Source organism: Arachis hypogaea, chromosome 13 (genome assembly GCF_003086295.3).
Source record: "Arachis hypogaea cultivar Tifrunner chromosome 13, arahy.Tifrunner.gnm2.J5K5, whole genome shotgun sequence".
NCBI lineage: Eukaryota > Viridiplantae > Streptophyta > Magnoliopsida > Fabales > Fabaceae > Arachis > Arachis hypogaea.
Window position 1 is genome coordinate 1,033,141 of NC_092048.1, and position 143,435 is coordinate 1,176,575.

General features: G+C 35.2%; 11 protein-coding genes, 2 long non-coding RNA genes and 1 pseudogene across 18 annotated transcripts; 6 read left to right on the plus strand and 8 right to left on the minus strand.

Moving 5' to 3' along the window:
- Positions 1 to 8,230: 8,230 nt before the first annotated feature.
- Positions 8,231 to 12,176, minus strand: LOC112736260 (phloretin 4'-O-glucosyltransferase-like). Its single transcript, XM_025785635.3, has one exon. It carries the CDS (start codon positions 9,870 to 9,872, stop codon positions 8,400 to 8,402), a length of 1,473 nt encoding a protein of 490 aa, XP_025641420.1. The 5' UTR covers positions 9,873 to 12,176; the 3' UTR covers positions 8,231 to 8,399.
- Positions 12,177 to 13,739: 1,563 nt separating this feature from the next.
- LOC112736261 (phloretin 4'-O-glucosyltransferase-like) lies at positions 13,740 to 15,774 on the minus strand. The gene has a single exon (XM_025785636.3). It carries the CDS (start codon positions 15,413 to 15,415, stop codon positions 13,955 to 13,957), a length of 1,461 nt encoding a protein of 486 aa, XP_025641421.1. The 5' UTR covers positions 15,416 to 15,774; the 3' UTR covers positions 13,740 to 13,954.
- A 6,131-nt stretch (positions 15,775 to 21,905) lies between these two features.
- On the plus strand, positions 21,906 to 25,338 carry LOC112736262 (uncharacterized). Its single transcript, XR_003168741.3, has 6 exons — positions 21,906 to 22,450; positions 23,317 to 23,408; positions 23,511 to 23,763; positions 23,852 to 23,974; positions 24,464 to 24,500; positions 25,126 to 25,338. It is a non-coding gene; the product is annotated as an uncharacterized lncRNA (long non-coding RNA).
- Positions 25,339 to 33,954: 8,616 nt separating this feature from the next.
- On the minus strand, positions 33,955 to 37,598 carry LOC112736263 (phloretin 4'-O-glucosyltransferase-like). Its single transcript, XM_025785637.3, has one exon. The coding sequence runs from the start codon at positions 35,543 to 35,545 to the stop codon at positions 34,049 to 34,051; it is 1,497 nt and encodes a 498-aa protein (XP_025641422.1). The 5' UTR covers positions 35,546 to 37,598; the 3' UTR covers positions 33,955 to 34,048.
- A 2,428-nt stretch (positions 37,599 to 40,026) lies between these two features.
- LOC112736264 (uncharacterized) lies at positions 40,027 to 45,366 on the plus strand. 2 transcript variants are annotated; one of them, XM_025785639.3, is made up of 10 exons: positions 40,027 to 41,122; positions 41,291 to 41,393; positions 41,485 to 42,110; positions 42,355 to 42,457; positions 42,574 to 43,490; positions 43,631 to 43,733; positions 43,853 to 43,935; positions 44,086 to 44,598; positions 44,713 to 44,811; positions 44,891 to 45,366. In XM_025785639.3, the coding sequence occupies exons 1-10, from the start codon at positions 40,121 to 40,123 to the stop codon at positions 44,957 to 44,959; spliced, it is 3,618 nt and encodes a 1,205-aa protein (XP_025641424.1). In that variant the 5' UTR covers positions 40,027 to 40,120; the 3' UTR covers positions 44,960 to 45,366. The 2 variants fall into 2 exon arrangements, with proteins under 2 accessions (XP_025641424.1, XP_025641423.1); XM_025785638.2 differs by having other exon boundaries at positions 40,029 to 41,122; positions 43,853 to 44,598.
- An 8,850-nt stretch (positions 45,367 to 54,216) lies between these two features.
- LOC112736265 (xyloglucan endotransglucosylase/hydrolase 2) lies at positions 54,217 to 56,279 on the minus strand. Its single transcript, XM_025785640.2, has 3 exons — positions 55,808 to 56,279; positions 55,057 to 55,250; positions 54,217 to 54,768 (listed from the first exon to the last, which is right to left on the minus strand). The coding sequence occupies exons 1-3, from the start codon at positions 56,099 to 56,101 to the stop codon at positions 54,390 to 54,392; spliced, it is 867 nt and encodes a 288-aa protein (XP_025641425.1). The 5' UTR covers positions 56,102 to 56,279; the 3' UTR covers positions 54,217 to 54,389.
- Positions 56,280 to 64,152: 7,873 nt separating this feature from the next.
- LOC112736267 (protein TIC 22-like, chloroplastic) lies at positions 64,153 to 66,954 on the minus strand. The gene is made up of 7 exons (XM_025785641.3): positions 66,384 to 66,954; positions 66,215 to 66,289; positions 66,029 to 66,085; positions 65,070 to 65,129; positions 64,903 to 64,983; positions 64,778 to 64,813; positions 64,153 to 64,661 (listed from the first exon to the last, which is right to left on the minus strand). Exons 1-7 carry the CDS (start codon positions 66,810 to 66,812, stop codon positions 64,572 to 64,574), a joined length of 828 nt encoding a protein of 275 aa, XP_025641426.1. The 5' UTR covers positions 66,813 to 66,954; the 3' UTR covers positions 64,153 to 64,571.
- Positions 66,955 to 77,359: 10,405 nt separating this feature from the next.
- Positions 77,360 to 82,916, plus strand: LOC112736268 (uncharacterized). Of its 2 annotated transcripts, none has more exons than XM_025785642.3 (5): positions 77,360 to 78,313; positions 78,590 to 78,790; positions 78,966 to 79,196; positions 79,497 to 81,731; positions 82,006 to 82,916. In XM_025785642.3, the coding sequence occupies exons 1-5, from the start codon at positions 78,274 to 78,276 to the stop codon at positions 82,677 to 82,679; spliced, it is 3,381 nt and encodes a 1,126-aa protein (XP_025641427.1). In that variant the 5' UTR covers positions 77,360 to 78,273; the 3' UTR covers positions 82,680 to 82,916. The 2 variants fall into 2 exon arrangements, with proteins under 2 accessions (XP_025641427.1, XP_025641428.1); XM_025785643.3 differs by having other exon boundaries at positions 78,054 to 78,313; positions 82,066 to 82,916.
- A 1,355-nt stretch (positions 82,917 to 84,271) lies between these two features.
- LOC112736269 (protein transport protein SEC23 E) lies at positions 84,272 to 90,583 on the minus strand. The gene is made up of 12 exons (XM_025785646.3): positions 89,557 to 90,583; positions 89,290 to 89,463; positions 88,564 to 88,725; positions 88,159 to 88,301; positions 87,239 to 87,314; positions 86,963 to 87,135; positions 86,774 to 86,855; positions 86,219 to 86,296; positions 85,829 to 85,990; positions 85,483 to 85,746; positions 85,165 to 85,269; positions 84,272 to 84,982 (listed from the first exon to the last, which is right to left on the minus strand). The coding sequence occupies exons 1-12, from the start codon at positions 90,325 to 90,327 to the stop codon at positions 84,836 to 84,838; spliced, it is 2,337 nt and encodes a 778-aa protein (XP_025641431.1). The 5' UTR covers positions 90,328 to 90,583; the 3' UTR covers positions 84,272 to 84,835.
- Positions 90,584 to 115,751: 25,168 nt separating this feature from the next.
- Positions 115,752 to 118,911, plus strand: LOC112736271 (peptidyl-prolyl cis-trans isomerase FKBP62). The gene is made up of 11 exons (XM_025785650.3): positions 115,752 to 116,179; positions 116,269 to 116,355; positions 116,495 to 116,755; positions 116,869 to 116,943; positions 117,055 to 117,135; positions 117,210 to 117,404; positions 117,496 to 117,761; positions 117,848 to 117,970; positions 118,061 to 118,207; positions 118,305 to 118,432; positions 118,543 to 118,911. The coding sequence occupies exons 1-11, from the start codon at positions 115,981 to 115,983 to the stop codon at positions 118,709 to 118,711; spliced, it is 1,731 nt and encodes a 576-aa protein (XP_025641435.1). The 5' UTR covers positions 115,752 to 115,980; the 3' UTR covers positions 118,712 to 118,911.
- A 682-nt stretch (positions 118,912 to 119,593) lies between these two features.
- Positions 119,594 to 125,434, minus strand: LOC112736270 (pentatricopeptide repeat-containing protein At5g27270). 3 transcript variants are annotated; one of them, XM_025785647.3, is made up of 8 exons: positions 124,448 to 125,434; positions 122,881 to 124,294; positions 122,466 to 122,777; positions 121,697 to 121,801; positions 121,535 to 121,622; positions 121,315 to 121,436; positions 121,028 to 121,092; positions 119,594 to 120,669 (listed from the first exon to the last, which is right to left on the minus strand). In XM_025785647.3, exons 1-8 carry the CDS (start codon positions 124,979 to 124,981, stop codon positions 120,106 to 120,108), a joined length of 3,204 nt encoding a protein of 1,067 aa, XP_025641432.1. In that variant the 5' UTR covers positions 124,982 to 125,434; the 3' UTR covers positions 119,594 to 120,105. The 3 variants fall into 3 exon arrangements, with proteins under 3 accessions (XP_025641432.1, XP_025641433.1, XP_025641434.1); XM_025785648.2 differs by having other exon boundaries at positions 122,881 to 124,310; positions 124,448 to 125,422; XM_025785649.2 differs by having other exon boundaries at positions 122,881 to 124,333; positions 124,448 to 125,305.
- LOC140177800 (uncharacterized) lies at positions 125,060 to 128,710 on the plus strand. 2 transcript variants are annotated; one of them, XR_011869272.1, is made up of 2 exons: positions 125,060 to 126,368; positions 126,757 to 128,710. It is a non-coding gene; the product is annotated as an uncharacterized lncRNA (long non-coding RNA). The 2 variants fall into 2 exon arrangements; XR_011869271.1 differs by having other exon boundaries at positions 125,425 to 126,368; positions 126,767 to 128,710.
- Positions 128,711 to 133,756: 5,046 nt separating this feature from the next.
- On the plus strand, positions 133,757 to 134,282 carry LOC112736272 (auxin-induced protein 15A). Its single transcript, XM_025785651.3, has one exon. It carries the CDS (start codon positions 133,847 to 133,849, stop codon positions 134,126 to 134,128), a length of 282 nt encoding a protein of 93 aa, XP_025641436.1. The 5' UTR covers positions 133,757 to 133,846; the 3' UTR covers positions 134,129 to 134,282.
- A 95-nt stretch (positions 134,283 to 134,377) lies between these two features.
- Positions 134,378 to 142,056, minus strand: LOC112736126 (CYP enzymes assisting alcohol dehydrogenase-like; annotated as a pseudogene).
- Between the last annotated feature and the right edge of the window lie 1,379 nt (positions 142,057 to 143,435).

Sequence of the window (143,435 nt, forward strand, 5' to 3'; positions counted from 1 at the left end):
ATACTAATTTAGAAACATATCTTCATTATAATTGTATCAAATCAAAATTTAATGCATTATTAAAAAATTACCTTAATAATAGGTAATTTACATATTTATTTTTGTTTTACTAAAGTCTATATATAGTGTTTTCCTGTGATACATGAATCTAAATTTGAGAACATATATTTTATTCGTGGCAAGTTGTTAACCCATTTATATTGATAATAATAATAACTTTATTAGAATAAATATCAAATTTTATTCCTAATATAAAAATATAAAATTTAATTCCTTCCATCTTCATTTTACCACTATAAAAGACCATGTATACTAGAAGAAAATATCATTCGTTTACCAATAAATCTTTCATTTGATAGCTTTTACAACAATTTTTTTTCTTCCTATGAGGCGTCGTTGCAAGAAGGCAACTATCGTGGACACAAACTACCACATTCTCCAACTTTCGTGCTCATCATTCGGAGCTATATAAGATATGTTATCTATGAAGTATTTATAGACCATGGTGTTATCATGTATGCATAAATAAAAAATGTTTCGTATTTAAATTTAAGTCATTTACCTGTTTGTAGTATATTATAGTGTGAAATTACTTTCAATATGTGTTGTGTAACAATATTATTATGTTCTAATTTAAACTTTTACTTTAGAATTGTATTATGATTTTATCTCATCATTTTTTCTTAGATATCAAGTTGACGTATTTTTATTTATTATTATTATTGAAACGGATGTGATATGAAATATACCAAAAAAAAAAAAACTCTCACATTCAATTTATTTTATTGTAGTCTTCTATCTATTCTATTTATTTTTATTTTCTTCTTATTCATTTTATTTTCTTTTTAAATGTTATATAATTTATTATAATTTATACCAATCTATCTACTTAATATACTAAAACTGAATTTTTTCCAACTTATGATGGTGAGGTGTCATTTTCTCGTGAATTTATTTTTCCTCCAAAATGATTGCACTATTTCTCTCTTTCAAATTTATTTTTAAAAATTATCTTTAATTGATATAATTGTACTATAATTAATATTTAATCAATGATACATAATTATACTAATTTAAGATAATCTCTTTATTATAATTATACTAATCTCTTTTAAATTTATTTCAGAAAATTATCTTAATTATAATTATATAACAATATTATACTTAGTATTTAATGAATAATTCATAATTATACTAATTTAGAAAAATATCTCTACTATAATTATATAAAATTAATAATTAATGCATTATTAACCTAATTATCAATCAGAAATATTTTTAATTATTTTAATTATATTGATATAATTCTATTTTTTATTCATTATCCTAAAATTTTATTAGTGACAAGTTATTATCTTAATGGTGACCTATATTATAATAATAATAATAATAATAATAATAATAATAATAATAATAATAATAATAATAATAATAAAGATAGAAAATAATATTTTAGAAAAATATAAATTGGTTATTAATAATGATAATTATATGATTAATTTTTAGTAATCATTAAATATATTTAATATAAATAACTAAGTTTAATTAGTTAACAAATAAAAAGAAATATTATTGCACGATTGTAGAAGTAACAATATATATATATATATATAACCAATTTAATATTAATAACAATAATTATCGTTATTATTCAATAATAATAATAATAATAATAATAATAATAATAATAATAATAATAATAATAATAATAATCTTTTCTTTAATTAAAACACTCATCTAATTGAATTAATATAAATATTTAATGAAAATAAAGGATAAATTTTTTAGTTTGAAGGATAATACAATCAAATATTCTTGAAGATTTTAAAGTTGTGAGTATATATTTCTTTCTATATTAATATACGCATGCATATTACCTCCTTTTTTCCATAAATGGAAAATAACATTTACCCGTTAAATTTGTTAGTTACTCAATCGATTCATCTTATTTATTGTGATTGAGATTGATATATAAACAAAGATTTTTTTTCTTCCATTAATTTTAGTAAAGAAATCCATGACGTAAAATAAAATAAAATAAAGTTAGTATCTACTTTTTTTCTCAATATTTTTTATATTTACGGTAAATATTAAATATAGAAAAGAAAAAAAATAATATTAATTATTATTACTTTTATTTATTTACATTCATAATTAAATTTAATATAATTATAGCTATGATTATAACAATTTATATCTGTTACATATATAGCAAGTATATTATATATAATTATATATCTCCTCTTTTATATATACGTAGCAAGTATTTCTATTTATATAATCTACTTAATATATTAAAATTAGGTTTTTTCTCAACTAATGAGAGTGAGATATGAATTTCTCATGAATTCATTTTTCCTCCAAAATGAATGCATTTAATGAATAATGCATAATTATACTAATTTAGGAAAATATCCTTATTATAATTATATAAAATCTATATTTAATACATTATTAAACTACTTATCAATTATCAATCGAAAATATTTTTAATAATAATAATAATAATAATAATAATAATATACTTCTACTTAATATACTAAAATTGTATTTTTTCCTAATTAATTGAAGTGATGTGTCAATTTTTCATAAATTCATTTTTCTTCTAAAATGAAAGCATTATTCTCTCTTCTAAATTTATTTTAGAAAAACATCTTTATTATATTTATATTACAATTAACATTTAATGAATAATGTATGATTATATAAAATTAATATTTAATGCATTATCAACTAATGAAAGCGAGGTGTCAATTTTTAATGAATTTATTTTCTCTCCAAAATAAAAGTACTATTCTCTCTTCTAAATTTATTTTAGAAAAATAAAAATTTCATGCTGAATATAGGTGGCAAGTTAAAAAAAATAAGCAAGTTAATGAAATCAAATCATATTTCTATAACATATATAAGAATGTATATTTTTATTATATAAAAATTGAATTTTTGTACTTCATGATGGGCGTGGGATACTTCTTAGCGTGTTTCTTAATTTATTTTTTATAACTCATTGAATACAATTTACTACAGTAAATTAATTATATCAACTAATTGATTTGATTAGGTATTTAAATATCATACGATTTATTATAATTTATATCAATCAAATAATTGTAATTTATTATATCAATTATTTTAATTCATTAATTTATAAGGTACATAATAACATAAGTAATTTGTTACTTATACTGATTAAATACAATAAATACATATTAATTTAGTTAAAAAAATTATTTTCTCCTATGTTTTCTATTTATTTTTTTTAATTCATTAAATCCAATCAATTATAATAAATTAATTATATCAACTAATTAATTCAATCAATTATTTTCTAATTTATTTTTTTGAATTCAATAAATCAAATAAAATTAATTATACTAATTATTTGTATCGACTAATTGATTTGGTTAATTCTTAAAAATATTTTTATTTAATTTATTTTATTTATTTAAATATAGCTAATTAGTTATTTAATTTTATTAGGATAAATATCAAATTCTATTTCTAATATAAAAATACAAAATTTTATTCCTTCTGTTTTTATTTTACCACTATAAAAATACTAGAAGAAAATATTATTCATTTACCAATTACTCTTTCGTTGGGTAGCTTTTACAACAATTTTTTTTCTTCCTATGAGGCGTCGTCACAAGGCAACTATCATGGACACAAATCAGCACACACTCTTCAACTCATGTGCTCATCATTCAGAGCAATATATGATATATTATCCATTAAGCATTTATAGACTATGGTGTTATCATGTATACGTAAATAAAAAAAATCCGTAAAAAATCCGTAATTAAGCTTAAGTTATTTACCTATTTGTGTAGTATATTGTAGTGTGAAATTACTTTTAATTTGTGTTGTGCAATGATATTATGGTTTAATTTAAGCTTTTATTTTAGAATTGTGTTATGATTTTATCTCATCATTTTCTCTTAGATATTAAGTTGATGTATTTTTATTTATTATTATTGAAACGGATGTGATATAAAATTTGTAAAAAGAAAAAAAAAAACTCATATTCAATTTATTTTATTGTAGTCTTCTATTCTTCTATTTCTTTTTTATTTTTTATTCATTTTATTTTTTTAATATCATATAATTTATTATAATTTATACCAATTAATTAATTATAATTCATTATATCAGTTAGTTTAATTAATTAATTTATAATATAAATGATAAAATAGATCATTTAGTTACTTATACGTTTATTTTTCTAAAATCTAAATCTGAATAATTATATTTTCAGTTTTTGTTATGAACAAAATATTATTAATAATGAATAATAATTAACCACTCATACTTTTGATCAAAGTATTTGGATAATTTTTATATTTATTAATATTAATTATTGATTATTTTTTCATAAATAAATTATATTATAATTTTATGTTAAAGTCATTCTTCTATTTGCTTTTACTAATTTATTATCTAACTATTATATAAAATTAAAACCGTATTAATAAATTTAATATTAAAATTAATTTGGCTTTTTATTATTTAGAGTGTTTTTCAATCAATAATTTTATACTCTTTATTTTTTTTTCAGTTTCATTTTGAATTTTAATTTAGTACACAAAGGTAGTGAAATTTCATTGATACTGAAATAAAGTTTCAAAAGGGTCCATAAGGTAGAATAAGTAAAATAATGTGATACCCACATTGCAACATCTAAATAAAACAACTTAGAATCTAAAATATTTATCTTTCTCTTTCTCACCGTCTATTATATTATCTATTCTATCTATTCTATTATATAAAAATCGAATTTTTACCTTTAATGATAGAATCAACATAGCATGCTTCTACTTTATTTTGTTTAACACATTAAAGACAATTCATTATGATGAATTAATTATATCAACTAATTGATTTGAATAGATATTTAAGTATCACACAATTTAAAATTAGGTATATTAATTATTTGATTTAATTTTTATGATATATAAATTTAAGAAATAAATTAAAATAAGATAATTTATTACTTATTTAAATTGAATACAACAAATATAAATTAATTTAGTTAAAAATTTACTATTTTCTAATCTTCACATAAAAATGACAAAACAAAATTATAAAAATAATATTTTTATCACTTTTGCTATTTTAATTTTTTTTTTTGCTTTTTTATGTATAATTTTATTTTATATTAACTTTGTTTATTTAATAATAAAATATACTCATATTAATTCTATCATATAATAATATATTTTTCTCCTATATTAATCGAAGAATTTAAATAGTTATCAACTACATCTAATAGAATAACTAAGAAGTGAGAACTATGAGAAGTTAAACCTAGGTTCAAAATGTTGAAACAAAGAAAAGAAAACGATGGATATATGATTAGAGAAAAATGTATAATAATGACAAAATATACTAAAACTGGATTTTTTCTCCAACTAATAAAAGTGAGGTGTTAATTTCTCATGAATTCATTTTTTCTCTAAAATGAAATCATTATTTTCTTTTCTAAATTTATTTTAGAAAAATATATTTATTATAATTATATTACAATTAACATTTAACGAATAATGCATGATTATACTAATTTAGAGAAATATTTTTATTATAATTATATAAAATCAATATTTAATACATTATCAACTAATAAAAGTGAGGTACAATTCCTCATGAATTCATTTTTCCTCCAAAATGAAAGCACTATTCTCTCTTCTAAATTATTTTAGAAAAATATCTTTATTATAATTTTATTACAATATTATAATTAGCATTTAATGAATAATACATAATTATAATAATTTAGAAAAATAAAGTCCAGTAATTTATCTTCCGACTGCACACGTGTGTAGAATAACTTTTAAGAAGGAGTCATGTATAGTAAATACGGTCGATGATTGTAAAACTGTATGCTAATATTGATATAATATTATTTTAAGTATATGTTTTGCAGGCATCAAAGAAAAGTGTTGAGTTGTTTTTTAGTAGATTTAAATTATTTATTGTTTATTAGAGAATTTTGTGCATTAGAATTCTCTAATAATTTATTATTTATTTTGAGTTAATTTTGATATGTTCTTACTTGACAATAAAACAACATATAAAAATTTGTTGGTGGGTCTAAGTATTATTAAGTTATTTATGGTCACATTGAGTATATATATTTGATTTATTGATGAAAGTAGATTACTAAAACCAATTAATAACTATTTTAGGATTAATATATTTAACACTAGATTAATAAAAAACAAATAAATCATAACATTATATTTTTATTAATCAAATTATTATAATTTAAATTAATCTTAACAAAATAATTTAAAATTATAATTTTAATCTTATCACATGCATGACACGGGTTAATACAAGTTTAAATAACAACTTTAATCTTATCACGTGCATGGCATGGTACGGATTAATTGTTCTTCATTTTGAGCTGATTTTGATATTTTCTTACTTCACAGTAAACCAACATATAAAACTTTGTTGGTAGATTTAAGTATTACTAGATTATTTATGGTCATATTGAGTATATATGCCTGATTTATTGAAAAAAGTAGATTAAATAACTATTTTATAGTTAATACAATTAACACTATATTAAGAAAAGAAAAACAACGCATACAAGTTATTCTTTTATTAATTAAATTATTATAATTAAAATAAAATTTAACATAACAATTTAAAATTATAATTTCAATCTTATCACGTGCATGGCACGGGTGATTAAACTTGTATTATAATAAAATAGAGATATAGAGATAGTAGAGTATGTAATTTAATATGTTTGATAAAATTATTATTTAATAATTTTTAATTAGTAATTTTCACGCAAACTAATTGCATACGAATTTTTATTTTATAATAATAATATAAAATAACAAATGAATTATATTAAATATATATTAAAATTAATTATTAAAATCAATCTTTAATATATTTGTATATAAATAAATATATAGTTTAATTTATTTTTTTAATTTTTATATTATATTAATAACTGATTTTAATGATTAATTTTATAATATATATAATATAATTATATAAATATATATTATTTAATTTATTTTTAATATATAAATGACATTTTTAAAAAGAAATAGACAAACCAGAACAAAAAGACATTGTCCATTTACATTATTTGAGATGCCGCACGGGGATACATGTGCTGAATATTTTAAGAAAAATGGAAAATCAATAAAAATGAATCGAAATTAATTTAAAATATTTTATTTTATATATTTTAATTATTATTAAAATAAATGAATAACTTTAAATATAATAAATATGTAATCATAAATATTATTGTTCATACCTTAACCCACGTAATGGTCAGGTTCAGTTAGGTCAAAAAGGTCCAATTCAAAGATTTGACTTTCACTGTTCATCTGATCTTTTTAAAGAGGTCAGATTCGACATAAGTTAGCAGATGACACTTATTTAAATAAGTAACAGCCTCCTAAAATCTTTCACTCACTTCTAGAAGAGATATCTCAACAACACTAAGATAAAGGGGCGGTTATCCATCATCAGAAGTGGAACTACACCAACAGTGATTATTGGATCATCACTTATAAATACACGACACGGCTGCTTAACCCCTTGCTGATTTAGACATCGGAGTATCTTTGCAGCTACCAAACCTCATTCCTTCAAACATACACACAACTTGAACGGCGGTCCCAAACGTGAATCAAAATCGGAGACCACTTCTCTCTAACATTTGGGCCTCTCATTCGAGCCCAACCCTCCGATTCTAGGTAAGTCCCGAAACAATTATATATATGAAATTATAAATATTAAATTAAATAAAATTACTTTAAACTATTATCTTTTTAATATTATTTAGTTCTTTTTCTATACTACGTTATATATCGATCTTTTTGAAACAACTATTTTATTTAATATTTTTTCGTATCTAAGTTAATATTAATTAAACTTTAATTTATTATTTGAACAAATAATAAAAAATATCTTAAATTTAATAAATTGCTGAGAAAAAGTTTTCTAATTTTGTGAACAAAAAATCAACAATTAAATATTTTAAAACATTATAAACAAAACAAATATTCTCCTATAATTTTTTATTGATTTCCAATTGGCAAAGAAACCCATGAAGGTTGTAAAACAAACAAAAAAAACCCAAAACATCATATAAAACACAAAGGCATATTTATAACCAAAAAAATCCAAAGGACCAATTATAATATAAATTAATTAAATTAATTTTTTATTTTTAATTTTTAAATTTAAAAAATTAGAATAACAAAAAATTATATTTTTTTCGTATTTAATTTTTTTTTTAACTATTTAGTTAGAGTTAACCTCCTTTCTAGTAGATTCATAGTAGATTTTGACTTATTATAAGACTATTAAAAGAAGGAAAAAGTCAAGAATGAGAAGAAAAATCTGATACAAGATAAGGGTTGATCTCATCTACTTTGAGGCAGTAAGTCATGCACTTGATGAAGAAAAGTCCTGAGATTCTGCTCCGAAGAGCCACCTTCCTTCACAGCTTCCCTCGCCAACCTCTTCCACTTTTCTGCATTCTCTCTCAGTTCCTTCGCCTTCTCTCCACTTCCCATCACCACATCCAGACACCTCTTTATTTCACCAGCTTCCACCACCCCTTCTTCCTCCTCCTCCTCACGATCCACCCTCACCCCTGTCTTCCACACATCTTCTACTAGCTTCGCATTCGTCTTCTGGTCCACCCACTGCGGAAACGCCACCATTGGTACCCCAGATGCTAAGCTTTCCATCGTCGAATTCCAACCACAGTGTGTCACAAAACATCCCAACGATCCATGCGACAAAACCTCCACCTGCGAGCACCACTCCACTATCTTCCCCCTTGCTTCTAATTCCTCTCTGCAGCTTAACTCTTCCTCTTCCTCTTCCTCTTTCTCTTTCTCTTTCTCTTTCTTTACTTTCTCCCTAATAACCCACAAGAATGGATGCCTTGAATCCAACAACGCACGCGCCATTTCCTCCATCTGCTTCTTCGCCAACACACAGAAGCTACCAAACGACACATAAACCACCGATTTCTCCGCCTGTGAGTCCAACCACTCTACATAATCATTCGAGTGTTTGAAAATATTACCGCCATACGAACTATCACCATCGCCATCTTTTTCAACGTCCAAGAACGCCGACGGAATCAACGGCCCGATTGGTATCACGTCCAATTTATCATCAACGGCCCTCAGGGCATCAGGTTCCAACGCTTCAAAGGTGTTGGCTAATATTCTTGGTTTGACTTCTTGATCAAGGTGTCGAAACTGTTTTTCAATCAGCGAAGCAATGAAAGAGTTCCGATACTTACTTGTCGAATTATTTGATTCCAAATAAAACGAAGGTAGGTCACATGAGGGTTTCAACGGCGGCAACCCTGGAAGCTCCAAGGAACACGACGAGGGCTCTTTGGTAATTTTCTCGTTGATGTAGTCACGGTAGCCGTGAAAGTAGAAGTAGTGGATGTCCAAGAGCACCGCTGGTTGAGGCCAGAGCACAACCGAGGGAAGGTGAAACGCACGCGCCGCCTCTGCCACCCAGTTTTGTAGGAAGGTGTAGATTACACAAGTGAAAGGGTGCTGGCCTTCTTCGGCGGCGGAGTTTATGAGATCGGTGACGAACTCTGTGCCGCGGCGCTGGTACTCGGTCATGTAGTGGTCATAGTTGGAGTCATCGGAGGTGGTGAAACCATCGTCGTAGCCATCGGAGAAGGGGACGAAGGAGAGGCCGCGGATGGAGGGTTTGTCGGACATACGGCGGTGCACGTGGACGGTGGTGGAAACGGTAACACGTGCGCCTAAATTAATGAGCCTCTTTGCTAACTGGAGGGAAGGGTTTATGTGGCCTTGTGCGGGGTATGTGATGAGAAGGACGTGGTGATGGTGCATGATGACGGTGGTGGCAGCAGCTGAGTGGTAACTGAAAATAGAATCTGTGTAATAAAGTATGGCACGCACCTTCTTCTTTGGACTAATGAATTAGTAACGAGGTGACAACTGACACGTTGAAATAATATATAGGGGTTTGAAGTTTGAACAATAAAAATCAATCGAGGAAAGTACGAGGAATCAATAAAATATTTGTATAATGTGTACAATAAAGATTTAGGAAATATTAGAGATATAATTATTAGTGTTATTTTTTATCATCAGTTGAAGCTTTTGGAATGAGTGGTATCATAACATGGTATTAGAGTTTTAGATCTGAATCCTTGGTGAATCCAAAAATCAATGGTAAACCCGAAAATCAATTTAAACTTTTGGGAAGATGTTTATTATTCCTAGTATTCGGACGATTATTCTAAATAATATAAGAGATGTTCATTTTGTAATTCATATAACCTATTATACATATTGTATAAATAAGTCATTGTCTCCCTAGTAGCACTCATCATTAAATCAATAGTTTGTTAAAAATACGTATTGAAATCAAAACTATATATTCAAATAAGTAAAATAAAATAATATATGTAGCATTTTTAAATTCCAAACCATGTATGTGTCTTTTCTTGTTTTGTACATTACTACTATATTCAATATAAACGTGTTGTTTTTATGTAAAATGGAATTTGAATCCAGAGAGATTACCCTTCTTAACTTAATTAGTTGAGCTAATCTCACTATGCTATATAATATTACACCTTCAGAAATGGATTCATTTAGGCATTTAAAATAATAAAAAAATATAAAAATATTATGTGAACATACAAAATTAATTTTTAAAATAGTTATTATATATTTATATATAAATATATGTATTATTTAATATATTTTTAATATATATACATGTTTATTTTATATAAATAATTAATTTTTTATATATACATGATATAGTTACAAAAAATAAAACAAAAATAAAAAATCAAAATATTACATATGAAAAAATAATATGATTTTTTTAAATATTCCAACTTTATTGTTTAAGTAAAATTGGTTTTATATTTAAAGAACGAGAACGGTAATTAAGTGTATATGTAAATATTTATTTTGGATATAAGATATAATTTTTGGTTGTCTTTGTCCTACCTTGTGACGTTTGAGCTTACGAAATTGTTTGGGACCTAGTGGATCATCTGATCAACTTTGCTTGTGGAAATTCTGATACATATCAACTTTGAAACGGAAGGAAATCTCAGTTTTCGGAAGTAATTCCAAGTGGAATGAATGTATAAGTGTACATTATTAATAGAGGAATGTTAAGGGTAGCAATTTTGTGATTTGTAGCTATCAAATAGCCATCAATGATAGTTTTAATGGTGTGAAATTTCATCCAATTACTCACTTTTCTTTACTGGTTATATGCTGGCCAGAATTTAACAAAATTGCTGGTTTGTAGACTTTTCCTTATTATTATTAGAGCACCAGGTAATAACATCTTTTATACGATGAATAGTTTATTCATTTGTTAATGTATGTTTTCTATGACAGGTTAAGAAATTAGAACAGAACAATTGATATTAAAAAAAATAATTAACGTTTATAGAAAATTCCAAATTTTAAAAAAGAGTTAAACTTTAAAATAATTTCTGAAATTTTGCATTTAAGGTTTAAAGTGGTCTCTGAAATTAATAGTTACTCAATTTTGTTTTCAAAGTTACACTCCAGAATTCATAGTAGTTCTTCAGACAATTTTCGTCCATTACCGGCTGTTCATACTCTGACCCAACGCTAAGACTCAGGTCCAAACGAAAAGCCCAACCCAAAGGATTGAGCCTCATCCTACACCGACCTTCCCCTAGAGAAGTTGGTTCTTGACACGACTTGCTGTAAAGAAGTCGGGAACTAAGATTAGCTGGCAGATAGGCACTCATTCAAACTAGTAACTGTCCCTAAAATCTCTCAACCCACTTCCATGAGCCATTTCTCAACTTCCCTAATATAAAGGGACGGTTATCCTCCTTAAAAGGTGGAACTACTCCAACGGTGGTTATTGGCTCACCATTATAAATACAATGACACTCCTCAGGTATCTCTAAGTCCCAATACTTTCTAAACCTGCTTAACCCCATGCTGACTTAGGCATCGGAGTGTCTTTGCAGGTACCACCCCTCGCTCATTTATATTCACAAGTCGGACGGAGGCCCAGAAGCGTGATCCATTGCGAAGGCTTCCCTCCTCAGACGATCGGGCCAACCTAACGAGTCCAGCCCATTAATCTCCGGTTACCCATTGTAACATTGGCGCCGTTGCCGGGGATCCGAGAGATTGACCAGTGATGGCGGACAAGTCACCAGAAGATGGTCATACCGCGTCCGATTCCGAATAGGGAGACCTGGATACCGGAAACAACGACGCAGACCCAACCCTTCACCAGGGAACCGACGACCAACATAAAGAGGGCACCTCTGGGTTAAAAAACCCAGAGGTAAACTCCTCGGAGGGACGAGAATCAGGAAAGGAAGGGCCACCCCATGCAGCCGAGCTAATGGGGTTGGTCCATGGTCACCAAGGTCGTTTGGAACAGGAATTAGAGCGACAACGAGAGGCGGAACAAAATCTCAGGGAGGAGATAGAGCGACGAAAAGAGTTAGAAGAAAAACTCTTGAGGCTAGAATCTTCCCTTAGAAGCCGGAACTCTCATGGCGACCGAGAGGAGTCTCCCCTGGGAGGAGATGACCCTTTCAGTGAGGACATCATGAGGGCAAAAGTTCTAAGAAACTTCAAAAGCCCTAATATGAACCTCTATGACGGAACCACGGACCCGAAGCATCATCTAAGCAATTTTAAAAGTTGGATGTATATGGCTGATGCTTCTGATGCAACTCGCTGCAAGGCTTTTCCAACCACTCTATCAAAAACGGCGATGAAGTGGTTTGATAGCCTCCCTCCAAGATCGGTTACCAGCTTTGAGGACCTCTCAAGAAAGTTCTTAATGAGGTTCTCCATCCAGAAGGATAAAGTAAAGCATGCATCGAGCCTCCTGGGAATAAAGTGGGAGGTCGGAGAACCTCTACAGGACTATATAAAAAGGTTCAACAAAGCATGCTTGGAGATTCAAGACCTGCCCACTGAAGCGGTCATCATGGAGCTAGTAAATGGACTTAGAGAAGGTCCATTTTCACAGTTGCATTGTGAGGTTGTTAAGGATTCTGATTCTAGTTCTGGTGAAAAAAATTATTGATAGGATGAAGGTTTCCATTGGTGATTTTGGGTTTGTGGATTGAATGTTGAGAGGAATTTCTGAAAGTAAGTTGGAATTGTGGAGGTACTTACAAGTGTTAGTGAGATAGAGATTTAGCTTGAGGCAGCAAAGAAGAAGAAAGTATGATAGCTCGTACACTTGAAATGAACCCAAAGTTATCATTTTTTTTTTTCTCTAAGACTGAAGAAAGGAATTAGATGGCGAAAAAGAAGTTCGAATTCTTAGAGTCGAAGAGCAAAGAGGTGTGTTGGGGTTGCACGCGGCAGACACGATGGAGGAGTAGTGGCGGAGAATCTTGTTTTGCATTTTTTTTCCTTTTTGTTTTGGGTTTTGAGTTGAAAGAGAGAAGGCTTTTTTTATTATTATTAAAAGTTTTATTTTAAAACATTTTTTTAACAGAGTTAATAGTATAATAATATTAGTATACATTTCAAACGTTAGAAATATAAATATAACGATTAAAACGTTAAGTATAAGTTTAGGAGTTATTTTAAATGTTATGAACAAAAATAATACTTTATCTTAAAATATTTTAAAATTTTATAAAATTATTCAACTATAAATATATAAAAAATTATTAATATTAATTTAAATATAAGATAAAAACAAAAATATTCACCTATAATTTCTTATTGATTTCCAATTGGCAAAGAAACCCATGACGGTAAAACAAAGAAAAAGAACAAAACATCATAAACACAAGCCATGTTTGGACAAATATTACGTGATGAATCGAGGGAAAAAATAGCAGGTTTTGACTTATTATAAGACTATTAAAAGAAAGGAAAGAGTCAAGAATGAGAAGAAAAATCTGATATAAGGATTGACCTCAACTTTGGGGCATTAAGTCATGCACGTGATGAAGAAAAGTCTTGAGATTGTTGTCCGAAGAGCCACCTTCCTTCACAGCTTCCCTCGCCAACCTCTTCCACTTGTCTGCATTCTCTCTCAGTTCCTTCGCTTTCTCTCCACTTCCCATTACCATATCCAAACACCTCTTTATTTCACCAGCTTCCACCACCCCTTCTTCCTTCTCTTCCTTACGATCCACCCTCACTCCTGTCTTCCACACATCTTCTACTAGCTTCGCATTCGTATTCTGGTCCAACCATTGTGGAAACGCCACCATTGGTACCCCAGATGCTAAGCTTTCCATCGTCGAATTCCAACCACAGTGTGTCACAAAACATCCCAATGAGCCATGCGACAAAACCTCCACCTGCGAGCACCACTCCACTATCTTCCCCCTCGCTTCTAATTCCTCTCTGCAGCTTAATTCTTCCTCTTCCTCTTCCTCTCTCTCTTTCTCTTTCTTTACTTTCTCCCTAATAACCCACAAGAATGGATGTCCTAAATCCAACAACGCACGCGCCATTTCCTCCATCTGCTTCTTCGCCAACACACAGAAGCTACCAAACGACACATAAACCACCGATTTCTCTGCCTGCGAATCCAACCACTCTACGTAATCATCTGATCGTTTGAAGATATTACCGCCATACGAACTATCACCACCTCCATCTTTATCATCGTCCAAGAACGCCGAAGGAATCAACGGCCCGATTGGTATCACGTCCAACTTATCATCAACGGCCCTCAGGGCATCAGGTTCCAACGCTTCAACGGTGTTGGCTAATATTCTTGGTTTGACTTCTTTGTCAAGATCTCGAAACTGTTTTTCAATGCGTGAAACAATGAAAGAGTTCCGAAACTTAGTCGAACTATTCGATTCCAAGTAAAATGAAGGTAGGTCACGTGAGGGTTGCAACGGCGGCAACCCTGGAAGCTCCAAGGAACACGACGAAGGCTCTTGGGTAATTTTCTCGTTGACGTAGTCACGGTAGCCGTGAAAGTAGAAGTAGTGGATGTCCAAGAGCACCGCTGGTTGAGTCCAGAGGACAACCGCAGGAAGGTGAAACGCACGCGCCACCTCTGCCACCCAGTTTTGTAGGAAGGTGTAGACTACACAACTGAAAGGGTGCTGGCCTTCTTCGGCGGCGGAGTTTATGAGATCGGTGACGAACTCGGTTCCGCGGCGCTTGTACTCAGCGGCGTAGTGGTCGTAGTTGGAGTCATCGGAGGGGGTGAAACCGTCGTCGTAGCCGTCGGAGAAGGGGGCGAAGGAGAGGCCGGGGATGGAGGGTTTGTCGGACATGTGGCGGTGCACGTGGACGGTGGTGGAAACAGTGACGCGTGCGCCTAAATTAATGAGCCGCTTTGCTAACTGGAGGGAAGGGTTTATGTGGCCCTGTGCGGGGTATGTGATGAGGAGGAAGTGGTGGTGGTGCATGATGGCGGTGGTGACAGTGGCGGAGCGGTAACTAAAACTATAATCTCCGTGTGAAATAAGTATAGCGTGCAATGCACCTTATCTGGACTAATGAATGAGTAATGAGACAAGTTGAAACAATATATATACATAGGGGTTTGAACAATTTGGTGGTGCTAAAATTCACAACATTACAGTATTTTTTGGTGACTACAACATTACAGTATGAGAAAGTTTAGGCGGACTTAATTATTAAAAGGAAAATGATTAATTTTATATTATTAAAAATATAGTGGATATTTTTATATAAAGACGCGTAAAACGTCTTTTTATAAAGACGCTTATCTGTTACATTATTATTTGAGGCATTAATGAACTGATTATTTTTAAAATTTTTAGCAAATTAGAATAAAATCGATTTTTTTATAACAATATTAATAAATTCTTTTTTTTTTCAAAAATCTAGTTGTATTTTTAAATTTTTAAAAATTTAAATGTCTACAAAACAAAAAGTTAGAGATATATTTGTCTTTTTATCAAAAAATTTAAAGATATTCGATTTAGATTGTGTAATTCGATCGGATCAAATCGGGTTTAATAATTATAATGCAGACAATTGGGTTTATTATCGTTGCTATAATAAATCGATTTTATTCTAGTTTATTAAAAAATAAATTATTAATCAATTTAATAAAAATGTCCAATAATAACATAACACATATAAATATCTTTAAAAAAATATTTTTAATATATTTATTAAAATAATCTCTTAAAAATATTAATGATGATTAATTAATGATTAAACATCACAAATTATGCTGCCGCTACCACTTCTCTTACTTTATTTAACACAAACATTTTTTCTCATGTACAATGGAATTTGAATACACGATCTAGAAAAAGAAAAAAGATTAAACTTTTTAACTTAATTAATTGAGCTAATCTCACTAAGCCATGTAAAACTAAATAAAAATGTTATTCGTATATTAAAATTAATTACTAAAATTAATTAGTAATTTATTTATGTATAAATACATATGTGATTTATTTTATTTTTAATATATATTTGTATTTTAATATTTATTTTAAACTGATGATTAATTTTGATAACAAATTTTAGTATACACATAATATAGTCGAATACTAAACATTAAAAGAGAATTGATTTAAACATTTAAAATAATAAAAAAAATAGGTGTCAAGAATAAAAATATAATATTAAAAAGTATTAAAATATATTTTTAATAAATATCTATCTTTTTTAAAATTTTATTAATTTTTTCTTTTAAAATAAATTTTTGTCTTTTTTTTTATCCACTATTTTTCTTAGTAAAATTGATTTTATATTTAAGAATGGGAATGGTAATTAAGTGTAGATGTAGAGATTTATTTTGGACATAAAATATATGGAGGCCACTCACATAAAGACGCCTAAAACGTCTTTTTTTAAAGATGTTTCTATGTTGTGTTTTAATTGGTTTCTGTATAATTTATTCGGTGTTCCTTATCACATATTATTAAATTCCTCAAAAGATTTTCTTTCCAAAAACAATAAAAAATATTTAATTTGGACTAAAACAAAAAAGGTAATAAATTAACTATTAAATTTTTTTTAAAAGATTATTTACATAAAAAAATATATCACATTCATCAATATATATATATATATATATATAACAAGCTTAAGCCTTTTAAAATTTTTATAAATAAAAAAATAATTAATTTATATTCGTACAATATATAAAATAATTACTATATTATTATTATATTATAGATTAAGATTCACTAATTTAAATTTTCTTTTTATTTTTAATATAAGTATTAGAAATAAATAAAATTAGTTCTTAAAAAATTCTAAAAAAATAGTTTCTTTCATTTTAGTAAAATAACTATTTATTAAAATAAACAAATTAATTATTTTTTTTCATATACAGTTTTTTTAAGAAATAAAAGTAATTAATTAGGACATTGGTTAAGATAATTAAAGTCACTATTTCATTAAATTTTTAATTTAAAGACAAATTCTAGTTAATTTTTGTATAGAAATTTCGAATTTGAAAACATTGATAAAAATTATGTTGAATTTTGATTTATTTGATTCTCATTTAAATTAATCACTACATAAGTTAAAGTTCTGTTTTGAAATTATATTCGAACTTTAATCTGATTTTTAAAGTTTCAATTTACTTAGTTTGATTTTTTAACTTAGGTATCCGTGACTCATATTAGGGTTTTAAGTGTTTAGTTGAAAAAAAAATAAAGTAAAAAAAATTTCAATTGTCACATCAAATAGTCGCTAGAATGTATAATGTAGCATTAGTCCATCTCAGCATGTCGTTAACAATTTTGTGAGACAGTGACAAAAATAAGATTAGGAACCAATGTGAGTCATAACTATTAAGTTGGGAGACTAAATTAAGTAAATCGAAATTTTTGAAATTAGATTGAAACATAGTTGTTAGAACCGAACCAGTGATCGAACCGGTCAAGTTACTGGTTCACTGGTTTATTGGTTCAACCGATAAATCACTAATTGAACTGATAAAACCGATCTCACGTAAATATAAAATATAAAATAGTTAAAAACTTAAAATTAAAATTTGAAATACATATCTTCACTAACATTTTATGAAGAATCAAGTCTCAACTTCTAAAAATAACTAATATAAAAAAATCATAAAATTTTAATACTACAATAGTATCTTATTTTGACACAATAAAAAAATAATTAATTCACAAAGCCTATCATCTAACTATAATATCAGTAGATTTTAACACTAACACCAAAACAAATAACTTTAATCACAATACTAGCAATAAAATAGATCAAGTAAATTAATAAATTTTTAGTGAAATTTATATTTATATTAATAATGGTATATAATTAAAATATAATTAATTTTAAAAATAGAAAAAACAAAAATTAAATTAAATTAGATATTTATGTATACTATATAATTAGTATTTGTCAAATATAATACTTAGAAGTGCAATGGCTAAGTGGCAAGTAGAGGTTGTTTTTGCTCCAAGGTTCTTTGTTCGAGACTTTGTGGAGACATTTTAAAAACTTTTTCAAACAGACCAGTTTGGTTAGACCGGTTTGCACCAATTTTTATCGGTTCACACCGATTTTATTCCTTAAACGGTCCAAAGAGTAAACCTAGTCTGGTTCCAATTCTAGTACGGTTCACTAGTTTTTCGGTCGAACCAGCCGATCCAGTTCAGTTTTTACAACTATGGATTGAAATATAAACATAATTTCAGAAACCAATAAGTATTATAAGATGATCAGATTGGATCGAATCGGATCCACACTCTAATCAGATAGAAGTAAATATGTTTAAAAAAGTAAACAAAAAAATTATTGACTTTTTTTATAAAAATAAAATTTTTTAATATTTTTTATTTTATGGATATATTTGATATCTGATCCAAACATAAAAAGTGTGAATATCGAATTTGATCTAATAAGTTTAGTGCGGATTGGATCGAAATTTCAGCCATATCCCACTATAAACACCCCTAGCAATAATAACTAAAAAATTATAATGATTATATTTTTAACTAAGAGAAAGTGCAAAAAAAAAAGTACTAAATACAAGAACATTTAATTAAATATTAAAAAAAAATTTACTTTAAAACAGTTGGACTTTTTTTGCTTATATATATATAATGTAATAATAATAATAATAATATGATAATTGTTTTATATATCACACAAATATAAACATTTTTTTCTATAATCTTAAGAAAGGTTTTGTAAATCCCTAACCTTGTTATCGATTTTTGTAGTGTTAGCCCTCATATTATCAATTTGATTCATGTATAATTCGGATGATAAATTATTTGGTGACATACTTCCTTTTCTACTGTGATATACTTGTTTTTATTATTATTATTATTATTATTATTATTATTATTATTATTATTATGTACATTAAAAAATAACAGGCCAAATTATTGCCATAACATAATAGAAGTATGGAAGTTTATCATTCTTCTCTAATAGAGAAAACAAAATTCTTTTCAATAGTTTATTTAACGTTTAGTAGAATAAAAATAAATTTTATTAGAATAAATTTTAGTACGAGTTTAATATTTTTATTCATCATAAAATATTTATAGAATTACTCGTAGATAAATTTTAGAAAAAAGAAAAAAAACCTGATTTTTAATTTTATTTTAAATAAACTTTATTTTTAATTTTAAAATAAATTTTATTTTTATTTTTTAATAATATTAATTTTTTATCGAATATATTTATTTAATTATTTTTTAATCATATATAATTAAAAATAAACGGTGTTTTCATGGTTTAAAATAATTATATATGATTAAAATAATTTTCATGGTGTTTACCGTATATAATTATTTATAGAATTACCATATATAATGAATGTGATATTTTTTTTATGTAAATAATCTTTTAAAAAAAATCTAATAGTTAATCTATTACCTTTTTTGTTTTAGTCTAAATTAAATATTTTTTATTGTTTTTGGAAAGAAAATCTTTTGAGGAATTTAATAATATGTGATGAGGAACACCGAATAAATTATACAGAAACCAATTAAAACACAACATAAAAACATCTTTAAAAAAAGACGTTTTACGCGTCTTTATCTGAGTGGCCTCCAAAATATATTTGTCTTGTCTTGCCTTGTGACGTTTGAGCTTACGAAACTGTTTGGAGCCTAGCCGATGATGATCCGATCAACTTTGCTTGTGGAAATTGTGATAAAGTCACCTATGAAACGAGAGGAAATCTCAGTTTTCAGAAGTAACTAGTGTATGCTTTGGTACCCTTTGCGTGGGATAATACATAAAATTAAGGACGGATATATCAAGGACGAGTGGAGATTTTTTTTTTAAAGTTAATAGTAATAAGTTATTAAATATGATTTAAATTTTTTTAATTTTTTTAATATTTAATTTAATATAAATAAAAATTTAGTCTAATCTAAATATTAATGATTTCTAATATCTAAAAATTAAATAATAATATTAAAAAAATTTGAAAAATATATTATTACTAATACTTTTTATTTAAATAAAAAATTTTAAATCTCATAAAGTGAATTTTTTTCTTCTTGTAACCGTGCTTATTCTTGATTTATTTGGTATTAATTTTTTCTGTTTTAACAACTACAACGGAGAGATTTAGAGATTTTTTCAGTTATGAATATTGTGAATAATAACTCAGAGACAAAATGAATGATGAATTTCTAACTAATTATCTTTTAATTATATTTAAAAAATTACTAAAAAATTTGACAAAGATTCTATTATCGATGAATTTTATGATACAAAGAATCAATCAATTCGTTAGTAAAAAGTACACACATATTTTTTATACTTTAAAATATATTATCTATTGGTATATTTTTGTAATAATACATTTTACATTATATAATTTTTTGTATAATTTTTAATATTATATATGTTATTGGTCCATAATAATATTTTTGGATCCGTCCTACATAAAATTATATAAAAAAATTTATTAAAAAATTAAATAAAATATATATAGTAATTATTATTATAAATATTTTACAAAATTATAATTAAACTCAAACGCTCAGAATTTTTAATATTAAAATATTAAAAATAATTAGTATTTATCTTAATCAATTTGAGTTTGTTGAGTGATCATCTCATTGGTCCGCTTAAACAACTATTAGGAGTTAGAATATCGTCTTGTGTGTGTAGCAATTCATTGGCTAGCAGTAAACCTTTAATAAATAGAGTATCATTACATAGTTAGACTTGGTAGGAGTACCAGAATACGCGGGTACCCGATCCGTCCATACCTGGTTGGGAAGGGTAATAACTTCACCCGAGTCGGGGCAGATTTTGCTCAGGACAGGACATGATCGGGTTTAGGGTGTACTCGCCCCGAATATATACATATAAACACTTTTTAGGAAGAGTAAAGTATCGATTTTGTCCCACTATAACATTTTGGGTCTATGGCCACGGTTTTTTTGGTCACGGCAAAAAAACGTGACCATAGAGGGTCTATGGTCACGGTTTTTTGCCGTGACAAAAAAAAAAAGCTATGGTCACGGTTTTTACAAAAAGGGTGACCATAGGGTACCTATTATCACGGTTTTCTAAAAAAGGGTGGCCTAAAAGGGTCTATAGTCACAGTTTTTTACAATGACCAAAAAGGGTCTATGGTCACGGTTTTCACAAAAAGGGTGACCATAGAGTACCTATGGTCACGGTTTTGGGGGGTGACCTAAAGTGGTCTATGGTCACGGTTTTGGGGGGTGGCCTAAAAGAGTCTATGGTCACGGTTTTAAGAGTGACCTAAAAAGGTCTATGGTCACGATTTTTTACAGTGACAAAAAAGAATCTATGGTCACAGTTTTTCGAAAGGGTGACCTAAAAGAATCTATCGTCACGGTTTTAAAAAGTGACCTAAAGATATCTATGGTCACGGTTTTTGAAAGTGACCATAAATACTTTATGATCACGGTTATTAGAGGTGGCCTAAGGTGATCTATGGTCACAGTTTTTTTTAATTTATTTTTAATTTTTTTAACTATTCCCCCCTCCCTCTCCCAATCCCAAAATTCCCCCTCCCTCCCAACAAAATTCCCATTCCCTCTTAATTAATAAGTTAGAAAAAAAAACCCTATCACTTCGTCACAGCCCCCATTCTCACCGTGTTCCTTCGAGCCAGCCCCCACCATCGCCGAGCTCCTCCCAACCCCTCCATCGTACGTCGTTTCCCTTCCTCCCAGCCCCTACCATTGTCCCATTGTCGTTCACCTTCTTCCCAACCCCTACTTTGTCACAGCCCCCAAGATTGACGAAGGCAGAAACCCTAGCGTCGCACTCCTCCGCTATCCAGCCACCGTCGAACTTCGAAGAGAGAGAAAGAAAGCGCATGAAGATGAGAGAGAGAGGGGTCAAAAGCTGAGCTGGTGTCTGTCACCGCCTCCACTGCCTTCACGCCGCTGTTGAAGCTCTGCTGCGGCTGTTGCTGCCGTCTGAGCCGCCGCCAGGGGAAGCCGCTGCCGCCGTTTCCATTATCTGAAAGGGAATGAAGTGTAAGTTTATAATTTAAAAGGAAAAAAGAAACAACTAGAGTTTCCATTATTCTAATTTTGCAATATATTACAAGAACTATATATGTAATTATATAACTTCTTAAGTAAAATTATATTATTTTTCTTCTCTTTGGATTCAATCTGATTATCTGTAACACTCAACCTAAAATACAGTACTTAGCATATGTAAGTAGGGATATACATGTTATACATGGTTAAGGTTAATCGAAAAACAAAACTTAATTTTAGTTAACTCAAAATTTGGTTTAAACTCCATGTTAGTGTTAGTTGATTAGGTTGCTGTTTGATTAGGTTAGCTTAGTTGAATTTGGTGGTTAGGTAGTCAATTGATTTTGTAGTGGATTTAGGTTTGAACTCTGATGTTTATTCTATCTGAAATTGGTTTCCTGGGCTGGTAATAACTTGTCCTATTCTAATTTAGTTTCCTGCTGCTGCTTCATTGATCTGCCTGTGCTAAATTAGTTTGCTTGGTGCTGTTGATTAGGTTTAAACTGATATTGATCCTTTGTTGCTGTCTCATTGATTTACTTTTGTGCTAAACTGGTTTATATGATGCTGCTGCATAGTATTATTGCTGCCTTATTCTTGTGTTGGCTGCTATTGGAATAAACAAATTCTGAATTATTTGTGCAGTAGTGATAACTTATTGCTGTCTTTTCATGCTCTGTCTTTTCCATGCCTAGAACAACTGATGGGTATGCAACAGTGACAAATAAATGAGTTTAAAAAAAAAAAGAAGCTACAACTTTTAGCCCTTCTAAAAATAGCAGTAACTATAGTATTTATTTATTCTACAGTGAAAGTGAAAAGAATTGTAATTCCATGTTTTTAATGTTTTGTCTCAGGAGTAACATCATTCAGTATAGATGTAGAGAGCAAAAGGGTGGCAGTGATGGGCTACATTTCTCCATTGAAAGTCCTTGAGAGCATTTCAAAGGTGAAAAGAGCAGAGTTCTGGAATTGTTAAATGTTAATTAGCACTGTGAATAAGCACATAGCAAAAATTACTCTTTTAATTAATCTGCATTGGGTTAATTAGCTACATGGGAAGAAGGATCAATTCTGAGGCTTTAGAAGAAATTTCAAAATGTGAACACAAAAGAAAAAAGTTGAAGTAGCTTGACTCTACAGTTTACTTTACTAAGGAGGTGTTAGAGTGGAGACAGAAAGGTGGGCTAAGTCATATAGTTGAAAGTTGATTTTATTTTGTGGTGGCATGAGCCTTAATCTTTCATGTATGTACAACCCTCACATGCTCATGGTGTGGCATCTTTTAGTGGCATCATAAACAAGTAAGCACAAGCATTGAATTTTCTTGTGCCTTTTTCCAATTTTCCACAAAATTCTTAGATTGTTGCTTTTTTTTTTTACCCCTGATAGCATGAACAAACTTGGTAATTTGGAGCAAGTAATGTTGAAAGCTACGCTGAGTGGCTGATATAATGATCTCAAAACAATGTTCCTCAACTCAAGGAAGAAATGAATTCTGAGGCATGTCTTTGAGTAAGTTTTAAGTTTTGACTAGTATTACTATTATTTTATTATTTGTTGTTGTTTAAACCCATAATTATGCATGAAGCAGTCCTGAACATGTGGCATTGCTTATAAGCAGAAACAAATGGCCATCTATTTTTTTTTTTTTTAATTTTTTTTTGTCAAAGTGAGAGATTAGAGATTTTGGCCATAATATTATATATAAACTACATACAGCATAGACGTGCTTTGTTCTAATTCTAAGTGCAAATGCAATGTTTATTAGAAGGTTACAATTTTGTTAATTCAAATATAATGCCTCATTAGTTTTGGTATTCCATTTATTATCTTAGTATTAGTTTTTGTTGAATAAAGAAACTAACTGTGATGGCGAAAACATTTATGGTTTAGAGTTATCTTAATTCAGATTATTTATTATTTTAGTATTATCTTAATTCATATTGTTTATTTCTATTTGACAACTCTTCCATCTCTCTGGTTTGCCTGTAATCCACATAGAAAAGGATTAACATGATCAAGCCAAAGAACAGATCAAGTAAGTCACTTTGGCTCAAAATATGACATTGATTAATCAATCCAATTTTTATTTTCCTAGTTTGATGAACATATAAATCTTGACTAAATAAATAATCTGAATTCTTATTTATGTAATGCTGAAAAGGTAGAAAAATCTCATTGCTTTACTAATATTTCATGAATTTGAGTTAAAGTTAAGGTTTTAGGATTGTGAATCATTTATAATTATGCATGGATATTGGCTGTATATATGTTGCTCTCTATTCTATGTTAATGAAAGAATATGTTAAGAAAAACAAAGTTCATATTATGTTGTATCTTTACTTTTTTACCCATGATGTCTCAATTGCTTGTCACTTGGTATTTTTTTTTTGAGAACTTAATTGTCGGTTATTATAACAATTGTCTATATATGAGTATTTGTCAAGGTTTACTTGTTGGTGATTTGTAACATTATTTAAAAATGAATCCCACCTTTTATGTGCCAATTAATTATTAAAATAATAGTATTTAGTGAATAATGGTTGTGAATAATTCTTGAGTGTTGCTGTGGATAAATGTTTTCCTTCTTTTGTTGCATATGTATTGCATCATCAAAAGCATTTTTGCAAGATATCTAATATGTTTATTTCTTTTACGTGCAGGAAGACATGATGTGATGAAGAAAATATGTTCCATACAAATATCACATGGGATAGTCTTACAATGGCTTTAGTTATGAAAATGTATTTGATGTATGTGTTATGTACTTTTTGAGGTATTACATGTAATTGGAAAAAATTCCACTCTATTTGGATTTGTGTTGTTTAGACTAAAGATTAAACATATCTATCTTATAATGAAACTTTTATGATTTAGATTTCTTGAATTTTTTATTTTTAGATTTATTTTGTGATTATTATCATTTTGGGATGTGATTATAATTTAAAAAAATTGAATCTCATAAACAACAACAGGCTATAGTCACCGTTTTAAAAAAACCATGACCATAGAAGTTATGGCCATGGTGAAAAACCGTGACCATAGATAGGACTATGGTCACGGTTTTAAGGAGGGGTGACCATAGAGGCTATGGCCACGGTGAAAAACCGTGATCATAGATAGGATTATGGTCACGGTTTTAAGGAGGGTGGCCATAGAGTTTATGGCCATGGTGAAAAATCGTGACCATAGATAGGGCTATGGTCACGGTTTTAAGGAGGGTGGCTATAGAGTCTATGGCCACGGTGAAAAACCGTGACCATAGATAGGCTATGGTCACGGTTTTAGGTGGGGTGACCATAGAGTCTATGGCCACGGTGAAAACCGTGACCATAGATAGGGTTATGGTCACGGTTTTAAGGAGGGGTGACCATAGCCTTATCTATGGTCACGGTTTTAAGGTGGGGTGACCATAGAGGCTATGGTCACGGTTTTAGATAAGGCTATACCGTGACCATAGATTAACCTATGGTCACGGTAAAAAAACGTGGCCTAAAGTGTCAGATTTTGAAAATTGAAACCGTGACCATAGACCTATGGCCACGAGAGAATAGGCCACGGTAAAAAACCGTGACCATAGGTCCAAAACCGTGACCATAGATCTATGGTCACCCTTTTTACTATCTATGGTCACGGTTTTTTACCGTGACCATAGGCTTTTTTTTTTGTAGTGTCCCCAACGTTTGGGGTAAATCCTATTTGTGTCCCTAACGTTTAAATCGTCCTATTTGTACCCCTAACGTTTGTAAAAGTGATTCAATATTATCCTGCCGTCAATTACACATCATGAGTGCTTTAGTTTGAGTTTTAAAAATCTCTAATTGAAGTTAGAATACAAATGTCTAAGATAGAATCGATGATCTACTCCGAAAAATAGCTCATCAAATGTTGAAACTAATTCCTACAACATTTACATAATTCACTTTTCTATGGATATAATTGAATCTAAACATAAATAGTGGGTATAATATTAAAATCGACCACATCCAAGTAAGACCTAATTGAGAATGAATACATCCAAGTGAGAATAATTGAAAAATATAATCTGATTTGTTAGTATACTTGATAGTAGGATAACATTGAATCACTTTTATAAACATTAAGGATACAAATAGGACGATTTAAACGTTAGGGACACAAATAAGACTTACCCCAAACGTTGAGACAAAAACAATACTTTACTCCTTTTTAGGAATTAGGATTTGCCTCACATCACAGATTCAGTGATTCACAATATCAGTTCATACTCTGTAGCCATACAAGAGAAACCCAATCATCCTCATCCAGAGTCTTCTTTTTCTTCTCAACTTCTTCACAAAAAACATCATAACTCCCGTCATTGTTGTTGTTGAGCCCATTGCCGCCAACCCCTTCACAGCTCCCATCTTCCTTCACAGCTCATGTCGCCATCGTTGCTTATCCAGTTATTGTCACTGTTGAGCCCGTCGCCACCTTTCTCCTGTCGAGTCCATTCTCTCTCGCTGTCACTATTGAGCTCATAGAATTTTTATTCAAATTGGACCAGTTGAAAATAGGCATGCATGAGATCATTTTTGCATGTAATTTCTGAATTTTCTTATTCAAATTTGATCTATGTGGTTGAGTATTTTAGTATGGCGATCATCGTGATTTCGTTGCGACACTATAATGTGATAAAAGTTGTGGTAATTTTCTAACTAATATATGAGACAAACCAGATTATTAAAGTAATCAGGGAAATAACATTCAGATGTGCGCATAAAATTTATAAAATGTGATTATTTCAGGAAAATATATACGTATAGCCCAAGTGAAAGATTGTTAGGAAATTATTATTTCTTAATATATTTATGGGCAATACATATATTAATTATAATCACAAATTAAGTAATTTCACATTAAATGACTTATATAACGGTGATTTCATTTATTGTCATAAATGTTAAATTAAATAAGTTATTATTACTTTTAATTTGGATAAATTGGATTAAAACCATAGATACTATTTTATTTGAGTTTTAGGGTTTAATGAGTGTCACACTCAAATATAAATAATGACTTTAGGATTTTGGTCTCCAACACATCAAACTCGTCTCCGTAGCTCTTTTCCCATAGTGGAGTTATAATTCTGTCCTATCAGAGATATAGAAGGTTTTGGTTGACGAAGATTAAAGAACTACAAGAGCCAAACTATCTGATCTCAATCATACTCTCGAATGAAGGAACGCTTCCACGCTCTCAGACATGGATGATCTTGAGGTTGAGAAATCCTAAAATTTTCAAATAAAATAAAATTTTTATTCAATCAAATGATAATAAATAATTTTATTGAATTAAAATATATTAATGTGATCATTGGATGATAAAAAATGCTAGAAAAATAAATAAATAATATTTTAAGAGTATAAAAATATTAAATTATCATTTTAATTTACTTTTTTAATCAACAACAATAAATATATTGAATTAATTAAATTTTTACAAAAATTTATATACCTAAAATTATGTGATACTTAAATATCTAATCAAATCAATTAACTGATATAATTAATTTATCGTAATGAATTGTATTTAATGAGTTAAAAAAAATAAATCAGAAAACACTCTAAAAAACATGCCACGTCAGCTTTATCATTAAGTGTAAAAACTCGATTTTTATATAATAAAATAGATAGAATAGATATAATAGAATAGATTCGAAGTGGAATGAGTATAAAAGTGTACATTATTACTTTTTTAATGCATCATGAAACATTTTAGTTTCTATTTTGGTACCATAATAAATTCATAAATATTAATAAGATAAAATATGAATAAATTAAAATATAAATATGTAAATTATATTTTGTACGTTAGTATTTAATTTTTTTAAAATATATATCATATTATTACTTTTATTAAAATATTTTATCATTTAATTTTATAAAAAACTTAAAATTTTTTTATATTAGACAAAAATTACTCTTTTAAATTATTCAAATTTAAAATTCAATTAACTTTAATTTTATAGTTTTAAATTTTAAATAATTTAAAAAATAAAATAAAAACAAATCTAAAAAATAAAAAAAATGTTCATCTTCTTTAGGATTTTAGTGTTTTTCGTCTCCTCTATTCTCTTTCTTCTTTTTTTTTCTGTCAATTCTTACCACAACCGGAATGTTTGCTGTTGAAGAGTTGAAATCTGGAAAAGATCGAAACCTCGCCAAAAGTGGTTATTTTCTAGATGTAATTTTTCGTGGAGTTTGTTACGAAGGCATTACCCTTGTAGTTGATAGCAACGTCGTTTGCGATAGTGAGGGACGTGTCTTCAGAGGAAGAAAGGAGCAATGAGAGGAATATTCGGTGGCAGGAGCAAGCGTCGTAGGCCGCGAGGGCGTTGAATGAAGGTTAATTGTTGTTGTGATTCTGGTGAAAGAAAGAAGAATAAAAAGAAGGAAAAAATGCAGATAGATCTTTTTGTATTTTTGTAGCAAAATTTTGATGTTAAAATTTATAAATCTATGTGTTATTGTTAGGAAATTTTGATTTTTTTATTCTGATAAATTCTGTATAATTAAAAACTTTTTCTCTTCCTTCTCCATATCTTCTGTTGCTTTTTCTTCTTCTTCTTCTTCATCTTTTTTTTTTCTTTATCTTCTTTTTTTTATTTTATTTTCTTATAATTTTTCTTATTTTCGTTTCTTAAAAGGAATAAAACAAACAAAAAATTAAACAAAAAAGAATAAATAACTTAAATATCAGATAAAATAGAGAAAAAAAAAATAAAATGTAACAATAATAGTATCAATAAATAAGGAAAAAAAGGCGCACAAAAAATGGTATTGTATGAGTGAGTTTTTTTAGTTCGAACTAATTTGATTGTCAACAAAATTTAAATATGTAACAAGAGTATAGGACTGTTAATGCATTATTTAATTTGGTTAACTAGAGATAATTTTCATAAAAAAACTCCAATAACTTTATTTACAATTTTTTATTAAATTTTTTTAATAAATTTAATTTTAATACATTAATTATATAAATAATTTTATATTGTTATTTATTAAAATTTATATGTTTAGATAATTTTGTAAATAATTAATTTAAAAATTAGTTATTCTCGCTGGCTAACAATATACAATTGTTAATTGTTCTCTCTAAACAAGTTTTACATTAACGTACATAAAAGAAGTTTGTTTCTATTAATTTTATTTTAACTACAGCTCTGTACATAAAATGATGGATTATCTTTTTAGATATTTAATAAGAATTGGTGTAATCTTTTAATGTTAGAAGCTATGGTATTTTATAAAATTTTGGAACCAGTAGAATTTATCCAAGACAGATTGTTAAATCAGATTTTTTTTAAATTTATAAAGATAATACATAAATTATGTATTGTATTATTTTAATATTAAATTATAATATACAAATTACGTATTATATTATTTTAATATTATATTATAATATATAAACTGCATATTGTACAAATTACATATTATCAGTGCAATATATTTTTTGTGTATTGTGTTTACATAGAACAATATTTACAGAATATTGTAAAATTTTATTTTTTATAATATTAACGTAAAATTTTATTTACTCTTTAATATTAAAATAAAAAATCCAAAATGATGACAAGGCATTACAAATATTTCAATGAAATAATATGAGATATTTTATCTATCTAGATTCTAGGCTACTCATTGATTGACAAGTCGTACATTGCAAAAAAATTAAAGATAATTTTCATCAACAAAGACACCAATCAGATTCGACTGAACGTCACCGAACAAGAAGAAACACTCCAATGAAGAAAGCAAAATATCAGACACAAGTCCCATTCATCTTGCACTTAAGCATGGGGTTTTACTTTGGTGATGTTTTTGGTGGCATGAAAAATGATGACTAAGAGTGAATAGAAGTTGACATAGTGTTAAATACTTGGCATTTGATAAAAAGATATGAAGGAAGGATACCGTAATTTACATAATGTTACTGTGAGAATATAAATTGAATTACACCAAAATGTTAGACCTGTACAGGCCTTGGATTTGGACAAAAAAAATGAATAAGCCAACATCAACAGGCCGAAAAAATTTGTAGAATCCATAAATTTTGATAGTAAGTTGTTTTTTTTTACTCCAAATACTAAAATAAGTAATATTAGTCCGTAAAAAGAGAAAGCAAGCTTATAATTCATGAGTCGAAAAAAGAAAAGAAAATTAAAGAATAAAATTATTCGAGTAAACTGTAAAAACAAATTTGTTAAATAGATGTTTGAGATGAATTTTTTTTTTAAATGAAGTGGTTTATATTGAGATATAAATTTAGAATAACTTTTTATCAATTATATATTAATATTGGGGTTTAGATTTTAGGTTTTACTTGTATAATTTGTTTATTCTAAAAATTATAAAAAAAATAACAAACAAAATTATACTTTACAATTTTTAAAATAAACAAAAAATAAGACAATAAATAATTATACGTTGCAATTTTAATTCTTAAATTAAAAAATTCGGATATCATTCTGATTATATCTACAGTATAATAATTTTATTTCTCCAACTTATCAAGGGGTTACAAACTAACGCAAATTATTTAAATTAAATTCATGTCATTTGATAATAAAAAATGTTAGGCAAAAAAAATCATTTTTTAGAAAAAAAGTTGTTTTAAGCAAATAAATCTAAAATAATTTTATTGTGAATTCATATTATATTATTTAATTTTTAACAATTCAATTTTAGTACATTAGGAAAAAAAACTTTCAATTGACACTATTGAAAAAATAAATTTAATCAAAATTGGAACTAAATCCAAATAATTGAGGTCTGCTAAACTCAAATTAAATTTTAAATTATAAACTCAAATTTTTTATATGATAATAAAAAAAATCATACAAGTAAAACCTAAAATCTAAACCCCAATATTAATATATAATTAATAAAAAGTTATTCAAAGTTTATGTCTCAGTATAAACTACATTTTAAAAAAATTTATCTCAAACATCTATTTAACATTTTTTTATTTTTACTATTTATTCGAATAAATTTGTTTTAGTTTTTTTTTCACTCAAAAATTGTAAACTTATTATCTTATTTTCACTAATTGATGTTATTTATTTAATATTTGGGATAAAAAAAATTATCATCAATATTTATGAATTTTATGAAATTTTTAGGTCTATTAATATTGTTTTATTTATTTATTTATTTTTTACCTAAGTCCAGGTTCCATAACTGTAGCCAAAAAAGATTCTACCCGACTCGGATCTATTTATTTAGCCATGAGCTAGGATAAAAAATATTTTTGGTGTCTAAATTTCATTTATATCTTTACAGTAATACTCTAATGAATTTTCATACTTTACTCGATTTTTACGCTAATTAACTATTCTTTTATCATAATTCTCTTATCAAACGTCAAGTATCCAATAAGTATTAATAAATCAATCTCTATCTACCCTAAGGCACTCTTTTCTATGCCGCTACAGACCTCACCTTTTACTTTTATTAAGTAAGAAGTTTATTTCATCGATCTACATCGGGGCCAAAAGCCAATCGTATCTTTATTATTAATAAACGGCAATAATTAAATATAATTTATTAAAAAAAATAACATTTGTTGATAGAATAACTTTTTGAGGAATGTCAAAGGATTAATAATTTTTGTGATTTATAGTCATTAAATAGTCATTAATAATAGTTTTAATAGTGTGAGATTGGTATAAAATTTCATCTAATAGTTCACTTTTCTTTGCTAATTACATGCTGACCAAAATTTAACAAAGTTGTTTGCCTAAACTTTTCCTAACTTTTTTATAAGGTATTTGCTACGGTACGATGATAAATTTATACGTATCGATACGTTTAAAATATGGACAAGTAGTAACAAGCTACGTGAAATTTATTTTCCACATCAGCATTTAATTTTTTTTTAAATATATATTATATCACCACTTTTACTAATATACCCTTTTAATTAAATAAAAATAAAATTATATTTTTTATTTAATTTTATAAAAAGTCTTAAACATATTTACTTTATTTAATTAGACAAAAATACCCTTTTAAATCAATCAAATTTTAGAATTCAATTAATCCTAATTTTATAGTTTCAATTAATTTAAACAACAAAACAAAAACATATTAAAAAAAAAAAAATCAATCATTCTTCGTCTTCTCCAGTTCTCCTAATCATTCATCCCCCTCTGAAGCAAAGGAAAACATATCAAAAAAAGAAAAAATCAATATGTTCTTCATCTTCTCCTAATATCATTCGTGCCCCCTCCCCTCTGAAGCACACCAAAACGTCAAAATTCTAACAATAATTGACTGCATTGATTTCGGTTGCTAGCCACCCACAAAATTTAAAGAACCTAAAGGAGAAGGAAGGCTAAACCATTCAACTGGGTAAACGCTGCGTCTTTCTCCTCTATGGAACCTATAGAAGATTCAAGCAAGGACCTATTCTTATGGTGTCTCTCCTCTTTGATGACTCTGATTTTATCAATCTTAGGAATGGCCTTAAACACATTTTCAATAAGGTTCCTGTCATATCTCTCCAATTTGTTCCGCATCCTCTCGAATTCAAACGTTGAATCCTGAAACAATAGCACAATAACTCTAAAACCCTAAGCATACCACAATAAATAAAATTACAAGATATATAAAAAAAAATAAATCAAAGATAAATTTTGATAATAAATAGTAATAATTGACCTGAGTCATATCCTTTCTATGCACTCTTCGATATGCCTTGGTCCATTTGACCTTACGAGGGTTCCTCTTCATTTTAAAGTTCTTATGGCATTTAGACCTACAAAATCGAAAATTTTGCGCAACAAAAACGAGGAGTTAACTTATGATTTTTCTAGTGAATTGATTGTATAAGAAATTCATAGAATTGAAACTTTGACTTGCACCTTGGCATCATTATGAACGAACTGGATTCCATGACCAAGATATAAGGTTGAGGAACAAAATCAACACTTTTCCAACAACTTCTATAGAGGAGAAAGACGTAGCGTTTACTCACTTGAGTGGTTTAGTCTTCCTTCTCTTTAGGTTCTTTAAATTTCGTGGGTGGCTAGCTATCGAAATCAATGCAGTCAATTATTATTAGGGTTTTGCCGTTTTGGCGTGCTTCAGAGGGGAGGGGAACACGAATGATATTAGGAGAAGATGAAGAACAGATTGATTTTTTATTTTTTTAATATGTTTTCCTTTGCTTCGATGAATAATTAGGGGAATTAAAGAAGACAAAAAACGATTGATTTTTATTTTTTTTAATATGTTTTTGTTTTGTTGTTTAAATTAATTGAAACTATAAAATTAGGATTAATTGAATTTTAAAATTTGATTGATTTAAAAAGGTATTTTTGTCTAATCAAATAAAGTAAGGATGTTTAAGACTTTTTATAAAATTAAATAAAAAATATAATTTTATTTTTATTTAATTAAAGGGGTATATTAATAAAAGTGGTGATATAATATATATTTAAAAAAGAAAAAAATTAAATGCTGACGTGGAAAATAAATTTCACTAACTTGTTATTACTGATTCATATTTTAAACGTATCGGTACGTATAAATTTATCATCGTATCGTAGCAAACATCTTTTTATAAAAAAACACCCTCATTCAGAAGACATTCTTCTCCCACATCATCAAGAAAATTCCTCAGATTCTTTTCCGAAGATCCACCTTCCTTAACAGCTTCTCTACCCAAACACTTCCATTTCTTTGCGTTCTTTCTCAGTTCATTTCCTTTCTCTCCATTCCCCATCACAATATCCAAACACCTCCCAATTTCATCAGCTTCCACCATCCCTTCCTCATTCACACGATGATCCACTCTCACCCCCGTCTTCCACACATCTTCTATTAGCTTCGCATTCGTCCTCTGCTCTACACCCTGTGGAAACGCCACCATTGGTACCCCTGAAACCAAGCTTTCCATCACGGAATTCCAGCCAGAGTGTGTCACAAAACAACCCAACGATCGATGCGACAAAACTTCAACCTGTGAACACCACTTCACTATCTTCCCCTTCATTTTCACCTCCTCCATGCAACTCAACTCTTCCTCTTCCGCTTCTTCTCTTCCTTCAACTTTAACCTTTTCTCTGATCACCCACAAGAATGGACCCCCACAATCTAATAGCGCACGTGCAATTTCCTCCATCTGCTTCTTGGGCACAACACACACGCTCCCAAACGACACGTAAACCACTGACATCTCTGCCTTTGACTCCAACCATTCAATGTAGTCGTCATCATCGGAGGAATGAAACACATCACCGCCAAATGAAGCGTCATTGAGATCTCTGCCGTCCAAATAAGCTGAAGAAATCAACGGTCCAATTGGCATCATGTTCAAATTCAACTTATCATCAACGGCCTTCAAAGCCTTTGCCTCCAATTCTTCAAAGGTGTTGAGAAGAACCATTGCTGGTTTCGTTTCCATGTCAAGGTAACGAAACTGTTCTTCAAACAACGTAAACATCACGGGGGTAAATTTGGAACTCAACGGCAATAAAAACGCCGGCATGTCACGGGGTGCTAGCACTAGCGACGGTGCCAACCCTGGTAGTTCTATGATGGCTTCGTTGTAACTCGAAGGGTCACTTGTTTTGCCGTCGATGTAACCGCCGTACCCGTGAAAGTAATGGTAGAAGATGTCGAACACTGTGGCCGGTTGAATCCAGAGAAGCGCCGTGGGCAGGTGGAACCCACGCGCCACCTCTGCGGCCCATGTTTGTAGGAGTGTGTAGACTACGCATGTGAAAGGATGACCTTGTTGGGCGTTTGAGAGAATGAGATCGGTTACGAAGTCGGTGCCGCGGCGCCTGAGTTCCGATAAGTAGAGGGAGTATTCGGAGCTGGCGGAGGCAGTGAAGCCAGCGTCGTGGCCGTCGGAGAAGGGAAGAATGGAGAGGCCGAGGGTGGAGGAGTTGGTGCTTGACATGCGGCGGTGCATGTAGAGGGTTGTTAAGAGAGTGACATCGCCGAAAGAGAGTAAGCGCTTTGAGAATTGGAGAGCGGGGTTTATGTGACCCTGTATAGGGTAAGGCACCACCAGGAAATGGTGGTGGCGATGGCGGCGTACCATGTTCATGTGGTAGTGGTAGATTTATGTGGACAAACAATAATGATTCACTTGTATTCACTCCTTGAATGGGATTAGATGCAATCATTCTTGTGAAAAAGTGGTCCAAGATGCACAATCATGATGATGGGTCGGCCACCAGGCCATGCCTAGACAAAGTCTAGTCGGGTAAATTTTTACTTTTTAAAAATATAATCTTTATATTTGATAAATTAAATTAAACACAAGTTTTAATAACCACGATCAATGATAATTATATTTAAAAAAAATAAATTTTAAAATTTAAATAATATATAAATATATAGATATAATAATTAAATTTAAAACTATAATTAATATATAAAATTATATTAAAATTTTTAAATAATTATTTTGTTTTTAGCACAAATAATTAGAATAAAACTGTTTTATAATTTTTGCTCTTCTAAACTTTTTCAATAATGATTTATTCAAAAGTATTACATGACATATAAGTGATTTTCTTCCACAAGTCCTCTAATTTATGTTACGCTCAAACGCGTCTACTATGTACGTATGTTTCACGCGCTTCTAATAAATTTTAACTCAATCAACGCGCAAATATATAACTTCCTTTTTTGAAAGGATTTCGTTTTTTTTTTTTTCAAATTTTTTGTCTTCTCTCTTCGATCTCTTTCGTACGTTTCTCTTTGCCTTCTCCTTCATCTTTTACGTCCGTTTCTCTCTACTTTCTCCTTCTTCATTTACGTACTTCAGATTTTTCATTATGCGTTTATTCATTTTTTTTACATCAAGCTGTGAAATCGTTTTTGAAGATAATTGATGATTCAACTTCAGATTGTCAACTAAACTAGAGTAAAGTGGATTTTGAAACTGAATCCAATGAAGTTCCTGAGGTGTGATTTAGTTTTAGTTAGTAATTGAATCTGAATTTGAATCCAATTAGTAGTTTTTGATTGTGTAGCTGAATAATGCGTGAACCTTGCCTGTGATATTTGCTGTTTATTCTTCCTTGTTTGAATTGAATCTAGTGTACTAGTTGTCATTAGAATTAAAATAATTTTGTCCATTTCAGACATTCGCGTGTAGATCAGTAATAATTGAGTGCATTTCAGGAATGTTTGGGTGTATTTACAGTTTATGACTTTTCATCTGATGGAGGGTGAATTGTCTTATTATTTTAGTTGAATTGTTTTAGTTTCTGTTTAGTTGTGATTCATGAATCTGGTTTTCTTATTTTTGATGATAGTTTTATAGTTGTATTTGCATTCTATAGTTTATGCTTGTTTTAATATGGTGTATTTTGAGTGTATTTTACAGACCTTCTGTAGTGTTGATGACCAGTTTATTCCCAAGGACGGGATGACTTTTAACACCCTTGAAGATGCTGCAAAATTCTACAAGGATTATTCGAAGGTTGCAGGTTTTTCTACAAGAGTTTGGAGCACAAATAAGAAGAGAAACAAAATTAAGAATCAATTGATTACATGTAACAGAGAGAGAAAATGGAAATAAAAAATATCTCTGACCGAGAAGACAAATCCCTCAGCTGGTTTAAATTGTCCTACAAGAATTTATATATACGTGTTGAATGATATTGGTGTTTGGATCATTTCAAAGGTCGTGTTGCGTCATTCACATCCTTGCTGTTCAGATCAAGCACAGATGCTCAAACAATACAGGAAACTAAGCATGTCCATGCGTCGTACAATAGAGAATAACGAGGAAGCCGGTATCAGACCTAGCAAAACTTTCCAATCATTTGTTGCAGCAGCCGGGGTCACCGCGAGTTAAATTTTATCGAAAAAGACGTGAGGAATTACATCACTAGAGAAGTGTGGAATGTTTCGAAACAAGAGGATGCAAAAGAATTAGGGAAATGCTTATTAAGAATGAAAGAGAAGAATCATAATTTCTTTTTCGAGCTTGAACTCGAGGACGATCAGTCCATTAAGCTTGCTTTTTGGGCGAATGCAAGGAGCAGAGCTGCCTGTGAGTATTTCAGATATGTTATTTCATTTGACACCACCTACAATACAAAAAGGTAACATGCTGTTCTGGTTTATGATGTTGAATTAATGTTGTTTTATGAATCTGCTGCAGAGGTGTATATTGGAAGTTTTTTGGTGTATAAGATCATTATTTGGGTGTATTTGTTGATTTTAATTCTATTTTGTCGTAATCTGTTTCAGGTATAATCTGGTTTGTAGTTCTTTTGTCGGGGTGAATCACCACGGTCAGTCAACACTTCTTGGATGCGCTTTGATGAAAAACGAAGATATTAAATCATTCAAAAGGTTATTTCAATGTTGGCTTCGTTGCATGGGAGGAAATGCTCTAAAAGGGATTCTCATCGATCAATGTGCATCGATGCAAAGGGATATCGAGGCTTGTATGCCCACAACAATTCACCGTAGGTGTATTTGGCACATCATAAAGAAGATTCCAAGCAAATTAAATGGATACAAGGGACACACAAAAATCGAACAAGAAATGAGCCAAGTTATTTGGAACTCTCATACCAAATAATCATTTGATAGGAATTGGGATGATTTTATGCTGAAGTATGGTATTGTGGACAACAAATGCCTTTTAGGTAATGACGTTTAAAATTAGCAGGGGTGTAAATTGTATATTTTTGGGTGTATTATAGTCTAATTTTGGTGTATTTTGCAGATCTTTATGAATACCGTTATATATGGGTTCCAATTTATCTGGATCACCACTTATGGGCCGGGATGAGAAGCACCCAAAGGAGCGAGAGCATGCATTCATTTTTTAATAAGTTCATTACCCAGAACAGCTCACTTATCCAATTTGTCAAACAATACGATAATTGCCTCGGAAGTAGGGAGCAAACAGAAAGAGAATCGGATGCTGCAGAGATTTTCACACAATCATACCGTATGCAACAAAATCCTCCATAAAAGTTCAGTTTCAACATGTGTACACTCACCAAAAGTTTAGGGAAGTCCAAGCACAATTCAGAGGGAAAATGAATTCCATCACAAGATTAATGAGCTCCGCTTTAGGCTATTTAGTATACGAAGTTGGAGAACAAGTTTCCAACTCAATATTCAACAAGTTTGCGGTTACTTACGACTCAGTAGCAGCCAAGTGAAATGCCAGTGCTTATTATTTGAGTCAAAAATTTTGTTAAACTAACAATATAAAATTTTAAATAAATAGATAGTTTTCAATAAGTGATGGTGAGAAGTATACCCAGATTCAGAAAATTTTTTTTTTTTCCGAAGACGAATGCAGGATGACAAATTTCTTTTTTTCTTTCTTTCTTCTTTTTCTTCGTTTTCTCCTTCTTTTCTTCTTTCTCTCTCCCCTCAATTCTGCTCTTTTCACAATTCCCTAAAATAGAAATTTATTTAGTTAGCAGAATAATTTAGAAACACTTGAACCGAAATTTCAAGAAAAATAATTTTTTTTATTTACTATTTTATTATTTGTCTTAAATGCAATCTGGTCGACCAGTCTCTTCCGTGTCCAGTACGCCACCTATGATGGTCCGGAAGCATCATCTACTTTTGGATCAGGGAACTTCGTTTCATGGAAATATATTATCATTAAGAGAAAGACGCAGCCATCAATTGAAAATTTGTCTCCTGTTCTCTGGAGTTTGATCTCTTTGATCAGGAAGCTCAGCACATGAGATGTCTAATTACATTGTCGGACTGCCTCCACATGAAGGAGAAGTGGCTTATAGACTCGAGATTGTGCTTATTATGTCAGCAACAAGAAGCATTTTTGGACGAAGAGGACGGCGGTCGTCTTGAATTTTAGCAAGTTCTCATCCCCTCCAACACTCATATCCGTCACAGATTTTGTCAAAGACACCAAAGTAGCACATTTGAAGCTGTCAATAATCTTCTTCTGTTGCTCATTCAGTTTTCTGTACACAACTTTTTAAGAAAAATTATACCCTACAATATTTTAATATAAATAAATCAGTTCAGATTTAAACAAGTAGTAAAAAAGGCTCAATTATCAACAAAAATACATCGAATTCATTTTCTGTATCCAAATAAATTTCAAATAAACTAAGGAATGAAATAAAATTAAAATGTCTATTTTATAAATAAAATTAAAAAGTAACAACCTAAACAAAAAATAATTTATAATTTTTTAAAATTTCTAATAACAACACCTAAACAAATAATTAGTTCAACAATATTAAAAACTAAATACCTAACAATTTAAGAAAATTTATTTAAAAATAAAAAAAATAACAACCTAAGTAAATAATAATTTATAAATAAAATTTAAAATTTTTTTAATAACAATACCTAAATAAATAAATTTTCAAACTCAATTTATGAGCGCTATGTCAATATACCTATTTGTATTACTATAAAGATAACTAATTATTATGTATATAAATACTAAAATTATACATATATTCATATATAATCAACCTCTATCTTTTCCTTTTTGTCTTCCCACCCAAATCCACATCAAGATTCGGTCAAAAAAAGGAAGTGCAAAATTTGGAAGAAAAACAAAAACAAAAAGAGGAAAAGAAAATTTCCCGCCAAAAGAGAGCCCTCGTTTCCCGCCATGTAGCTCCGCCTATATATACACTAAACTCAGAAAATGGCGCCATTTTTCTCCCACGCTGCAAGCTCGTCTTCCACCATGAAGGCGATCCCTGCAACTCGCAAGCGTAACCATCCATCTCCTTCCTCACGTTCTGATACATTCACCCGCAGCAGATCCCAGCTCTTCCTTCACCGCAGCCGCTCCGGTTTCCTCCGCCCTGATCCCCAAAGCACCCGATCCCGTTTCCTCTGCCCTGATCCCCAAAGCACCCACTTCCGTTACCAGGCCACACTTCCTCCTTCCCAGTGCCCTACTTCAAGGATTCGACTATCGGAGAGCGTCGATGACAACAACGGCGGCGACGACATGGTTTTCCTTAAGGATCTTAAGAAAAAAACGAAACTAAGACACGAAGCTTCTTCCACAGGTGGCGACAGTGAGCTGTCTCGGGTTCTGATGAAGGACCTTCGAACAAGACGAGTTTATTCTCCGCAATCGAGCGTTGGCGCCTGCTCCAGTCTGGTGGCGGCGGATATGTTTGCCAACGGGAGTGGTGTTGATTCCGACAGCAGTCGTGGGGGAATGGCTGATTTAGGGTCTGGGGCGAAACCGAGTTTGGAGAAAAGCTGTTCTGAGAGAGAGGGTTCGAAGTTGGTGGGAGAGAATGGTAATTTGGAGAAGGCGTTTTGGTCCGAGGGTCAGAAGAAGGATGAGGTGAACTCAATTTTAAGTTTAGTCTTAAACGAGTATAGATCTGATAAGGATAGTAACATGTATGTCGACGACGCGAGCGAGAGTTCTGATTTGGGGAAAACTGAATCGCAAGATGAGAAGCGAAGTGAAGGAATTTCTTCGGAGAAAATTGAAGAATCCAAGGAAGAATTGCTACAAATGATTCCACCCGAAACTGAGATACGCGCCAGCACAGAGGTTAAAGGAAAGCAACGGAAACAAGTCGAGGATATGCCTTTAGCTGGAAATGCTTTGAAAAATGCAGGCGAGGGTTCTTGCGAAAACGATAGCCGGAGGAATGGTTCTGTTCTCAAGAGCAAATCAGTAAGGACCTACCATGTTTTACATTTTCATTTTAAATGTATCTTGTGTGTTGGGCATTTTGTTGTTGGTGTAAATTATTGTGAGATTACTGTTCAAAACTATACTTTTGTTAATTTTAATTTGTAGCTAAACCTATGTCACCGTGGAATTGATTTATGATTTATGCAGGCGCTTAGACCACGCTTCCAGGGGAGGTTGTTCAAAGCCCCTGGTTCGGTCAGTTTCAAAAGATTGTTTCCATATCTAATGGACATAATGAAAGATGATTCTGGTAACTCCTTTGTGCCAATGTTTTACGAGTCATTTTAACTGAATTAGATCATGATTTAGTTGATGACTAATTTGGCTAAAAAATTTTGTAGCTAAGGAAGAATTGGGTCATTGCCCGAAAGATGAGAGGGCTATGGATGGAAACAATTCAAGACTTTCTTTGTCATATCAAAGTCAAGGACCGTCTAAACTTGAACGTATGATCGATAGTTGCTCCGTGCTTGGATCTACGCCATCTATTGTTTCTGAAGATGATGCTGTGGTAGCTCCTGTTAATGAGTTATCTCATGGTAATGGGTCAGAATTAACATCATCACCAGACTCACTTGAATTGGATATGCAATTCCATAGCAAAGGCTTGACTAGCGAGTGTTTATTTGTGCCGTCCGTAAAAGAAGTTGGAAATGCTCCGTGCAATGATAAGGAAGACTCAAAGCAGCAGGGCAGTAAACCTGATTATGTCATCGCTGCTAATGATGGTAGTTGTACCGTGGAGCAGTTTGCCGTGTTTGATGAAGAATGTGTACTAACAACTCCACCTGATGCAGATACATTTGACAAGCAAGAGATCAATAAATTAGGCCAATTAGAGAGCAATGCTCAGAATATGTATAATGTCGAAGCTATGGATATGAGCAAAAGTAATCAGGAAAATGCTGTTGAAGGTTTTTCTCAGAAGGCCGACATGAGAAAAGATTCTATTATTAAGAGTAAATCTGTAAGAATCTATCTTGCTTTCAATTTTCAAATATTGTTACAGCTTTTTACTAAATTCAAATTCTGCTGTTCAATTGAATTAGATCAGAACCTTAGCTGTTGAAATACTTTGACGATTTTGTGTATCGAGATGTTTAGAAATTTTATTTTGGTAGTTGGTTGGGTTTGTAGCACCTCCTACGCATGTTTTTCCTTTTTTCCCTATCTGTGTCATTTTAATAACTAAGCTTGGGATGTCTATGCAGGTACCTAGATCAAATTTGCACAGGAAACTTTTCATAAACCCACGTTCATTTGGCTACAAAAGGTTGCTTCCTTTTCTAATGGATTTCACTAAAGACGAACGTGGTAATTGTTGTGTTTTCGACTACTCGTATCATTTAATTTATAATGCATTAAATAAATCAATTACAGATTATGAGTGCTAATTGAGCTATTGATTTTATGTTGCACATAAATATTAGATCACCAGACGCATCCTAAAGAAGATGAGGTGGATACTGCCAGGAAAATACAATTTCCTCTCTTATCTCAAAATCAAGGAGCATCTATCAGCAAACACAATATAGACGATAGCTCCAGGCATGATACAATTGAATCTAACAAAGTGGTGAGCAATATATTAGTAGATTCTACCAATGAGTTATGTCATGGTAACCAGCCGAAGTTGACATCTTCCCAAGAGTTGCCTGAATTGCCGATGCAGCTCGATGCAAGAGAAATGGTTCATGAATGTTTATCTTTTCCCTCTGCAAATGAACATATTGAAAAAGTTGAGATAGTTCCTAAAGACGAATGCTTGAGTGTCTCAAAGTTTGATCCGCATTCAGTAATGGGCTTACACTGTGAAGGTGTTAATCACGTGCAAAATATATCCTGCGAACAACACAATAGTGAGTCACCACCCAAAGCTCAAAATGTGCTTGGTATTGACTGTAATGTCTCTAATCTTACATTTGAGCATCATTCTAGTAAAGAAAAAGGACCATCTGTTGCTTATGATGAAGGTAAACCGTCTGAAAGTCTGGAGAATTGCAAGACTGTTTGTGGATATTTTCTTGAAGGTCAGAGTGTAAAAAAATTGGATCGTAATAAGCCAGATGTGCAAGATAAAGAAAAAACAAATCACAAAATTTGCAGTAGTGACAACGCTGTAGTTTTGAATCATGTCAGTCTTTTAGGTGAAGGGCCCAGATCGTCACCGGAGAAAGTTATATTAGGAAAATCAGACATGGAGGGGCATGGTGCTGGGAGCCAGAAAGCAGGAAGTGTTCTGAAAGGCATAGTTTATGGTGCAAGGATGCCTTCAAAAGGAAAAAACGATAAACATGCTAATCAAGTTCATGAAGCCAGAAATAGCTCTGAAATTAAGACGAGATTGGTGAGTGTCATTTCATTTGTATTTGTTTTTCCCTGCAGAGTGTTAGTCCCTAGACTATATGAAACTGATTACAAAACCTTTTCCCCTATCCCATGTGTGAATATAAATTTTATTTTTCAATTACGTGGTTTCAAAAACAGGTTATAAATCGTTGCTCACATATGGAGTTGTTGAAGCAAACAGCAAGTTACAGCTACAAAAGATTGCTTCCTTATCTCTCGAATACCATGAAAGATAGTTCATGTAAGTGTTGGGTCTAATTCTTTATACTCAGTCAGCTGATATGAAAATATCTCTCTTGGCAAAATTGGCTACTGCATTATGAGTTAGAAACTAACTTTTTGATGATCTTAATATTTTAGGTGCTACTGAGAGTGATCATTGCCCAAAAGTTCAGAAGCTCTTGGATCAAACAAGCTCATATTCAAACATGCAAGCAACTCCGGTATGTGATCCAACTGGTTGTGCTCCATTAAAACGTTGCAGGGGCAGTCCTTGTGAATTAAATAATGATAGTTCAAGCCCAATACTTGAAGTTCCTGAATATAAGCCATCACGCAATTCATGCAAAGTGATTCAACTGCACGATGAACAGGTTGTATCAAATGGACACTGCAAGCCGGAAAGCTCTCCTTGTCCACGGATTTCTGATAACAACATAGATTCACCAATCATACCCTATGGCCCTATGGCTATCACCAGAGATGAAGAGGCTGCGTCTGTGTTACCTGCACCATCGGTTTACTCTGAAGTTAAAGGAAATAGTTCTTTCCCGACATCTCTTAATGAGGAGGAGAAGCCTTTGGAAACATGTAGATGTCAGAGTTTGTCTCAAGCAACGTTCTTGGATCAACCTAGAGTCTCTACCACTAGCTTCAAAAGGGGAATTTTGAAAAGAAGTCCAAGAGGATGCAGAGGGCTTTGCTCATGCTTGAATTGTGCCTCTTTTCACCTTCATGCAGAAAGAGCATTTGAATTCTCTAGAAATCAGTTTCTAGATGCCGAAGAGGTTGCCCATGACCTTATAAAGGAACTATCTCATTTAAGAAAGATATTAGAAAGATCCACGGAGAGTGTCAACGGCAATCCTATCCTTGACAGAAGCCAGGTGAGTGCTACAATATTGATATCTTATATCTCTACTTTACTCACTTGATCACTATCTTCCCCATGACATGCAGTTTCTGATGCCTTTACATATTTATCCATCTACATATTTCAGGTGAAAGAAGCCTGCAGGGAAGCATTAGTTGCAGAGCAACTTGCAAAAGACAGGTTTAGCCAGATGAATGATGATCTTAACATTCATTGTAGAATCTCGGTATGTGCATATTTATAACCAAATCCCAAATTGGATACTCCAGTTGAACATCTCGTTTATATCAGCTATATTTGTGCAGAACTTGCAGCGCCCAAGGGTTAGATTTTCAGATCATGTTGAGCAAAAGGTAATTGAGGCACGCAGATAAACAGGTGTCTCATTACATCTGAGCTTGGAACTCTGTTTCTGCATGTGTGAGGCTAATCTTGGAAAATCAAACTGCAGGGGAAGTGTTCTGTTGGTATGCAGTAGAGAAATTAGTTAGTATCGTCGTGTAATTTTTTTATTTAGTCCTATTGTTCTTTTTTATTGTTTGAAGTTGTGAATATATTTTGATTTGCAACTTGGAACTTTTCAATCTTACTGGTTCTGTTATATAGCGATTTTGACAAGAAGACACTGGCCAAGTTTCAAATGTTAATCTTTAGAGGTTAGAAAGACGTTTAGGTTTGACGTGTAGATAAATATTGTACGTGATACTACCAAATTATGCTTATAATTAATGGGTTACCTATAATTAATTATATGGATATGGGTTGTATTGTTTGAGCTTAATTTTTTGGATTTAATCTTTTAAATTTTAAATTTTATTTTAGAAAATAAAGCGTAATTTCTCATTATTTATTTTATAGATGGAATCAAGAAAAAATATAAGAAAAATAACATTCAAAAATGAGAGATCACACTTTATTCTCTAAAATAATTCTCTAAAATAAAAATTGAAAATTTAGAGGATCAAAATCCTAATTTTTCATATATCAATTATAGTATAATATATATTACGTAAAATGAGTTGATCATACGTGTATGTAGGCTAATTTTTTTTGTTATGGAAGTAGAAGTGGTGATATACCTTAACATTGTAATTTTTGGTGTTTTTTAAAACTGTGTAAGTACTAAGTACTGAAATCGGAGGGTTCGATTTCTGTACCTAAATTTTTTTTTTACCACAAATCGGACGGTCCGATTTGTGTACCTCGAGAAATTGGACGGTCTGATTTCTGTACCTCTAATAAATCGGATGGTTCGATTTTTGCTTCTCTAATTAAACGATCTCACATTTGAGTATAATACCCCAACAATCCATATTTTAAAAAAACACCACTACCACTCCAATATTAAAAATAAAAAATTCGTGTATGTATTGATAAGTCTTGAGAGAGGTATAACCCGATTTGTCTAAAGTTGATGGATGATGTATATGTGGACTTTAAGAGAAATAGTAGTGACGGGCACTTGCAAAGGCGTTTCAACGCTCAAGTTAGTCCGAGTAAGAGATGGGTATAATGTTATTCAAAGTGAATAGCGTATATTTTTTACGTTGTTAGGGTTTTATATTTATAGAGTGTTGTCTTTTCGGAGTGGTTGAGCTATTTTCCTGATATTTTGGTAACCGACCTTAATTTGTTTCGGAGTGGTTCTATTAAGGACAAGATCATCTCTAATTGAAAAATAAATCACGTTTTATTTCACTTGGATTCTGATTTATAGGTATAATTGGGTGGAGTTATAATTAACGGATCACAATTCTTAAATTTGACCTGTGTATTTTTTAATAAGACAAGTTGAGTTTTTGAGCTATAAATTGGAATCGTAGTAATAGTAGTAGCTCCCAAATTCAATTTGATACGTTTAGAAAATAATAACCATGTTAGAGAGGAAAGCTTGAGGTAAATAAATAATAAATAAGGTAAAAAAAATTTGAGAGTTATAATAAATAATAGAATCGTGAAAATTAGGCTCCAATATGTAATATTCGGAAAAAAAGTTTGATAGTAAAAATCTTTAGAGTAATGGTTAGAAGTAAAATAAAGTAGAAAATAAAATAAAATAAAAATAAAAATAGTAAATGATGGATATGTAATGAATATCTTTTTCTTTCAAACATTATAGTTACCAAGGTCATAATGGCTGGTTGTAACGGCTGAGTTATAGATATAATAACTGAGTTGTGTGTAGGTAAGTTATGAGTCATGAAAACCTAACATTTTTTTTACGTAATCTCTGAATTATAACTTGTAGTCGCCTTAGTTATAGTGACTATATCACAATCTTAAACTTGACTTGTTTATTTTTAAAAGAAGCAGGTTGAGATTTTATGAAAATCGAGTTATAACTCGACAAGATATAGAATAGATGGGGTTGTGTTATAATTCAGGGATACGAGGATTAGTTCCCAAGATCAACTTGATAATCTTAAAAATATAATTGGACAAGCTTGTCATTGAAAAATGTGTTGCTTATACCTATATCTTTTTTAATGAGTTTATAGTTGATTGTTTGTTGGACTGATGCCGACTTATAGGTGTAGTTCGCTTTGACTGACTCCGACTTATAATTATCGGTTTGTTTGAAGTGCTTCCGATTTATAAGTGTCGGTTTGTTGAATTGATACTGTAATGACTCAATTTCTAGTATGTCATTATCACACTAGAAGTTAAGTGTTACTAACTTACTTCCCTATTTATTAGCTAATATTTATTATATGAGCCTGCTTTGTTGTTAAAACGTAGTCGTTTCCGCGGGATATCTCTTTTTTTTTTCGCGTTCGATTTAATAAGCAGAAACATTTATAGATACCATCACAGGTAATAATAGATAAAGCAGTTCAAAACTATTCCACATATATATATATATATATATATATATATATATATATATATATATATATATATGTATGTTGCACGTCGGTTAATACCATTTAGGGTTGACATCCCTAGGAGTAGATAGTTATTAACTATCTACACACACATATATCCCAGGCCTTGATGTAAATCTCGTAAAATTAACGAATAATTAGTCAATAAATTAATTTTTAATAAAAGAAGTTAGAACTGTAAATTTTATAGTTTAATAAGGTAGAGCTAATTAAAATAAGAATTTTGACACTAATTTTAAAGAATTTGGCTCAAGATTAGGTCGAACGGACCGAACCGATGGAACAGAGTACGAACCGGACCCGTGGGCCCAACCAATCCATCAAATTTAATGAGCTTAAACTCATTCTTTCTCCCCATTCATGCAAACACGGTGAGGTTCAACAAGAGAGGGCGAAAAACACTTTCCATTTGCAAATCCTCACTTAAACCTTTGATTCTACATAACTTCTCGCTCTGAGTTCCGATCGCCACATCGTTTGCAGCCATGCGTCCACAGTGACGAGCTCTACAAAGCCCAGTATATTGTAAGGTAAAGTTCAGTTTCAATTCTCTCTTCTCAAATCCAAAAATTTCATGATTTGGGGGGTGTTGAGATTTTAGTTAATTTGATATTTTAGGATCAAATTGACTTGAGGAATTAGTGGGCTTTTGCTAAATTGAGGCATATACACGTACACGTGGCTCACGTGTACACGTGATAAATTAGGAATAGTGATAAATGAAACTAATGAAAAAAAATTGGAGTAAAAGAGTAAAGATATTTTATTAATGAAGGAGAGTACATCACCGTATTTCGACTTATGAACTTAGTTGTAATACACTTTTAAGGAAAAGATATTCTCTATCCTTGTTATAGTGTTGTCGCAAAATGTATGCATCTCGTCTGATGAGCTTTGGGGTGACTATCACCGCAGTTTTAGCTTTCGAGGTAGGTTGTCATCATTACCAGGATTTTTTTGCTCTCCTCATTATCTCGGTTGTTCTGTTTCTGATTTAATAATTTGGCTATCCGCTGAACTTCTGTTCGCAACGACTCATTAATAGCTGACAGCTTGGCTTCGGTGTAAGGGGGAGGAGGAGGATTGTTTTACTCTTCTGCCATTGATTATGACATGTAAAAAAGGGTAAAATCAAAGCAAAAGAGATAATGGTGGGATTAAGTAAAATCATCCTGTCCAAGGTTGAGCTTATCTTCGTTTGGAACGGATGAGGTATACGTCAGTTTTTTTTTGTCTAGGATGAATGAGGTATACGTCGGCTCCAAAAGAAACAGCGGCGGCGGACACCTGTAAAGACATTCTGACACTTAAGTTAATAAGAGTAAGATATGGGTATAATATTAGGGCAGGATAGGGTACGCGTTTAGGGTGTACCCTACCCTACCATATCCGCACCCTATATATAACACACATTTTATATAAGAAAAAGTCTAGGGGCCAGCAACTTTTTTCAAATTCTGGTCAGCATGTAACCAGCAAGGAAAAGTGAGCTATTGGATGAAATCTCACACCATTAAAATCATCATTAATGGCTATTTGATGGCTACAAATCACAAAAATTGCTGGCCCCCTAGCACTCCTCTTTTATAAAAATTAAGTATATAATGAAAAAGGTGAGAGTTGAACCCACAACTTCTCTCATGTAGTAATTTGTAATAAATGAGTAACCACTAAACTAATTAGTAGGGATGGCAAAAATTTCCGACAGGGCGGGTATCCGCGGGGATTTATCCGCCGGGGAGCAGGTTTGGGGGGAATTTTTTCCCCATGGGGGGCGGGGACGGGTACCCGTATAATAAACGGGGTGGGGGCAGGGGGAGAGGTCTCCGCCCTGTGGGTATCCGTTTATTACCCGTGATTGTAAAATTACAAAAATGCCTTCGTATATATATATATAAGTTTCTTGAAACCCTATCCCTCAAACCACACACTTTGTGCCTCTCTCTCACCCACTTCACTTTCACTGTCTCACACACGAGCCTCTCTCTCACAGTCGTCTCACTCAATCTCTAATCTCCAACACCTCCCACCTCCTCCTTCTTCCTTCGAACTGCGTCGCCGGCGTCTTCACTCTCAGTCCCTCACCTTCTTCTGTCTCTGCCGCCGCTCACCTTCCTCCGTCGCTGCCGTCGCTCACCTTCTTCCATCACTGCCGCCGCTCATCACTCTTCCTCCGTTGCTGCCGTCGCTCACCTTCTTCCATCACTACTGCCGCTCACTCTTCCTCTCACTACTTTGCTCATTGCTTGCTGCTAGCTTCACCGCCGCCTCCACCTCTGCTTCGCAACGAAGCCTCAGATCTGCGACGATGATGACAAGCTTCCTCCAACAACGCCTCTGCTCCACGATGCCGATGACGCTTCTCCCACCACGACTCTAGGTCGCTCTACTCAACGACGATGACGACGACTATGCTCTGTCGCTGTGGCCGGCCACCTTACAATAAGTTGGATGTTTCTGTTAATTGATTAAATTGGTTTTAATGTATGTTTTGATTTTTGATTGATGAAATTGCTATGAAATTGGGACATTGGAGTTAGGGTTTAAATTCTGTTTATGTGATCTGATTTTAGATTTAGGGTTTTGATTCTGTTAATGTGAAATTAGGTTTATGTTTAGGGTTTGGATTTTGTTGATTGATAAATTTGGATTAGAGTTAGATTCTATTGCTATAAAATTGGAATTAGAGTTTGGATTCTTAACTTTTTACTGTAAAATTGGATCATAATACTGAGATTTTTGTGAAATTGTTGTTATTTACTGGATTTTGTTCTTTTTAAATTTTTTCTTATTTGTTTCCTCAATTTCTCCAAACCCCGCGGATATCCGCAGATATCCTAATATCCAGCGAGGACGGGGCCCCCGGTACCGTCACGGGGACGGGGCGGGGACGGGGAGGGTTTCTGGAGGCGGGGGACATGTCTTCGCCCCATGGGACCCGTTGCCATCCCTACTAATTAGTTAATTTAGTTATTTAAAACATTTGTATATTTATAATATGTATGTTTGTAATTTTATGTTGGATTTTTTTAAGGTTTTATTATTTTTAATTGTAATTTTAATTTTGTTTTTTATTTTTATTTTATTAATATGTATGAAATATGAAATGATTGAATTTTATATTTACTTTGAAAAAATTTGATATTTCTGCGAGCAAGGTAGGGTAAGGTAGGATTTAGAACTTTAGGATACGGATAGAGTTAGAATTGAGAGATTCTCAACTCAGATAAAATAGGATAGTGTTTTAATAAAATTTTCAACCCATAAATAGGCTTAAATTAAAATAGAATTCATACCCTACTAGTTACCAACTCTAGTCATTAAACGTTCTGGTGTTGTGTTATCTAGTACTTAAAAGTTTTACTTTAAACTTATATGTCTAAACGCTCGTGAATAATGAATTCATGATAGATGTTCTACTATTTTAAAATCTCCCCAATACTTTAAATTAGATTTTAATCTCTCAACTACATACGGAGTCTACTGTATTAAGGTTTTTCTTTTTCTTTCTTTTTTTTTAAGGTGATGTTACTATTGAAGTCCAACCGATGAATCAAATGATCAAGTAAAGAAGATTAGTTTCTATGAACAACTACTTTTATAAGTATACAACACAAATGACAACGCAACCAGTACTAACCTGTTAAAAAATATACATATTTTCTATGGCTTTAAAATTTTATAGTGATAATACTTTTGGAATTTTTAATACAAGAGATTTTTAAACCATTTATATAAGGCTATATACTAATATCAATTCATTCAAAACTAAAACGTTTGTCCTTCGATGAAAACTTCCTAATTCCCTTAATAGACAGTTGTATTTTGGTGAATTTAGCGTCATTTTGGATTGATTTTAAAAAGATATATTTAAATAGACTTTTTAAAAATATTTTTTGTTTTTACTTTTTTAAAGTTAAAGTATTATTAATTTTTTTAAAATAACTTTTTTTTAAAAAATATATTTAAGTATATAAAAATATTTTTCTTACTCAAATAAGTTTAGACACTAGCTACTTGTGTTAATAAAATGCAATTTATAAAAATACGGATTTTAGTTAAAAGATATTTTAAGAGCGTTGATTAAAAGAAAATAAAATATAAAAAATTGATCTTTCAAATACTCTTTAACAAGTATTTTACTTAGCAAAATTCTAAAATTATTTTATTGAAAACCCATAGGCTTTTTTATGACAACTTTAGAAACAATGATGTCACGTAAATCAAATTTGAGGCACGGACAACTTTGGTCGGAGTGCTTCTTTCCATAATTGTCTTTTCCCCCTTTTTCGCCGCTTGATTTTTTGTCTGTTTTGAATATTATCAAAGACATAGTAAAAAGTAAAAAATTTAATTTGTTAATAATTGGTCTATCAGAGAATTTTTTATTTTTAATATTGGAGTAGTAATGGTGTTTTTCTTAAATGTAGATTGTTGGGGTGTTATATTTAAATGTGGGATCGTTTAACTAGAGGTACAGAAATCGGACCGACCGATTTGTGAGAGATACACAAATCGGTCCCAGGAATTTCTTAGAGGTACACAAATCGATTCCAGGGATTTATGTTTAAAAAAATTAAAAAATTTTAAGTACAGAAATCAGTCCCAAGAATTTGTATACTTCCACAGATTTAAAAAACACCAAAAATTACCATGTTAAAGTATATTATCACTTTTACTTCCATAACAAAAAAAAATTAGCCTCTATCAAAAACCTGAATTCTTCGTAGTAATTCAGTATATTTTTTTAAATAAATTAGATATTTTTAATTTTAGACATTACAAATTTATTCATACTATATTTACATATACAATACTTAAAGATTTTATTTACTATTTCACCTAACTAAATTTGGACAATTTATATAAGTAAAACATTAGAGATTAAATTTACATAAATATAATTTTTTAAAATAGATTACATTCGTGTCCTGATTTAATTTTATGTAAACTGTGACAACTTCTCACAATTTACAATTTTCATGTAATTCGCTACATTCTATCGCGAATTACGAGTAACAGCCGCTTTCTAATCCGTTATATCCTGCCGCAATTTACGTTGAAACTCACACAAAACATAAATCTACATCCCTACCATAGTTTATGTTCAACAAAATTGAAGCATAAATTATTACAAAATGTAACGGTTTATAAACAAACAGAATAAAATTGTCGTTTTTTATTTTTCGTGTGGGAGAGAAAAACGTGTATGACAATATGGTGTGAGGAGAGAAGTGTTTTATTTGGCTATGGGATGACACAAATCGGAGGTACCGATTTATTTACATTGTTTTGTCTTTTAAAAAATACAAATCGGACCATCCGATTTGGAGTTTAATTTTTTCTTTAAGCAAATCGGACCCTCCGATTTGTAATTTATTTTTTTCATCAAACAAATCGGACCGTTTGATTTAAATAAAATACCATGTAAAAAAAACACCTAATTTTTCAATAACAATGCATTACACATATATTTAATCAATATAAAAAAAATTAGCCTAAAATTATAAACAGTGTCAAGAAACAGAAATTTATAAAAAAATAAATAAATAATTTACAATTAAAATATCATTGATAAGACCTTTTTAAACATTGTGGGACCATTACCTCTTAGCCTGCCTCTTCTTTCACTCTTAATTTAAAAAAAAATATATTTATATATATATATGCAAGAGGTATAAAACTTTTGAAAAATTAGCGCCAATGGTATATTTGGTGCAAATCGAAAACTTTTAGGACAAAATTAAAACAAAATAAAACTTAAGAGTATTTTTGAAACTTTTGTTAAACTTCAAGAACAAAAAGTATATTTTATCTATATTTTAATTATAAATTTCTGTTTTCTGATGCGGTTTATTATTTTATTCTACTTATTCATAATTCACTATATTCCATAGCAATTTATGCTTCGATTTCGTTGAGCATAAACCGTAATAAGAGTGTAACGGTTTATATTTTATGTGATTTTGAACATAAACTAAGTAGAATATAGCAGATTAAATTTAAGTGGGTGTTTGCTCATAATTCGCAATAGAGTACATCGAATTATATAAAAATTATAAATCATGGTAGGCGATAATAATTTACATAAGAGTTAAAATGTAACTTGTTTTCGAAAATTATATTTTGTGTAAATTTGACCCGCAAAGATTTTATTTATGTAAATTATCCAATAAATTTTGAACCGAAATGCACTTATTACAAAGTATATATAATGACTACTAAACTAAGATTTTGCGTGTATAATAATAACTTCAACACGATTTTTGCATGAAGAATATGAGTACAATAATTAAGACAATAATAGACCCAAAAAACAGAGAGTCACAAATTATATAGCTGAAAAGACATCACTTATCACTATGTTCAAAAAATGATAAATGAATCACTTCACCCGAAGATAACATTATGTTGTCCTTCTTATTTACGAAATTTCAATAATTAAGAAGTTAAAACTACTAAAGTCCTGATAGATTTCACAGTGAGCGTAATTAAATTAAACAAAAATCTAATAACCTTAGTTACAATGATAATTATAGTTTGCTTGAATTTGAGGGGTAAAATTCTCTCTGGAGAATCAATATGTATGATTGATCAATAACATACAAATAGAGGACATAATTTTGATTTTGATTTTTAAATGGCCCACATTTGAAAATTGGAATCCTCTCATAGGAACCACACCTTATGGCCAATCGCATTGGCATTATAAACTGTTGGCATTCAATTATTCTATGACTTGGGAATTGGGATAGTAAAGAATTTTTATTTTCACTTAGCTGGATATACATTAACAAACTAGTATATAGTACAAAAAAACAAAGAAAAGTGGCAGGGAATCATAAAAGAATCTAAAATGAAACATAGTAAACATAGTACAAAGAGCATTTGGCATTTGACTTGATGAAATTCATAATCATCAGAACCTTGATCTACATTCAGCAGGAAGGCCCTGTGGGAATCGCTTGAAATCATTGCAGTAGTTATAGATCATGAAATACTTCTGAACCCACCTCAGCCTTCTCCTTCCAACTGCGTCAATGTCACTTGTTTCCCACTCAGAGGAGCGCGTGTTGGGCCTCAGAGAGGCTGATGAGAGCTGCGTGGCCCTAAAGTTTCTGTAGTATGCAGTGAACGGTGCTTTGGCCCAATCAGTCTTCACAAGCCCACCTCTCGTGGCCCAATCATCTGCGTTCCACAGACTCGAATAGATTCTCATTGGTTGTTTCTTTGGGAAAGGAACACCCATAGATTCTGCGTTCTTGAAAACCCTTATTGGGATGTTATCAACCAAGAATCTGCATCATTATTATTATTATTAATAAGTTGATTAAACCCCAATTTTATATATATATATATATATATTAGGAAGAGTTTCAAGTGTACTGGAAATATCGGTGTCCCAATTATTTTAACCGTTGATTTGAATTATAAAAAATATATATAATATATATTAATTAAAATCAACGATTAAAACAATTGAAATAACAACCGGTGTTACTGGTACATTTGAAATTTTTCCAATATATTATTCAATGTTGTTACAAAATTAAAATAAGTATAACTTATAGTATTGAAGAACTTACATGATATGTTGGGGCTTCCAAATGACAGAGTAAGTGTGGAAGTTCTTGGTGGGATCAAACCAAAGGTGGAACTGTTGCTCTCTGTCACCTTTGCCTTGGGTGAAGATGTTTGTGTGCAGTGTGTAAGGGTCACCGCTTAAGTTTCCCAAGAACTCGAAATCAATTTCATCGTGTGTTGGACCTTGTGATGATAACTGCACCAACACGTACAAGCACTCTTGTTATGCATGCTAATTACTAGTTAATTAATTAATATATGCTTTTATTAATTCGAAGCCACAAAAACAACTATGGTTTTGTATGTCACGAGCATTTTAAGCACCGCTTAGTAGAGTTACCAAATCGGTTAATACTTTAAGGTTATTTTTTGAACTTTGAAAGCAACACATATACATGGGAATGAGAAAAACAAACGAATAAAGCAATAGTTGTTGAGAAATTAAAGCAAAATTCTGTAGCCCATGATAATAGAATAGCACTTCTCGTGAATGTACAGTTAGAGTTGGAAAACGATTGATGTGTCAAGTGTTCTAAAAAAGCTGGTCAATCATATATGCTCTTATTCAACACAAACAGAATAAATCATTTTACTTCACCAAGAATCAATACTTTAACAATTAAGTAGCTTCTTTCAAAACAATATGTACGAAAAAAAGGGTTCAAAATTTATGTCATGTATGTAGTTTTGGTATTAATTAATTAAGGAAATTAAAATTGAAGAGGTAATTGATTATTATTAGTAGTAACATACGTAGTAAGCAGTGACAGTGCCAGCAGAGTTGCCAGCAACAAGCTTGAGCTGCATATCAATTCTACCAAAGAGGTATTCTCTCTTTGATTGAAAGCCAGAGCCAGAGACTCTGTCTAGGGAAAGAGATAGAAGCTGGCCACCGCCAAATATCTTGGCACGGTTACCACCCCATGTTAGATCAAACTCTTGGTTGAAGTTACCTTCACATGAACCCACCATGGTGCTGACCACCACTAACCCAATCACCATAATACCCACATAGAACCCATTATGATTAGTACAAGTAGAACCCATTTTGGAAACAGAGAGAGAAAAGAAAGATACAGAGAGGGAAATCTTGCTTCTTGTGACGAAATAATGTGTTACAAAGAGGTGTATTTATATGTGTGGGCAAAGGAAGTTTTGCATTGGCTGTGTATTTTTTTTTATTTTATATAGAAAAGTTTAGACAAGGGGAAAAAACTTGGCTAAAAAATTTTGATATGAAAATAAAATAAGTGATATACTTTAACATGGTAATTTTTGGTGTTTTTTAAAATTGTGGGAGTACACAAATCGGACCATCCGATTTGTGTTTAAAAAAAGTAGAAAAAATTCAGAGTACACAAATCGAACCATACGAGTTGTTTGATTTTAAAATTTTGCTTAAGAAATCGCATGGTCCGATTTGTGGTTGGGCAAATATAAATTTCGAAAGCCAGAAAACGGACCCTCCGAGTTGTTTGTTGTTGTCAAGTTTTCATCGCTGTGAAGCACCTGTATTCCCCATGTTCGAGTCTAACACCACTTTTACTTCCATATTCAAATTAAAAAGTGAAAAAACTTTCATAGGTTTAATATTCATCATTTTAAAAATAAAAAATCTATTTTATTTCTATATTTTTAAATAAAAATCAATGGTTAATAATCGATTTTGTAAAAATTACTTTTTTTTTGTAAATTAATAATCATCTAATAAAGTAGTGAATGGACAAAATTTTTATAGAAAATAATAAAAATATAAATATTAATTAATTATTTCTTGAAAAAAAATAATATTTTATAAAATTTGAGTTTATCTTTTAATAACTATGTCAATTATCTCCGACTTAAATATGATATATGGTATGGGAGGGGTCAGTGAGCATTAACTGGGGACCTTGAAGTTGTAGGGGCCTAAAGCTGGTGCCAGCTTTGCAATCCATGAAAACTGGTAGCTTTTGTTTGGACATTGGTTACACTTAAAATTCAATTTTTTTTGGGTTAGGGTTTGTGCAGAGAATGCTAAGTAAGTAACTAGGTACGTGAACAATGATTGTGTCCTTCACATATGTGTGTAGACCCCATTTTAGTATGATTTGGAACCAAATAATTCTCTTAAGAAAAAAAGAAATTTTCATGGTGGATGCCAACTGGGTTGTGATATTGGAGAATAAAGCCACGAAGGTATTTTACTACTTCACGGGACCACCAATCATGAATTATGGATCCACTAAGATAATGCCATCTGGCAAGGTTCATATCTGACTCATTATAATATAATATAATATGTTATATTATTATTGCCCTTGTATTTTCATTTTTCAAGAAGTCAATTTTCATGTCGATATTATTATTTTTTCAGAAAAAAATTTCTCATTTTCTAATTTTGTACATTGCTTATGTTAAGACTGATTTTATGAAATTTTCATATTCTACTTAACAATTAAAAGAATATGTTCCAATTTAGTGTATACAAAATAAGAAATTTTTTTTTTGGTGACTTAAAAGAAAATAAACAAAAACTAAGAAAGAAAAAAAAACAAGAAACTGCTTAAGAAAGGCAGTCCCACTGAATACTACTCTCAAACTCCTTCCAAGGCAATGGAAGCTCTACTTGGGGAGAAATAGTCCTCATTGCAGTCTTTGTCATGATGTCTGCTACTGTATTTGCATCTCTCAAGATCAACCAAAGATCAGCACGCCATTTCCAAGACATGATATCTCGGATTTTTAACACCAAAGGATCAATAAACCCAGAGCAATCTTGTAAATTATTGACAATAGTAAAAGCCTCCACACAGTCTGTCTCACATATAATGTCTCTTTGTCCCGAGTCCCATGCTAAAAGAAAGCTTCTCCAAATAGCAAACAACTCTCCTTGCAAAATGCTACGACTCTCAATTGTTCCCAGACAGCCTCGTTGCCACCTTCCCTTCCAATCTCTGCTAACACAAGCAAAACCAACTCGAGCACCACTGCCAGGATAGCTAGCATCACAATTAATCTTAAAGGTACCCACTGAGGGGGGAATCCAAGAGCCACTAATGGTTGAGGGGATAGATAGTCGTTGCAACTCAAAAATATTTCGGAGCTCCTTTTCTAAGGACAAAGCCATACCAATCACCTTGTCTGTGGTCCAATGCTCGTGAGGATGAAAGATCTCGTTATTTCTCGAACACCAAATCCACCAGAGACCAGAGAAGAATCTAAAGGGGCGCTGTTTGCTATTATGTAAGAACCAACTCATCAAATCCACTGGTTGATCGGAGATCCCTAAAGCTTGCCAAACAAGTTGGGCTTTTGGACAATCCCGAATACAATGTAAAACCGACTCCTGACTTGAGAAACATCGTGGACAGCTATCCGTGTGCGAAATGCCCCTTCTAAAACGAAATGCAGCAGTAGGAAGAGCCTCCCGAAGACATAGCCAGGCCAAAAATTTGTGCTTTTCCGGAACATGTTGACGCCAAAGCCAAAGCCAATTACCCCTATCCTCTCAACTAAACATCTTCTTACCGAGTCATAAATAACCACTATGAGCATCATAAACCTTTGAGGCCGCACCAGTCCAACCCCAACCGACCTCTGAACCAGCTTGAACATCTGGGTTGTAAGAGTTAATGTTGCTCTGCAGAGACTGATTCAGAGGAGAATAGATATTCTCAAGGTTCCACTGTCCAGATGACCAAAGGTCCAAGATCCTGAGATCCGAATCAGAAATGTGAACATAATCCATCTCCTGACACAGTCGCCCCTCTCTTCTCCATTTACAAAACCAAAAGTTCTGTTCCAAATCCCCAATGCACCAACTAAAACCTTCCTTTAGGATATCCCAAGCTCGACATATACTCTTCCAAACATAAGATCCCCTTCCTCGAGACTGACTAAAACAATCATCCTTAGAAGAATGGTATTTTTCCGTCAACAGTTGAACCCATAGCTTGTTGGGATGGTGAACAAGTTGCCAAACTAGTTTTCCAAGAAGAGCAATATTGACACAAAAAGGATCTCTAATTCCTAGACCTCCAAACTTCTTAGGAGTGACCAACACTTTCCAGTTAACTAGATTCAGGCCTCTACCATCAGCTTGACCCTTCCATAGAAAGTTTCGCATCATGGATTCTATCTTATTAGTTACCCCTTTAGGGAAGAGAGATACTTGCATGCGATAAGTAGGAATCGCAGTCACTACCGAGTTGAGCAAACAGAGTCTGCCTGCCTTATTAAGCAATCTTCATTTCCAGCTGGCTAGCCTTCCCCGAATCTTGTCCAAAACATCGTTGAAAGTTGCGCGTGTCACCCGAGAGTGATTAAGGTTCACCCCTAAATACTTGTCCAAGTTCTGAACGAATCTGATGGAGGAGACTCCAGTGAAAATATCTTTTATTTTGATACAAAATAAGAATTAATACGGAATAAAAAGCACATTAATTGAGTTAATATTTTTTTTATTTTGTTGTCTGTATTAAAATAATTTTTAAAATTTTAACTTCATCAATTATGTTTCTAAAATTACAGTGTAATAAATTACTTAATAAAAAAGAATTAAAATCATACTAATATGATATATTTTTTAGATAAAAATTCAGATGCAGTTAACTTTATGCGAAGTTAAAATATAAAAGTCGGTTAAATAATTTAAGGTCCAGTTTGGAGAAACAACTTAATTAAGCTTCTTTTGAAAAAATAACTTAAATAATAAATAATTATATTAAAAATAGCTTATAAAGAAGTTATTTTGTATTTGGATTTTTAGTTCTAAAAGTACTTATTTTATAGAAATATGATAAAAAATAGAAGTATTATGAGAAAAATTATTTTTTTTAACTTTTGTATAAGCTCCTAAATAGCTTCTTAAAAAGCCACAATTTGATTTTAAAAATTATACCAGATATTAATACTACTATTTTTTATAAGTCAAAAACTAAAAAAAAATTACTTTTGAAGTTCCCCAACAATTAACAGATTTGATTATATTATCATCTAACAACTTTTAATTATCAAATTTACATAAAGTTAACTGTATTTAAATTTTTACCATATTTTTATCTGATTTCAACAATGCAATTAGTATGATTAAACTATTTTATTACACAATAATCTCAGAAATTAAACATAATTCCATACTAATTGGTTTGAATGTTCAATTTCATCCAATGTAGAGTTCCAAAAATGTTACATTTATTGACACACAAGAGAATAGTCACGAGACCGCCAATGACATGGCATTGGCATGGTTATCCATTACTGCGATGGTGATAACCCTATTTTCTGCGTGCTTGCGCTGTCTCTGGTTGTTGCTGCATAGTTCAGTTTTAATTTGTCTTTTTTAATGCTGACAACGGATTTGGTCACTTGGATGTGAGTGACATCGAAAATAATAAAATAAAAAAAGAAGTAGCAAACAAAAATTCAAACCCATATGCATTTATTTCTCACGAGTACGGCGCTCATTTATCTACTTTGTGTGGCAGTTTATTAATGAGAAATTTACTGCTCCATGAACTACAATTCCTACCACTATAATAATGTTGTTTATGGAAATGAGGGTCTCCATATTGGTACATTGTATAGAATAAGATTATAGCAATCATAGCAAAGTACAACTCTAACAAGGGCTAACAATTATTGTTGTTGTTTCTATTCAATTGGAAATTACGATTAGCCCTTTAAAGTTTTGAATTCAATGAAAATCTAAACAATCCCGTTACGTTACCAACAACATTTTTGTCAACTTCTGCCAACTATTATTTATAATTATGTTTAATAGAAATGTCTTTGTAGATGTGTCTAATAAAAATGTCTTTTTTATGACTGTGTTTAATAAAAATGTCTTTATAGATATATTTTTTGAATGTGTCTCTTTATATATGTATTTAAAATATAATAATTAATTATTATTGACAATAAATTGGCAGATAATATGTTGGTACCTATACTTTTCCAAATTTAAAATACATACACATGCATTATCTATCTAAGTTTAATACCTTAGCTTGTAGGTTTTTATTATTGCACGTGATAACTTTTATTACCATTCAAGACAAATGAATAAACTACTATATGTTGATCAATCATATTCTGAATGAATTAGCGTTAAGCGTCACCTTCCACCTCATGTTAATTATATGCTTCCCTAATTAATGACTGATTATTGTAGATAAATGAAGATTAAGTAGAGGCACATGGAGATTTTCAGTGGGAATTGGGAATCAACTTATGGCAACCAGCTAGCAGAATCCACAACCTTTAATTTCTATTCAAAAAGCCACTAGAATGATGATGATACCTTATTTGAAAAGCAAGTTTATTTTGTATATGTGATTGTTAGAAGAAGTAGGCACTTCTAATGGACCTGAATTTTATGTGAATGTATATGTATAATGGGTTGTTGGGAACTTAATTAATCTTCACCTTTTCCTTTGATTTATTATGTCTTATTAAAAAGAAAAGGAAAACATGTTTTCTTTTGCTAATAGATTAAGAAGCATACTAGTGCAAATCAATCCCATAAAATTGATGCTTCAACCATCCATCCACTTTTTGTTTTATTTCCTCTTTTTAAAAAGAAACTTTGGGGAATTTAGGAAGGAGCCTATAAAATGGTACACTTGAGAAAGCCAATATATGAATTAATGCATTCAAGTTATGGGGTGTATTGAAAGTGACTTTTTACAAAATTAAAGAGTAAATGAAACCAAAGACTAACCAACGAGATGAATGTGAGTACAGAATTAATAGATAGTTAAATTTGCTGGATGCAACTATATTGGTTGGTCACAATGATCTTTATGATCGAGATTAATTAGATTAATGTCACACATATAAATATAGGTCCATTAAGTAGTCAAAACTACTTATTCCCTACCAATACCAAATCACAGGTTTTTAATGAAAAAGCAAAAGGAAAGATCGTAAAAATATGAGTTCTTATCCCTGGCTTAAATCAATCATGAAACGCGCTCTCTGAATCTTTTGTGGCATATATAATATATGCTTTTGGCAAAGATTAAAGTAGGTGCATGTCATTAATTATTGACAATAATTGTGTAGTAGTTAAGTATATATCATGGATGCATCTTATACTTTTCACTTGTAACCATAATATTCTCTTCTAAGATGGAGGAAACATACACTAGAGATATAAAAATTAAGGTATATATAATATCTATATCTATATTTTAAAATTTTAATGTCCGTGATTTAGAAACCATCCATATATAGCAACCATAAATTGTAGCTGAATTTGAATTTTGAGATTACAACAGTCTCCTTTAACATAGGACAGCTAGGATTGTGCTGGCACATACACAGGGTGATGAGTTGAAGAAACCAAAAAAATGGGTGGGAATGGAATTTGAAATATGTATGCATGGAAGGGTTAGAATAATCCTAGTACCTTCTAATCATAATGAAGTTTAATTTCAATTTAGAGAATTAATAAACATAAAAGATAAAATCATCGTGTACGTGTTCTTTTTTGTAGTAAGATTTAAAAAAAAAAAGAAACAAATTATTACAAATTACTTTAACACTTTATTTTTTCTGCATATACGTACGAGTGAATCTAATTATTAGTGGATGTCCCTGCACCTAACTTTCAATATTCTTAGCTTGTCAACATGACTTTCTTCCTCGAGTTGTTTCGCCAAACAAGCATACCGATCCAAAAATTTTCCAAAGTAATGGAGGCATTAAGATTTGTTTACATCAACCAATGACTTGGTCATTATAAATATGTTTAAAGCATGATTTGCTTTCGAACTTCAAAAAAATTTTGGATGACATTTTAAAAAGGATTTACAAAGCAACCGTATTTAATTTAGAGTACTTACGAACTTCAATTTTTTTTTTACCAAAATAGCAATGTATTAAAAAAAAAACTTGAGAATAATTGAACGTGACAATATAGTAAATAATTTTAGATGTTCGAACATTTCTATCGTTATCATAATTTTGAGACGTTAAGTCACTCAATTAAAAAGACCATGCATGCATTTAGTTTACTTTTATTATTATGGTATCATGCATGCATCTTTTCAGTATTTTAGAGGTTGATGAGTAAATGTTTGTTGGTTTCCATAGATGAATTTCATAGTTACGGACAAATCAACAGAAAGAGACCTAGCAAAAGTGGGTCCATGACCATTTGAATGAATGTTTCATTGTTTTGTGAAATTTCTGAAGGAGCTAGTAAGAGTGAGAATATTTCATGTATCAAAACAAAATACTGTAGTAGTTGGCAAGTGAAGAGTGATATTCCTTGGGGTTTGAGAAATTCCTTTGGGATAGGGACTCAATATCCACCTCCCCAACAATAATTAAACTCGTGATTTAGAACAAGTCCATGTCCATCTGCTCGATTGAACAGAGATTGTCCTTTCCAAATCCCAATAATGCATTTCATAAGGGCAATAAAAGTTAGGAAACATTTCAAGTGCACCAAGAATACCGGTACTCCAGTTATTTTAACCGTTGATCTGAATTATAAAAAATATATATAATATATATTAATTGAAATCAACGGTTAAAACAACTGATGTACCGATACTCTCCGGTGCACTTAAAATGTTTCCTAAAAGTTAAAACTCTATTTATAGAACAAATCAACAGAAATTCAAAATTCCAAGTAAGAAAGTATGATGAATAGTTATCAAATCATAGGAGGTAGTTATTTGAAAGATCAAAATGAAATATCATTGGCAACAACAAAAAAAGTCAGTTATTCATCACCGAAATCTGCATCCCATCACTACTTTAAATTTGATATGGATTTTTTTAGGCTATAAAACTTGAGATTGGGTAGGCCATTAGAGCCAGACTGTTTTTCTGACTTTTTACTCTAAGTCTCTAACCCATTGCGTAAGGCAATTGTCACAAACACAATGAAGCTGTCTTTACGATATTGACAAAATTTTGAAAGAGAAAATAAAAATATATGTTTAATATTATTCTTTTCTTTTTTCAGTGGCAAGCCAGTCCAACTTCCATGACAACAATACAAGATAAGGGAATACAATGGCTTCATTGAAATTTGCAGTCTCATATGCTAGGAAATATAACATCCACCGAAATTTGAAAATATCAAGGTTCAGAAAATAAAGTTTGCTAGCCCAAAATATTGGTTCTTTCTTAACTTACCTCCTGAATTGTTCTTTAGCAAATGCTATTGTCATGAATTACCATGTAAGAACTTACCATTAAAAATTCAGCCTGATAGCATTGTCTCCATCAATTGATGCATCTCCTAGTATTACATGAAATTTCAGTTGGAGTACCTATGCATGACTATGTGCTAAATATCCACAATTAAAGTGAGCTGACAGTGATTCTGAACTATGAAGTCCACCCCAACCTAGTTGATGATTGATAACTAAAAAACACAGGAGAAAAATGAGGAAATCCAAACTCCAATGACAGATTTTGCTTTATAGTCCAGAGTTGGTTATATGCACAAAGCCCTAATAACTGTGTGTACCAGAAGTATGAAAGGTCGGACGAATGAGCAAATTTCACTTGCGGATCACGGTGTCCTCTGCTTTCTGGGATCAGTTGAGACATCAAACCCAGGAGGTATAAAAACAACATCTTCCCATTTCGATGTTGAATTTTCCTGCAAAATTATAGCAAGTGTGTTTACATTAACGTAACAGATAAGACCACAGTAATGTGTAAGTGAATCAAGGTCCTTGTGAGTTTTCTTCTTCTTCTTCCATTACACACACTCACCTTCATTTGCTTTATTACATCTTCTAGAGTGGCAACCTGGAACATAAATCGCAGTAAGTCAACCAAAACAACAGGTTAGTGCATCGAAATTAGAAGGGACTGTTGTGAACACTTGCACTCTATACCTGAATATCCCCTTGCCTTAAAGTGGGGTTTAATTGATTCTGATCACTGGATGCCCTGTGAAGTGATTTTTCTAGGTCCTCCTGTGAGAATTTCACATGCAAGAGAAAAATTCCTCAGCTTCATTAACAACTACCTAAATTGTTACAGAAAGGTACATCAACTACACCTTTCTGAAGAAAAGTGGACGATATCTTTTATCCTGGCTCTTCAATATCAGACTTTTAGACTGAAACACAAGGATGAAACAATTCAAAAGATCAGCTCAGAGATTTAAGCAAGAAAATAAATGGAAGAGGCCTTGATTGAAATGAAGCACAAACTATGCTAACAATCTTATATGCATCATCATTCTAAGTACATTTCTAAAAGAGTTGAACAAATCCAGTTCAAAAGGTCTCTAACTCTATATATGATTATCAACCCTTTTTTCCCGCTTCATAAATCATAAACAGAAAAGATAAATCAACATTATTACATATTTAAATATTTAGATCTAGCTTCTAAGACTTTTAAACTTTCAACACTGATGAGTATTACCAATTTACCACCACTCTCACTATAGACGCATACAACACTACTCATCTCTAATTATTGTATCATGTAATCAAACTCACACTTAAATGAAAATCGCATCTATCTTAAGTCTTAACCCAGCATCAGCTGTTCATTGATGCTTCACAAGTGTAGAGTATAACATGTCAACTAAAATAGTTCAAATTCCACATTTTCATTATTGTAATTGTGTTCTTCACTTCTTCTAAGACACTACAATTTTTTTATTTCTGGGTCTAAAAACAATGTCCTTAAGCTTTGTCAATCCTGAAAGAATGGCTGTAGGCATCAATAATTGTTCTTTCATCAATTTTTTTGAGAATAATTTCCACTTTTCCATAGCAACAAATAAGCAGCTTATCTGGAAAAGAGCTATTGAGGCTGTCATTGCTGAGAAACCAATCTGAACTTCGAATAACATTTTCTATTTTTTTCTATATGCACTTCTCTATTCCGCAATCTTTTCCTAAAATTCATATAGTGAATTGTTGTTGCAACTTTCAAAATCAAACATATCACAGCACCGAAAACAAAAACTCAAATGAGATATACTAAAGCAGCTGAGAGAAGAACCTGGAAAACAGGAACACCAGGAAAGCTATTGGCAGCAAAGCCAGATTTCTCCCTCACCTGTGTAATGCACAAAGCACAAATCATTACTTTCTAACTTGAACCACAAGTAACAGCCCAAACAGGGCTATTAAAAAGTTATATCAATGTAAGAAAATTGAACATCAATACACAATATTCAGAACTCACTCGCAGGGCATTCTTTACTTGAGATTGCTCAGGTATCAATCTAAATGCCACGCCATTCACCTTCAGCTGGAAAACCTATCAGAAACAATAGTTTTTGTTTTTAATACCAAAACGGATGAAATTGAAATTGAACGACGGAAACGAGAATGCAATGAAGAAATTAGGGAACCTTGTTGAGCGCAACGGGAACAACTTTGGAGCCGTCACGCATGCGAGGGTCTACGGTTGAAACCTGGCGGAGCAGAGCTTGGGCGTCGTCTTCGTTGAAGCAGAAGAGGCCAAGATTCTTGCCGGTGGAGGCTCCGGCAACCAGCAAGAACTCCTCCGACGCGTTGCTGAGCGCGTACACGGGCACGCCCTCAAGCCGCTCCTCGATTGCCTCCCATGACATGGGTTGCCTCGGCATCGGCATGATGCTCTGACCGACCCGGGCCCACGGTGGGCTCAATGTTGGGCCCTGGAAGGCCCGGTGGAGAGCGGAGAGTGCGTTGTGAAAGGGAGGGCGCGCGTGAGGGTTGTTATGGGCGAGTGCAGAAAGGTTTGTTTGGATATCGGAGAGTGCATTTTGGAAATTGGAGAAGCACTTATCCAAGTTCATAGCTTTCTGCTTCGGATTAAGGGTTTAGCTCAGAACTCAGTTCGGTGACTTTAATTTCAGAGCAAATCCTAAACCCTCTATGAAGGAGAAAGGAAGAAAGGAGACAACGACATATGTTTTTTTTTTTATGGTAGTGCTTGAAACAATGATGGGCCTAAAATAATGGGCCTCTATTTATAGACCTATAGTCCCTCTGAGCTCCTTTCATAATATTGGGCCTATACATATAAAAGCCCTCTAGCCCAAAAGTTTTGGGCCGTGTGTCTGAGGTTCTTGAGGATAGCAGAGTGGGTTTTTCTTTGCATCATGTAGTTTTCTTTTATCGATTCAATGAACATAGAATTTTTTTTTCTGAAATAAAATAAAAGAATTATTATTTTCTCAAATCTAATATTCCAACTTTAATTTTAGGAATGCGCTTGTTACGATGGGTAACCGGAGATGGTGGGCTGGACTCGCTAGGTTGGCCCAATCGTCTGAGGAAGGAAGCCTTCGAGCGGGTCTACGCCTTGGGGGCCTCCGTCCGACTTGTGAGTATGAGCGAGTGGGGGTGGTACCTGCAAAGACACTCCGATGCCTAAGTCAGCAAGGGTGTGAGCAGGTCTAGAGAGTATTGGGACTTAGAGATACCTGAGAGATGTCAGTGTATTTATAGTGGTGAACCAATAACCACCGTTGAAGTAGTGCCACTTTTTTAGGGTGATAACCGTCCCTTTATCTTAGGGAGGTTAAGATATGGCTCCTGGAAGTGGTTAGAGAGATTCTAGGGGCAGTTACTCATTTAAACGAGTGATTATCTGCTAGCTAACCCTCGTCCCCGACTTCTTTAGGGTAAGTCGTGATAAGAACCGACTTCGCAGGAGGAAGGTCGGTGCTAGGCGAGGCTCAACCCTTCGGATTGGGCCTTTTATTTGGACCTGGGCCTTATCATTGGGTCAGGGTATGAACAGTGCCCCTACTCGAGCCCAATTTCTTTTAAGATTTGGGTTCGAGTATTCTACTCGGGAACGTAGCCGACTTGGGAGGGAACCGATGTGTTTGTTTGGAACCGACGTGACTTTCGTGACTTTTGATTTTCACAGTTATGTCTAATCAAACGTCGCGTCTGTTAGAGGTTCGCGTAGGTATTAATTACCTTGGTAACGGTGCACCCATTAATGACTGCCCCGTTTTTACCATTATGCCCCTAACGTGTTTACAAATACTTTCCCTCTCTTTCATTGTTTCGTTTCTGCGATTTTTCAAATTTTCTCTTCACCCGTTTGTGCAGAATTCTTGCGTTTGAAGGCTTTCATTTCCTCCAACCTTTTTCAGATAAAGGTTAGATTTTTCTTCTTCTCCTTTTGCAACATGCTTTCTGTTTGCATGCTTTTATTTTTCGGATGGATAGGTTGATTCGTAGGTTTCTGTTTGATTCCATACTTCCCCCTTAGAGACCATGTTTTTTGATTTTCTTTTCTTTTTTCCCTTTGTAGGTTTTACCAACCCCTTTTTTTAAAAGAAAGAAAATGTCTTCTGTTGAAAGTCTTGCTCAGTGGGTTGATGTTATGGTCCTAGGGGAGGAACCTTTGGTTGACACCGAATTCATCACCAACCTTCGCACTCATCACCGAATTTGTACTTCCGACTTGTTTCTACCGACTTGAAGTTTACCGACTTGTTTTACTAATTGTTTTCTTTTACAGAGATGGCGAGGAAGAATTCCAATGAGTCTTACCAGAGAGTCCAGGAGGCCAAGGCGAGGTCTCGCGCCAGAATCGGTGGTGCCAGGGTAACTAGCTCTCCTCTTCCTCTTCCTCCCCCTTCTTCCCAAAATTTGGGGACTCCTTCTCAACCCATTGTTATTCCTGCTTCGGCTTCTTCTTAGCCGTCCCCTCCTCCCCGACCTTCTCCTGAGCCAGAGAAGAAGAAGCGCAAGGCTTTAGAGTCTGGCTCTTCTTTTGAAGGTGAGGCTAAGGTGGATGCTCCTGCATTTATCCGAAAGTTCATCTATCCCCATACCCGTATAGGTATGGATGATGTTTCTATTCGAAACCACCTCACTATTCTGGCTAAGGAGAGCATCAGGGCGGCGGGGATTTGTGCCAAGTTCCTTGATATTTTTGAGAAGACTCCTCTTAGTTCTCTGGGTTCAACCTCTAAGGTTGAAGAGTTGGAGGGAAGGCTTCTCATATATCAGGAACATGAGAAGGAGTTGAAGAAGGAGGTTGCCAAATTGAAGGAGGAGAGGGATGGCCTCTGAGAGAATGAGAGCAAGTTACAAGCCCTATGTAACATGGAGGAGGGCTCGAGAAAGAAGGCGCAGGAGAGTTATCAGAGTTTATTTGAGGATCTTGTGGCTGTAAGGAGAGATTTGTTGAACTCTCGGACTGCCTATGCCGAGTTGGAGGACTCTATTGCTGAGGGGGCAGAGGAGGCCTGGAGGATTTTTAAGGAGCAGGTCGGAGCCTTTGCTCCCGACCTGGATCTCTCTCCTTTGGATCCTGACAAGGTCGTTATTGATGGTGCCATAGTTTATCCCTCTGCTCCCGAGGTCGTCACCGAGTCAGATTTGAAGACTCGGGGGCAGAGAATCATTGAGTCCCCTCCTCGTCAAAAGGATGTTCCGAGTTCCTCCCGACCTCTCGGCACCTCTTCTCCAACTCCTATGGACACTTCTCTCCCTGGTCCTGATGGCGCTTCGACTTCTCTTTCCGACTCTGGTGGTGATCCGACTACTCCCTTTGGTCCTGGTGGTGATGCTCTTTAAAATTTTGTTGGCTATATGGGGGCCCGGCCTGTGGGTCCCCTCTTTTTTAAACTCTTTATATTTGTGGTGGTGGTATGTTGACATTTGCCTTCGCCTTTTATGGCCGTAAAAAAAATATTTATAATTGCCCTTTTTTGGATAAGGGTTTTATTTAACAAAAATACCCTTTTTGGTATAAGGGTTTCAGCTACCTTTTTGTGTGCATGCTTTCTGATTTTGATTTTTCGAAGTCCCTTTAATCTTTTCTGAAAACCTTTTGCTTGTCTGTCCTTCTAAGCCTTTTTACTTTAAGGACTTTAGGACATTCTTTAAGCTTTTTCCTAGGTTTTTCGATCTCTTTTTTGTTATTCCTTATACTCAACTTTGTTTTATTGAGTTCTATGACTTAGGTTATTTTTGCAATGCGTTTTCTTTTCTACTCGGTTTTTCATTTCGACTTATGAGTCGGAATGTCTCCGAGTTTCTCACGATCAACTTTTATAACCTCTTTACACCGACTTGTACCTCGTCGTTTTATCCTGACGACCATCTAGGTCGGTTCATGGGATTTTCACGTTTTGTCGAGCTTAAGTCGGCGCGTTTCGTAGGAAGAAAAATAAACGTGAAGGAATTTATAAGAGATATTGTAAAAGATCTTTATTAATTTGGGAAGGTACTTTACTGCTACTAAGGGTATTTAATAATCTTTTCCCCCTTAGCCTCTACTATGATACCTCATTAAAAACCCTTCTTCAGAAAAAACCCTTTAATGTTTGGGAAAAAATCGTGAAGTTGGGAAAATAGTACATTAGGGAGTAGAGTTCGCTTTTAACTATAATACCTTTTCATATTACAAGCATGCCACAATCTTGGTAACTCGGCGCCGCTTAGGTCGGTCACCTTATAATAACCTTTTCCTAAGACCTCGCTAACTTTGTAGGGTCCTTTCCAATTAGCAGCGAGTTTTCCTTCCCCCGATTTGTTGACTCCTATGTCATTTCTGATTAAGACCAGATCGCTTAGTGCGAAACTTCTTTGAATGACTTTCTTGTTGTATCTGGTAGCCATCCTTTGCTTCAGCGCTGCTTCTCTTATCTAGGCTTGTTCTCGGACTTCGGGGAGCAACTCTTGCTCCTCTTTGTGCCCCTGTATGTTTCCGATTTCATCATGGAGAATCACTCTTGGGCTTTGCTCACTGATTTCTACTGGTATCATAGCTTCTACCCATAGACAAGTCGGAAGGGTGTTTCTCCAGTAGCAGATTGTGGCGTTGTCCGATAAGCCCACAACACTTGTGGGAGCTCTTCTGTCCAGGCTCCCTTTGCTTCCTGTAGTCTTTTCTTTAGCCCTGCTAGTATGACTTTGTTGGCTGCCTCGGCTTGTCCATTGGCTTGTGGATGTTCCACCGAGGTGAACTGGTGTTTGATTTTCATACTGGCCACTAGGCTTCTGAAGGTAGAGTCGGTGAACTGGGTTCCACTATCTGTAGTGATGGAATAAGGTATTCCATACCTTGTGATGATATTTTTGTAGAGGAACCTCTGACTTCTTTGAGCTGTGATGGTAGCCAGTGGTTCTGCTTCTATCCACTTTGTGAAGTAGTCTATCCCCACGATCAAATATTTGACTTGTCCTGGCGCCTAGGAAAAAGGACCTAGCAAATCCATTCCCCATTTTGCGAAAGGACCATGGAGAAGTTATACTGATGAGTTCTTCAGAGGGAGCTAGTGGAAATTTGCATGCATCTGGCATGGCTGGCACTTTTTCACAAACTCAGTGGCATCTTTTTGCAAGGTCGGCCAGTAGAATCCAACTCGGATGACCTTCCTGGCTAGCGACCTTGCTCCGAAATGATTTTCGCAAATCCCATTGTGAACCTCCTCTAGCACTTCAGTGGTCCTTGAGGTCGGTACGCACTTCAACAATGGTGTCGATATTCCCCTTTTATAAAGCATATTTTTTACCAAAGTGTAATGTTGTGCTTCCCTCCAGATTTTCTTGGCCTCTTTTTCCTCCTTAGGGAGGACGTCGAATTTTAGGTATTCGACTAGAGGATTCATCCATCCGAGGTTTAGCCCGGATACCTCAAGGACATCTTGTTTGCCCTCTGCTTTCACTACCGAGGGTTCTTGGAGAGTTTCCTGGATCAGGCTTCTATTGTTTCCTCCTGGTTTGGTACTTGCTAATTTGGAGAGGGCGTCTGCTCTGCTATTGAGATCCCGAGTTATGTGTTTGACCTCGGTTTCCGCAAAGCGCCCGAGGTACTCCAAAGTTTTTTCCAAGTATCTCTTCATATTTGGATCTTTTGCCTGATACTCTCCATTTATCTGGGAGGTCACCACTTGGGAGTCGCTGTATATCATCACTTTTGTTGCACCGACTTCTTCTGCCAGCTTTAATCCAGCGATCAGGGCTTCGTATTCTGCCTGATTATTTGAAGCTGAGAATTCAAATTTGAGGGAAACCTCTATTTGGGTTCCCCTTTCGTCAACCAATATTATTCTTGCGCCGCTTCCTGTCTTGTTTGAGGATCCATCTACATAGAGTTCCCATGTGGTTGGCTTTTCCTCTTGGTCTCCTGCGTATTCCGCTATGAAATCGGTAAGGCATTGAGCTTTGATTGCCGTCCGAGTTTCATATCTCACGTCGAACTCGGAGAGCTCTATTGCCCATTGAATCATTCTCCCAGCAACATTCATCTTTTGGAGGATTTGCTTCATGGGTTAGTTCGTGTGGACTCTTATTATATGAGCTTGAAAGTAAGGTCGTAGCCTTCGTGAGGCTATTACTAAGGAGTAAGCAAACTTCTCTAGTTTGTGATACCTTAGCTCGGGGCCCTGTAGAACTTTGGTGATGAAGTAAACTGGATGCTGCCCGGTCTCGTCCTCCCTTATCAGGGCTGATGCAACAGCTTTGTCTGCTACGGACAAATAAAGGACGAGACCTTTCCCGAATAGAGGTCGGGTTAGGATTGGTGGTTGACTCAAGAACCTTTTGAACTCCTGGAACGCTCCTTCGCATTCTGGAATCCATTCAAACTGGCATCCCTTTTTTAATAAAGAAAATAGTGGAAGGGATTTGAGTGCTGATCCTGCCAAGAACCTGGAGAGGGCTGCGAGTCGGCCATTCAATTGTTGAACCTCTCTTAAGCAAGTCGGGCTTTTCATTTCTATGATAGCTTTACACTTATCGGGATTTGCTTCAATCCCTCTCTGTGTCAGCATAAAACCCAGGAATTTTCCAACTTCCATCGCGAAGGCACATTTTGCGGGATTTAGTCTCATCCCGTGTAACCTTATGGTGTTGAAGACTTGCGAGAGGTCTGACAAGAGGTCGACTTCTTCCTTGGTTTTCACCAGCATGTCGTCGACGTAGACTTCCATTAGGCTCCCAAGGTGAGAAGCGAACACCTTGTTCATCAGCCTCTGATATGTGGCCCCTGCATTTTTCAATCCAAATGGCATGACCACGTAACAGAAATTAGCTCTGGGCGTGATGAATGATGTTTTCTCCTGGTCTGGCTCATACATTGGGATTTGGTTATACCCCGAGTAGGCATCCATGAACGACAAGTATTGATATCCCGAGCTAGAGTCTACTAGGATATCAATACTTGGTAGTGGATAAGGGTCCTTGGGACATGCCTTATTTAAGTCGGTGTAGTCGACACACATTCTCCATTTGCCATTTTGTTTTTTGACTAGCACTACATTGGCTAGCCATGTTGGATATTTGACTTCTCTGATGAAGTCGGCTTCTAAGAGTGCCTGTACTTGTTCTTCTACTACTAGGGCTCATTCCGGGCCGAGCTTGCGTCTTCTTTGTTGTACAGGTCAGGACCCTGGGTATACCGAGAGCTTGTGGGACATGAGCTTGGGATCTATCCCGGGCATGTCGGAGGCTTTCCAGGAAAAGAGGTCGGAATTGTCTCTTAAGAGTTTTGTCAACCCTTGTTTTAGGGTTTCCCTTAGGTTGGCTCCTATGTTGGTATTTTTTCCTTCCTCTTGGTCGACCTGTATTTCTTCGGTTTTTCCTCCCGGCTGTGGTCGCAGCTCTTCTCTGGCCCTTGCACCACCGAGCTCTATGGTGTGAACTTCTTTGCCTTTTCCCCTTAGGTTCAGCCTTTCGTTGTAGCATTTCCTTGCCAATTTCTGATCTCCCCTCACCGTTGCTATTCCCGCTGAGGTCGGGAATTTCATGCAAAGGTGGAGAGTGGACACCACTGCTCTGAGTCGATTAAGGGTAGCTCTGCCAATTAAAGCATTATATGCTGACCCTACGTTGATGACTATGAAGTCTATACTCAGAGTTTTGGATTTTTCCCCTTTTCCAAAAGTGGTGTGAAGGGGTAGAAATCCCAGTGGTCTTATTGGCGTGTCGCCTAATCCGTACAAGGTGTCGGGGTAGGCTCTTAATTCTTTCTCATCTAACCCTAGTTTGTCAAAAGCGGGCTTGAAAAGGATGTCCGCTGAGCTTCCTTGATCTACTAGGGTTCTGTGGAGATGGACATTTGCTAGGATCATGGTTATTACCACTGGATCGTCGTGTTCAGGGATTACTCCTTGCCCATCCTCCTTTGTGAATGATATGGTTGGAAGGTCGGGTGACTCGCTTCCGACTTGGTAGACTCGCTTGAGATGCCTTTTGTGAGAGGACTTGGTGAGTCCCCCTCCCGCAAATCCTCCTGAGATCATATGGATATGTCTCTCCGGAGTCTGCGGTGGTGGGTCTCTTCTATCCTCATCATCTCGCTTTCTCTTCCCATGGCTGTCCGACCTTTCTATGAGATATCTGTCAAGCTGGCCTTCTCTAGTCAGCTTTTCTATCACATTTTTAAGGTCGTAACAGTCATTTGTTGAGTGACCATATATTTTATGGTACTCACAGTAGTCGCTACGACTCTCCCCTTTTTTATTTTTAATAGGCCTGGGAGGTGGCAGCCTTTCAGTATTGCAAATCACTCTGTATACATCCACTATAGAAACTTTTAGAGGAGTATAAGAGTGATATTTCTTTGGTCTATCGAGACCGAGTTCTTCCTTCTTCTTGGGCTCCCAATTCCTCTCTTTTGTTGAGGGAAGATGCCCGGGTCGCCAACTCGAATCTCTCAGTCTGACATTCTCCTCCATGTTGATGTACTTTTCAGCTCTTTCCTGTACATCACTTAAGGAGGCGGGGTGCCTTTTTGATATGGACTGTGAGAAAGGACCTTCTCTAAGCCCATTGACTAACCCCATAATAACTGCCTCGGTGGGCAGGTCTTGGATTTCTAAACATGCTTTGTTGAACCTTTCCATATAGGCTCGTAAGGATTTTCCGACCTCCTGCTTTATTCCCAGGAGGCTTGGCACATGTTTTACTTTGTCCTTCTGGATAGAGAACCTCATCAAGAATTTCCTTGAGAGATCTTCAAAACTGGTGATTGACCTCGGGGGGAGGCTGTCGAACCACTTCATCGCTGCTTTCGACAGAGTGGTCGGGAAGGCTTTGCATCGCGTAGCGTCAGAAGCGTCAGCCAGATACATCCGACTTTTGAAATTTCTTAAGTGATGCTTCGGATCCGTGGTTCCGTCGTAGAGGTCCATATCGGGGCTTTTGAAGTTCCTCGGAACTTTTGCCCTCATTATGTCCTCGCTGAAGGGGTCCTCCTCTCCTGGGGGCGACTCTTCTCGATTGTCGCGGGAGTTCCGACTTTTGAGGGAGGATTCCAACTTCAAGAGTTTTCTTTCTAACTCTTTTCGTCACTCCATCTCCTCTTTTAGATTCTTTTCTATTTCCCTTTGTCGCTCCCGTTCCTATTCCAGTTGTTCCAGGCGGCTTTGGTGGACATGGACTAATCCCATAAGTTCAGTTGCATGGGGTGGTCCATCCTTTTCCGATTCGCGCCCTTCTGAGGAATTTGCCTTCGGATTTTTGACTCCGGAAGTACCCTCTCTATGCTGATCGTTAGTTCCTTGGTGGAGGGTTAGGTTTGCGTCATTGTCTCCAGTGTCCAGATTCTCTTGTTCGGAATCTGACTCCACATGACCCTCCTCAGGGGATCTGTCCGCCATCACTGGTTGATCTCTCGGGTCCCCGGCAACAGCGCCAATGTTACGATGGGTAACCGGAGATGGTGGGCTGGACTCGCTAGGTTGGCCCAATCGTTTGAGGAAGGAAGCCTTCGAGCGGGTCTGCGCCTTGGGGGCCTCCGTCCGACTTGTGAGTATGAGCGAGTGGGGGGTGGTACCTGCAAAGACACTCCGATGCCTAAGTCAGCAAGGGTGTGAGCAGGTCTAGAGAGTATTAGGACTTAGAGATACCTGAGAGATGTCAGTGTATTTATAGTGGTGAACCAATAACCACCGTTGAAGTAGTGCCACTTTTTTAGGGTGATAACCGTCCCTTTATCTTAGGGAGGTTAAGATATGGCTCCTGGAAGTGGTTAAAGAGATTCTAGGGGCAATTACTCATTTAAACGAGTGATTATCTGCCAGCTAACCCTCGTCCCCGACTTCTTTAGGGTAAGTCGTGATAAGAACCGACTTCGCAGGAGGAAAGTCGGTGCTAGGCGAGGCTCAACCCTTCGGATTGGGCCTTTTATTTATACTTGGGCCTTATCATTGGGCCAGGGTTTGAACAGCGTTTTTTTTTAGATTAGAGTGAGTTTGCCGCACTCTCGCCGGACTGTATAAATTTGAAGTGAAGTTCGCCGGGATTAAATGAACTCTATCAAAATTATAGAGTTCGCCAGGGGTGCGGCGAACTTGTTCTAAATAAAAAAAAATCGTATTTAAAAAAATTAAAATTGAAAAATGGGGTTTTGGAAAATAATTATTTTTTTATTTTATTTTAGAAAAAAAAAACCAATGAACATATAATGACCAAATAAAATAAAATCAACGCAACATAAAGGAGCATAAAAATTATCCCTTTAGTAAAATTTAATCCAATTTTAACATCTGAAATATACAAATACATTTCTTAACCACCTAATTAGGCGCTAGTACTATTATAATTTATTAAATCCAAGATATAGCAAGCGATTTATGATATGAACCTTCGCTTTATGTCTTTTTTTAGATTTATAGATTGGACGTATAAATGACTTTAATTTGTGTCTTTATCAACCAACAAAACAAACAACCTATATTCGTGACAGTACGCACCTCTCACAGGGTCAGTCTCTAGAAAATAGAAAATTCATTAACATTATTATCAACCAAAAAGATTATCATTTCAACAAATGATTATAATCCATGATTCTAATCCGGAATGAACACGTTATAATAAGACATATGTCTCTAAATAATTCGGCCTTTTCATGTTATTAAAATACCTATATTTGTTGGTTTACGATATAATACTAGTTTATTATCTTCTAAGGCACGCTCCAACACTAACAAACTTAGATAAAATGAATAAAATTTCTCTGATGAGCCAGTGAAGCAAAGATGGTTCTAGCCACAAGATTCCGAGCAACAATAACACAAAACAATTGGTGGTGGGGTCCTGTCACCTATGGCACCACTTTTATATAAATTCACCACCAAATTATTGCTGTGACCGTCACCACCCCCCATTCCAAGGTTGGAATCACTTTAAGTATACACAACTTTTGGTGAACCGGAATATCACCTTAACTATAATAAATACAATACTCGATGGTTTTAAAATACATTTTGTGTTGTGTTGTTATATGATTTTGTTATTTACTGGTGTTGTCGTTATTGTTAGAAGTGATGAAAACTTGATAGTGAATTATTAGTATGATAATGATTTGTGAGCTGCACATCGTGATGCGGATATTTCTACAGTACTAGTGAACATTATATTTCGTAACAAGACGAGTTTTGGTCAACAACAGAAATGTACGATACACCGAAGCCCAACATTGAACATTATTGATTAATGTTCCACGACAAGAATCACATGCTTGAGAGATGATGAAGCCACAAGTCCCTACTAATAATAACAATAAATACAAAAAATGTTACGCTCCCACCCTAACCATAAATCACTCATGAGAATTAATTACTGAATTTATGTACTTGAATTACTATGAAATGACAGAGTCAACGAAAATAGTAATAACGTAACCAATGCGGTGATTAGTTAGTGGCAGGTGAGTATTGTATTTCACGTTGTTGCAATTGATGGGTACAACTATACTATAGTTATTATTTATGACGAAATAAATAAAATAAAAGAGTAGTAACAAACAAAGGCAGTGATCTTAATGGTTGCAGCATAAACAGGGGACAAATTATTAGACCGTAGGCGAAGGCGACAGATTCAACGTTGGTTAGCATTAACGATTTTTTCACCGACCGTCAAATAAAGTCACTGCGCTGTGACTCTTTGATTATCCCTCTCCCACATCGGTGCTAAGTTGTCACGGGCTCCAGACACGTGCTCCTCATGTTGTCACGTGCGGAGTACAAGCATAGGAAGCGAAGCGTTTTGGATGAACAGTGTCTTACGTTGTTCACATGTGCGGGCCCTTCAAAACCAGTATAGTGTACCACTCCACTACACCACTGCTACTACTGCTTCTACTTCTTCTACTACCACCACCTTCTTACTTCTTACTTCTCTTTCACTCTGGTCCCTTATCAAACTCTAACTAGCTCCACCAAAACCTCTCTCTCTCTCTCTCTCTCTAGATTTTGGTTTTTCTACTTCTTGTTCTTGCTGTAGCTGAACCTTCCCTTTCTTCTTGTTCTGTTTCATTTGTTGTTTCTTGTGTTGGCAATGATGGATACTGAAGATCAAAGAAAAACTCACACTCCAGGTGCTTGCTTTTAGTTCTTGTCTCCTTAAGTTTTACTTCTTTTGCATTTTCTCCTTGACTGCTCACTCTGCTCTTCAACCTTTTACCTTTTTTCTTCTAAAATATATATATATTTTTTATTCTTTCCTTTTTCCCCCTTATGAAAAGTGCCAGTCTTTTTGAGATTTTGGGTTGTTGGGTTATGGAAATTATATCTGGGGTCATTTGAAAGATTAAATTTGCTAAACTGTTATGTTGGGATGTTTTTAAGCTGTTCTTTTTCCTTGGTGTTTGTAGGGCATGAGAGTCATGGAGTTCATCTCTGTCACAAATGTGGATGGCCTTTCCCGAATCCACATCCAAGTGCCAAGCACAGGCGTGCTCACAAGAAGATCTGTGGAACCATTGAAGGTTACAAGCTGTGTTCCTCCGAGGAACAATCTCGCTCAAACGGCTCAGATGATGGACATGGTTCTGATGATGATAAAAAATCCCCAGGTGATTTTTTCTTCTTTTTCCAGAGTGTAAATATGCAGTGTCTAATGTAGTGTGTTGACTTGGTGAGAATATTTGGTTTTTTATGTATAAATGGTCTTTGATATTAGTGCTATGTTCTAAAATGGCTAGGTTGTTTTATGTTTGTGCTGATATTCTGTTTATTTGGTTATGTCAGGTCCAGAGGTCTTGAATATAGGCAACAAGGAGAAGGATGATAGTGGAATTGGAGACAAAATAAATAGATCAGAAGATGAGGTGTTTTCAGATGCAGTTGCAGACTTTTCAGATAGTCAAGGAGTTAAGGAATCTTTGCAGGAAGGTAGTTTGGACTCAAGTACCAGTGTGGAACGGGATGGCAAAGATGATCCAAAATTTTCAGGGTCTTCCAAGGACAGTGATTTCAATGGTAAGAACTAAGATGATAGGTTTAAATCACATGTTCTCTTAGTTTTACGGCTCAGTAAAATACTTGTGCCTGAAAATTTGAAAATTAGAGGAAACTTATTCTTTAGGGTGTGAATGATTATATAGATTGTGAGATTAGTTGAATGAATTTTATTCACTTCATCCATGCACATTGAATTGGATTTGTTCAACTTAGTACTAGTCATTAGAACTTTTATAAAAAGGTTTCAGACTTTCAGCCCTACAATTTTGTCTTATTTTCATTCTGTGGCTCAATAGTGTGTGATAATTCATTTCACAGATGCGGTTGAGAGTCAGTTAACTTTTGAGTCAAAGGATGGCTGTCAAAATCAGCACACTAAAATTTTGCAAGGTGAAAGGGTTGAAGAGGAAAACTTACCAGAATTGCAAGATCAATTGTCAGGATCCACTGCGACACCATTATCTGATCCCATTGCAGATTTAGGAGCTGAAGAATCAGCTGTTGTCCATAGTAAAGATATCTTTGGCTTGTCAATTGAATCACATCCCAGCAAACCTGAAGCCGTGCCGGATTTGTTGCCTGAAAATACAGTCAATGCCGGTGAAAATGTGACAGATTGCAATATGAGATCTGCTGTATTGGATACTATTTCGGAAGGAAAGGATGAGGTTAACCTCATAGTTAGTGATTCTACTACCTTTGGTTTGTCATCTGAATCACGTCCTGAAAAAGCTGAAGCCATGCCAGATGTATTGCCTGAAAATGATATCCAAGCTGGAGAAAATGTGACAGATTTCAGTCTGACATCTGCTGCATTGGATACTAATTCGAAAGGGAAGGACAAGATTAGGTCTGATCAGGATGAAGTTGAAACATGTGAAGGGGAGTCTAAAATGGCAGTTAAGGATGCAATGAATGTTGGCTCGTCACCTGTATCAGATCCCCACAAAGCTGAAGTGATGCCAGATGTATTGCCTAAAAATAAGATATATGCTGATGAAAATGTGAGAGATTGCGTTTTTACATCTGAATTGGGGACTAGTTTGAAGGGAAAGGATGAGATCAAAACAGATGTTGAAGGAGTTGAAATTACAGTCCCTTCTGATACTGGTGTTGGTGCAAATGAAGACAACTCTGCAATATCAGTTAGAGATGCAGTTAAATTGGATCCTCAAGTGGCTGGTGGAGCTGTTAATCTGAAGGAAAAAGACAGTGCCGAGTTCCCTTCTGTGCTTGGCCAAGATGATTCCCCACTTGGTTCAAATTCTGTTGTAATAACAAATGCTTCAATAAGTGATGTACAGGTAGAGTCTGCTCGTGTTCAGTTTTCTAATTCTAGTGATGCTCAGACTTTGCTTGAAAAGGAAGAAGAAAATACTAATTCTAATATCCTTCCTACAAGTGATGATAGAACTGAAGTATCACCATCACAAGGTGAGTATGAAGATCTTGAAAGGGTGCTATCTCGAGATCTTTCAGGCCTAGATTTGTCTGACCAAAACAATGAAGTTACTGAGGAAAATAGTTTTACTTTTAACCCAAGCCAATTGACTGGGAAAAACTATGCCTCTCCAGATGTGCATGTTATTGATAGCTTGGATATCATGAACAAGGAACTGGTCAAAAGTGAGCCTGTGGCTGAAGAAATGCCCATTGAGGAGCACACTGAAGTTTCTCCAGACAAACTTACCGTTGAAGGTTCTCAAATGTCAGAAGAAATTGATTTGTCTTTGAATGAGAGGAATGAGAGCCATATGGTTCACTTTTCTGTAGAGCAAGGACCCGTTGATGTTGAAAATTCGCAGCAGATAAGCTTAGAAAGTATCTCAGTGCCCTCATTAAATGAAAGTCTGGGTAACAAATCCTTCGGTGCTGAGACCAGTGAAACTAGTGTAATCAGCATAGACAACACAAGTCATCATGAGATAAAAGAAACTGAAATAATTGGTGTAGCTGTAAATGGAATGGATGAAGGAGCTAACTTGGAAGATGATCTCCACCAGACTGACATGTTATTGGAAGCCAACCAATCAAGTAACTTATCCAAGAATGAGCATGCTGGTGAAATTGATAAAACTACTCGTGATCTATGTGGGGAACCTGCTAGCAATCAGGAGAAAAGACCGGTTATTTCAGATTATGTAATTGATGAGCCCACAGGAAAGTCAATGGTCATAGAGTGCAAAGATATAGATCCTAAATCAGAAACCCGGGAAGATGTCAGAGAACATGAGGAATGTAATAGATCTGTTGGTACTTCTTCTGAATCACATCAAGCACAGGATGAAGGACTATTACTGAAGGCCACAGAAGATGTTGGGAAGCATTCATCACTGCCTTGTATAAATTCTGAGCCATCTGCTCAGAATGATTCTGCTGTTAAACATGATCAAGGTGGTCAGCCTGGCAAGGAAATTTCTGGTGTTTCTGCGACGCCTGTTCAAGATCAAAGTGGTAATGACATGGTTAAACATATTTCATCTGGAATCGATGCTTCGGTTTACTCCAGTAGCCGGTGTGACAGTTTGGAAGCCAATTGGGGATCTGTTTCAGGTATATACACCTTTATTTTCGTAAAGGAAAACAATTTAGTCACATAGAAACATTATTTTTATCTAGAAAAACATTGTGTAGATCTTGTCTCTTTTGCATCAATAATAATGACCCATTGTTATACCTGTGTTGTGATCCATGGAAGTCATTTTCCTTCATCCTTATGTGATTTGATGATGAGTTTTACCTTAGTGTACAACATTTTGGCTATGATACAGTTTATTGATATTTTGGAGTGATAATGTGATTGATTTACTCATTATCCGCTCAACAGTTCTCTCAATGCAATCTGATGCACATGCTATTATTGATACTGAAACTTCACCATCAACAGAAGTGGGGAAATCCAACTTGATCAATTCAAAAGCTATGTCTGAGAAACAGCCATCTGGAAAATCAGAAATGTTTGAAGCACCATCTTTCATGACATTGGTAGAACCTAGGGATGCTGCTAGCCATAAAGCACCTGCATCTGAAGACCAAAAGGGGAAGAATTCGAGTTCCACTTTGCAGGCTGGTTGGTTTACCTCTCAAACTCAGGCCATGAATGAGTCTCAAGGGAGAAACAAGAATGAAGAGATAATAGCAAAGGTGACAAACTGGAGCACCCCTAAGGAGCACACCCCTCTGAAGAGCCTCTTAGGTGAGGCTGTTCACAGCCACAGCCCAAGTTCTCCAAAATTGGAAGAAAACTTGGCAAGCAGAAAGAATGGTAAACTTCCACAAAACAATGGTTCTGGATTGACAACTGTTAACTCCATTCTAGGTCCTGAATCGCCTTCAGCTCAAGCTCTGATAAACGACGCTGCAAAAGAATGGAACTCACCGGCAAGATATCCTGCAGAAATGAAGAGGGAAAAGAGGAAAGCCAAGAGCAGACCATATTGGATACAATTAGTATGTTGCTCATCAGTGGATCTTCAGAGAAGGCAAAAAACTGCCATATGATGGTTATGGTTATAGTTATAGTTATTCTCATGCTATTTGGGGTCTTGTCTGCTTCTAGAGTTGAGATACATATTTTGATCATGCGTCTCATTCTATTGAACTGGATAGCCTCCTAGAAGTTTGGTTGTATATTTGAAGCATGTTCAGTTGTCATTACTGTTTATGTTATTTTAATGTATCATTATCATGGCTTTGGTGCCTTGTTATATATTGAAAATTAAGAAAACGTTGTGATCTTGTGAGCTTTACAAGTAGAGAGGATTTTAGTCCAATATGTAAGGACTCAACCTTTTATTATTGTTGTGTTTTGAACTTCCATCCAAAAACTGTTAGACGATTTGAAGTACATAAATAAATACTGTCGACAATAAGCTCGCTATTTGGTCCATAAAAATACATGTGAGTGTGATCCTTAAAAGTGTCACTGTCAAATGTCAATTATGCAAAATTGGAACATTCTCCTTCCTAATTCAGATGCAAACCCTGAAATTTCATTATGCAGTTTTCAGTCGATTGTCTTCATACCCTAGATCCTTTCTCTCCCTATTCTCCACAAATTCCGCTTCTCAGCCATCCCAATGCTCAAAGCAAAGAACTTTCGTACTTGGTTACGTCAATTCAAGCTTCAAATTCTCGAAATCCCAGTCCATCTACATTTCCAAACATGTTTCACAGGTAAGATCACAGCTTTTGATGCTGCTCAACAGACAACCAAGGCTTTCCGCTGCACCTGAGGCTTCTCTTAGAAACCATGTCCCAAGGGCTGTGAGCATCGGTTTTCATAAGAATTCAAGAATGTTTGTTCATGCACTGCATACAGTTAGTTGCTTGAGCCACAAGACTTTTAGCAGAAAGCTTGAGTTCATTCAGCGTTGCGGGTTTTTCGAAAGATGAGACCCTGCAAATGTTCAGAAGGAATTGAAGACTGCCATCAGAGAAGAAATTGAAGGCTGCCATTCAGTTCTTGCTGCATACCTTAATAATTCCAAAGGCAGTCATGGTTCATTGCCCTACTGTTCTTATGTACAGCATCCAGGATCGGTTGGTTCCTCGCAAGAGTTTTGCAGCTCTTGATATCAATGAAGCTATTGATATTGCTTATATACTGAGGATGTCTAAGGAGTTATTTGACAGGTATATACTACGGTTCAGAGGAAATGTTGAGACATTGTTGGTAGCTTACAAGGGTCATTATCTACAAGTGTAATCATAAATTTGAGTTCTGCTTTTTAATCTGATCAGCTTTTGGTTATTTGAATCTAGTCTCAAAATGGTAACTATATACTGCACTGGTAACAATTTTCTTCTGGTAAACGGTGACGCTGAGATTTTAGTATTTATCAATGCATATATTTTATAATTTAAACTTTGAATAGCCGTCATAGTTATAAAATTCAATTTTTTTTAAATATCAAATTATGAAGTATTTTGAAAAGATGGCTTAGGAACATTACAAAAGAGCTTAAAGCTTTATAACCAATTAATATCGAGCTTATAGAATCATACTAAGCCAATTACCCCAATACTGAGTGGGTATGCATACCCCAAAAGGAATGACGAGGCTAAAAAATGGGACGAAAAGCAGTAGACACTGACCACCAAAAAGTATTTTTCATTTCACCAAGATATGTTGGGTCCTATAAGGCTAACATCATATACAATACAAGATTGTAAATAGGGTACCAAACCAAACTCCAACTTGACAAAATGACTTCCATTACCTTGCAACCTAAGGACAACATAAAAGAGCTATATAAATTAATCCAAAAAAGGAACCCAAAATCCATATCTGGGCCAAAACAAATAGGAAAATAAATGTGATAAAACTATCTCCCTCAATTGCTTTTGCTGCTGTTGCAAAAGTAGCTACCTCTTTAACTTACATTCTCATTATCCTTTCTTTCCGCAACACCCAAACTCAACATACTTTCCAGAGCTGGAACCTTATTTTGTCCATGAACAAAATCAGACCAGAGCCCTAAAGAATCACGTTTGATAACTTCCCTTATTCTTCAATTGGTACGGACTATGGCCTGCTTTCCTTTACTAAAAGAAAAGAAAGGAAAATAACCGAATGGAACAGCAAAATGGAGAACACATCATTGGTGAAATTTCCAAACCCAAGTTCAAAACCCACAATCTGTCAGTCACTATTATCAGGATTGGACAGCCAGCCTCTGCAAATGCTCAAAGAAAACTTGAAGGCTCACATCGTCTGTGAAGATTACGTCTGAACCAGCAGCCATCTCATTTGCATTATTATACGTTGCTGAAGGATTCAGCTTTGCTAATAAGAATCTAGCCTGTTTAGCATGGATGAAACCAAGGTAAGGTTCCCCATCAATAGATATCCAAATTTACCAAACAGGATGGATCAATGAATGAATATCCCACTAAAACATTGTGGAAGAAGATGTATTTCACACATCAGGAATACTCCAGTACAAGTCAATTTCAGAAAAAGATTTTGGCTCAACTATTTTACCTGGGAACCATGTTGATCACACACTACCAATCTAGGAACAGGGAAACGATCTCTAATTATAATTTGGGCATCGTCTTGTGGAGCTTGTAATAGTTGCGCAAAAGCCTGTGCATATTTAAAGCTATAAGCTATTAGCAAACAAGGACAATGACCAACGTTAAAATGAAACATTGGGCTGCCAAAAAGATATTGATGCTCTCAATCAGAAGATTAATATTTGTATCGAACAATCAAATTAATTAAAGATTGATTGTGAGCAGCATTTGAACATGGAGATAATTTGTTTAACTGGGCATATCTTAGTAGTTAATCACAAACCTGGTGTTCTGGCCGGTCCTGGTATCCCAAGTTGCGCCATTGAGCTATTGTCATTCCATGAAAAACAACCACACTAAAATATGAATCAAGCAACAGAATCCGGTCTGCAGCAATAGAAGCTACGTCTAACAATGCCGGTGTAGGCAACGAATTAAATGAATATGATATCAGAGATGGCTGAATCATGACAGCAGCATTGGTAATATTTTCCCTGTTTAACAACATGCGGAAGTACGCAGTTTCATCTGGACTGTTATTAAAAACCTGCAAATAAATTTCACCACTCAAATACATCAAAGATAAGAAGTTTGCGAAGAAATACACTGAACATATTGAGACAAGGTACCTGTACAAACTGTGACCTTCGCAAATTGAACATAAACTGTGGGAACAAAGAAAATGATGGGTTTAATGTGAAAGAAGATGGATCATCCTTGCGGTAGTCACCAAATTTAGAACAGAGACGAATGAGCAGTCTGTCCAACCACCGTGTGGCATCAAACGCATCCTGATCAATGAGAAATTGATACTCAACTTGGTTAGATAGGTTTGGAAGCTAATATAAAACAATTTTCCATAGGTGACAACAAAATGGTCACTTGCATGATGTTATCACAAAGATTAAATTTACAGCAACTTGCGCAAACAAATCCAATGGTGGAAAAATTTATTTTATGAAATGGAAGAGAAATAGAGAATAATACATAATAACACAACTTGTCGATTTATCATATACCTCTGTCTCCATTTTCAGAGAAGCAATTCTAGCCATTACCACTGCGGCAGTTTCTTGGTCAAATCCTTGAACCAATTCCTGAAGATAAAATTTTCTGAATATTAGCAGGTTCATTCTTCTTAAATGTTGATAAATACAGCAGCTCACCAATGAAAAAATGAAGAAAAGGCCAACCTTCTATGAACAAATTATAACAATTATCAATTGTGAGCTTATATTGTTTGTATTGGGCTCAAACAAGGAGATACCGAATCACAGGGTTTAGATAGTTTACAACTTGGCTACTCTACACATTATAATTTTTTTTAAAAATTTTACACTTGTATTATCTATTCTGTGATATTATTCAATGAATTCATTCATGATTAAACAAAAGGGTAAAAAGATGACATTTCATGTGCATATTCTCTACACTCCTTACTTCATCATCAGAAATTGTCACTAATCTTCATTGCAGAGAAAAAAATAGTCTTAGACAGTTTGACTCCAAATAATGTGGGGCTACGCTGGCATCATCATAAGATAACAAAATTCAGTCACAAGTATTAAATTTACCTCAGAGCCAACAGCTACATCTACCCATCTTCTAGTTACTGTTGTGACACGAAGGACCAATTGACCATCTGGACTTTGGTAACTGCAATAAGAACACCACTAGTAATATTCAATTCCCAGCAACAATGGTGACGGCAACATAACACAGTATAATATGAGGTCCAATTGATAGAAATTCTCCAGCACAACCTTGTAAGGAACTGCAGGTACAACTGTGGGTAGGCACCACCTGGATTATTTGAACGATCACCTGATGAAAGATCAAACAGCACAGTCAAGCAAGTACTCTTGTCAAGGCCGCACATTTTCCAAGCTGTTGTATTCCCCTCTCCTATCACAGTATCAGCAACAGAAGGCCCTTTCTGCAGTATGTGGTTGTAACCATCAAACCTCACATAAACTCCAATTTGAGCGTTAACAAGCAATGTAAACTGAGGTTTGAAACATAAAAGATACAAATCGAACCTTTTCCAATGATGTGCAAGGTCCAATTATTCCCTGGATTTTGATTTCCTTGGAGCAATTTATCTCAAGTGTTCCACTGGTACATAATTTAAGTTGACAGTTAGCTTGTTTGAATTCATATAGGATACAAGGAAGATATCATAGATAGAACAAATGAACACATCTATAGCCCAAAAAAGCAACTAAAAGATCAAGTCATTGCTGATACTTCGGGATACAAAAACTTCAAGAAATCTTAAAATAATAAGCATATATCTCAGGCAATTGATATTCAAACAGAAAAATACCAAAACATTTGTAATTTTTGCACTAGAACACATTTATCTAAATTAAAACATTTCCAAATATGCACCATATCCTTACATGGATAACTAGACAACACTAAAATTTATAGATAGAGTATTTAAAAAATAGTTAGTCCTCTTCTAGTCATCAATTATATAATAAGCCTATTCTTCTAATTTTTCCACCTCTCGATGTTCCTCTTTCACAAGTTCTTCCTCTGAGACATGTAAAGGAAATACATTGATCACTCCATATCCATAGTACTCATTATTTTACAATGCTACAAGCTTATTAAAAAGTTAAAAGGGAATAAATAGGAGTACTTGAAAAAATTTATCGAATAATAAATAAATAATTTTTAATAACTTAGAGATTTATGCTAAATAAGTGAGAGCTAAAACCTAACACTCCAGCATTTCCCAACAAAATTTCTTGATCAAGTCGTGAGGTTAAATTGAGTGATGACTTGTGAGGCAGGGTAGAGGGAGCAGTAAGCAATATGAAATTCATGAGAATGCAAAAAACAGGGGACAAATAATATCACAGGGCAATGGAATTCAATAATACTATCAAGTACCAGGAAAGGAAAATTGAAATAGAGGATTTTATCCAAAATAGAAATGGCGGATACCCACTTGAAACAAAGACCAAGAGATTGCTCCCCTTCCTCAAAAATGCGCTTAAAAGAGTCCTTGAAGACAGAGTGGCCAAAGCTTTCAGACAAGACAACAAGGCCACCAGTTCTTTCAACTACAACTTTCATTTCTGCAACTCCAACCTATATATTTAAAACACGTGAATCAGCACAAGAAAGACGACAAGCTCTCACAATTATATCCAATACTATTTGACAGATTCTGACAGTATATAACCACAAATCTTGTTGTAGAAGAGTTTGATCAGATGACAATAAGGAAATTAATACATTTTATTCCAAAAAAAAAAAGGAAAGGAAATTGAAGTTCCAGCAATCAACGATGAAGAAAATATAAGGACCAGTAAAAGAATTGTATGGAAAAAAAAAATGTCTTCTGACAAACCTGATCAAGTGCTGATGCAAAAAGATCTAAAACATGTCCCTGGCTAACCAGCTGCTTTGCAAGACCCTCATAATATTTGACTGCTTTCTTGAAGTACGGTGCAGCATCTTTGTCAAGATCTTTATGAGAACGCACTGGATCAGATAGATCTTTTGACACAATCTGCAAAGAAATCTGAAGATCAATATCTCCAACATAAAAATAAATTTGTAGAAGAGCAAATGGGTTCATGAGATATCTATATTGAATATAAGGCAAGAACAAGCCTAGCATTGTTTACTCCAAGCTTACTACATGGCCTTCTGCACTTCAACTCTCAATTAAAAGTTAAAATAAAGAGTATCTCTTAAAAATCTGAATTGCACAGACAACTTGCAGAATGTCAATGTAGTATGAGTTATATTACTTGCCAGTCTCTATCAAATAACTAATAGAATACCAGACAGTTTCTTATCCTTTATATTGCTGTTCACTATAGCAACTGATCGTAAATATTTAAGCTTCTTTCCCAAAAATCTAGTTTCAAATGCAATGTCAACATAAACAACTGACCACTTTTCATTCTCCTATGGCTAGGTATGCATATGCGTATAATAAGAGGATATGATGAAAAATCTTTCCAACACCAACTCATCCTTCACCTTTTATCCAAATAAAAGTGATCACTACTCAGAAATATTCTAGCAATCAACCAAATTACTCATCAAGGATCATAGACCAAATTACCGTGCCCGGCCCTTCCGTGCAAGGCCCCCCAACCAAAGCTATGATTCTAGCACCAGTCCCAGGATTACAAGCAGCAAGCAACCCTGCCGCAACGCTCAAAGCCACTCCGGTGCACCTAGCAGCACGGCTTCCTGGCGGAACAGGCCACTGATCGGTCTGCAACTCATCCAACAGCTGCAAAACAGTTACAAAAGCACACTTGGTCAGAAACATTCATTCAAAAGTCAATGCCGCATCGCCAGTGAACAAAAGCACCCTCAAACTCACGGAATTGAGTGTGTATTCGCAATCAGAAGCAGGCAGCAAGAACCGAGTCACACCCGAAGCAGCGAACCCACCAGCAGAAATACCCTTCTGGTACCCTCCGGCGGTTCTCCTGGCGGCACCGCCAAGTCCCAGCTGCTCCATAATCTGATCTTTGGAAATCTCCTTGCTCCCTCTAAAGACATAAACCTTAGACATCTCAGCGAAGCCCAATTCGTGGACCTGAACCTGAGTCCCATAAGAAATAAGGCCAACAAGAGCATTGTCGGGGAGAAGACCGATCGCCCGACGAAGGGCGGATTTGACGAATTCGATCTCCTCTTCGATCATGCAGGTGTCGAGAACGAAGAGGAAGACGGGGGAAGGAGGAGAATGAGGTTGAAGGTTAGGATCGAAATTAGGGTTGGCAGAGGGGTGGTTAGGGAGGGTGTACTGGATGGTGGTGTATTGAGGGTAGAGCTCGCCGGGAAGGTTAGTCTCTGAGATTTGGGAGTAGTGAGGGGGGAAATGGTTGCGCTGGAAGCAGAAGGGGCAGATCCAGATCTTGGCGGTGAAGTCGACGCGGGAGAAGGGGTTGAGGGCGGAGGAGCAGGTTTTGCATCGGAGTGGGGCGTAAGGGAGGGTGGGGATGTCAGGGTGTGGCCGGATTGGGGAGATTGTGGCGGCGAGTGGGATCACGCACTTGCTGGCGTCCACCTTCGTGCGTGGCCATAGGTTCCACGTCATGCGGACTCCGTCGACCCCCTCGGGATCTGTGTTCGCCATCTCCGACATGGTATTCTGAAAGAGAGAGAGAGGGGGTGATGACCCCTTGAGACTTGAGAGAGAGGTGAGAGAGAAAGGGGTCACCGTAGACGGATAGAGAATGATATGAATGGAATAAACGTGGTTCTTGATTTGATTTGGTTTGGTTTGGTCTGGGTTTGGTGGGTTTTTTTTTTTTTTTTTGAGCTGCCACAGCACCACCGTCACCACGCTAGTTCCAGCCAAGTAAGGGGCCACTACTCTACGACCTTTCTTCCCCCAACCCACCTCTTATTTATTTTCCTCGGGTTATTTATGTTTTAACGTTTGACCGTTTGACTAATTTCGTGGGGTTTTTTCCCCCTCAAATGGATTTTTTCTTCTTAACATGTCCTAAATCTTTATCACTTGTCAAGTGCAAAATGTGATGTTGGTTTTAGAGAGTTTTTGCAAAGCATCTGGGATGAAGATTAATGTGGAGAAGTCTAAAGCGCTTTGCTCCAAGAATGTCTCTGCAAGAAGGAAAGAGGTTTTCACTGGGGTATCCTCTATCAGATTTGTCCAGGATTTGGGCAAGTATCTTGGAGTTACCCTTAGCCATTCTAGGGTGACTCGTTCAGCTTTCAATGGTGTCCTGGATAAGATTCGGAGTAGGCTAGCAAGCTGGAAAGGGAGTTTACTCAATCGGGCTGGTAGACTCTGCTTGGTTAATTCTGTTGCCGCTGCTATTCCCACGTACCAGATGCAGGTCTCTATTTTTCCCAAAGGAATCATTAGTAAATTGGAGTCTATGATGAGGAATTTTCTTTGGAAAGGACAAGTTGATGGAAGAGGATTGAATCTTGTTAGTTGAAAGGTACTGGTTACTCCAAAAAAATATGGAGGTTTGGGGATTAGAGATCCTTATTGTGTAAATATTGCTCTTCTTGGGAAGCTAGTTTGGACTTTTTTCCAGCAGCCAAACAAGCTATGGGTCCAATTATTGGATGCCAAATACCGATCATCTCTATATGACTGTTTTAGTTATCCTAAGAACAAGGACTCTCCCATTTGGAGGTGTCTTTGCAAGGCTTGGAAAGTGTTGAAGGATGGGTTTGCTTGGTGTATTGGAGATTTGAACCAGAATTTTTGGTTTTCTAGCTGGAGGAGAAAAGGACGGTTATCTAATGAGATGGATTATGTCCACATTTCTGATTCGAATCTCCGGATACAGGATATTTGGTCGGTTGGTAGGTGGCATTTGGATACTCTTTATTCTCCTTTATCTCAAAATCTGAAAGATAATATTCTCTCTTACAATCCAGATGAACAAGCAGGTCCGGAAGTGGGTTGGTATTGGAGTGGGTCTGCTGCCAAAGTCTATGACTCACGCAATGGTTACTTGTGGTTGTGTAAGCAGCTGTTTGGTTGGGAGGAGAGGGAGAATTGGCTTTGGCTTTGGCGTCAGCTTGTTCCGGAAAAGCATAAATTTTTGGCTTGGTTGTGTCTTAAGGAGGCTCTTCCTACTGCAAGTTTTCGCTTTAGAAGAGGGATGTCGTCATCGGATATGTGTCCAAGATGTCTTTCTAGCCAGGAATCGGTTATACATTGTATTCGGGATTGTCCAAAAGCTCAGCTTGTCTGGCAAAGGTTGGATATTCCTTGTCATCCTTTGGATTTGAAGAACTGGTTCTTGTATCATAGCAGAGAGCACCCGTTCAAGTTCTTTTCGGGACTTTGGTGGATATGGCGAGCAAGGAATAACGACATCTTTAATCCCCATGAAACTTGGCCTCCGGAAAAAGTCATTTGTCTGGCATTAACTTCAGAAAAGGAGCTTAGAAATATTTTTGAATTACAACGTATGTCCCTTCCCTCTACTCTAAATGGTTTTTGGAATCCCCCATCCATTGGTACTTTTAAGATTAATTGTGATGCTAGTTATTTTGGTTCGGGTGATAGTGTTGGTTTTGCTTGTGTTATTAGAGATTGTAATGGGAGCTGGCAAAGGGGGTGTTTGGGAATGATTGAGAGTAATAGTATTCTTCAAGGAGAATTGTTTGCTATTTGGAGAGGATATCTCTTAGCTTGGGATGTGGGTCAACGAGATGTTATTTGTGAGACAGATTGTGTGGAAGCATTTAATCTTGTTACTCAAGATGGTTTTGGGTTTATTGATCCACTGGTGCTCAAAATAAGAGATATCATGCATTGGAATTGGCGTGTTGACTTTCGTTTGATTATGAGAGATGCAAACACGGTGGCAGATACTATGGCAAAGATGGCGATGAAGTTACAACTTTCGCATGTGGAGCTTCTTTCACCTTGGGAGGAGTTTAAGAGTAGTCTTAAACGGGACTGTCCCTCTATTTAAGCAGTTCCTTGTTTTATTTTTTTTTGTTTTTCTTTGTTTAATTTATTTCAGTCACCAAAAAAAAAATCTTTATCACTTGTCAACTTTCTTTAATCAGAGGATGATGAAGAGTTAAATTCCAAAGTAGATAATTAAATTAGATTGGTTAAGTGATAAATTTATTTTTTTGTTTAAATAAATATCAAAAGTTTGAATTTATTTTGTGTATATTGTAATTTATTGGTTAGCGACAGTTCTTTAAATAAAATTCAGATCCACGATGAATTAATCATTATTCTGTCAAACTGAAAATACTTTGGACAACAAAAAAAATTCTACTCGATTGCATTGTTAATATTATTAAAATTAAAAAACTATACTATATTAGTGCCACAAAATATTTTATTTTAAATATATATATTATATATTTATATTCTGGTCTAAAAATATAGCCAAACCCAACATAAATAGAAATCTCATAGAGGTCAGGCGCCAGGTTCAGTTCTACTTATGTGAATAAGTAACTAACTCTTAAAGATATCTCCCACTTATTTAGAAGAGAGATCTCAACAACTTATCTAAAAAAGGGAACAGTTATCCACCATTAAAGGTACAACTACTCTAGAAGGTAGTTATCTTTTCTACTACAAATATATTAACATTTTTAGGTATATTTAGAACGCAATCTACTATTAACCTGCTTAAACCCTTGCTAACTTAAGTATCGGAGTCTCTTTCAGGTACCACCCCCACCTCCTCACAAGGAACTCGGACGGCAGCACCTCGACACAAGTAGAAGTTGGACGCTACCCTAAAAGGAATACGGATCTCACATTCAAGCCCAAAAGCAATCCATATTCACGTAACCCTTGGAACATTGGCGCCGTTGTCAGAGACTTAGAAGTTTACACCCAATCATGGCGGACAATCAGTTCGAAGATGGTCACACGAGATCTGAATTAGAACCATAACTTCGTAATGATGACCGAGCACTCATGATATCTCCACGACATGATAGAACGAGTGAAATCCATTCACAGATACATCCACCAAAGAATGAAGAGCTCCGGCATCCAACTGAGATCATGGGACTCGTACACAACACTATGGCATATTAGAACAACTTGAACAAGAAACCGAGTGACAAAAAGAAGCGGAAAGAGATTTGCGAAAGGAGATACGACGATGAAGAGAGCTAGAAAAAAAAGCTCTCAAAACTAGAGGCCGACCTTTGAAGTCGGATAATCGTGCGGATTAAGAAGAAATCCCTTTTGAAGGATAAGATCCGTTCATTTAAGAAATCATACAGGCTAAGGTTTCTAGGAACTTCAAAAGCCCTGACATGGACCTCTATGACGGAACGACCGACTTGAGACATCACCTCAACAATTTTAAAAGTATGATGTATTTTGTAAAATCCCGTAAGTTAATAATAATTAATCAATAAATTAATTATGATTTAAGAAAATTAGGAAATTAAATTTGATAAGTTAGAAGGATAAAAATATTTAAAATATAAATTTAACACTAATTTTAAAGATTTTATCATAGAGCCAAGCCAACGAGGCGAACCGATTGGACCAGATCCAAACTGAACCCAAGGTCCAATACATGAGGCCATAAACTCAGCCTTCTCTTCCGCCAAATCACTTGAAACACGCTGCCTTGAGGGAAGGAAGCCATGAACCCTGACCCCCTTTTCTCTTCAATCTTCAATCTTCCATAACTTTTAATCTGGAACTCCGATTGACAAGTCATTTGTGGCCACGCGTTTGTCTCATGATTCTCTTCACTTCTATTTGATTGATTTGGTAAGAAAATTCGAATTTTGTGCCTAATTCTTCCTTTTTTACATTTTCGTGAATTTGGATTTTAGTATTGAGAGATTTTGTGATTTTGATGGTTTAAGGGTACTCTAGCATAGATTATAAGTGGCTTTCACCCCAATATTTGAGTGGACAAGTTAAGGAACTTGTAACTCTTTTGGTTCCTTCGATTTTATGATGTTGGGTACATAGTTTTTTTATTACGGATGGCAGCTATAGGGGTGAGCCGAAAATCCACCATAAAATTATAGTGAATGGCATTGCGAAAAATGGTGGAAATGACATATTACCTAAAAAATACATATATATGTACAAAAAAAAATATGCAAAAAAAAATTACAAATATAATAAACTATAAAATCTATCTATATAAGCAGCTTTCTAGTCATAAAGCATTCAGTTAATGTAGCAAATTTAGCAAATAAACATAACATCAAGTTCAAATCATAACTCAAAAGTCATAAAAAAGCCATAAAACAAAAGACATAAAACATAAAAACTATAAACCATCTAAATTCTAGCTCTCATCAACTTTATCCAAATTAGCACGATTATTATCGTGTACCTCTGCTCCCTCATCATCCTCTGATTCAGTATCATTAAATTGAATCTCCTTTTCTTGTTCTTCATTTTCGAAATCCTCTTCATCTTCAAATTCTAGTTCTTCTTCCTCTTCCACAATTATTGTCTTTCTTTTTTCTTTTTTCTTTTTTTGAAGCCTTAAACCCACTTGGTCTACTCTTTGCACCACCTCTTACAGTTACAGGTTCTTTTCTTTTTCTATTTTGTTGTCTTCTCCTAGTATTTATCGTAGGCTCATGTCTCCCTATTGCTTCAAATACAAGGTTCTAACTCAAAGTGTTGTCATCTTGATGAACCAAATCAGTACCATCATCCACATTATCATCATCCTGAAAGGTGGCAATCTCAAATTCTCCAACTAGTCACTCATTACACTCATTAATGTCATTGAGTGTAATAGGGTCAACTTCATCTTTAAGGTTCTACCTCTAAATGAGTTGTTAGTTATACTTTACGAGGACCAAACTCTCCATCCTTTTATGATCAAGCCTATTTCTTTTTTTAGTTTGAATATGCTCAAATATACTCCAATTGTACTCACATCTTAAAGCACTACAAGTCAAGCTCAATATCTTGATAGCAAGGTCTCGCATGTTTAGAGTTTCATGCCCATATGTCCGTCACCAAAATGCTATAAAATTAAAATAAATTTATCTAAGATTTTAATAGAATTAAATTTATAAAGCTTTGTAAAATTTATAACAATCTTCTCAGGTGAAATCTTTTTCCTTTGAGATTTTGCAAAATCTAATCCAAAAAGTTCATAGCTGGCCTTGTATAGTACTTGCTCCTCCAATATCTTCTGTTGCACAACTTGACTTGGCACCAATTTAGTAATGCACTTAAACCACCCCTTTGTAACTTCTAAATCCAGCTCAATGCGAGGGTTGTCATAAAATAACTCGGGATTTAGAAAATGACCAGCTGCATGCAACAGACAATACAGTTGGCACTTCCATCTGTTGTCAATGATTTTAAAAACATCATTGTACTTGTTCTCATTATTAAAAAATGTTTTCATGATGCATTCATTTGCTTCATAAATATATGATTTAATTACTCAATTGGTCCCAATAGTTTCGCAAAATTTTTAATTAGGTCCCTATACTTTTTTTTCCTTTTAATTGGGTCCTTGCACTAATTTTTTTTTTCAATTAGGTCCCTCTTAGTAGTAATTGGCTTAATTGTATATATAGGGATCCAACTAAAAAAAATTGGTACAGGGACTCAAATAAAAGGAAAAAAAGTGTAGGAATTCAATTAAAAAAAATTTGGTGTAAGGACTCAATTAAAAGGAAAAAAGTATAGGGACCTAATTAAAAATTTTGCGAAACTATAGGGACCAAAAGAGTAATTAAACCTAAATATATTTCATTGGTGGCTTCTTCTCCTCATCAACAAGTCTAAGCACCCGAACAAGAGGGCCTATAATCTTAAGGATGTACTTGACATAATTCCAAAAGGAGGGCATAATATCAATCTTTGTTGCCTCCCTCCCATTTGCTTCCTTTGACAACTTATTCTTTACCCATTCATCCGAGGTAAACATTCTTCTCATATTTCCTTTCTCCTCATAAAGCCTTTCCAAAGATAAAAATGAAGTGGCAAATCGAGTGACTGCATGCCTTACCAACTCTTTGCCATTTGTGAAGTGTCTTAACATAGATAACGTGCTACAATGATTATAAGTGAATCTAACCAAATAAATGGTCCTTTTATGGTTTTTTGAATTAATAATAGCTTCCCAATGTCCTCAAGCATCAAATCCAAATAGTGGACAGCACAAGGAGTCCAAAACAAATTAGGTATTTTCTCTATTAGCAACTTACCGACAAGAACATAATTGCTTCTATTGTCGGTTACAACTTGAACAACGTTTTGCATACCAATTTCCTCCACAACATCATCAAGAAGCTCAAATAATTTTTCACCAGTCTTCACATAATCAGAAGCATCAATAGACTTCAAAAACATTTTTCCAACTGGAGAGTTGACAAAAAAATTGATAATGCTCCTTTACTTCTTATCTGTCCAAGCATCTGACATAATAAAACAGCCATACTTTTTTCGTTGTTTTTTATGACCCTTCAACAATTTTTTGGTGTATTTCAACTCCTCATTAAGCAGCAGAATACTTAGAGCATGATAACTAGAAGCAGATAAATTAGGACCAAAGCTTCCAACAACCCACAATATATCGTGAAAACTCTTCAACTTTACTGGGTTTAATGGAATTCTAGCTTGGTAGAACCACCATGCTATGTATCGATGAACTCTACGAACTGCTTCCTTATTACATGTTTCTTTGATGTTCTGCTGCCTCAAACATGACGCAGAACCATCAAACAAACAATGCACCATAATCAAATTAAAGTAACAAAGCATAAAATTGAAGCAAAAGCACATCACCTAGAATAAAAAAATAGAGAAAGAAGTTCAAACTTCAAAGGATTAGAACGCCAACCTTGATGAAATGTGAAGTAGAAAAAGAATACTTGAACAGCAAGGCACGAACGATCCAAGAACTCCCAACAAATAAAGAAATGGTCCCCAAATAGGAATTCAAAAAGGAAAATCTTGAAGCATAAAAGAAGTGATGAAGGAATTTTAGAGAAAATGAAGAGTGCAAACATTTCAGAAACGAGCAAAAAAGAGGAAAGAGAAAGGAATGGGGGTATTTATAAGGTACTTGGGACAAAAAAGTAATTTCACACCCCCTCATTTATGACACATGGTTACTAAGATAATCGTAGGGTAATGTGTCAGAACTACGAAAAGACGTAATGTCTCAAATTTAAAACACATCAAGTACCCAACCTAGCCCCAAAGAAGGCGGGTTGCCCGAGTTGATGTTTTAATCCGCAAGAAAGTGATGCGTGAGCATCTTTCTTATCTTTTCCTAATGAAATTGCATTCAATTTGTTGAGTTTAATCAAGAATTAAGTATCTTTTAGCCACTATGGATGCTACTTTGAGTTGTATGTAATTCTATTTATTTCAGGTAGCATTCGGATGAATTTGATGGAGTTTCCACAGAAAAAGAGAAGAAGGCGAATGATGCTGTCAATCCTGACCTCTCTGCACTCAAACCTGAATAACTCGAGCTATAGAGATTCAATAGACATGATTCTAGTGGCGTTGGAAAACTAACTTTCAGAGCTTTCTAATAATATATAATAGTCCATACTTTTTCTCCAACCATGCTGCCAAGGCTGCGCCTAACTTGAGATTCTCAAGTTAGGTGTAAGACATTAATAAGCATGCATAAGGATTAGGCCACACTCCAAGTTAGGCACCCAACTTGTCAAGTTAGGCGCAAGTTTCACTAACAACACTCCCTGGAAACTGCCAAGGCTGCGTTAGGCGCAATGCACAACAACAACACACTAATAATGTCATTCACTCCAAGTAAGGCGTATGATTTCTCCAAGTAAGGCGCAGCATCACTCAAGTGAACTCCAATCCATGCGGCCATGCTCAAGTTAGGTGCACTCCCCCTCAAGTTAGGCATCACTCCTACGAAGCAAAGTTGTCCCCATTCATCAATTAAAATTTCACGAAGATTATATTTTATTCCGATTAAACTTTATTTCTTTTATAATTAGGAAAAGATATTATTTAGTTTTTAGAAAATATATTTTACATTAATTAGGATTAGATATAAAAGGAAAAAGAATCAGCCCTTCGGGCTCTGCTCTTCTCTTACCTGATTCCGCAATTTACAGTTTTACGAATCTTAGTTTTTCTCTCGGAACATGAGCAACTAAACATCCACTGTTAAGGTTAGGAGCTCTGTCTATTGTATGGATTGATACTATTATTTTTCTATTTTAATTCATGTACTTATTTATATTTCAAGAATTATTTTCGTTCTTTATCTTATGAATTTGGGTGGAACGGAAGTATGACTCTTGTTCTAATTGAGTTTCTGTATAACTTGGAAAAGCTCTTTACTTGAACAACAGCTTGAAAGCAATTTCTCCTAAACTTCTAATTATCTGGACTTAACGGGATATGTGACATATAATCCTTTTATTTGGGTAATTAGAGTTTCTGTGGCACATAAACTAGAATTGAACTTCATCCTCTAATTGGAATTAAGTGACCAAAGAATTGACGGTTGATGAAAGTTAGAGTATATTAAGAAGGTCTAAGGAATTAGGGCTTAGTCATATATAGTTTGCCATGAATTAAATCTTGCATGATTAAAATAGTTAGTAAGAAAAGTCAATCCAGAAAATAGATAACTCTGAAGCCTTAACTGTTTCTCCATATATTGTTCACAACTCCATTACTGCTTGCTTTTTGATATTCTGAATTTACTGTTTACTGCATTTGAACTCAAAACACCATTTTCTGTTTGTCTGACTAAGCCAATCAATCAATCATTATTGCTTGATCCATCAATCCTCGTGGGATCGATCCTCATTCACCTGAGGTACTACTTGGTACGATCCGGTGCACTTGCCGGTTAGTTTGTGGTTGTAAATTCCGCACCAGAAAGCAGTCCGATCTATAAATGCTCGAGTCTGACCTCGAAAAAGCTCGGACTCCAACAAGAGCACTTTTCATACCATGGCCCAAAGATATAGTCATACCCAACATGAATAGAAGCCCACTCAAGAAATCTAACTACTATGTGAATAAGTAACTAACTACTAAGATATCTCTCACTTATCTAGAAGGAAGATCTCAACAACTTTCTTATAAAAAGGGAATTGTTATCTACCATTAAAGGTAGAACTACTCTAAAATATGGTTATCTTTTCTACTATAAATATACTAACATCTTGAGGTAGGGGTGTTCGCAGTACAGTTTGGATCGGTTTTAAGTCAAAAACTCATCATATCCGACACTAATTTTTCTTGTGGTACGGTTTGGATTGGATGAATTTTTTAAAAATGTCCAATCCAATTTCAAGCGGTTTGGATTTGATTGGATTTGATTTGTAATTTTGTAAATTAAAAAAATTAAATATACATAACAAGTTTCAACATCAAATTTTAAATACCAATAATGACATAACAAGTTTCGACAATATCTTGAAAAACCAATAATAACATAACAATGAAAATAAAATTATAGATTAGTTAAAATAAATAAATAAATAATATTTTGAACATAAAATATTTATTAAATAATAATACATGAATAATATAAAAAGTATAACAAATTGTACATATTATAAGTAAAATTATAAATATAATAATAAAATAATAATATTATATCACATTATGCAGTTTGGATTGTATTAGATTGGTTTTGAGAAGTAGATCTGAAATCTGATCCATGTAGTTTACAAAAAATAGAATCCAATTAAATCCAAATTAGTGCGATTTTAGTCGGTTTTCGGTTTGGATTGGATTGGATGAGCGGTTTAATTTGGATCGGTTTGGATTTAAACACCCCTATCTTTAGGTATATTCAGAATCCAATATACTATTAACCTGCTTAAATCCTTGTTAACTTAAGTATCAGAGTCCCATGCAGGTACCACTCCCCACCTACTCCCAAGAAACTCGAACGGCGGCACCTCGACTCCAGTAGAAGTAGGGCGCTATCCTAAATGGAGTTTGGACCTTACGTTCAAGTCCAAGTCCAAAAGCAACCCAATTTCAGGTAACTCTCGAAAATATATATATATATATATATATATATATATATATATATATATATATATATATATATAAGGTTAAATAGTATCATTCCATCAAGCATTCAAGGTTAAAATTAAAACTATGTAGTTTCGTCTGATCTATCGTGGAAGAGATATTATAACACTCACAGTGTGAAGAATAATTCGATAAAAAAAAAAGTGAGAGACTAATGTGGTGTAATTTTTTAATCTCCAAAATGTTATGGTGCAATTGAAATTTTGGTGACATTTTCGATAAAGCGATCAATCTTAAATACCATTTTGAGACTTAACTCTCATCCATTTACGTTGTTATTATTATTACAATTTATTGTATGAATTTTGATGCCAAAATAATATAGGACTAAATAATATAAGGATTTAAAAAGAAAAAGAAATAGTGAGTATTTATAATTTGAAATGAGTAGTATTGAATTCCCAATTTAGAAAATGACAAAAATTTACGTATAGTTATTTTCATATAAAGTTGATAGTTGATAATCATTAGACATACAATTGTTTTCATATGAGTCTTAACCTTAGAAAAAACTATCATTTCTATCAATAAATATTCAAAATGCTATGATTTTAAATGCAGGTACTCATGATAGAATTGTTCGGAGATATTATGAAGATGGGAGTTTTTCGGTCAAATTTTATTCAGATGCAATAGTGGGAGAAGCTTTGAACACGCTAGAGACAAGACACACATTTGACAACATCTGGAGAGGTACCATCCCACATAGAGTAAAGCTTATGGGTTAGTTTGTGATCGTAGGCAAGTTGAATACACTAAAGAGACTTGCTAGAATAAAGGTTATACCAGAAAATGAGGTAACGTATATTTTGTGTCGGATTGATATTGAAGATGAGAACCACCTATTCTTGCAATGTAATTTTGTATTTAGGATGTGGTCTAATGCTTTGGTGTGTGGGGGTGTTAAGTGGGTTAGACCAAGGAAGATTGGTGAGTGTTTTAAGTTGTGGTGTGCTCAGGAGGGAGTAAAAGGGGCGGAGAAAATGACTGAATTTATGATTTGCTATAGTCTGGATTACATAAAGAGTTAGAAATTTGAAAATTTTTTAAAACAAGAAAACTAATGAGAAGGATACTTGGGAGATGGTGGTTATGCATTGAGATCAGTGGAAGTTAATAAATAAAAAAGATGCAATGAAGTATAGAATGAGGGCTAATAATATCATATCAGGTATCCGATTGCAGCGTCAACAAGTCAAAGTAGGTGATGGTTGTGTGTGAAGTTTATTGTGCCCAAACAATATATTATAGTAGGAGGTATCTAGTAAATGAGGAGAATAAAGTGATAGTGTTCCTTTGTAAAATTTTGAAGGTAGGCTCTAGAATGGAGGCGTTGATGAAAGGTGTGAAAGTAGTGATTCAATTTTTTATGGAAGAGGTATCAATCATATTTGAACATTGCAAAATTATGACTAGTGACCCTTACTTGTTGAACTGGTCTAATGATAATGGATATTTCTCCTAGAGGTTAAACAAATTAAAGGGTAAATACCCTTTCCGGCCCCTGAACATTTTAATGTGGGACATATCGCACCTTTATCATTCAGAAACCTCAAGCGGGTCCTCAACCAACGACATAAGTGGACAAATCGACCCCTGTGACCGGTTGCTAACAGGTTGCCTGGATGACGTGTCAGGTGAAGGCTGAGTTGTCAACTCCAGGTGCCACGTGTAAGTAGAAGTTGTTGCAGGGACTCAAAACCCCTCCCTACAACTGAAACGGCGTCGTTGCATTGGGTTAACTCAAATGCAACCTACTCCCTGACCCAATCTCTCTCTCTCTCTGAAAAAACAAAAATCAGCCTTCATGAGCTCCTCCGACCTCTCCTCTCTCTGGCTCCCTCCGCCACAATCCGCCGCCTCCACCTCCACCTCCGCAGCACCACCACCACAGCAACAACAACCACCTCCTCCGCCGCCGTTCAACCAGGAAACCCTTCAGCACTGACTCCAAGCCCTAATCGAAGGCGCAAGAGAGAGCTGGACCTATGCAATCTTCTGGCAGTGCTCCTACGACTACTCCAACGGCCTCACACTCTTAGGTTGGGGCGAGGGTTACTACAAAGGCGAAGCAGATAAAGGCAAAGCCATAAAAACGACGTCGTTTGAGCAGCAGAAACACCGTAAGAAGGTCCTTAGAGAATTAAACTCTTTAATTTCAGGTCCTTCAGCTTCTGGATCCTGGCCCTTGAGTTCTGCAGATCAAGGAGAGAACGATCCTTCTTCGTTGTGGCTCAATGACCCTTCTTCTTCGGCTGGTGGGATCGAAATGGTTGCCAACAACAAAACGGTGCCGGTTGTATCCAATCCTGGCTCCTCCAGTGTGGTAACCAAAGCTCCAAAGAATCTGCAACAGAATCAGGGATTTGTGCTGAAGGAATTGAATTTCTCGAGCTCGTTGAAGCTGGAATCTGGTGAGATTCTGAGTTTCGGAGAGAATAAGAAGGGTTCTTATGGTGTAAACAGTAATAACAGTGGAAACAATTTGTTCTCTGTTCAGTCTCAGTCGCAGTTTGTCTCCGATGAGAACAAGAAGAGAAGATCCCCTACTTCGCGGAGCAGCATTGAGGATGGAATACTGTCTTTTACTTCCGGCGTGATCTTGCCGGCTTCCAATGTGAAGTCCGGTGGTGGCGAAGGCGGAGATTCGGATCATTCGGATTTGGAAGCTTCTGTGGTGAAGGAGGCCGTTGAGCCGGAGAAGAGGCCGCGAAAGAGAGGGAAGAAGCCGGCAAAACGGAAGGGAGGAGCCGCCCAATGCAACGACGCCGTTTCAGTTGCAGGGAGGGGGTTTTGAGTCCCTGCAACAACTTCTACTTACACGTGGTACCTGGAGTTGACAACTCAGCCTTCACCTGACACGTCATCGTGGCAACCTGTTAGCAACCGGTCACAGGGGTCGATTTGTCCACTTATGTCGTTGGTTGAGGACCCACTTGAGGTTTCTGAATGATAAAGGTGCGATATGTCCCACTTTAAAATGTTCAGGGGCCGGAAAGGATATTTACCCCAAATTAAAAAATCTTTTGCAACAAGTGAGCAGTCTTAAATTTCAACTTACAATACAAAAAGATTTTGTACATATCAACAAATGGAGACAACTAACTTATAAAAAAAATTACACAATTCTTGTGGTGTTAAATAAAGTATCTTTGATTGTTTGTGAAACCATAATCGACACCACCAGATGGCAATGCCGAAGGGGATTTAGATTTGGTGTTAGTGATATGTCGTCTTGTAGAGTTATGATGATAAAGATGCTATAATCTTTTTCTTGTTTACATTATTATTGATCTTGGAACTGTATTCTCCCACTTTTTGTAGTCAAGTGATTGCTTAAACAATAAAAAAAAAGTGTTGCAAAAATATTTATGAAATAATGAAACTAACTTTGTATTCATAAAATGATGAATTATGTTTGACAAAAATACCCAAACGTTAAATTTGTATTTACTTTGATAAAAGCTTATTTAAAATGCTAAAATTACCCTTATCCTCTCCATTATCATTGATCTCTATTCTTCACCATCCTTTCTTTTTCAAACTTTAAACCTTCATAACCTCCACATTCACCACCTTAAACCCAACAACAACCACACTTCACCACCACCACGACCAAAACTACCAATACCACTATCAACACAACAAATTAAAAGTTTGTAGAGAAAGATATTCTGTCATTCCATCATCGAAACATTGCAAAATGCTGCCAGAATTTTCATGACGCTAGACAACAGAAGTAGACCAAAGGGTATTCTAGTAGAATTTGGCATTAATGCAGGTAAGGTGGTTGACGTTGATATATTTAGATTTGGATGGCTTCTTATTCTCCCTTTCCATGAATTTCTTCAACATGTTGCTTGAAATTTGAGTTGGAAAATTCTAATCCTATGGATTTCAATTCATCATTATGTGAAGTGGAATATCAATAAATCGAACGGTCAGATTTTAGAATATACAAATTTGACTCTTAAATTTATAGTTTTGAATTTTCAATTTCTTTTAAATATACAAATCTAACCTTTATATTTATGTGTCTCTAAATTTTAACACAAATAATTTCTGCCTTTATGAAATCTGAGAATTAGATTTCTTTAACAATTTTGTTACCCTCAAATTTAAGGAAATTTGTTAATTAAAATTAAAAAAAAAATATTCGTATTAAAAAACACATCAAATTATCATTCCAGTGTATTATTCACAATATTTCTCCATTAAAAAAAAGAGCTCAGTTTATATTGCAACCATGATTTCCATATAATGAATTGTTGCTACTGATTTATATTTAAAAAATATAAAATTTATATAAAAACAAATTGTTCGCCATGGTTTCCATTTTCAAAAAAAATTTAAAAATAATTGTTCATACCCTGGCCCAGTAATAAAGGTCCAGAATCCAAGCAAAGAAACCCAACCCAAAGGGTTGACCCTCCCCCAGTACCAGCCTTCATTCCCAGAACCAGCCTTCATCCCCAGAAGTCGGTACTGAACACGACCTGTTCCTGGGAAGTCGGATACGAGGGTCAGCTGGCAGATAACATTCATTTAAATGAGTAACTGCCCCTAGAAACTCTCTAACCACTTCATAGAGCCATATCTTAACTTCCCTAAGATATGGGAACGGTTATCCACCTAAAAAGGTGGCACTACTCCAGCGGTGGTTATTGGTTCACCACTATAAATACCCTGACACCCCTCAGGTATCACTAAGTTCCAATATATGTTCTAACCTGCTCCCACTCTTGCTAACTTAAGCATCGGAGTGTCTTTGCAGGTACCACCCCCATTCTTTCTCACGCGCAAGTCGGACGGAGGAACACCGAGTTTCAGGTTCACTCGATAGTCACCTCCCTCACACGTTTGGGCCAACCAACGCCATCCGGCCCACTAATCTCCGGTTACCCACCGAAACATTGGCGCCGTTGCCGGGGACCCGAGAGATCAACCAGTGATGGCGGATAGATCCCCTGAAGAGGGTCATGTGGAGACTGATTTTGAACAAGAGAATCTGAACATTGGAAACAATGAGGCAGACCAGACCCTTCACCAGGAAGCCAATGATCAACACAGGGAAGGCACCTCAAGAATCAAAAACCCGAAGGTGAATTCCTCGGAGGGGCGCGAATCAGAAAAAGAAGGACCATCCCACGCAATTGAGCTTATGGGATTAATCCACAGTCGCCTCGAGCAGCTAGAACAGGAACGGAAACGACAAAAGGAAACTGAAAAGAACCTAAAAGAGGAGATGGAGCGACGAAAAGAGTTAGAAAGAAAACTCTTAAAGTTAGAATCCTCCCTCAAAGGCCAGAACTCCCACGACGGTAGAGAAGATTCTCCCTTAGGGGAGAAAGATCCTTTCAGCGAGGACATAATGAGGGCAAAAGTTCCGAGAAACTTTAGAAGCCCCGATATGGACCTCTACGACGGAACCACCGATCCAAAGCATCATCTGAGCAACTTTAAAAGTCGGATGTATCTGGCTGACGCTTCTGACGCTACGCGATGCAAAGCTTTTCCGACAACCTTGTCGAAAACAGCGATGAAGTGGTTCGACGGCCTCCCTCCGAGGTCAATTACCAGTTTTGAAGACCTCTCCAGAAAGTTCTTGATGAGGTTCTCCATCCAGAAAGACAAAGTAAAACATGCACCAAGTCTCCTGGGAATAAAACAGGAGGTCGAGGAGTCCTTACGGGCCTATATGGAAAGGTTTAACAAAGCATGTTTGGAGATTCAAGACCTGCCCACCGAAGCAGTCATCATGGGGCTAGTCAATGGTCTTAGAGAAGGTCCCTTCTCACAGTCCATATCAAAAAGACACCCCACCTCTCTAAGTGATGTACAGGAAAGAGCGGAAAAGTACATCAATATGGAAGAGAACGCTAGGCTAAGAGACCCGAGTTTGCGACCCGGTCACCCTCCCTCAACGAAAGAGAGGGAGAGGGAAGCTAAGAAGAAGGAAGAACTCGGCCTCGATAGGCCAAGAAAATACCACTCTTATATTCCACTGAAAATTCCTGTAGTGGATGTATACAGAGAAATTTGCAATACCGAAAGGCTGCCTCCCCCCAGACCCATTAAAAATAAAAAAGGGGGGAGCCGCGGTGATTACTGTGAGTACCATAAGATATATGGGCACTCCACAAACGACTATTACGACCTTAAAAATGTGATAGAAAAGCTGGCCAGAGAAGGTCGGCTTGACAGATATCTCATAGAAAGGTCGGACGGTCATGGAAAAAGAAAGCGAGAAGATACGGATAGAAGAGACCCACCACCACAAACTCCGGAGAGACATATCCATATGATCTCAGGAGGGTTTGCGGGAGGGGGACTCACAAAATCCTCTCGTAAAAGACATCTCAAGAGAGTTTACCAGGTCGAAGAGGGGTCCTCCGACCTTCCGACCATTTCATTCACAAAGGAAGATGGGCGAGGAGTAATCCCTGGGCACGATGACCCAGTGGTAATTACCATGATCCTGGCAAATGCCCATCTACACAGAACACTAGTAGACCAAGGAAGCTCAGCAGACATCCTCTTTAAGCCCGCTTTCGACAAACTAGGTTTAGATGAGAAAGAGTTAAGAGCCTACCCCGACACCTTGTACGGATTAGGTGACACGCCAATAAAGCCACTAGGATTTTTGCCCCTCCACACCACCTTTGGAAAGGGGAAAAAATCAAAGACTCTGAGTATAGACTTCATAGTCATCGACGTGGGATCTGCCTATAATGCTTTAATCGGCAGAGCTACCCTTAATCGACTCGGAGCGGTGGTATCGACACCCCACCTCTGCATGAAGTTCCCGACCTCGTCGGGGATAGCAACGGTGAGGGGAGATCAGAAGCTGGCAAGGAAGTGCTACAATGAAAGCCTAAACCTGAGAGGAAAAGGCAAAGAAGTTCACACAATAGAACTCGGGGGAGCAAGGGTTAAAGAAGAGCTGCGACCACAGCCCGGGGGAAAAACTGAGGAGATTCAGGTCGGCGAAAAGGAAGGAAAAAACACTCACATAGGAGCCAACCTAGGGGAAACCCTAAGACAAGGGTTGACTAAGCTCCTAAGAGATAACTCAGATCTCTTCGCCTGGAAGGCCTCCGACATGCTTGGGATAGATCCCGAGCTCATGTCTCACAAGCTCTCGGTCTACTCAGGGTCCCGACCTGTGCAACAAAGAAGACGCAAGCTCGGCCCAGAGCGAGCCCTAGTAGTAGAAGAGCAAGTGCAGGCGCTCCTAGAAGCCGGTTTCATCAGAGAAGTCAAATATCCAACATGGCTAGCCAATGTAGTGCTAGTCAAAAAACAAAATGGTAAATGGAGAATGTGCGTCGACTACACCGACTTAAATAAGGCATGTCCCAAGGACCCTTATCCACTACCAAGTATTGACGCCCTAGTGGACTCTAGCTCGGGGTATCAATACCTGTCATTCATGGACGCCTACTCAGGATATAACCAAATCCCGATGTATGAACCAGACCAGGAAAAAACATCATTCATCACGCCCAAAGCCAACTATTGCTACGTGGTCATGCCATTTGGATTGAAAAATGCAGGGGCCACATATCAGAGGTTGATGAATAAGGTGTTTGCCCCCCCACTTAGGGAGCTTAATGGAAGCATATGTCGACGATATGTTGGTAAAAACCAAGGAGGAAGTCGACCTCCTATCCGACCTCTCACAAGTCTTTGACACCATAAGGTTGCACGGGATGAGACTAAATCCTGCAAAGTGCGCCTTCGCAGTGGAGGCAGGAAAATTTCTAGGATTCATGCTAACACAAAGAGGGATCGAAGCCAATCCCGACAAGTGTAGAGCTATCCTAGAGATGAAAAGCCTGACTTTTTTGAGAGAGGTCCAACAGCTGAATGGCCGACTAGCAGCTCTCTCCAGATTTTTGGCAGGATCAGCATTAAGATCCCTTCCACTGTTCTCCCTACTGAAAAAGGGGCACCAGTTTGAGTGGACTCCCGAATGCGAGGAGGCGTTCCAGGAGTTCAAAAAGTTTTTGAGCCAACCTCCTATCTTGACCCGACCTATAGCCGGAAAAGACCTCGTCCTATACCTATCCGTGGCAGACAAGGCTGTCTCAGCAGCCTTGATAAGAGAAGACGAGGTCAGTCAACACCCAATCTATTTCATCAGTAAAGTTCTACAGGGCCCTGAGCTAAGGTATCATAAATTAGAAAAGTTTGCCTACTCCTTAGTAATAGCCTCTCGAAGGCTACGGCCTTACTTTCAGGCTCACACAATAAGAGTCCGCACGAACCAACCCATGAAGCAAATCCTCCAAAAGACGGATATTGCAGGAAGAATGGTCCAATGGGCAATAGAGCTCTCCGAGTTCGACTTGAAGTACGAAACTCGGACGGCGATTAAAGCCCAGTGCCTCGCCGACTTCATTGCAGAATATGCAGGGGATCAAGAGGACAAACCAACTACCTGGGAACTCTACGTGGATGGATCCTCCAATAAAACAGGAAGCGGCGCAGGCATAATATTGGTAGATGAAAGGGGAACCCAGATAGAGGTTTCCCTCAAGTTTGAATTCCCAGCTTCAAATAATCAGGCAGAATACGAAGCCTTGATCGCAGGATTGAAGCTGGCAGAAGAAGTCGGTGCTATGAAGGTGATGGTATACAGCGACTCCCAAGTGGTGACCTCCCAAATAAGTGGGGAATATCAGGCAAAGGACCCAAATATGAAAAGGTACTTGGAAAAAGCTTCGGAGCTCCTGGGGCGCTTTGCAGAAACCGAGGTGAAACACATAACTCGGGATCTAAACAGCAGAGCAGACGCCCTATCCAAGCTAGCAAGTACCAAACCAGGAGGAAATAACAGAAGCCTGATTCAAGAGACTCTCCAGGAACCTTCAGTGGTAAAAATGGAAGACACACTAGAAGTCTTTGAAGTGGTCGGATTAAACCTCGGATGGATGAACCCCTTAGTCGAATACCTAAAATTCGACATCCTCCCTAAGGAGGAAAAAGAAGCCCAGAAAATCCGAAGGGAAGCACAACACTATACCTTGGTGAAAAATGTTCTCTATAGAAGGGGGATATCAACACCATTGTTAAAGTGTGTACCGACCTCAAGAGCCACCGAGGTGTTGGAGGAGGTACATAGTGGAATCTGCGGGAATCATCTCGGAGCCAGGTCATTGGCCAGGAAAGTGATCCGAGCTGGATTCTACTGGCCAACCTTACAGAAAGATGCCACAGAATTTGTGAAAAAGTGCCAGCCATGTCAGATGCATGCAAATTTCCACGTGGCTCCCCCAGAAGAGCTCATTAGTATCACTTCTCCATGGCCCTTTGCAAAATGGGGAATGGATTTGTTAGGTCCTTTTCCCCAGGCGCCAGGACAAGTTAAATACCTAATAGTGGGAATAGATTATTTCACAAAGTGGATAGAAGCAGAACCACTGGCCACCATCACTGCACAAAGAAGTCGGAGGTTCCTCTACAAAAATATAATCACAAGGTATGGGATACCTTATTCCATTACCACAGATAACGGAACCCAGTTCACCGACTCCACCTTTAGAAGCCTAGTAGCCAGTATGAACATCAAACACCAGTTCACCTCAGTGGAACACCCACAAGCCAATGGGCAAGCCGAAGCAGCCAACAAAGTCATACTGGCAGGGCTGAAGAAAAGGTTACAAGATGCGAAAGGAGCTTGGGCTGAAGAGCTCCAACAAGTACTATGGGCTTACAGAACAACCCCCCAATCCGCCACTGGAGAAACACCCTTCCGACTAGTCTATGGCGTAGAAGCCATGATCCCAATAGAGGTCAATGAGCAAAGCCCAAGAGTGATTTTCCACGACGAGATCAGGAATATACAGGGGCACAAAGAAGAGCTCGACTTGCTCCCTGAAGTCTGAGAAGAAGCTCAGATAAGAGAAGCAGCGTTGAAACAAAGGATGACTACAAGGTACAACAAAAAAGTCATTCGAAGGAGTTTCACCCCTGACGACTTAGTCTTAATCAGAAACGACATTGGAGTCAACAAATCGGGGGAGGAAAAGCTCGCTGCTAATTGGAAAGGACCATACAAGGTCAAGGAGGTCTTAGGAAAGGGCTATTATAAGGTGACCGACTTAGGCGGCACCGAGTTACCAAGGTCATGACATGCTTGTAATATGAAAAGGTACTACACTTAAAAGCGAACTCTACTCCCTGATGTACTCTTTTCCCAGCTTCATGATTTTTTCCCAGAATCAAAGGGTTTTTTCTGGAGAAGGGTTTTTAACGAGGCATCATAGTAGGGACTAAGGGAAATAAATTATCAAAAGCCCTTAGTAGCAATAAGGTACCTCCTCAATTAATAAAGATCTCTTTCATCTTAAATATCTCTTTTAAATTCCCTTTTTATTCTCTTTCTACGAAACGCGTCGATTTAAGCTCGACAAAACGTGAAAATCCCATGAACCGACCAAGATGGTCGTCAGGATAAAACGACGAGGTACAAGTCGGCGTAAAGAGGCTATAGAAGTCGATCATGATAAACTCGGAAGCAATCTGACTCATAAGTCGGAAAACGAAGCCGAGTAAAGTTAAAATGAATCGCAAAAGTAGCCTAAGTCACGAAAAACTCAATAAAACAAAATTGAGTACTAAGAATAACAAAAAGAGATAAGGAAAAACTAAGAAAAAATAGTAAGGCTGCCTTGAGAATCAAGGAAATTCAGAAAAGCAGGCAAGCCCCAAAGAAAAGGTTTTTTCTAGAAAAGATCAAAGAGTCAAAAGAACCACGAACAGAAAAAGGATGCGCGCATAAGGTAACTCAAAACCCTTATCCAAAAAGGGCATTTATTTAACGCTAAATTAAACCCTTATTAAGAAAGGGCATCATAAATTGTTTTGTTTACGGCCTTAAAAGGCCAAAAATTGTTCAAACACCAACAAATAAATATAAAGAGTTTAAAAAGAGGGGCCCACAGGCCGGGCCCCAATAGCCAAAATCACTTTTTAAGAGGATCACCACCAGCAGAGTCAAGGGGAACGCCAGGAGCAGGAGTCGAAGAGGAAGTCGGAAGAATGGTAGAGGAACTCGGAGCGTCCTTAGAGCGAGGAGGGGACTCTATGATCCTCTGCCCCCGAGTCTTTAAATCAGACTCAGACTCCACCACGGGGACAGGAGGATCCACGATGGCACCATCAATAACAATCTTATCAGGGTCCAAAGGAGAAAGGTCCAAGTCAGGAGCAATAACTCCGACCTGTTCCTTGAAAATCCTCCAAGCCTCATCAGCACCATCCGCAATAGAGTCCTCCAACTCGGTATAGGCCTTCCGAGCATTCAGCAAGTCATTCTTTACAGACACAAGATCAGCAAATAAATTGTTGTAGCTGGCTTGCGCTGCTTTCCTCAAATCCATCTCCATGTTACATTGGGCTTGCAACTTCTTCCCCTTCTCCCGGAGGCTGTCTCTCTCCTCCTTCAGCTTGGTAACTTCCCCCTCCAACTCCCTCTCATGATCCTGATATATGCGAAGCCTACCTTCCAGCTCCTCGACCCTCGAGGTCGTCCCTAAAGAGCTGATAGGAGTCTTCTCAAATATATCTAAGAGTTTGCCACAAACCCCCGCCGTCTTAAGACTCTCCTCAACCACAGTGGTGAGGTAGTGCCGAACAGAAACATCATCCATACTCATACGAGCATGAGGATAAATGTTCTTTCGGACGAACGCAAGAGCGTCTGCCTCACCAGAAACGCCAGACTCTAAGGTCTTGCGCTTCTTTGGCTCTGGTTCGGGAGTAGGTCGGACGGGAGGGGGTGGCAGAGAGGGAGCAGAGGAAGAAATTACAATAGGTTGAGAGGGAGTCCCAACGTTCCGAGGAGGAGGAGGAGAGACAACCGTCCTAACACCACCAGATCTGGCTCGAGACTTTGCCTTGGCTTCCTGAACCCTCTGGTAAGACTCTTGAGCGTTTTTCTTTGCCATCTCTGCAAAAACAAATTGGTAGCTAAAAGTCAGACAAGTCGGTAAAAGAAATTGCAAGTCGGAAATAAGTGAGAAACGCAAAAAGCTACCTAGTTGTGACTGGACAAAGGCCGGCGACCCCTGGAGAAATTTTTTAGTATCCAAGTATGGGGCCCTCCCCCACACTTCTCGGAGGAACCCCACAATGGCTGCTTCCACCTCATTTAGGTCATCCAGACCATATTTCTCGCAGGGGGAGGCCTCCAGCCAATATAAAGGAAATCGGGGAGAAGAATGATCATCCAGGAAAAAGGGGTGGTGACCCTCTACAGCTTGCACTTTGAAAAAGTAGTTCTTGAAGTCGTGAAAGGACTCGTCAAAAAGGGTAAAAAGCCTCCGACCTTGTATGGCTCGGAAGGACACCCACTGTTGCTTATTATTTAGCCCACTGAAGGGCTTGGTCATATGGAAGAGGTAAAAGAAAATCCTCAGAGAAGTCGGAAACTCTAGGGCCTGGCTGATAAATTGATAAATTTTCAAAAAACCCCAAGAGTTGGGGTGAAGCTGGGTGGGAGCAACCCGGCAATGACGCAACACAGACATTTCAAACTCTGAAAAAGGGAGAAAAACGCCCAAACGAGTGACCATACTCTCATACATAAAAAAGAAATGAGGGGCCGTCTCGTCGGCCCTCCCGAAGCAAACCCGGTCTTCTGGACCCAGGACTACCAACTCGTACTTCGGCTCATCTTCTTCAGAAGTACAAATTCTATAGTGAGTACGAAGGTGGGTAATAAATTCAGTATCAACTGAGGGCTCCTCCCCTAAGACCGTAACATCAACCCACTGGGAGAGAGCATCTATGGAAGCCATTTTCTTTTTCTTAAAAAGGGTGACAAGAAACCTACAAAAGAAAAGAAAAATCAACACAAGGTCTCTAAGGGAAGGGGTACGGAACTAAAGCCTACAAACCAATCTACCTACAAGATAAAGGCACGCAAATAGAAAGCATGTTACAGAAGGGGAAAAAAGCTAACCTTTAAGTCTGAAATCAAGACTGGAGGAAGTAAAAGCCTTCGAAACGCAAGAATGCAGCACGAACGAATGCAAGGGAAATTTGAAAGATCGCAGAAACGAAACAACGAAAGAGAGGGAAAGTATTTATAAGAACGTTAGGGGCATAATGGTAAAATGGGGGCAGTCATTAATGAAGATGCACCGTTACCAAGGCCATTAAATCCCTACACACACCCCTAACGGACACGACGCTTGATTAGACGTAACTGTCAGAACCGAAAGGTCAAGAAAAAATCACGTCGGTTCTTAAACCATCACGTCGGTCCTCTCGCAAATCGGCTACGACCCCGAGTTGAATACTCGAACCCAAATCCTAAAAAGAAATTGGGCTCGAGTAGGGGCACTGTTCATACCCTGGCCCAGTAATAAAGGTCCAGAATCCAAGCAAAGAAACCCAACCCAAAGGGTTGACCCTCCCCCAGTACCAGCCTTCATCCCCAGAAGTCGGTACTGAACACGACCTGTTCCTGGGAAGTCGGATACGAGGGCCAGCTGGCAGATAACATTCATTTAAATGAGTAACTGCCCCTAGAAACTCTCTAACCACTTCATAGAGCCATATCTTAACTTCCCTAAGATATGGGAACGGTTATCCACCTAAAAAGGTGGCACTACTCCAGCGGTGGTTATTGGTTCACCACTATAAATACCCTGACACCCCTCAGGTATCACTAAGTTCCAATATATGTTCTAACCTGCTCCCACTCTTGCTAACTTAAGCATCGGAGTGTCTTTGCAGGTACCACCCCCCATTCTTTCTCACGCGCAAGTCGGACGGAGGAACACCGAGTTTCAGGTTCACTCGATAGTCACCTCCCTCACACGTTTGGGCCAACCAACGCCATCCGGCCCACTAATCTCCGGTTACCCACCGTAACAATAATATTAAAAGAAATCATTTGTAAAATTTATACTATATCATCTTTGCTGTGCCATTTTGATGGTTATCACCTTTATCAACATCATATAAAAAATAAAAAGTGACTTAAGTGAAGTATATTTAAAAAATTGCTTTTAAAATTAATAAAATAAAATAAAATAATATGTCATAAATTTTATATTTTAAATAATGTATATAATTTATTTAAAAGTTTTAGAAATATAATTTTAATTATTTTTTAAAAATTTTAATTATTTATATTAGTGTATAATAAACTTTAATATATATATATGAATTTATTATTTTATTTATTAGATATATGTAAAAAAATTAATTAAGATATTAAATAATTTATAATTTAACTAAGAGTTTGAATTTAAGTATGGAAAATAAAAAAATCATATGCAGTTATCTTTTAGTAAATTTGATAATCGCTGATAATATTTTTTTAATTTTGTTATCGACAAAAATATTTTTAAATTATTTAAAAATGTGATAAAAAATATAAATTGATGAAGTGAAACGCTTTACATTAACAAAAAAAAAGATGTGACGAACGAAATTTTCTATAACAAGTGAGATTTTAACATTAGTATGTAAGTCATGGCAAATTTTTTAATTAACAGAGCAGTTTTTTTTATTATGATAAGATACTTTTAGCACGTTTTTAAAATTATTTAAAAATATTTTTGTCGGTAATAAAATTTAGAATATTTTTATTAGAACAAAAATAATTCAAGTGTATTTTTAAGAGTTTACCTGTGTGAAATATATTTGAAAAATTAAAATTGCATACCAACCCATTTTGTATTATAAATAGTTTTATTTAAAATATAATAAACTAATAAAAAGTCTAAGGAATCAGTAATTTTGTTAAATTTTGGCCAACATATAATCAGTAAAAAAAAGTAAGCTATGGGATAAAATTTCACATCAATTTTACACCAATAAAATCATTATTAATAACTATTTAATGACTACAAATCACAAAAACTGTTGGCCTAGCATTCCTCACAAACTAAAACAGTTAAATTTATTAATTAACAAAAAATGTTTAAAGATCAATTCCACTTGATGATAGAAAAAGAGAAAAATATATTATATTATATTATTATTATTATAAAACCAAAAATAGTATATATGGTTGAAATGTGTAACTGTAAACGGCAACTGAGGAGAGACGAGGTGATTCCAGAACAATCCGGGGGGCAGCTTTAGTTTTCAAGTGTTTGGAATGGAACTCTCTAGACACACTCCTTCCTCTAATTTCGTATTTCTTCCTCACTATATAACTCATTCTTTCCATCTCCCTCATCAACACCATTCAATACGCATCATCACTGACACACCCTGCGTTCACTCTCATCCACTTAATTAGCCATGGAAGACGATTTCGAGTTCCCAGCTGCCGGCGGCAACAACTTCGACGATGACATGGAGATTCCCAACGAGGAGGAGGAGGTCGACTCTACGCTCAAGGTTGGGGACGAAAAGGAGATCGGAAAAACCGGCCTCAAGAAGAAGCTCGTTAAGGAAGGTGAAGGCTGGGAAACACCTTCAAAAGGAGACGAAGTTGAAGGTAAAATCTATTCCTTTTACGCGATAGTATCATTTTTCTCTTTCTTTGTTCTGCGTGATTCGTATAAAAATGGTGTTGGTTTGTTGCAGTGCATTACACGGGAACGTTGCTCGATGGAACCAAATTTGATTCGAGTCGTGACAGGGGTACACCTTTCAAGTTCAAGCTTGGCCATGGTAACGTGAATTCGAATATGCAGTCGTTAATTAATCTTTAGTGCAGGATCTTATGGAAATCTAGATTTTATATTTTGTGTTCATTACTTGTTTGTTTTATTGACTGTAGTTGTTTTTGTTGATTGTTTATTTGATACAGGTCAAGTGATCAAGGGTTGGGACGAGGGAATCAAAACCATGAAGAAGGGTGAGAATGCCGTCTTCACGATTCCCCCAGAATTGGCCTATGGTGAATCTGGATCTCCTCCTACCATTCCTCCCAATGCAACTCTGCAGTTTGATGTGGAGTTGCTGTCTTGGACGAGCGTCAAGGACATTTGCAAAGATGGAGGAATACTCAAGAAGATTGTCACTGAAGGAGAGAAATGGGAAAATCCTAAGGATCTTGATGAAGTGCTTGGTAACGTTTCATAATAACAATACATTGTCATCCATGTTATTCATTCACCTGTTTGAGCACTTTTTTGTTCATTGTTGGCTTAATTTTTTTGTTCCTTCTTCTGTTCTCTGCAGTTAAATATGTGGCTAAGCTTGAAGATGGCATGGTTGTTTCGAAATCTGATAGGGTGGAGTTCACCGTGGAAGAAGGTCAGTCATCGAGTTTGTGCTGAACTTAAAACTCTTTTAAGTGGTGCTTTTAATTGGTTTCTGATTCGTTTTGCATGTAGTAATAATATGTGGCTTTTTCTTGTTGTGCAGGTTATTTCTGTCCTGCATTGGCCAAGGCTGTAAAGACAATGAAGAAGGGAGAGAAAGTCATCTTGACCGTGAAGCCGGAATGTGAGTTAGATTCATTTGTTAATATAATCATAAGTACACCATGTGCAAGTTCGTTGACATGTATAGTTTTGCAGATGCGTTTGGTGAGAATGGAAGGCCAGCATCAGGTGATGAAGGCGCTGTACCTCCGAATGCTTCGCTCCAAATTGATCTTGAGTTGATATCTTGGAAGGCTGTATCTGACATAACCAAGGATAAGAAGGTTCTAAAGAAGACCTTGAAGGAGGGAGAGGGGTATGAACGTCCCAATGAGGGAGCTGTGGTTCAAGGTAAAGCTATTGGTCAGCATTATGCTTCTCTTTGTTCCATTTACTATTTTATTGGTTGCTGTTGTTGAATTCGTTATTTTTGTTGTTGCAGTGAAACTTATTGGTAAGCTGCAAGATGGGACTGTTTTTGTGAAGAAGGGTCATGATGATGAGCAGCCATTTGAGTTCAAAATTGACGAGGAGCAAGTAATTTATGGACTTGATAAAGCTGTGATGAACATGAAGAAAGGGGAAGTTGCATTGGTGACCATACATCCTGAGTATGCTTTTGGCTCATCTGGGTCAACTCAGGATTTGGCCACCGTTCCTCCCAACTCCAACGTGTACTATGAAGTTGAGCTGGTTTCCTTTGTAAAGGTGAGAGAGAATTGTCTTATGTTCCTAATGTTTTATAGTTCTGACAATATTAAAAACAACACTAATTTAATAAAAATGGAATGCAGGAAAAGGAATCGTGGGATCTGAATACACCAGAGAAGATAGAGGCAGCTGGAAAGAAGAAGGAAGAAGGGAATGCATTGTTCAAGGCCGGCAAATATGAAAGAGCATCAAAGAGATATGAAAAGGTATCGTACTCCCTGCGAAAATCTTAGCGAAATTTGTTGTGATGTGAGGAAATCGAATTAACAATAGCCGCCGTGTTGTATGGGTGACAGGCCATAAAGTACATTGAGTATGATTCCTCCTTCAGCGATGAGGAGAAACAGAAGACAAAGGTGCTAAAGGTCACATGCAATCTCAATAATGCAGCTTGTAAGCTGAAGCTCAAGGACTACAAACAAGCAGAGAAGTTGTGCACTAAGGTTCGTTCATCGAAATTCTAATTCCTCTTATTATTATTTGTCCTTCTTACATAGTTGCACATCTGTAATCTTGTGGAGTTTTGTTTGATAATGTTAGGTATTGGAGTTGGATAGTAGAAATGTGAAGGCACTATACCGGAGGGCACAAGCATATATTCAACTTGTGGATTTGGATCTGGCTGAAATGGACATTAAGAAAGCTCTTGAGATTGAACCAGACAACAGGTAATGGCAATGGTTTCCTTGTGTGAATCTTCAGCTTGGACTTGTATTTTTCTAAGTTTCAGCAGTTCGGTATTTAACCAAACCTTCTCTGGATGGATGAATGTTATCAGGGATGTGAAGATTGAGTACAAAATTTTGAAAGATAAAGTGAGAGAATACAACAAGAAGGATGCACAGTTCTATGGCAGCATATTTGCAAAGATGAACAAAATGGAACAAGCTAGAAGTGCTTCAGCAAAGCAGGAACCTGTGCCAATGGTTGTTGATAGCAAAGCTTAGACTTAGGGCTCTGTCTGTGTTGGCCTCTGCCTACTCTTATCATCCAAGTGTCGTGTCATAAGTAGTTTGTTCATGTGGTTGTATTATTTTCATGTGAAAAAATGCTTATGGTCTTGGTTGTCACTTGTCACTCAAATCATCTATCTATACACTGATAGTTAATAAGGAATGAAGCAATTTAGTTTTGGCTAATATAACAATTTCTGAGTTTACGTTCCTTTGGCCTTCGGTTGGTGGTTTGGTCGTGAAGAGAAATTAGAAATAAAATGAAAATGAATATTTTATTATAGAAGTAAATCTTTCATAGTAATTATGATTAAAAATTTGAAAGTACTTTTTAAATTTTAATTTTTTTATCGTTTCATTTGTAAATTCATTTCGAAACATTTTGTAAAACAATGGTAAAATAATGGTGTTCGAAAGTTTTTTTTTTTTAAATATAAAAAAATATATGTAATTTATCAATGAAGGAATATTATTGTCATCACTCCTCATTCGGTAGTTTTCTTCTAATGAAGAGAAAACTTTCAGATATATAGTTATATACATATACAAGTGTCTCAACGTTGCTGACTACATCAAGTGAGGTGAAATAACGAGATTGACAACTAGAAATATCTTGCATACATAAATTTTTTGAAACACGGACATCACCATTCACCAATCTTGCAACAAAGCCCATCCTCTCAAGTTAGCAGAACACTCCTCTAAAACCGACGAGATTTCATTTGATTATGTCAATGCAATCAATATCCATCAGAGTATGGTCCTTCCAAAACATAGTGTCTGAACAGGAAAAACCAACCAATAAAATGGTCTAAAATTCAATCATAATAGCCTCCACGAAATTTGACGCTAAGCAGGAGCAAAAGGAACAAGATATGGGAAACAAAAAATCAATTTTATTCCTGTAGTTGAATTCATCTATTATTCCAAGAATACATCATTTACAACAAACCTACATTTCCAACATGGAGAGAAAAATCATGTACCGTTCACATTCCAACCTCACCATAATCTGCGACCAAACAGTAGGTACCCTCGTGCTGCAGTCAAACAGTCTGTGACTCGAGCTGCTTTGACAATTGAGCAGTCATGTCCTTGTTTCAAAATCTGCTAGCCAAGTAGTATACATATTTTGGTTAGATATACCGCAGCAAAACCCAGATCTGATCCTCATCATCGCCAGAAGCACTCTGACCTGAACTGGAGTCTTTTTATCACCACCATCAACTATATAGGCAGCAATCATCAGGCTTCCACCATCAGCATAATACGGCCAATTAGATTTCTATGCATGCGCTATTAGTCACAAGTCATAGGCTCATAGCTGACCGTTCTTCACCATCAGCACATTGCTCCTCAAGCACACAAATGCATCAATTTATATGTCATCATGATGTTTTTACTTTCACTCTTGATCCAAATTCAAGTTTCCTTAAGAATGGGATTCCCATCTTGTTCATCAAACACAACAGTTCTTCAGTTTTCCTTTTCATTCCTGCAGCTTCATAAAAATGCACACCTGCACTCATGATGAATGTGTCTCCTTTTATTGACGTGCTTATACTTTCAAATAAACTGATACCTTCCTCCACGCATCCATTTTCCATGTAACCTTTCACCATTGTCCGGTGACATATGAGATCAGGAATCAAACCAAAAGTTGGAAGTTCTTCATAAACCCTCTTGGCTTCATTGATCATCCCTGCTTTCATGAATGCGGATATCAAAATATTAAAATGTGCACAAGATGGTAGAATGCCTTTGCTTTTCATAGTACATATGGTCTCCTCAGCTTCAGAGTATTTCAGACTCTGGGTATATGCTTGAACAAGGGAGAGATATGTGAAAGAGTCAGGTGAACAACCCTGTCTCTGCATGGCCTGGAAAAGCTTCTCTGCTTCATGGCAAGCTCCAGCATTAGCATATACATTGATAATAATGTTGTAGCTAACCTGCATTTAAAGGCAAAGAATTAGAAAACATTCATACCCATTATGACAAGATTACAAAGTATAATTGCTTTCCAATGCTGGAAGTCTTCACACAATAACACATAATATTCACTGCATTTGATTGCAACATTACTATTTAATTCCTGTTTCTTTAACATGGGTAATTTCTTAAGCAAAGTCATCATAAGCAAGCAAAAAGTGAGAGCAGTTCATTGCTAGGGAAATATGGAGCCGATAGTACAGACAGCATAAGCTTTTAAATCAATTCTTATAAGTACCAACAGGAATTGCCAACTATATACTTGAACCTTGAGAACCTAGAAAAAGAAATTAGTTTCAAAATTAGTTTCATCTATACCTTTCCAGGTTTTATCCCTTCTTCCTGCATTTTGGTGAACAACTGTGAAGCTTCATGTACCTTACCTGCACAAAATGAAATAAATAGTTAAGTCCTGAGAGCAAAGAGGTAAAGAATAGCAATCATAATAAAGTAATGAACTAGTCAGCAAACAGCATATAGATTTAAAATATCAAACAGCCACGTGCCATAAATATTAAAGAATGAAAGAATTATCAATAATTCAATATAGTATTGCATCAATAATGATCAGAATTCTATATTAACATAAGTTTATAGCTTAGTACCAGCCTTCCCGTAGTAGCCAATCAAATTCATGTATGTTTTCTCATCCAAAGGCACACCTAAAGAGGGAGCCTTCCTGAACATCTCCACAGCTCTATCCAACTTTTGGGATCTCCCATAGACACTGCATTGGCAGTTTAACATTTAGTCTAAAAATTGAAACTGAAAAATATAGGTATAAGCACTCACTATCAGTGAAAGAACTCCTTATTGAACGGTGACCTTATCATCATGTTAAATGTTTGGATTGATGGAGCAACACCAGAGGAACACATGTGCTCAAAAATACTGGATGCCAAATGCAATTTACCTACAAAACAGAACAACCAATATTGGTAAAGGTTCTGTTTCATGTTATATTTTATATGCAGGCTTGACATCAACCTGATTCGAGCATGGCCTTGATAAAGGTATTGTAAGCCACAGTATCAAGCTCCAAGTTATTTTCAAGACTTGTGCAGATGATATTCTCAGCCTCCTGATGTTTTCCTGGGGGTGAGAGACAGAGAGAGAAAAAAATCATGGCTAAAATTATCAACTAAATGTTAAATATATGCATGCTGAAATAGAAGCAACAAGGAATACAGAATGCTCCAGGCTAAAATTATCAACTTATGATTTTCAGAAACTAACAGAAGTATTAATTTTCCGGACAATTATATTTATATGATATCAATTCACACTTGTATACTAGCATTCGTGATTTTGATACAATAGCAGGTTAGATTATCCTTTACCTTTTTTCAAAAGAGTTATAGCACAGAAGGGATGTCCAAAAACAGAGGAAAGCAGTGGGTATGGAAAACATACATTATGAGATTCAATAACAAAATGCAGTTAAAAACCAAAGAAACATAAGAGACAACAGACAAGACATAATCAATTAATTAACACTAAAGATAAAACATTCACATATTTGGGGAGAAAAGATCCATATACAGATGTATTGTCATCTCTTTCGAATCCAATAAGTTATAGATTTTCAAAAACAAGAACTCATGCATTGTTCTATACTTCTATTGTTCTATTGTATTCACCATAATGGTAGAAATATACAAGACAAGGCATTGCACGTGTAAAATAAAATATAAGGATTGCACACTAGTAGTCCAGTTTACTTTACTCTTCTCATAGTCTCAGTTCCAAGATATACCTCCATTAGTTAAAGCATTTACAATGATGCTAATTCCAACAGCACCAAGATCACATCCTTCCTTGGTTACTTGCTTGTATAGCAAATATGCCTTCTCTTGCTCACCACATTTTGCATATACATCAATCATAGAGTTATAAAGTAGTTTACTAGGTGTATGAGAATGCACATATTCTGCAAAGATGTCTTCAGCTTGTTTCAGCATATGTTGTTTGCCACAATGGCTAATCAAAGAAGCAATGGTGGCTTCTTCCATTTTGCTGTCAATTTCAGTTAACTGTCTGTTGAGAGATTCTACTTTACTCAATTCTCCTGAAAAATGAGATAAAAATGCCCATGTTAAAAATAGAAATTTGCTTAATAAGATATGACTTTTTTCAAGGTAGAGACAATAAGACACGAGTTGTATTCATACCATCTTTGGCCAAGCTGATGGTGAGTTGACTAACAATTTTTGATCCCCCAGGATATTCCTGTAATAGCTTCAGTAACGTTCCTATCTTGCTGAAGTTGCCATTTGACAAATATAAATTGAGCACCAGCCCTAGAGCCGTGACATCATGTTTGTCAATGGGCCCAGAAGCGACAAGTTTATCATCAGATTGCTCATCCCCTTTTTGTTGAAAAAGAATACAATAAATTGTCTGGACGAAACTACTGTATTTAAATAAGTCATTCTTAAACATCTGATTTGTTAACTGCTCTGCTTCTAGCATCATTCCATCCTTACAATAAATCTTCATAACTGTTCTATAAAGATCCTCATCAAAATTTGTCTTATCCTCCATTAATTGGACAATGAACTCCTTTGCCTTTTCCATCAAATTAAGTCCCACATACAAATTGAGCATATCATTACAAGAACCAGCATCAGGCAGTCCAGTCTTGCGGAGAGCCAACAATGTTTCTTCAGCAGATACTACATCTTCTTTCATCACATAACACTGCAGCAGGACAATATAAGCAAATCGAGAAAACCATATGTTGCTAGACTTCATGAGTTCAATCACTTCCAAGGCTTTGTCTACCTTCCCCGAAGTAAGATAGACTTGTGTCATTGCCAAATATGTCTTTTCATTGGTAAGCAAACCTCGATGCTTCATCTCTTCAAATGTTTTATGAGCATCCTCATATAAACCAAGCCTTCCATAAATTCTAATAAGCAAACCATAGATGACTTCATCAGCTGGAATTTTGTTGTTTATCATTTCTGAAAAGAGTGAGAGGGCTTTCGGGTAGTCCTCATATCTGTAATATAACGATAGAAGTGACGAACAAGTGTATTTACTAGGAATTACTCCTTGAAACCTCATATCCTCATACAATCTTTGAACTACATCCCTATTGCCATTTTTAGCACTTAAATTAATAAGCATGTTATAAGTCACCTCCTCAGGAACAAATCCATTATTTTTCATCTCCTCAAAAGTCTTGAAAGCATCTTCATGTAGCCCTTCTTTGACAAGAGAGCTGATGACTACAGTATAGGTAAAATCATTAGGTGTCACCCCTTCTCTTACCATATCCCTCCATACTAACACAACCTCTCTATGGAGTGATTTCTTTTGCAAAGAAGACAGCATAAAGTTGTAGACAGCAACAGAAAGCATGATACCCCTTTCCTTTACAGCTGAATAGAAAGAAAACATAGCCTTATGTCGCCCCCATCTAGCATATGAACATAGCATGGTACCACAAGCAACTTCATCTGGTTCACAACCTGCATCAAGCATCTCCAAGAAGGTCTCTTCAGCTAGCTTAAGCTTTCCAACTTGCCCATACAAGCGCAATACTATAGTGTAGACAATCACACTCGGATGGTAGCTCAGCTGTTGAAGCACCAGACTATCAATTCACAGTATCAACCTCTATACTTTGGAGCAAAAACATCAAGCATAACCACATTTACATCCACTGAGTCTTGTTCAGCTATTTTGAATATAATAATTGACATGAAAATGACCAATAAAGAAGAGAGGAACCTGCAATTTCATCCAAGCAAAGAAGTCTCTGACTTGGCGCCACCCTTTCTGTTCCTTGAGGACGACGCACATCTCCCTGAAGGTAAGCTTGCCAACGAAGGAACCCATGACCATCCTCATGTCGTAGTCAGCATCCACCCTCTGAGAGAGAGCGCGAACCTTCTTGATGGCGGCGACCACGTGCTTCCCGTAGAGGTGTCCGTTGCGGTCATCCTGAAGGTACTGAACCATCTGCTCCGGCGACCGCTTTATCCAGCGGGGCGTCTGGGCCTGTGGGCCCTGGTTCCTGCGGAGGACGCTGAGGTAGCGGGCCTTGGCCTTTATGATGCGGCGGGCGTTGTCGTCGGAGAGAGGGTTCTTAGGGTTTCGGGAACGGGGCTTGGGGCTCGCGGGATCCCCGTCTGGGAGGGACCAGGGGTCTCTGTGCAGTGAGGAGGAGCGGATTCGAGTAATTGGTTTGTTGTTGGTAGTTGTGAGAGAAGGTGGAGGGAGGAGTGGAGTGGAGAAGAGGAAAGGGGATTTCAGAGACTCCATTGACTCACTCTGACTTCACTAAGGACCTACCACAGTTTTCATAGTCATATATATACTAGCAACGCTGAAATGGATAATGAATGCTGTGTGCTCCCATAAACCCTTCGGACATTAACAGAATACAAGGCGTGTATCGTCTGTATCCCGTCAGGCCAAAGCCACCCACAGTTGGTGTACGAAGGCGTTGGGGAGGTTTACTCCATCATCTCCGCCGTCATTTCTCTCTCTCCCGGTGACTGGGTTTAGGGTTCTCCACCCCCCTTCGGTGCCATCTTTTCTTTCTCCTTTCCTCAATTACTTCACTTGATGAATAAATTCTGTTGCACTTTTTCTGTTTTGAAAATTCACGAGTTTTTTTTTTGGTTAATTTTCAGTTTTATGATGTCTTGGATAATTTTTGAGAAGTTTGTTTCATTTACATTATGCTTTCCAAACCAACACCTCTTTAACCCTTGGATAATATGGTTGGATATATTAATGCTGAAAAAAGCTGTGCAGTTAGTCAATGGAAATTTTGAGATTGAGGTATCCATGATTAACTTTGTTTTTAGTTCAATTGTGCCATCTTTTTTGAATTATTGTACAACTAAATGGTTTAAAATATTTGCTACTGGTTTGATATTGTATATGTCAATACTACTATTTCTTATTTTGATTTTGAAGTAGTTTATTCTTAATGATGAATGCTGAGAGGACTTTGCTGAAAAAGGTATTCTCTGATGGAAAATAAGATAACCATCATTATTCCATCAATACTACTATTTCTTATTTCATTTTGCACGAAAAAAGTTGTTAGGGCCAATTAAATGATTTCTTTAAAGGAAAAGTCTAGGGCCAGCAACTTTTGTGTTTTTTGGCCAGCACTTAACCATCAAAATAAAAGTGGGTGATTTTTCACTCTCACACCATTAAAAACACTATTGATGGCCAATTGATGGTTACAAAACACCAAAATTACTGGCCCCCTAGCATTCCTCTTCTTTAAATAACAGATGTGGTTTTTGACCTGGGTGCCATGAACGTTATGATCTTATGGTGTTTTTGGTTCTTTTTTGTTTTAAACAAAAATTCAGCTTTCTTTTTTTAACATAAAAATCAGTTTAGTAGTTGATTAAAATCAGTTTTTTCGATTCATATATTCATGTTATGTGGAGATTAGTTATAGTTGTTAAAATGATTCTTGAATGTTAATTCAAGTTGTTAAAAAGAAGAACCTTTTGAATGCTTTGTTATTGTGGTCATTTAAAAAATCCACTGGTTTAATTCATGATTTCTTCAATGTTTTATGTTTCCTTTTATGTATGGTTTCTGTCCTCTGGAGCTGCTGATTCTTGGGTGGTAGTTTGGCTTGAGATTCACTGTTGATTTTCTCGAGCTATTCTACACGGTATGACCCTTTCTACCTGCTCTCTTTGAAATATAAATTGTGAATTTTTTTTTATATTGATTTCTAACAATTCAAGGGTAAAGACCACAATTTTTTAGTTTGCATTAATTCAAAGGGAAAAAAAACTATCTATTTGGATTTTGACAATGATACTATTTATATATGATGAACGAACATAACTAGTGATCATATGTCCATTTGAGGAATAGAACATTGCATCATAAGATCAGTTGCAGCAAATTTCAGATGGATGGCTCTCAATTTCATAACTCAACACATAATAATAATAATGAGGGCAACATTTAATAATACGAACTTGGGTCCAATATATTTAACTTAGCCATATGACTTAAAATCAGTTAATAATTCACTCCTTCATGTCATAAAGCTATTTACAGATCCAAGGCCAACTGGTGGTGTGCTTATGTGTGTTAGAAAGGCCTTTTGGAAGCAAATTCTGCAGCTTTCCATAAAGTTAATACAAACTTTTTTATACAACAGTGGCAGAAACACAACAAAAGAATAACACAAGTGAAGAGCATATGCAAAGCACTTAAGTCTATAAATCTTTCGAGATGAAGTCTATAAATTCATTGAAATTGGGAGGAAAAATTCAGATATTTACATCCTTGCCATCTCAATGAGATGATGTTATGCTACAAAGAAACACATACTATAGTACCTGTTATACAAAATTGTCCCTCAATTCTTGTTACAAAAAAGGAAAAGTTTCACTCTCAATTAATCTGTCTCCTTTGGCATGACTTATGCTAACTCAGTTTAAGCGAGACGTGAGGTTCAAGAAAGCATCTTCGCTGCACGGAATAGTGAGACCTCCCATTGGATGATCATATCCAAATTCTTCTTCTGCTTGACTTAGTAATTCTTGAAATAACGGCTGACTCAAATAAGAAATGGGAACCACAAACCGCTTCATCTTCTCGCCAACATACATGGTAAGATAGCCTTTTGGGACTTCCACAACTTTGGAAGTTGCTTGGTTTGAGTTAAATGAGGCCTTTCTTCTGATACCAGGCAAAAGAAAACCCATTGTTGTATGTATGTGTTGATGAAATATTAGTCTTAGATATGACTTGTGATTAAGATGAAATATTGAGTTTTTGGTGAATTAGTATGTGAATGACTTGTGCAGTTGTGTTGGTGCTAAATGCTTGCAACCATGAACATATATATAGATAAAAGGATATGTTATAAAAATATACAGATATTAGAATGATTGGTGGAGGAAGGCTATCAGATAGGATCTATTCGGAGATAAAGGCATGTAAGAGGTCACATGGTATTGTCTTGGCGGACTTTCATATGTATCAGCTTGTTAAACTACATAATTCAAGGTCCACCTTGTAGAGGGTAGGCCAACAGATTGCAATGTTTTGCAAATTTCATGGTTGTGTTGTTTATAATCTGGTGTACTTGAAGAGTTGAGGTTCATATTAGTTCTCATCTGGCCTCATATCAACAGATTTCATTATCAGTTGTATTGTCGATTTGAAGAAGCATGTGAGATGTCTAAAGCATGTCTCATGGAGTACCTTTAGAACAACTACAATGTTTGAAGAAGCATGCTTCACCTATGAATTTATGTATATTTATATTATTTCAAGTGGATACCATATATTAGCTACCTAGCAATTACCTCAGAAGGTGGGATATGTACTCTCACTTAACTTCCTATGTCCTAACCTTTGAAAGAGACCTCCAAGACAATACCATGTGATCTCTTATGATCATTTCACTTTGTAGACCCCATTTTACAGCTTCATCAGAATTATTTCTTCAGGATGGCAACTATATATACACTTGTTCTTGTGTTCTCAACCAAAACAAATCAGTTGCATCTCCCAAGTATCAGAACTCAAATATTTCTCTCATACAAATCCTTCAAGAACAATGGCTTTCCGCATTCCAGGTATTAGAAAGGCATCACTTTCTGCATCTAAAGGGACTAATATTCCAAAAGGCTATCTTGCAGTCTATGTTGGAGATAAGATGAGTCGGTTTGTGATTCCTGTATGTTACTTGAACCAGCCTTCGTTTCAAGAATTATTAAGCCAAGCAGAAGAAGAATTCGGATATGAACATCCAACCGGTGGTCTTACAATTCCATGCAGTGAGGATGAATTCCTAAACCTCACTTCTCAATTGGTTGGCCAGTAGATTGTTCTAATAGACACTGACATAGCTTAGCTGAGACAAATTTTGTAGTACAGAAGGCTCTTTCTTTTATTATAAACATTGTCCATTTTGGTCTATTCCTTGTATCATGCATTTGAAAGTGTAAAAATGTTGAATGAGAAAGTTACAGCAGGACATTATCAAAATTTGTTTGCTTTTGTCTGATATGAATGATCTCTAATATATACAACAACATCATAATAAAATTAAACATGTTCAGATTACTCAGAACTTTTAAAGAACAATAAAAGAGAATTGCAAATTTGTAATCCACGTAGATTCAATGACAATTTAACTAACTTTATATGAAATTGGAATCCATTAAAACATGGCCCTACAAATGAGCAAATCTATTTCTTTCATAAAAATAAAAATTAAAAGTACAATTATGCAATGGTTTCAAATATACTAGTTGCAGTTATATATATCAGAAAGATGTACATCATTGTAAAAAATTAGAGAAGACAAGCTTCAGAGGGATGCCAATTTCAAGTGAAACAGTCAAAGTTGGTGAGCTTCTGATCTGGGAGAGAGTACACTGTGAATATGTGGTAATAGTATAAACTATGAAGACTATAGAGACATAAGATCCAACAACCTTTAGCATAGAAGAAACTAATACAAAGGAAATATCAGAAGAGATTGGTTGAATAACTTATAGATCCTCTCAATTAGCTTTAAGTAATCAAGAGTTATGGATTTGTTTCAACAAATTAGCTAGCTCACTGGAATAGCAAAACTGAAGACGTAGAGAAGGAACTATATCGATTTCAACAATGACAGTTCTTTCTCTAGTACCTAATAACTACTACCTAGAGAAATAATTTAGTCTTATATCTTCTACATGGCTAAAATCAATGACTAAAATTTGACTGCATTTACTATATCTAGAGAAGTAAAGCTGTTCATCATAAGCAGGAGATTCATTTGCTAGCAGTAAAGCATTTACTATTTAGATGCATTCATGTTCACATGGATGCATTCAAAAGTGAAGATCATATGCAAAGAAATCGAGTATACAAGTCCTTAGGGATTAGGTGTTTAAAATCATTGAACTTGGGAAAAATATTCTGATATTACATCTTTGACATCTCAATGAGATGGTAGTTAATATCCTCCAATAAAAAGGAAGTAAAAAAGAAAAATTCAAAGTGCCTTGTCACGGCCTTGGACACACTCCAACGCTACCGTGCCGGCACTCGGACTTACTCAACCTCTTGAGCTAAGACCAAGTCAGCCTAACCCTCAATACTTAGCAAGAAAGTTAAGAACACAAGAGAACACAAGAGAAAGGAAGCTTTGGTGGAAAGAACACTTTATTACTCAAGTGTTGGTTACAAATGATTTTACACCCAAACTCTAACTCTCATCCCTATTTATAGCCATCCACCTCCTCAATGGATGGTTAGGATTAAATCTAATCAACGGTCCAGATTAATCATCCAGAACCTTCTTTACAAATATCTATCCTACCACAACTCTCTAAATGTTTCTAGATTATTCCATATCACTCTTTATACTTCTATATACATCTACACTCTTCTAGAATACTCTATGACCTTCCAGAGTCTTCTAGAACCTTCTAGGGTATTCCGGGACCTTCTAGGACATTCTAGAACGTTCCGGAACCATCTAGAGTATTCTCAAACACTCCAGAAAACTATTCAAACACTGTTAAATCTAACCTTCTAAAATTTTCCGTGACATTCTCCCCCACCTAATGCGCAGACGTCCTCGTCGCGTTCTGTTCATGATAGCGCTCTAGGTGTTCTTGAAATTGCTACAGATCTTCGCGAGTTTCCCAGCTAGCTTCAGTTATCGGGAGCCCTTTCCACTTGATCAAGTATTGGATACTTGGTGGTACTCCTCTTCGTCGCACGACGCGATTAGCTAGGATCTCTTCGATTTCTTTGTCAAAAGATCTAATCACCACAGGCGGAGCACGACTCGAGTTACCTCTACTCGGTTCGTCTTGGTCCTCATGATATGGTTTAAGCATACTCACATGGAAGACCGGGTGGATCTTCATAGAGGGAGGGAGTTGTACTTTATAAGCAACCTCCCCAACACGTCCAATGATCTCAAATGGTCCTTCGTATTTGCGGATTAAACCCTTATGAACCTTGCGAAAGGCTTTGAATTGTTGTGGAAGAAGTTTGATCATTACCTTGTCTCCCACTTGATAGCTTGCATGCCTCCTCTTTTTATCTGCCCATTTCTTCATCCTCTTGGCAGCTTTGTCGAGGTAAGAACGAGTGACATCTGCTTGTTCTTCCCATGACTTAATCATATGATAAGCTCCAGGGCTCTTCCCTGAGTAAGAGGAAGAAAGAGAGTGAGGCGTAAGCGGCTGTTGTCCAGTCACAATCTCGAACGGACTCTTCCCTGTAGACTCACTCCTTTGCAAATTGTATGAGAACTGAGCAATGTCGAGGAGTTTTGTCCAATCCTTCTGATTAGCGCTCACAAAATGCCTTAAGTAACACTCGAGTAAGGCATTCACTCTCTCAGTCTGCCCATCGGTTTGAGGATGGAAGCTTGTTGAGAAATGAAGCTCCGACCCAAGGAGTTTGAACAACTCTGTCCATAGTCGTCCTGTGAAGCGTGGATCTCGATCACTAATGATGCTCTTAGGCAATCCCCAGTACTTCACCACATTCTTGAAGAATAGTCGTGCTGCTTCCTCTGCAGTGCAGTCAGTAGGGGCAGGTATAAAGGTAGCATACTTCGAAAATCGATCCACTACCACGAGAATAGATCCAAACCCCTCGGACTTCGGTAAGGCAGAGATGAAATCTAGAGAGACACTTTCCCACGGTCGCTCTGATGGAGGCAGAGGTTCCAACAACCCACTTGGTGTCTTGTTTTCAATCTTATCTTGTTGGCACACAAGACAGGTCTTCACATAGCTCTCCACTTCATCTCTCATTTGAGGCCAATAATAAGGAGATTCAATGAGTGCTAAGGTCCTTCGCTGACCTTGGTGACCAGCCCACTTGGTGTCGTGGCATTCCCTCACTAATTTTCTTCTTAGATTTTTCCATTTAGGGACGTATAGTCTTCTCCCTTTAGTGTAGAGAAGGTCATTTTCTAACCAAAATCTTTTGGTCTTACCTTCTCTAGCCAACTCCACCAACTTCTTGGCTAGTGGGTCGTGATGCAACCCTTCCTTGATGGTATGCACAATATCTCCTTCAACCATAGAAATGGCCGACATCCTGTATGGTTTTGAGATAGGCGGTTTCGCTCCTAACTCCAATTCAATGTTGTCATCCCTCTTTCTTCTAGGTGGTAACTGCTTTGACAACTCGAGAGGTATCACATCCTTATTTTCTTCAAGGACTTCCTTGATTTTAGGGGGAACATCTTCTCCTTTGGCTGTTGACACACTCCAACGCTACCGTGCCGGCACTCGGACTTACTCAACCTCTTGAGCTAAGACCAAGTCAGCCTAACCCTCAATACTTAGCAAGAAAGTTAAGAACACAAGAGAACACAAGAGAAAGGAAGCTTTGGTGGAAAGAACACTTTATTACTCAAGTGTTGGTTACAAATGATTTTACACCCAAACTCTAACTCTCATCCCTATTTATAGCCATCCACCTCCTCAATGGATGGTTAGGATTAAATCTAATCAACGGTCCAGATTAATCATCCAGAACCTTCTTTACAAATATCTATCCTACCACAACTCTCTAAATGTTTCTAGATTATTCCATATCACTCTTTATACTTCTATATACATCTACACTCTTCTAGAATACTCTATGACCTTCCAGAGTCTTCTAGAACCTTCTAGGGTATTCCGGGACCTTCTAAGACATTCTAGAACGTTCCGGAACCATCTAGAGTATTCTCAAACACTCCAGAAAACTATTCAAACACTGTTAAATCTAACCTTCTAAAATTTTCCGTGACAGCCTGCTGTACAAATTTCTCTCTCAATTAATCTAAGTCAGTCTTGTTTTCCTTGGACTATACTATAGTCCATTAAAGCGAGACGTGAGATCCACGAAAGCATTCTCCTTGCAAGGAATAGTGAGACCACCCATTGGATGACCATATCCGAATTTTTCTTCTGCTTGGCTTAGTAACTCTTGAAATGAAGGTTGACTCAAACAGGAAATAGGAATCACAAACCGCCTCATTTTCTCTCCAACATAGACTGCAAGATAGCCTTTTGGGACAGAGGCTGCTTGGGTTACAGCAGATGATGCCCTTCTATAGCAGGTAAGCGAAATCCCATTGTTTTCTTTTTCTTCAAACTAATAAAAATGCAAATGATCTCAAAGGGTGTAAAGAAGAATTGTTGTTGCTACTGATTTGTGTTGTTTTAGAGTGCAAGGGTAACCGTCTATATATAGATATACCATCTATAAGTTTTTGAATAATTAGCCATTCGATAAGGTCTACTTTGAGACAAGGGCGAAACAAAGATCACATGGTAGTGTCTTCATTGTGTTTATGAAAGATTACTTTAGATTTGAGAGTTCTTGCCAAACAATGTTACCACCTTTTGAAAGAGACGACTGAGAAGCTAATAAATAGTTAAATACAAAGCTGATTTAATGGATTACTACGTATGTTGTAGACATGCTCAAGACATATCACATAAGTTGGCTCTTTATACTGATGAGTAACCTACTAAATCAGTGGAAATTGTCTAATAATGATGCAGAGTGGATATGAATACATTTATTGCAATAGAATAGAGATCACAGGGTACGTGAAAGGATTCATATGAGATGCCTTAAAACATGTCCATAGATCAATATATATATATATATATATATATATAGCCATCAAGTACCTCATAATTGTTTTCATTGCCAAGATTAGTTCAACGGTTGGTAGCTATATATTAGCATTTAGTCAATTTCTCAACCCAAAGAAGAAAATGTGACATGTCTAAAGCATGTTTACAAAATATGGAATACCAATTAAGAAATGAAACAGACATAAGGTTTCAGTTTGATCTTATCTCATTTGATTGCAGTGGCTTCAGTCTTGACTATTCTTTGAGAAGGTAGGAGCATTCACTCTTAACCACTTCTAAGACAACACCATGTGATCTCTCGTGTGTATGCCCCGCAATCCTATAGAGACTTCAGCAATAATTTTATCTTGGAAATAATAATATTCCAAAGAATCTTAAAATCTATAAATACATTTCCTCCTGTATTTAGAAACAACACAATTCATTGCAATTCTTAAGCATCAACACTTCTTATCTTAAACTTGAAACCTTTTCCTTGCTCTAGTTCTTACATACATACAGAAAAATGGGTTTCCGTTTACCTGTTATTCGAAGGGTATCATCATTCTCAGCTAGCCAAGTAGCTTCAAAATCTGTGGAACTCCCAAAAGGGTATCTTGCAGTGTATGTTGGAGAGAATCAAAAGCGTTTTGTGATCCCCATATCATACTTGAACCAACCTTCATTCCAAGACTTGTTGAGTCAAGCTGAAGAAGAATTTGGATATGATCATCCCATGGGAGGTCTCACTATTCCTTGTAGTGAACATGTCTTCCAACGAATCACTTCTCACTTGAATGGGCTATAAATCTCAGACTGTAGAAGATTGACATAGATTAGCATATACATGTTGTATACAATAGATTAGTATAGAGAATCGGATGACAAACTCAAAGAGTATGTCTACTTTTGTTGTATAGTGGCAAATTGACAATGAATTCAGTTATTCAATTTTGTGTTTAGCATATAGCATTGTTCACTTGTTCCTGAAATTAGGAGCTTACATAAGCGAAGTTACGCGCTGAAAGAAAAACTTGATTTTTTGCCTGTTTTAATAAATTTCAAAGTAGGAGCTGAACACCTTCTTATTAAAATATTAATGAGTGCACATTGTGTACTTGGATAAAGTTACATTGCATATCACAAATTTGTTTGATTTTGCATTACAATGGTGAAGTAAAATAACTGCCAACTGATACACACATGCATCAAACAATTCTTTATTTATATTAACACAGAATAGTTGTTGGACTGCAACTTCTGTGATTTTTAAAGCAGAATATTCTCCTATAAAACTATCTGAAGCTGCATAATTTGAATTTTACATCCATCAATTGCCAGAAAATCATATCTTGATGACAACTTTGACACAATTTGGCTCTTTGAATAGATCAAATGCTTTGCTTATATCTGTCAATGGGAACTCATGGGTGAATAGCTTTTGAAGAGGGAACTCCTGTGATAATGTAAATAAATAGTCCAAATACATTAAATAATTGTGAGACTTTTTCATCAATGTATTAAGCATATTCCAGAAACGATAATGTAATGTATCTATTGAACTTAAGTGTCTTTCAAGTTTAAAGTACCTCCTTTTGGCATTTGTCAGCTACAATTGAAAGGTCTGACATGGCTTTTAGACCTCCAAAAACAGAACCCTTCTGAGTTCTGTCAGCCAGAATTGCTGTATGATTGAAAGGCACAATAGGTTCATTTGGCGCGCCAATCGTTATTGCTTTACCGGTTCCCTACATAATCCGAAGCAATAATTAGAAGAAGCAAGAATCATATAATTTGATGAAATCAAACAGCTGAATTACTTGACAGAAGTGAAACTAACCATCTTTGTGGCTGCTAAGGATTCACTAATCAAAGAAGCAACTCCAGTGCACTCAAAAGAATAATCCACACCAAATCCATCACTCAGTTCCTTCCCCAATTCCAATGGAGGTTTATCAGAATCGAGTATTTATAAAATCAGTCATTCCAAAAGCTTTCCCTTTTTCTCTCTTTATCTCATTTGTGTCTGTAACATCCCAACTTTTTGAATCAAATCATTATTTAATAACTAATTAATTAATTAAAATGGTAATGATTTAATATTTGAATTTAAAATTTAAACATATGAAAGCACTAGTGGTAGTAAATCTCTAACCGACAATAAAACAACCTTTTAAAATATAGTCATAATTAATTCTACATTTATTAGATTTGAATGATATTTAGTTATATGAAAAGATAAGAATACTAGCTCTATTCCTTAAGTTCAGTATAAAATTAAATTCAAATTAAATTAGATAGATAAATCGGTTACGAGTTCAGAGTAGAAAATCGCGCTCTTATCAGCCAACCTGATATACTAACAGTATTTTGGGAATATCTCAAGCTGTGGTTATCCGATTTACTTCATTTAAGATTCGTTTTAAAGCTCATTCAATTCTCTATAAATCTGTCTCTAATAGCTAATTCTAAATTCCAAACGTAGAAAAAGTTATAGGGCTCACAAAGTGACGATCCAGATTGAAGATTTCACCTAAATGCCTCCTAACATAATCTGCACATACCTGAGAGCTATCTGATCCTTCCCTTCTCATTCTATTCCTTTTTTCTATACAAAATATTCTAGTATACACAAAGTCTAGCCATGAAACAAGTCTCTCTTCACTAATAAACTGCATCTATTTGCATCAGAATACCTAGCGGAACTTCACTCGAGGTAGGGGGTTTTTGTGCTAATTTTTATATGTCATGTTTTAAATGTTTTCGAACATAGATGTTAGCTTTATTTGCATGTCATGGTAGAATGTCTCTTTCCTTCATATGCATTATGTATTATAATAACAATCTTATGTGCATTAAAGAACTGAGGGAATGATCCTTCGGTAAGGGAAGGTGACCCCCAAAGACAAGATAATCGAGATGATCCTTCGGTAAGGGAAGGTGATCGGCAAACTTTTGGGAACCTTCGGTAAGGGAAGGGGACTCCCATCAATTTTATATAATAAGATATATTTGTTGATGTAACTCTTTTCTTGTGTATGTCTAAATAATATTGATTGTAAATTGAACTGAGGGAATGATCCTTCGGTAAGGGAAGGTGACCCCCAAAGACAAGATATCGATATGATCCTTCGGTAAGGGAAGGTGATCGATCGAGATGATCCTTCGGTAAGGGAAGGTGATCGCCAAAACGTTTGGGATAAGAACCTTCGGTAAGGGAAGGGGATTCCCACTTTTTATACCGGTTTGAGCTCAATACCTTCCATAAAAGCTACGAGAAAAAGTAATGAAAAGTACAATGAAAAGTGTGATCATGATTGTTCTTCTTTTATCTTTTTTGATTTATGATTATGTTTATTATTGCTTTCAAAGATCATTCTTTTATCCAAAGTTCCTTTTTGAAATCTATGATATTCGTTAATGTCTTTATTTTATTAAGATCTATTCTATTTGACTTTTCTATGCCAATGTTACTATTGTTCTCTTGTTTATTATTTATTTTGCCTTGCTTTATGGCCTATGAGAACATCATACCAAGGTTTGTGAGTTTACATTTATATGTTTTAACGCTATAGGCATTTTGTATGCATTACACATGTCATAACATAAGTAAATGAGAAGCATCTAAAAATCACCCCACTCCGACTAATCAAGACTTTTGAAAATAATAATTGAACAACATTGTATCATCACTGTTTTTATTTTAAAAACTCGGAGTGGCTGGGGATGGATACGATGACACCATATAGATAAAAACTACTGAGAAACTTTTGTTTCTCACCCCTCTATCCGTACCATCTTCAGGAACGATGCAGTACGAAGCAATACAGTTGAGGTGAAAAGACAGGTGCACTAGTAGGAGTAAGCTACCGAGGATGTAGATACAAAACATTAAACGTTTACTTTAAGAAGGAAGAATATGCGATTGTTTTAGCCATAGTTAAACAAAATAAGAGAATTAGGATTTCCTATGTGTTTTGTTTTATCCTTTTTGACTGATTGCAATTGTAACTATGATGTTTTCTTTTTTATTTGGTATGAGTAAAGCTTGTCATTGTTGTGCCTTCATAGTTTAGCACACTGGTTTTTTATGTTAGTATTCTTAGATTCACGTATATTTTTCAACTAGTAACTCTTCTAATAAAGACTAGTTATTCAAACTTTTTTATATAAATTATTTCATATTTGTTTTAAAAAGAAACAAAATTTCACATAGATTTCAGAATATCACCTACTAAATATAAATCTAAATAAAGTTAATCTCAGTTTAAAAGTATTAGGGTGTTACATTTTGGTATCAGAGCCATTTGATCCCATAGGACACTTACAAGATTAATTTGTTATCATTTAGTTATAAATAGTATTATATCGTGAAATCTTTTCTATGTGATGAATTTAGGTTAGAAATATTTGATAATCTAATAGTAAAAGTTATTGTGCTCTTGAATGTTTTGTTTGAAATTTATTGCCGTAATTTTATGATCAAAATGTGTATGTGTTAATGTCAAAACATAGATCATCTAGGAACACCCCGCTCATAGTTAAAGATATATCAAAATACACATGAGACGTTAAAAAAAAAAAATTAGAAAATTATGTTTTTGTCGCTTTATATGCTTAGCATGTGTTTTATTTATCCTCTCGTTTTCATATTGTTGTATGATGTCTTTGTTATCATGATTATTGTTTTATACTTTATTCTTTTTTTTCTTATTTTATACTCATACATTTTAATCATTCAAATTCTTCCATGTGCAAAATCTATCATCTTTAAGTCTTTATAATCGAGAGTACATGCATATTCTTATGTTTTTTTTATAAATTCTATTTTTATAATTATTACTACTATCTCGCAAGCCATTTAAGTTAAGAGTACATGCATTTTTATGAATTCTATGTGATTATTTAGTATGTCCTATTATTATGAAATTCTCTTATTATGCATTTTTTTTATTATGTGATTTTTTTATGTGAAGCAATTGATTTGCATGAGACTAATTACCTTTACTTTTTCGAACCCTGTTTATCATGTTTTGTTTAACTTGAATTGACATTAACTTCTTTGATTAGTTTTTTTTCTTTTCTTCCTCTTTGGTGTTTGAAAAAAAAAATGTATAAAATTATCTATCATGTGAATCTATTTTATATAATCATATTGAACTTAAACGTTTAATTCACATTTAGTGCACTTAGTTAGTTCATGATGAGGATAGAGAATAGAACTGTTTTGTAACTTTACTTGATTTGATTGAATGTATGGATTCATTGAACTTATGTATGTTAGGAACTATCATATATTCCTATAAAAAAAAAAAAAAAAAAGGTAGATAAAAGGTAGATAAAACCTACTAGGATAAGATGAGATTGATTAGTATGTTCTTAGAAGACGCGAATTTTGAGGACAAAATTCTTTTTTAAGGGGGTGAGAATGTAACATCCCAACTTTTTGAATCAAATCATTATTTAATAACTAATTAATTAATTAAAATGGTAATGATTTAAGATTTGAATTTAAAATTTAAACATATGAAAGCACTAGTGGTAGTAAATCTCTAACCGACAATAAAACAACCTTTTAAAATATAGTCATAATTAATTCTACATTTATTAGATTTGAATGATATTTAGTTATATGAAAAGATAAGAATACTAGCTCTATTCCTTAAGTTCAGTATAAAATTAAATTCAAATTAAATTAGATAGATAAATCGGTTACGAGTTCAGAGTAGAAAATCGCGCTCTTATCAGCCAACCTGATATACTAACAGTATTTTGGGAATATCTCAAGCTGTGGTTATCCGATTTACTTCATTTAAGATTCGTTTTAAAGCTCATTCAATTCTCTATAAATCTGTCTCTAATAGCTAATTCTAAATTCCAAACGTAGAAAAAGTTATAGGGCTCACAAAGTGACGATCCAGATTGAAGATTTCACCTAAATGCCTCCTAACATAATCTGCACATACCTGAGAGCTATCTGATCCTTCCCTTCTCATTCTATTCCTTTTTTCTATACAAAATATTCTAGTATACACAAAGTCTAGCCATGAAACAAGTCTCTCTTCACTAACAAACTGCATCTATTTGCATCAGAATACCTAGCGGAACTTCACTCGAGGTAGGGGGTTTTTGTGCTAATTTTTATATGTCATGTTTTAAATGTTTTCGAACATAGATGTTAGCTTTATTTGCATGTCATGGTAGAATGTCTCTTTCCTTCATATGCATTATGTATTATAATAACAATCTTATGTGCATTAAAGAACTGAGGGAATGATCCTTCGGTAAGGGAAGGTGACCCCCAAAGACAAGATAATCGAGATGATCCTTCGGTAAGGGAAGGTGATCGGCAAACTTTTGGGAACCTTCGGTAAGGGAAGGGGACTCCCATCAATTTTATATAATAAGATATATTTGTTGATGTAACTCTTTTCTTGTGTATGTCTAAATAATATTGATTGTAAATTGAACTGAGGGAATGATCCTTCGGTAAGGGAAGGTGACCCCCAAAGACAAGATATCGATATGATCCTTCGGTAAGGGAAGGTGATCGATCGAGATGATCCTTCGGTAAGGGAAGGTGATCGCCAAAACGTTTGGGATAAGAACCTTCGGTAAGGGAAGGGGATTCCCACTTTTTATACCGGTTTGAGCTCAATACCTTCCATAAAAGCTACGAGAAAAAGTAATGAAAAGTACAATGAAAAGTGTGATCATGATTGTTCTTCTTTTATCTTTTTTGATTTATGATTATGTTTATTATTGCGTTCAAAGATCATTCTTTTATCCAAAGTTCCTTTTTGAAATCTATGATATTCGTTAATGTCTTTATTTTATTAAGATCTATTCTATTTGACTTTTCTATGCCAATGTTACTATTGTTCTCTTGTTTATTATTTATTTTGCCTTGCTTTATGGCCTATGAGAACATCATACCAAGGTTTGTGAGTTTACATTTATATGTTTTAACGCTATAGGCATTTTGTATGCATTACACATGTCATAACATAAGTAAATGAGAAGCATCTAAAAATCACCCCACTCCGACTAATCAAGACTTTTGAAAATAATAATTGAACAACATTGTATCATCACTGTTTTTATTTTAAAAACTCGGAGTGGCTGGGGATGGATACGATGACACCATATAGATAAAAACTACTGAGAAACTTTTGTTTCTCACCCCTCTATCCGTACCATCTTCAGGAACGATGCAGTACGAAGCAATACAGTTGAGGTGAAAAGACAGGTGCACTAGTAGGAGTAAGCTACCGAGGATGTAGATACAAAACATTAAACGTTTACTTTAAGAAGGAAGAATATGCGATTGTTTTAGCCATAGTTAAACAAAATAAGAGAATTAGGATTTCCTATGTGTTTTGTTTTATCCTTTTTGACTGATTGCAATTGTAACTATGATGTTTTCTTTTTTATTTGGTATGAGTAAAGCTTGTCATTGTTGTGCCTTCATAGTTTAGCACACTGGTTTTTCATGTTAGTATTCTTAGATTCACGTATATTTTTCAACTAGCAACTCTTCTAATAAAGACTAGTTATTCAAACTTTTTTATATAAATTATTTCATATTTGTTTTAAAAAGAAACAAAATTTCACATAGATTTCAGAATATCACCTACTAAATATAAATCTAAATAAAGTTAATCTCAGTTTAAAAGTATTAGGATGTTACAGTGTCAATCCCTATATTTTAGTAGCCTCCAGCATTTTCACTCCGCTTATAGCCCGCATCACAACTTCATTATCAAAACTCATCAAGGCTCAAAACTAGAAGCAAACTACTCCCTCCATCCATTGATAACTGTTGGATATGTACGAAATTTTTCTCACTTCGACAGTTATTGATGGATGGATTGAGTAACTTCCAAACAAATCTATTTGAAGCGTACCCCTAATCCTACAGCACCAAGACTGAAAAGAGCAATACTTGATCCACTTTCAACTTGGGCTTCCTTCCAGCAGCTCCATAGCCAGTTGAAAACCCACATGAGATGAAGCTAGCATGGGCTAGATTGATGCCTGGATCAACCTTGAGAAGGTAATTGGCATTGACAACCGTGTACTCCGACCACGTTGCACAAGTCCAAGTGGGTTGTAACTTCTTGCCTCTGCAGGACATTCTTGAAGTGTTATCTGGCATCAAGCCAGTAACTCTGAAAGCGTATGTCAGGCAAAGGTTGGTCTTTCCGGAAACACAACTCCGGCAATGTCCACACTCTCCTATATATGTTGGAATCACCATATCCCTTTCTTTAAGATTTTTTACTTCATCTCCAACTGTCTCAACAAATTGCAATTATAATTAGAATTTAAAACCAATTCATCATGTTCATGGACTATCATTGATACAATCCAATGCAGTATTTGGATATGCAATCTATGTTACCCAACTCCTTCATGTCCAGGTACTAGAGGGAAACCATTAACATATGGAGATCCTTGAATGCCTAAAACATCAGTGTGGCAGATGCTAGCACAAAGCATCTTAACTCTAACTTCGCCTGATTTCCGCGGATCAACTTGAATCTCTTCAAGCTTTACTGTCATTCCTAATCCCCAGCACACTGCAGCTGCAAAAAGCAAATAACTTTGCATAATATCATGTTTGAAAGTAACATGAAAATTAATTGATTTCTACATGCATGCTTAACGTTGATATAATGAATTAATGATAAATATTATACCTTTGCATGTAATAACACCCTGTGAAGTGCACATCTTTGTAAGAATTTTCTCAATTTAGAAACCTGCTATGTTTTTTTTTCTAAAGCAAAAGTTTTGGCTGAAAAGAATGGGAAGGTGCAGTACTAGCAAATCTATATCTATCTATATCTATACTTCTATATTTCTATCTTAAAAGCTGGTGGTATGACTGCTGATGTGGCACTCTCTCCTTTATTCTTGCATTTTTTTGCCCCTTTTTCGTTTATATGTTTATATGTCTATATGTTATATTTTTTTTATGCATGCTCCTCATAGATTCAATGCATGTGTTGTTGACTACTGTTACTTTGAATTTCATTCCTGCTGTTCAACACATCCGGATAATTTTAATGATCATATATCTTTGGTATACTAATATAATAATAATAATAATAATATATTATTATTATTATTATTATTATTATTATTATTATTATTATTATTATTATCACATATGAGATTTCATCGCAGTTGTTAGTTCGAAAGTCTTGCCACCCCATGTTCTTGTGTGGCTATTTTCAAATAGCTAATTAATAAATCACCTGTTAGTTTAATGTAAATAAATTTAAATCCAAAATAACAAGCTCCTAACTCATTCTGCGAAGTTAGGGTTGGCCGAAAAATATTTACATACATATATACATATCTCAAATTCAAAATATATAGATAAAATCGTAGTTCTCCATAATCCTCTAGAAAGAGCAAAAAAAACAAGTATATAAGAGGATATATATATATATCAAAAGAGCCAAAGGAAACCCCAAAATGAAAATCACTTCGCTGCAGAAGCTCCAGACTCTTATCGAGGTGTCTTTCGACTTGTATCTGAAAAATGAGAATCAGAAGTTCTCAACATGGTAAAGGTGCCACGCATATAAGATATAAAATCCTGTGAATGCCAAAGGCAATCCTAAAACGCCGACACTCGAATTATAAAGCTTAAAGTACTAAACAGAAACCATAAAAAGGGTGGTCATCTAGGGAATTTTGAACTTAGCTTAAACTTAATCTCAATACTAAATGTTTCCACCTTTCTTTCATTCCTCTATCTCCAAAGACATTTCACAGACAGGCAAGCAGATAAAGACAAGCACAAGTAGAGTTGTGCTTAGTATTGATTTGAATACTAAACATAACTCATTTCCTCAAATTCGTTTAAAATCTTTAAAACTTAGTTTTTTTATTTGAATAAATAAAACAGAATTCAAGCCAAACCAAATCAGGTAATCGATTACTCCAAACAATTTTCAAAATCATTTCTTTTACTTAAACCAAAAACCACTTTCAGTTGCCTGATAAAGTCGGAGGTGTTCCCAACGTGATACGTGCTTCAAATGTTCGTGATATGAAGAGTTCAAGTGTTATTTAGAAGATATTAGTTTACATTTTTAGAA

What these genes read in the sequence shown, in the direction of transcription:
- LOC112736260 (XM_025785635.3), bottom strand. Translation starts at nt 9,872, where the DNA reads ATGCACCATCACCACGTCCTTCTCATCACATACCCCGCACAAGGCCAC.
- LOC112736261 (XM_025785636.3), bottom strand. Translation starts at nt 15,415, where the DNA reads ATGCACCACCACCACTTCCTCCTCATCACATACCCCGCACAGGGCCAC.
- LOC112736263 (XM_025785637.3), bottom strand. Translation starts at nt 35,545, where the DNA reads ATGAACATGGTACGCCGCCATCGCCACCACCATTTCCTGGTGGTGCCT.
- LOC112736264 (XM_025785638.2), top strand. Translation starts at nt 40,121, where the DNA reads ATGGCGCCATTTTTCTCCCACGCTGCAAGCTCGTCTTCCACCATGAAG. An exon ending in TACCATGAAAGATAGTTCAT is followed by an intron (nt 43,734 to 43,852) that starts GTAAGTGTTGGG and finishes TTAATATTTTAG; the next exon opens with GTGCTACTGAGAGTGATCAT. An exon ending in CTATCCTTGACAGAAGCCAG is followed by an intron (nt 44,599 to 44,712) that starts GTGAGTGCTACA and finishes TACATATTTCAG; the next exon opens with GTGAAAGAAGCCTGCAGGGA.
- LOC112736265 (XM_025785640.2), bottom strand. Translation starts at nt 56,101, where the DNA reads ATGGGTTCTACTTGTACTAATCATAATGGGTTCTATGTGGGTATTATG. An exon ending in GCACTGTCACTGCTTACTAC is followed by an intron (nt 55,251 to 55,807) that starts GTATGTTACTAC and finishes GTGTTGGTGCAG; the next exon opens with TTATCATCACAAGGTCCAAC. An exon ending in TGGAAGCCCCAACATATCAT is followed by an intron (nt 54,769 to 55,056) that starts GTAAGTTCTTCA and finishes ATAATGATGCAG; the next exon opens with ATTCTTGGTTGATAACATCC.
- LOC112736267 (XM_025785641.3), bottom strand. Translation starts at nt 66,812, where the DNA reads ATGAACTTGGATAAGTGCTTCTCCAATTTCCAAAATGCACTCTCCGAT. An exon ending in TTCCCGTTGCGCTCAACAAG is followed by an intron (nt 66,290 to 66,383) that starts GTTCCCTAATTT and finishes TGTTTCTGATAG; the next exon opens with GTTTTCCAGCTGAAGGTGAA. An exon ending in ATGTAATAAAGCAAATGAAG is followed by an intron (nt 64,662 to 64,777) that starts GTGAGTGTGTGT and finishes ATAATTTTGCAG; the next exon opens with GAAAATTCAACATCGAAATG.
- LOC112736268 (XM_025785642.3), top strand. Translation starts at nt 78,274, where the DNA reads ATGATGGATACTGAAGATCAAAGAAAAACTCACACTCCAG. An exon ending in AAGAAAAACTCACACTCCAG is followed by an intron (nt 78,314 to 78,589) that starts GTGCTTGCTTTT and finishes TGGTGTTTGTAG; the next exon opens with GGCATGAGAGTCATGGAGTT. An exon ending in TGATGATAAAAAATCCCCAG is followed by an intron (nt 78,791 to 78,965) that starts GTGATTTTTTCT and finishes TGGTTATGTCAG; the next exon opens with GTCCAGAGGTCTTGAATATA.
- LOC112736269 (XM_025785646.3), bottom strand. Translation starts at nt 90,327, where the DNA reads ATGTCGGAGATGGCGAACACAGATCCCGAGGGGGTCGACGGAGTCCGC. An exon ending in GCACGGAAGGGCCGGGCACG is followed by an intron (nt 88,726 to 89,289) that starts GTAATTTGGTCT and finishes ATTTCTTTGCAG; the next exon opens with ATTGTGTCAAAAGATCTATC. An exon ending in AGGACCGGCCAGAACACCAG is followed by an intron (nt 85,270 to 85,482) that starts GTTTGTGATTAA and finishes AAATATGCACAG; the next exon opens with GCTTTTGCGCAACTATTACA.
- LOC112736271 (XM_025785650.3), top strand. Translation starts at nt 115,981, where the DNA reads ATGGAAGACGATTTCGAGTTCCCAGCTGCCGGCGGCAACAACTTCGAC. An exon ending in GGATCTTGATGAAGTGCTTG is followed by an intron (nt 116,756 to 116,868) that starts GTAACGTTTCAT and finishes TGTTCTCTGCAG; the next exon opens with TTAAATATGTGGCTAAGCTT. An exon ending in CTTGACCGTGAAGCCGGAAT is followed by an intron (nt 117,136 to 117,209) that starts GTGAGTTAGATT and finishes ATAGTTTTGCAG; the next exon opens with ATGCGTTTGGTGAGAATGGA.
- LOC112736270 (XM_025785647.3), bottom strand. Translation starts at nt 124,981, where the DNA reads ATGGAGTCTCTGAAATCCCCTTTCCTCTTCTCCACTCCACTCCTCCCT. An exon ending in CATCAGCTTGGCCAAAGATG is followed by an intron (nt 122,778 to 122,880) that starts GTATGAATACAA and finishes CTCATTTTTCAG; the next exon opens with GAGAATTGAGTAAAGTAGAA. An exon ending in ACATTTAACATGATGATAAG is followed by an intron (nt 121,437 to 121,534) that starts GTCACCGTTCAA and finishes CTGCCAATGCAG; the next exon opens with TGTCTATGGGAGATCCCAAA.
- LOC112736272 (XM_025785651.3), top strand. Translation starts at nt 133,847, where the DNA reads ATGGGTTTCCGTTTACCTGTTATTCGAAGGGTATCATCATTCTCAGCT.